This window comes from Hibiscus syriacus, unplaced genomic scaffold (genome assembly GCF_006381635.1).
Source record: "Hibiscus syriacus cultivar Baekdansim isolate YM2019G1 unplaced genomic scaffold, ASM638163v2 tig00111342_pilon, whole genome shotgun sequence".
Lineage (NCBI taxonomy): Eukaryota > Viridiplantae > Streptophyta > Magnoliopsida > Malvales > Malvaceae > Hibiscus > Hibiscus syriacus.
In genome coordinates this window covers 6,596-146,704 of record NW_024063066.1, presented here as the reverse complement: position 1 = coordinate 146,704, position 140,109 = coordinate 6,596, and the positions used below count along the sequence as shown (strand labels likewise).

At 34.1% G+C, this 140,109-nt stretch overlaps 18 protein-coding genes, 1 long non-coding RNA gene and 7 pseudogenes across 24 annotated transcripts; 15 read left to right on the top strand and 11 right to left on the bottom strand.

Moving 5' to 3' along the window:
* Positions 1-2,331: 2,331 nt before the first annotated feature.
* Positions 2,332-3,044, bottom strand: LOC120159164 (protein NDR1-like). Its single transcript, XM_039169821.1, has one exon. The coding sequence runs from the start codon at positions 3,009-3,011 to the stop codon at positions 2,397-2,399; it is 615 nt and encodes a 204-aa protein (XP_039025752.1). The 5' UTR covers positions 3,012-3,044; the 3' UTR covers positions 2,332-2,396.
* Positions 3,045-5,559: 2,515 nt separating this feature from the next.
* Positions 5,560-7,924, top strand: LOC120159161 (polyubiquitin-like). 2 transcript variants are annotated; one of them, XM_039169817.1, is made up of 3 exons: positions 5,560-5,658; positions 6,204-6,848; positions 7,077-7,924. In XM_039169817.1, exons 2-3 carry the CDS (start codon positions 6,204-6,206, stop codon positions 7,803-7,805), a joined length of 1,374 nt encoding a protein of 457 aa, XP_039025748.1. In that variant the 5' UTR covers positions 5,560-5,658; the 3' UTR covers positions 7,806-7,924. The 2 variants fall into 2 exon arrangements, with proteins under 2 accessions (XP_039025748.1, XP_039025747.1); XM_039169816.1 differs by having other exon boundaries at positions 6,204-7,921.
* Positions 7,925-8,254: 330 nt separating this feature from the next.
* Positions 8,255-8,695, bottom strand: LOC120159172 (2S sulfur-rich seed storage protein 2-like). The gene has a single exon (XM_039169826.1). The coding sequence runs from the start codon at positions 8,693-8,695 to the stop codon at positions 8,255-8,257; it is 441 nt and encodes a 146-aa protein (XP_039025757.1).
* Positions 8,696-10,380: 1,685 nt separating this feature from the next.
* Positions 10,381-10,775, top strand: LOC120159165 (MYB-like transcription factor ETC1). The gene is made up of 3 exons (XM_039169822.1): positions 10,381-10,448; positions 10,533-10,620; positions 10,687-10,775. Exons 1-3 carry the CDS (start codon positions 10,397-10,399, stop codon positions 10,772-10,774), a joined length of 228 nt encoding a protein of 75 aa, XP_039025753.1. The 5' UTR covers positions 10,381-10,396; the 3' UTR covers position 10,775.
* An 8,453-nt stretch (positions 10,776-19,228) lies between these two features.
* Positions 19,229-21,712, top strand: LOC120159061 (annotated as a pseudogene).
* A 765-nt stretch (positions 21,713-22,477) lies between these two features.
* Positions 22,478-25,533, bottom strand: LOC120159065 (annotated as a pseudogene).
* A 4,579-nt stretch (positions 25,534-30,112) lies between these two features.
* On the top strand, positions 30,113-31,535 carry LOC120159104 (electron transfer flavoprotein subunit alpha, mitochondrial-like). Its single transcript, XM_039169771.1, has 5 exons — positions 30,113-30,151; positions 30,518-30,676; positions 30,853-30,905; positions 31,029-31,169; positions 31,324-31,535. The coding sequence occupies exons 2-5, from the start codon at positions 30,640-30,642 to the stop codon at positions 31,399-31,401; spliced, it is 309 nt and encodes a 102-aa protein (XP_039025702.1). The 5' UTR covers positions 30,113-30,151; positions 30,518-30,639; the 3' UTR covers positions 31,402-31,535.
* Positions 31,536-32,529: 994 nt separating this feature from the next.
* On the bottom strand, positions 32,530-33,679 carry LOC120159110 (vascular-related unknown protein 4-like). Its single transcript, XM_039169774.1, has 3 exons — positions 33,286-33,679; positions 32,960-33,025; positions 32,530-32,846 (listed from the first exon to the last, which is right to left on the bottom strand). The coding sequence occupies exons 1-3, from the start codon at positions 33,604-33,606 to the stop codon at positions 32,709-32,711; spliced, it is 525 nt and encodes a 174-aa protein (XP_039025705.1). The 5' UTR covers positions 33,607-33,679; the 3' UTR covers positions 32,530-32,708.
* A 2,434-nt stretch (positions 33,680-36,113) lies between these two features.
* Positions 36,114-38,745, top strand: LOC120159171 (annotated as a pseudogene).
* An 80-nt stretch (positions 38,746-38,825) lies between these two features.
* LOC120159169 lies at positions 38,826-44,234 on the bottom strand (annotated as a pseudogene).
* A 5,675-nt stretch (positions 44,235-49,909) lies between these two features.
* Positions 49,910-52,861, top strand: LOC120159085 (glucose-6-phosphate/phosphate translocator 1, chloroplastic-like). The gene is made up of 5 exons (XM_039169753.1): positions 49,910-50,583; positions 50,799-51,024; positions 51,331-51,553; positions 52,060-52,273; positions 52,599-52,861. The coding sequence occupies exons 1-5, from the start codon at positions 50,089-50,091 to the stop codon at positions 52,608-52,610; spliced, it is 1,170 nt and encodes a 389-aa protein (XP_039025684.1). The 5' UTR covers positions 49,910-50,088; the 3' UTR covers positions 52,611-52,861.
* A 5,558-nt stretch (positions 52,862-58,419) lies between these two features.
* Positions 58,420-59,682, top strand: LOC120159086. Of its 3 annotated transcripts, none has more exons than XM_039169757.1 (2): positions 58,420-59,252; positions 59,298-59,682. In XM_039169757.1, the coding sequence occupies exons 1-2, from the start codon at positions 58,527-58,529 to the stop codon at positions 59,526-59,528; spliced, it is 957 nt and encodes a 318-aa protein (XP_039025688.1). In that variant the 5' UTR covers positions 58,420-58,526; the 3' UTR covers positions 59,529-59,682. The 3 variants fall into 3 exon arrangements, with proteins under 3 accessions (XP_039025688.1, XP_039025685.1, XP_039025686.1); XM_039169755.1 differs by having other exon boundaries at positions 58,422-59,275; positions 59,318-59,682; XM_039169754.1 differs by having other exon boundaries at positions 58,421-59,682.
* Positions 59,683-60,700: 1,018 nt separating this feature from the next.
* LOC120159084 lies at positions 60,701-68,167 on the bottom strand (annotated as a pseudogene).
* Positions 68,168-69,592: 1,425 nt separating this feature from the next.
* LOC120159168 (probable serine/threonine-protein kinase PBL23) lies at positions 69,593-71,430 on the bottom strand. Its single transcript, XM_039169825.1, has 5 exons — positions 71,271-71,430; positions 70,739-70,920; positions 70,458-70,651; positions 69,935-70,325; positions 69,593-69,766 (listed from the first exon to the last, which is right to left on the bottom strand). Exons 1-5 carry the CDS (start codon positions 71,386-71,388, stop codon positions 69,593-69,595), a joined length of 1,059 nt encoding a protein of 352 aa, XP_039025756.1. The 5' UTR covers positions 71,389-71,430.
* Positions 71,431-72,354: 924 nt separating this feature from the next.
* On the top strand, positions 72,355-74,152 carry LOC120159063. The gene is made up of 2 exons (XM_039169734.1): positions 72,355-72,545; positions 73,819-74,152. Exons 1-2 carry the CDS (start codon positions 72,389-72,391, stop codon positions 74,115-74,117), a joined length of 456 nt encoding a protein of 151 aa, XP_039025665.1. The 5' UTR covers positions 72,355-72,388; the 3' UTR covers positions 74,118-74,152.
* A 376-nt stretch (positions 74,153-74,528) lies between these two features.
* On the bottom strand, positions 74,529-75,521 carry LOC120159090 (fatty acid desaturase 4, chloroplastic-like). Its single transcript, XM_039169761.1, is given in 2 exon segments — positions 74,529-75,248; positions 75,251-75,521. Coding segments are annotated over 2 exon segments (927 nt in total). The 3' UTR covers positions 74,529-74,592.
* A 3,150-nt stretch (positions 75,522-78,671) lies between these two features.
* On the top strand, positions 78,672-82,754 carry LOC120159232. Its single transcript, XM_039169873.1, has 7 exons — positions 78,672-79,053; positions 79,582-79,722; positions 79,803-80,168; positions 81,016-81,261; positions 81,562-81,654; positions 81,962-82,162; positions 82,294-82,754. The coding sequence occupies exons 1-7, from the start codon at positions 78,751-78,753 to the stop codon at positions 82,507-82,509; spliced, it is 1,566 nt and encodes a 521-aa protein (XP_039025804.1). The 5' UTR covers positions 78,672-78,750; the 3' UTR covers positions 82,510-82,754.
* Positions 82,755-82,957: 203 nt separating this feature from the next.
* Positions 82,958-84,638, bottom strand: LOC120159234 (annotated as a pseudogene).
* Positions 84,639-86,338: 1,700 nt separating this feature from the next.
* LOC120159145 lies at positions 86,339-90,462 on the top strand (annotated as a pseudogene).
* LOC120159146 lies at positions 87,429-88,759 on the top strand. The gene is made up of 2 exons (XR_005519329.1): positions 87,429-87,851; positions 88,318-88,759. It is a non-coding gene; the product is annotated as an uncharacterized LOC120159146 (long non-coding RNA).
* Positions 90,463-91,383: 921 nt separating the features above from the next.
* Positions 91,384-96,667, top strand: LOC120159167. The gene is made up of 15 exons (XM_039169824.1): positions 91,384-91,628; positions 92,257-92,348; positions 92,476-92,627; positions 92,724-92,871; positions 93,035-93,109; positions 93,227-93,261; positions 93,845-93,895; positions 94,008-94,063; positions 94,707-94,849; positions 95,182-95,286; positions 95,394-95,433; positions 95,833-95,933; positions 96,037-96,084; positions 96,177-96,261; positions 96,404-96,667. Exons 1-15 carry the CDS (start codon positions 91,469-91,471, stop codon positions 96,562-96,564), a joined length of 1,452 nt encoding a protein of 483 aa, XP_039025755.1. The 5' UTR covers positions 91,384-91,468; the 3' UTR covers positions 96,565-96,667.
* Positions 92,346-94,196, top strand: LOC120159118. Of its 2 annotated transcripts, none has more exons than XM_039169779.1 (6): positions 92,346-92,373; positions 92,476-92,627; positions 92,724-92,871; positions 93,227-93,261; positions 93,879-93,920; positions 94,008-94,196. In XM_039169779.1, the coding sequence occupies exons 2-6, from the start codon at positions 92,599-92,601 to the stop codon at positions 94,099-94,101; spliced, it is 348 nt and encodes a 115-aa protein (XP_039025710.1). In that variant the 5' UTR covers positions 92,346-92,373; positions 92,476-92,598; the 3' UTR covers positions 94,102-94,196. The 2 variants fall into 2 exon arrangements, with proteins under 2 accessions (XP_039025710.1, XP_039025711.1); XM_039169780.1 differs by having other exon boundaries at positions 93,845-93,920.
* A 1,515-nt stretch (positions 96,668-98,182) lies between the features above and the next one.
* Positions 98,183-98,642, bottom strand: LOC120159097. Its single transcript, XM_039169766.1, has one exon. The coding sequence runs from the start codon at positions 98,605-98,607 to the stop codon at positions 98,245-98,247; it is 363 nt and encodes a 120-aa protein (XP_039025697.1). The 5' UTR covers positions 98,608-98,642; the 3' UTR covers positions 98,183-98,244.
* Positions 98,643-106,884: 8,242 nt separating this feature from the next.
* Positions 106,885-109,403, top strand: LOC120159080. Its single transcript, XM_039169750.1, has 3 exons — positions 106,885-107,139; positions 107,796-107,918; positions 108,611-109,403. Exons 2-3 carry the CDS (start codon positions 107,811-107,813, stop codon positions 108,938-108,940), a joined length of 438 nt encoding a protein of 145 aa, XP_039025681.1. The 5' UTR covers positions 106,885-107,139; positions 107,796-107,810; the 3' UTR covers positions 108,941-109,403.
* A 711-nt stretch (positions 109,404-110,114) lies between these two features.
* LOC120159079 (OVARIAN TUMOR DOMAIN-containing deubiquitinating enzyme 2-like) lies at positions 110,115-112,664 on the bottom strand. 2 transcript variants are annotated; one of them, XM_039169749.1, is made up of 9 exons: positions 112,491-112,664; positions 112,103-112,186; positions 111,946-111,991; positions 111,408-111,516; positions 111,195-111,286; positions 111,033-111,095; positions 110,645-110,763; positions 110,476-110,550; positions 110,115-110,360 (listed from the first exon to the last, which is right to left on the bottom strand). In XM_039169749.1, the coding sequence occupies exons 2-9, from the start codon at positions 112,165-112,167 to the stop codon at positions 110,324-110,326; spliced, it is 606 nt and encodes a 201-aa protein (XP_039025680.1). In that variant the 5' UTR covers positions 112,168-112,186; positions 112,491-112,664; the 3' UTR covers positions 110,115-110,323. The 2 variants fall into 2 exon arrangements, with proteins under 2 accessions (XP_039025680.1, XP_039025679.1); XM_039169748.1 differs by having other exon boundaries at positions 112,103-112,204; positions 112,530-112,662.
* A 22,231-nt stretch (positions 112,665-134,895) lies between these two features.
* On the top strand, positions 134,896-136,658 carry LOC120159094 (glucan endo-1,3-beta-glucosidase 7-like). The gene is made up of 3 exons (XM_039169763.1): positions 134,896-134,953; positions 135,051-136,388; positions 136,583-136,658. Exons 1-3 carry the CDS (start codon positions 134,896-134,898, stop codon positions 136,615-136,617), a joined length of 1,431 nt encoding a protein of 476 aa, XP_039025694.1. The 3' UTR covers positions 136,618-136,658.
* Positions 136,659-140,109: the final 3,451 nt, after the last annotated feature.

Below are 140,109 nucleotides of genomic sequence, written 5' to 3'. Positions count from 1 at the left end.
CTTAACGAACTTTGTTCATCCGATCATGACTTTTGTCGAGTAAATGATCTTTTATTAGAGGTGTTTAAAAATATTCGATCTGATTGATTCGATTCTTTAACCCGATTAAAAAATATTGAGTATTTATAATAAAAATACCCGATTTTCTGAGTCGTGTATCTAGCTCGTTAATTTTTCGGATTTCTAGGTCGATCATAAAATGTTGCTTAACAGATTACCCGATGACCCGATACTGGGTTTATTTTATATATATATATATATATATATATTTTTACTTTTATTTTATATTATTTTTTATTCAAAATTCTTAAATTATTTCATTCTATCATTATCAATTCCCCATTTCTTAAATTTTATCGCCGTAACATTTTAAATTCTTATTTTTTAAAATTATTTCACATTAACATTCTAACTTATTTTTCAAAATATTTATTTTAAGAAGTATTTAATTTTTTTTAATTTTTTTAATTTATTTTTATTTTTATATTTTTCAATTATGTAATTTGAATTTTAAACTGTATGCGTGAATTATATATTATAAATATTTTTAATTTTATATTTTTTTATATAATTTTTTAAAAATAATATAATTTAAATAAAAATAAATAACAAATTACGAACCAGGTACCTGTGACCCGAAAATACAAATACCCAAGTTTTATGGGTACCCAACTTGCGTGTACCCAGATGTCATGGGTCTAGACACTGCTCGATATTTTAGTACCCAAAAATTCTGGATACCTGATATTTCAGATACTCATATTTTTGGGTAACCGGTTTTGAACACTTCTATCTTTCATTGTCCTTATTTACCTTTTTTTGTTTGTTTTATTTTGTTATATTTTATTATTATTGTTTAGTCTTGTTTATAAAATAAGTGCCTAAATTATACCGAATTTTACAAATAGGTGCTCAATTTTTTTTTGAATAATTAAGTTTATAATGTTACAAACGTTGTCATTTTAGGTGTCCGATTCGTAACGGTTGTTAAATTCCACCGTTAAATGACACATATCACGTTTTGGTAATTTTAAATTTAAAAAACTTAAATTTTATTAAATTTTAAAAAAACAATTTCTTTAAAATTACAAAATAAACCCTAAATTTCTATAAATCCCATCCCCAAATACCCCCTAAATCCCTAACCCAAAGTCTATCATCGTTGTTAGCGAACACCCTCCACTATCGGCGAAACTCACTATCAACCACACATCGTGAGTTGTCATCGTCAAATCTCACCAATGGAGGAGAAACAAATGGAAGAGAAAAAGGTTGACGGAGTAGCCTGCCCCGTCATCCCTCTTCAGTGTCATCCGACCCATTGTCCCTGTTTAGTGTCATCCCTCTCCCTAGTGCAAAGCCCCCTTGACGAAGCCTAGGAGCCCATTCATCAGATTCTAGGAGCAGTCGTTGGCGACTTGAAAAAAAGGATGAAAATTTGGGGTTGTTTTGTAATTTCAAATAAATTAGAGGTTTTTTTATTAAAAAATATTTCTAAATTTTTATTTAAAATAAAAAATTCAAAAAATATAAACATGGCATGTGTCACCTAATATACTTTTTTAATGGTCATTACAATCCGTGTACTTAAAGTGATAATATTTGAAATGTTAGGTACCTGAATAATTAAAAAAAAAGAATATATAAGTGTTTTAAAAATGGTATAATTTCAACAATTATTTTATAATTAAGCTCATTGTTTATAGGAACTCTGCCCGTGTGGATGCATCGTAGGAGAATGTCGAGAGCACATACTGATTCCTGAACTTATCAGTCAGGAGCCAAGTCTGTTTATAGGAACCATCGGAGAAGACGATGGTGGGGAGAGCAAGTTCATTGCCTGTGCAACAAGTGTCATACAATGAACCGATAACCTTGGTTCATGGTGAAGCATACTCTTCACCGATAAAAACCCTGAAATTTGACAACACTTGCTACATTTTGGCTGGAGATTAATTAAATCTCAACAAACTTGTAAACTTGCAACATTACTTGAAAGACCGTGCTGCCTACATTCTGACAAAACACCATCTGTTCTGAAATATGTTTAAAGACCAACAGCATTGGATTCCCGTGCTTATCAAACCTTTAAGTTTTGTCAGGTCAATTAAAACTCCTTTTTTATAGCAGAAAATTCAAGTGGGTCTACTAGGAACAAACAGCAGCAGCAAATATCTTGAGCAAATCTGAACCACTCATGGCACTCAGCAAGAACCAAATCTCAGAAACAGAAACGCAATGGCTTCCATTGCCAAGAAATTGAAGAATCACTATACTTGACTAAGCAAATTTTGTTTCATAAATCAATACGTTAACAATCTTTGTTTCCTACTGCTGCAAATACAAGATCTGAAAAGATGCTAAAGAACACTGGGAAAAAACCACCCCAAAAAAACTCACCAAAAATTAAGCAAACTGAAGGCCAAGAGATTCGCCAAAGCTCCCATCACTACACAAAAACTACCCATCCTTGGTGGTGCCATAGACTTGAGCTTGATCCCTTTCTTGTTAACCTTAATACCACTAGCGTTGACCGTCACATCTGCTCCTACCCTTATCCTATGCCTCTTTGTATACCAGAACATGATCTTAAACTTCACCGACGTCGACAAATCCACCCGGAAAACCCCCGTTCCGTTGTCGGCAACCGCCTGCAACGCCACCGTCGTGTTAGCGGTCCCCGTACCGTCCTTTTTAGCGTTCTTTTTGTGACCCTGGTAAAACGCCGGCACCAGAACGTTGCCTATGACATGACTTCTGTTCGAATAATCGAAAACCGTGACGTTCACCGGATCGTACTTTATCCCTTTGTCTTTGTTGGGGTTGCTTAGCTTTAACGTGAGGTTTAAGGTGGTATCGTTTGGGGTGTTTAAGGTTTTGTTAAGCGAAGGCAAGTAGAATTTCTCGATGGAACATTTGGGGTTCGAAGTACGTAGGCTTAGCCACATGAAAAGTGCTGTTAGACCCAAAGTGAAGACGAATCTGCAACATCCTCCGATGGTATCCGACATGCTTCCCGGTGACTGATGATTGGTTTCTGTAAAGGGTATTTATGAGAAAGAAATGATGGGAACGAGGGGTTAAAGCCCAAAAGGAGATGTTGCTTGAAAAGCATATTATAAAGAAATATTTGTTTGCCTTTCCCTAGCTTTTCCTTATAGAATAATAATAAAGTTTTAAGTTCCATACATTATTATAATACAATACCATTTTTTAAGTTAGAATCTTAACATTAATAATGAAAAATAAATTACAAAAAATATTATTATAATAAATTTTTGTAAAATTCCATCTAAATTAATAAATTTTATATTCGTAATGTCTAAATGTATTTTAATTATAAATTTGATTATAATTTTATAATGATTAATTTTAAATACAAAAATAATTAAGTATTATACATGATAATATTTCCGATTATTGATTAAATTAACTGATAAATTTGAATATGAATCAAATTATTTATACATCATATTTTCTAAAAATAATAGTTAAAAGGGTAATTATACCATTGACCACTCAACTATGTAACCCTTTTACTTTAACCATTGATCTTTTAATTTTGTCAATCAAACCACCTAACTTTTTAGTTATTTTCTATCAAGCCACTTATCGTTAACAGTTACATGAAATACTAATGTACTAGTTAACGAAATTAGCACAATTTTACATTTAATCCTCAATATTTATAAATTCTATTAATGTGGTAGGGTTTAAACCTAGGTACTGTGAGTTATGAATCAGCACCCTAACCACTAAGCTAGACCCTCCGGTTGATTAATAGTTGCAGAACGCAAATTACATATTGTAACTAATATATAGACTTTCATATTGTAACATATTTTTAATAAAAATAATTATATATATATATATATGAGATTATTAGTAAAAAATTAAAATTATTCAAAATTTTATTGCTAAGTTCAATACATATATATATATATATATATGTTTATTTTTATTAAAAATGAATAAATTATTTGACAAATTTAACACTAATTTATATATAATCATAAATTTAAATTGTACAACTTAAGTAATAATTTTAAAATTTTTATTAATAATTTCATATATGTATTTTAACTCAAAAATATTTAAAAATTTAAATTATTTGATAAATTTAACAATAATATATATAATCATTAAATTGATTTTTTAATTTAAATAATAATTTTATTTTTTATTAATGATTTTTTATATTTTAAATTAATTTGTTATCATGAAAAATCTGACCTGAACAGTGCATAAAAAACCAACCAGAACCCATTTTTTTTTTAAAAAATCCGACCCGATCGAGTCGGATCAAGTCGGAACCCGTCGGGTTCGGGTTCGGGTTCGGGTTCAGTTGTCATCCCTATTGACATCGCCACGACTGATCAAGATGATGTTTATTTGTTATCATGATGATCTTCCCTGCTTTGGACCCTCAGATTGATTTGTATACATGTTTTGTGTTCGTGGATAATTTTCTCACGTCGCTTGACTCTGATTTATGATTTGTCGGTGGTCTTTCAATAGTTTCGTCATCTTTTGTGGTTTGTTTGCCGATGCAGTCAGATTTGTTCATATCTTTATTTTGTTCGAGCATTGGTTAGTTTTTTAACATTTTCCCTTTTTGGTCATTACATGATTTAGGTGGCTAATTTTTGTGTAAATGGTTATATGAAGATGCCCTAAATATAATTTAGTTTATGTTTATAATTTAGCTTACGTTTACGATTATGCTTATAAATCTTCATTGTAATTCTAGATATTTTTAATTTTTAATAAAACTAGCGGCTTCCTATAAATAAAAAACTTTAATCAAAAGTAAACATATGCATAGAAATTGTATATATATATATATATATATATATATATATATATAATATACTTATATGATATTATGGTGTATTGAAGATTGAAAAATCTAATCTCTATCATCTAAGATCTCAAAAGAAAAATTATAGATGATGAATATGATATTCGATAAAATTATTACTTCAGAGCAAGTCGTACTGATAACGTGTTATGAAAATAATCTAAACGAAGCAATAAGAGGTACATGAAGAAGAAAAAACATAAAAATAAGTGAGAGAGAGTTGTATTATTATCTTAGTCTAAGCTGTGTAAAACGCTTTTTCTGAATTCTATATTTATAATACCAGGAAGTCGATATCAAATAGAGCTATAATCTAATGGATATTAAAGCCATAATAATAGAGTATATCAAAATTCTATATTATAAATATAGATAAAGATAAAAATATATATTTAAGTAAATAAATATAAAGCATAAATCAATTTTATTTAAATTTAATACATTTTCAGTATTTCTATTAATATATTTATTATTCAAGAAAATAATGAAAAAGGAAAAGCCAAAAACGGCAGCTTCGTTGAAGGCAAAATACCTTTCCTAAATCTCAACGTCAAAGGAAAACACTAATCTTAGCGTCTAATCCACGTCATCAAATATTCTACTAACACGTGGCTTCATACCCTTCATTAATTTCCCCTACTTTTCTTCATTAAGTCGGCAATGTCCCCTTATAAATTAATCATTCTTTTTCCTCTTATTCTCACATCAAAATCAAAAGCCCAAATCTCTTCGCTCCTCTTCTGATATTTGTTCGTCAAAGCTCTCGATTCCAATTCTCTCTCTCCCTCAATCGAAAGGTAATTTTCTTCTGGTTTTCATTTGTTTACCCCTTTTCAGTTCTTGATTTCTTATTGTTGTCGAATTTTGCTAGATTTTTGTTTTTTAGGGTTTTGGTTTGATTACTTGATCAATTCGAGCTATTCCGGGATAAAATTTTAGCATCTGTTTGTAAAAAAGTAATTTTTTTTCGAATTCTGGTTCATCAATTCTTTTTGATTGGTATTAATATGATCGGTGGGATCTAGTTAGGGTGGTTAGACCAATTTGACGGTTATTGTTCATGTTCTTTGATTTATTATATTGAATACTGTTGATTTTGATCTTCGATTGATTTGCCAATTATTCATTAATTTATATCTTATATGCACACGTGCCAAGATGCTATACTATTGTATAATTTTAGATGTAGATATGATATATGCCAAATTTAATCTTCGGAACTTCTGCTTATGTTTTTTAGCTATCTGTTTTCTTTTTTGGAGGGTAAAGGTTATAATTTTTATTCAAGCAAAGGATATTGGAAAATATAAAGTAATCATGAGTTATTTTTCTTGCATAACAGATGCAGATATTTGTGAAAACTCTTACCGGTAAGACCATCACTCTGGAGGTGGAAAGCTCAGACACAATTGATAATGTCAAGGCCAAGATCCAGGATAAGGAAGGGATCCCTCCCGACCAACAGAGGCTTATCTTTGCTGGAAAACAGCTTGAGGATGGCCGTACACTTGCTGATTACAACATCCAGAAGGAGTCTACCCTACACCTTGTCCTTCGGCTGAGGGGTGGTATGCAGATTTTTGTAAAAACACTTACTGGAAAGACAATCACCCTTGAGGTGGAAAGCTCCGACACAATCGATAATGTCAAGGCCAAGATCCAAGACAAGGAAGGGATTCCTCCAGACCAACAGAGGCTTATCTTTGCTGGAAAACAGCTTGAGGATGGTCGTACACTTGCTGATTACAACATCCAGAAGGAGTCTACCCTACACCTTGTCCTTCGGCTGAGGGGTGGTATGCAGATCTTTGTAAAAACACTTACTGGCAAGACAATCACCCTTGAGGTGGAAAGCTCCGACACAATCGATAATGTCAAGGCCAAGATCCAGGACAAGGAGGGCATCCCACCGGACCAGCAGAGGCTTATCTTTGCTGGAAAACAGCTTGAGGATGGTCGTACACTTGCTGACTACAACATCCAAAAGGAGTCTACCCTACACCTTGTCCTTCGTCTCAGGGGTGGCATGCAGATCTTTGTGAAAACTCTTACTGGCAAGACAATCACCCTTGAGGTGGAGAGCTCCGACACAATTGATAATGTGAAGGCTAAGATTCAGGACAAGGAGGGCATCCCACCGGACCAGCAGAGGTTAATTTTTGCTGGGAAACAGCTTGAAGATGGCAGGACCCTAGCAGACTATAACATTCAAAAGGAGTCTACCCTCCATTTGGTGTTGCGTCTCCGAGGTGGCATGCAAATTTTTGTGAAGACTCTTACTGGAAAGACTATTACATTGGAAGTTGAGAGTTCTGATACAATTGACAATGTGAAAGCTAAGATCCAGGACAAGGAGGGGATTCCACCAGATCAACAGAGGCTGATCTTCGCTGGTAAGCAGCTGGAGGATGGGAGGACACTTGCCGATTATAATATTCAGAAAGAGTCGACCCTCCACTTGGTTCTTCGTCTGCGTGGTGGGATGCAGATTTTTGTGAAAACCTTGACTGGTAAGACCATTACATTGGAGGTGGAGAGCTCCGATACAATTGATAACGTTAAGGCCAAGATCCAAGATAAGGAGGGAATCCCACCTGACCAGCAGAGGTTGATATTTGCTGGAAAGCAGCTCGAGGACGGGAGGACTCTTGCTGACTATAACATTCAGAAGGAGTCAACCCTGCATTTGGTCTTGCGCCTTAGAGGAGGGATGCAGATATTTGTCAAGACCCTGACTGGAAAAACTATCACCCTGGAGGTTGAGAGCTCGGACACAATTGACAATGTGAAAGCAAAGATCCAGGACAAGGAGGGGATTCCCCCAGATCAGCAGAGGTTGATCTTTGCTGGGAAGCAATTGGAGGATGGTCGTACTCTTGCTGATTACAACATCCAGAAGGAGTCCACTCTGCACCTTGTCCTTCGCCTCCGTGGTGGTCACTGATTTGGGTTATAGTACTAAACTGCCTTTGATGTCTAATATAATGTAGTATAATATTCCTTGAACTTTATGTGTTCTGCCGTTAAAGCGGCAAACTCCTCTATTAAATGTTTCTTATCTTTTGTTGGTGTTCGTAGTGGTTATATAACCACATTTCAATTACTATATTAAATAAAGCTTGATATTGCTCTAAAATTCCCCTTCTTAATTACGTGTACTTTCATGTTGCAATTTGTGTTTGTAATTCAATATATAATCAAAGGGAAGTTATTGTTCTTTAACCAAAAATAAGGTTGCAAAAGTAAATATTAAAGCAGATGAGAAACTTTTCATAAACAATTAACAAAAGTGCCCACGATGATGAGCTTTTATTACAAGGAAAGCTAGTCACCCCGTAGTGTGGGAGACATTTAGCATTTATTCTTCAGCATTTTATCTGCGGCTATGGTCCTTTAGGCCCTGTCGCGAGAAGGAAAATCACACCTCCTAGGCTGCATGTCACATTTTGACATAATTTTTTCAGCAGCCTCATAAAGCTCTTGCATCTCTTCTCTTCCCATCTGTCCTTTCATCTGTTGCATCGCCGCGTGTTTTAGACCGGGGCATCGGCATTGGTTATCCATCTTCTCTAGATGCCAGCAACAGGAGTCAAGGTACCTGTTGCATTGTCTATTGCACCTTCTGCTGCTGCTGCTACAACTGCACTCTTCCTCCATGTATTTCTGGCAGTCCTTGAGATGGTCTTGCTCCCTTATCTGCTCTTGGCAGCTGCTCTGTGATCGCCTAGACGGCCTCCATGTGTCCTCCTCATCGACAGTCACGGTTGTGATCGAAGCATGAGCGACGAACAAAACGAGGGCGAAGGTAGCTAAGTAGACTGCGAGCTTTGCCATTGTTGAATTACAGGTAAGTGGGATATATATTTGGTTATAGGGTTTTGATGGTGAGAAACAGGGCGGGGAGTGATGGCTATTTGTAGGAGAGCTTGAACCTTTGCATGGAGAATACGTGGAATGGTGGAAGTAACACGTTGTTTAATCTTTGCATGCGAAAATGGACATATTCTGTTCGTCTTGTTATGCAAATGCCTTACTGTGATCTGCAGTTCTGGCTCTATCCCTTCTCTCTCGTGTATGTAAACTGCCTTGTTGGGATCTGTAATCATGTAAGGTTGAGTTAATTTATATTTTCTCCTAAAGTGATTTGGTGGTCATACGTTCGACCCCTTGGCAAGTGTCTCGACTTTGATTTTCCTCTTCAGCAAAGAGCTTTTATCTCAGTTTTTATAGTAACACGGTGGTCACATGTGTCATATCTTATTAGAGGATGTTACACTTCTAGAGAATACCTTTGAAGATAACCTAGTTTCCGTTGAGATTTGATAATTATTGTGCATAGACAAGATTTGGATAGGATTCCTAGCAGATCTATGTGATGTATTAGAATAAAATTCAAATTCTAAATATTAGCTCTATCTTACCTACCTATCTACAAATAACTATGATGACTCCATGTACATGCTAACGTGACTAAAAATAGACTGGAACCCTTTCTACCCACGTCGCCTATGTATCTTCCTCATGTCATCATTTTCTTCCTCGTGAACATTTTCCTTTTATACAAGAACACTAGCCTACGATTGACGTTCTTTTACTAACTGTGACTATCTCCTTTCAAATTAGAAAAGGTGAATTATCGATGTACCCAATTTATTACCATTAATAGAGGGCATATGTTTATTTAAAAAAATTGACATATAACCATACTGACTCAGATACAATTAGTAACGAATAACAGCATACAAACCTAAATGGAAGTTTTTCGATTTCATTAATTATAGTGCAAACGACCTAAAAATATAATAACCATTAGTGTAATTAATCTTTTCTTGTTGGGTTATAACAAAAATAAATAAATACAAGTAGCATATGACTATCATATACACATTGATGCCATGTGAGCTACTCACCTTTTTCTCTGAACCCCCAGAAAGAAAAATCACTTTTTTTTTTCTGCAATGCAAGCATGCTTGTGATGGTGGGTCCTCAACCCTGACTCCTGATGCATAGTTTTATCAGTACCACACTGCATTTCTGGTACCCCGAACCACCATTGTTTATCTTTAGATTTTCATGCCTTGGGTTTCGATTTCTGGTACTAAACTTTCAAGTTTAATGGGTACTAATGGATACGTGAATTCAAATAAGACTCAAATCAAAAGTTCAAGTTGCAAAATTCAAGTCTGAGCAGTAATATCAGTTAAAACCAAGAGAATCGTCTGCAGAAGATTGCAGATGAACAGCAGATGAAAATATTTGTAAATCTTTCCAACTGGAGATGTACAACAACCTTTTGGCTTAAAGTCCATGTGTTGGTCTAAAAATCTTTATCAGTAATTGAACACTACATTTCCACCTAACATATACCATCACCAAGCTCCATATTCTATTTGCCCAACTAACATTCTATTTTTCCCAACTAACATACAAGAGAATGTTTTTTCTTTCTCTTTAGTCACTGGAAACAGTATTTAAATGCATGTCTCAGCATACCCGAACTCATAATTTCTCTTCTGCTACAACTGGAATTAATAAATGGCCGAATCAGAACATTCTTCTAGTGAAAATGCATCCATGGACACCATAGGTAAGAACCCTAAGCCATGTTTTTATATTTCATTACTGTTTGGGATTTTCTTTCTTCTTCTTCATTACTTTTTTTTTTCACCAGAGGAGCACAGTAAACAAGATTCCGAACTGGAGTTCTCAGATGATGAGGAAACGCTGATAATCAGGATGTTCAATTTGGTTGGAGAAAGGTAAATCATGTAAATATTTCCATAACGCGTGAGAGTTTTTGTATCTTTAACATTTGTATGTATCAGGTGGAGTTTGATTGCTGGGAGAATTCCAGGAAGAACAGCTGAGGAGATTGAGAAGTATTGGAACACAAGATACTCGACAAGCCAGTGAAGAACATTCTGGGATTTTGCTTAACTTTGTTTTTTTTTTAGTCTCTGGAGTTTGATTACTGGATTAATTACTGTGTTTGTTGTAATTTGATTAGAAGTATTGTTATGTCTTCTTAATCATGCTTAAAACTTAATCCTTTTTCCTACGTTTCGTGCATGGATTCCCATGCATTCAACATTCTAATGTGATTAAAATTATCCTCATTCCACGAGTATAATATTAAAAATGATAGTTCAGGTACTAAACACGTAATTTACCCTTTTTATTACTTCCTTTGATCTTGTGGGTGTAAAACTTAAAATTATCCTCATTCCACGATTGAAATATTAAAGCTATTTTCGATTTAAATTGTTTTTAATTCTACCAATGAATTTTAGTTTTAAGTGTTGGTTATTAAAATGCTAAAACAAGATAACATTATTATTTTGTTTTATAAACTTTAGTTTTGTATCAATTTGGCCTATACATAAAATCGTCAACTCCTCAAACCGATGTTGTTCGTCATTTATTGTCAATCATTGGTCATCAATTATGACAAGAACAATAACAAAATGATTGTATTTGACTATCTTTTTTTTATAATCGGATTGATTTTTCATAAAATTCATAAAATTTGATGAAAGTTAATTTAAAAAATTTATGTTTTAATGTTCTAATTTCCTTCGGTGATCGTCTAATAAGACTAATTTTGAGATATTATATATGTCTTCTCAAAAAATATTTTTCATGGTTTAAATTTTCGAACAATTAATTCAAATATCTGTTATAGTTTAGAGTAATAGAAAGGATAAAAGAAGAAGAAATTAGAATTGAGAGATTACAGATAGGAGATACTTCATTCATTACTTGAGAAATCAATTCTTCTTAGCCATTATTTTATTTAGTTACAGGGCTATAATTGTAATTTAAAATGTGCCAGCTGTCAGTACTCTATAACAGCTATAACTAACTCATATTCTCTTCTCTCCTTAGATCCTGGGCCATCGAACTTGGGCTCATTCCTCTCCTGCTGGACTGCAACTCGGACGGTCCACTCCCTCTTGACTCCCACGTTTAATCTGCTCCACATCAGAAGGTAAATATCTCATTCCCTCTTCTTTTACTTTAATCCCTAAATCCCTAATTTCAAATCCCTCTCTTCCCCCGATCCCCAATTCTACCTCCTCAAACCCTAACGCTTGACCTCCTCTTCCCTCAATTCCTTCGTCATTTCCACGCTCTTCTCCTCCTACTTTAACAATACCCGCCGCTGGAATCGATCCTTGACCCCAAGGATCAAAGCCTGGAAATTGCCCTCGCAAAATAGTATAATCTTCCCATGTATCATTGGTCTCATCAAGGTTCGTCCATCGCACCAACAACTGTGTAACATGTTTGTTTTGTCTGTTGATAATCCTTCTGCCCATCACCTTGTAAGGTTCTATTGTTATCTGTCCTTCTTCGTCCATTGCAGGAGGAGTCGTTGAAGAGACTGCTGAGGGCCCGATGTGTTTTTTTAACAGACTTACATGAAAGACTGGATGTAGACGTGATGATTCAGGTAAGTCTAATCTATGCGCAACTTCCCCAATTTTTTCAATAATTTTATAAGGGCCATAAAATTTCGCTGCTAGCTTTAAATTTTTTCGCAGGGCCAAGGAAGTCTGTCGATATGGTTGCAGCTTCAGGTAAACTGTATCTCCGAATGTAAAAACCCTTTATGTTATGTTCTTATATGCTTTTTGTTTCATCCTGTTGCTAGCATTCTCCAATTGTAGCTTTACTAACTGTCTAATGTCCTCTCTGCTTTTCATTAAATCATGAACTGTCTGTACATGAGAGTTTGTCTGCCAAACCATAGTAGGAGGCTTATAACCATACAATGCCTGAAAAGGTGTAATTTTCAGGGCAGTATGGTAGGTAGTATTATACCACCACTCTGCATGAGGCAACCACTTAGCCCATTGCTTAGGTTGAAAAAAGCATAAACCCCTTAAATATTGCTCCAAACATTGATTTACCCTTTCTGTCTGACCATCAGTCTCAGGATGGTAAGCTGTGCTGAACAGTGTAGTAGTTCCAAGATGCTTCATTAGTTCTCTTCAAAAGAGACTAGTGAATGTTTTATGTCTATCGGAAATAGCTAATTTAGGTTGACCATGTAACTTGTAAACATTATCAAGATAGAGTTTAGCCACCTCCACCACAGTATAGGGATGAGACAATGCCATAAAATGATTGTATTTTGTGAACTTATCCACCACAACCAATATACAATTCTTTCTCAAAGAAGTAGGTAAGCCATCAATAAAATCCATAGTAACCACATCCCAAGCTTGTTGAGGAATAGGAAGGGGCTGTAGCAGTCCTGGTTTAGATATATGCTCAACCTTAGTTTACTGACAAACTGTACAACATCTTATATAGTTGACCACCATTGCTTTCAGCCTAGGCCAATAAAAATAGGATCTAATCCTCTGATATGTAGCTTGAGTCCCAGAATGCCCTCCATGAGGAGAATCATGTAGAACTTGAAGAATTTGGAGTCTAAGAGACCCATTAGATCCAATGTTAACTCTGCCTCTGAATCTTAGAATCCCTTTTGAATATGTCCAATTAGGAGCAGGAGTAGGTGTTACAGATAATAATTTGATCCAATCAGCAGCCAATATGTCATCCTTATAGCTAGTTTCAACTTCATGTACCCAGCTAGGAATAAGCAAAGTAGTTCCCATGGCCAAACAGTTACCAGTATCTTCCCATTGCCTTGACAAAGCATCTGCTACAGTATTAGGTTTACCCCTTCTATATTGAATAGTATAGTCCAACCCCAGTAATTTAGTCAACCCTTTCTTTTGAATTATAGTGGTCAATTTATGCTCCAATAAGTACTTTAGTGGTTCATGATCACTTTTAATAATAAAAGGCTAACTCTCTAAGTAATGCCTCCACTTAGAAACTGCTAGTAAAATAGCAAGATACTCCTTTTCATAGATAGAGAGGGTAGCATGTCTAAGACTTAAGGCCTTACTGAGATAGGCAATAGGTCTGCCCTCTTGATATAACACAGCACCAATTCCTCATGAGATAGCATCTGTTTCCAAACAGAAACTTTTGCTGAAATCAGGTAAAGCCAAAACTGGAGCCACACACATAGCCTGTTTTAACAATTCAAAAGCAGTCAAAGCTGCAGTATTCCACTGAAAATTATCCTTAGTAAGCATTTGAGTTAAAGGCTTACTAATGGATCCATAGTCTTTAATAAACCTCCTGTAATAACCAGTTAAACCCAAAAATCCACGCAAAGACTTCAAAGATTTAGGAAGGGGCCAATTCTTCATAGCTTATATCTTACTAGGATCTGTTGCTACTCCTACTGTAGAAATAATATGTCCCAAGTACTCCACTTGGGTCTATCCAAAAAAACACTTGGACATTTTTGCAAATAGTTGATTGACCTTCAAAATCTCTAAAACTAATTGCAAATGAGTAATATGTTCTGCCATAGAATTATTGTAGACCAATATATCATCAAAGAACACCAAAACAAATTTTCTAAGAAATGATTTAAACAAATCATTCATTAGTGCTTGAAATGTAGCAGGAGCATTAGTAAGACCAAATGGCATTACCTTGAATTCATAATGCCCTTGATGAGTTCTGAATGCTGTTTTGTAAATATCCTCTTCTTTAATTCTGATTTGCCAATAGCCTGACCTTAAGTCAATATTGGAAAAATAAACTGCTCCATATAATTCATCTAATAAGTCCTCCACCACAGGAATAGGAAACTTGTCCTTTACTGTCAGATTGTTTAATTGTCTGTAATCAACACAAAACCTCCAAGTCCCATCTTTTTTCTTTATCAATAGGCATGGAGAAGCAAAGGGACTCTTGCTAGGTTGAATAATGGAAGATGATAACATTGTAGAAATCTGTCTTTCAACTTCAGTCTTCTGGGTATGAGGAAATCTGTAGGGCCTCAAATTAACAGGACTAGAACCAGGTTTGAGGGAAATAGCATGATCATGAGTCCTTGTAGGAGGTAATCCTTTAGGTTCCTCAAAAACAGAGTTATACCTCTTTAAAAGAGGTTTAAGAGCTGTAGGAACTGACTTAGGAGTTTCAGTCATACTCAACAAAACCACATACCCCAAAATAGCTGCCTCAGATGCTGTCATTTTTAATAAAGTAGCACCTGAAATCTGCTATAACAGCAGTGAAGGTTGTTGTCCCTGTATAACAATATTTTCACCTTGATGCTGAAAACTCATTGTCAGTTGATTGAAGTCCATCAAAATTGGACTATATACCCTCATCCAATCAACCCCTAAAACCATATCACTGTCTCCCAATTTAAGGAGTCTAAAGTCATGTATAAAAGAGTGCCCTTGCATCTGCCACTCCACCTTGTTGCATCTAGCTGAACTATAGAGCTGTTGGCCATTAGCTACTGTAATAGCTAAATGATAGGGAGTTAGAACCTGAAATCCAGCATCAGCCCATTCTGGTGTCAAAAAGCTATGTGTACTTCCACTGTCAATCAAAATATTCAAAGGTATGCCTTGTATTGTTCCTTGAATCCTCAAAATATTATGACTAATACACCCCGTAATAGCATTCATAGATATCTCTAAGTTTTCCTCTTCTTGTAATAACTGTTGGTCTGAATCAATAGGAACTGATTTTGTAGGAATAGGATTGTCCTCTTCAATCATCATATTGAGGTTTCTTGTTTTACATTGATGGCCTGGCTGAAATTTATCTCCACACTTAAAACAAAGGTTGTTTTGTCTTATGTACTCAATGAGAGTCTGTTTAGTATTGGAATTTGGGGAGGATTTAATAGGTAGTGGAACTGAATTTGGCTTGGAAGTATGAATGGGGTTTGGGTAGGGTGGGCTTTTAAAGGAAGGTCTCAACCTTCTACTTTCAAACTCCAAAGACAACTCATAGAGCTTAGCTTGCTTGCATGCCTCAGATAAATTTTTAGGATCTAAAGCTTTTACTCTATGTTTGATGTCATCTCTAAGCCCACTTATAAAAGTGACACAAAAAAATCCTCACTCAAGGTAGGATTTTGTAATAACATGTGTGGTTGTAACTCCTGAAACCTTTCTTGATAGTCTTCAACAGATCCCTTCTGAGTAAGCTTAGTAAATTCCTCCACAATGTCAGAAAAAAACCTATCACTGAATCTATGGCACAAATCAGCTTCAAACTCATGCCAAGTTACATGATGCTTCTGCATAATATAGCCATCAAACCAAATTTTTGCTTTTCCTGTAAGATACATAGTAGCCACTTCTACCTTTGATCTACAGAAACATTGCATAAAGAACAATACTTGAGACACTTCTGCAGCCACCCCCTAGGATTAACCCCCTCAAAAAATGGCAACTCTATTTTGGGTCTATGCCACATAGTCCCTGAACTGTTAAATGAACCCCCTGCTCCCCTGTTTTCAGTTTCCAATCCCAACATAACAGGTCTATTATTAATGTTTTCACCCATTTGATTCTCAGGTCTAGGACTGTTCTTAGGGGCTAAACAAGCATCAGGTTTATCCCTCAAAATTCTAGGTTCATCAATTTTATAAGAGAATCTGGATTTATCCTTAACTACAGTCACCAAAACAGGATTTTTCTCCCCATCTTTAGAATTATTAGGAGTGTATACCTGATCCCCTGCAGATTGCTCTTGTTCACCATTTCTTCCAGTTAAGATCTTCAGGATATCTTCCACATAACCGTGATTCGTGACCATTCTTACCTCCAATGCAGTGATCTTGTTTTCCTGATTCTCCCACCATTTAGGTGGATTAGTCTCATTTTGGCCTTGTTTCACCAAAGCAGCAAGGTCTGCAATTTTTTTCTGAATCCCAGCTAAATCTGCTTCTGCCATCGATTGGTTCTTCTTTGGTATGCCCTAAAAAATTTTTGCCAGAATCGTAGCTCTGATTACCAATTGTTATAGTTTAGAGTAATAGAAAGGATAAAAGAAGAAGAAATTAGAATTGAGAGATTACAGAAAGGAGATACTTCATTCATTACTTGAGAAATCAATTCTTCTTAGCCATTGTTTTATTTAGTTACAGGGCTATAATTGTAATTTAAAATGTGTCAGCTGTCAGTACTCTATAACAGCTATAACTAACTCATATTCTCTTCTCTCCTCAGATCCTGGGCCATCGAACTTGGGCTCATTCCTCTCCTGCTGGACTACAACTCGGACGGTCCACTCCCTCTTAACTCCCACGTTTAATCTGCTCCAAATCAGAAGGTAAATATCTCATTCCCTCTTCTTTTACTTTAATCCCTAAATCCCCAATTTCAAATCCCTCTCTTCCCTCGATCCCCAATTCTACCTCCTTAAACCCTAACCCTTGACCTCATCTTCCCTCAATTCCTTCGTCATTTCCAAGCTCTTCTCCTCCTGCTGTAACAATATCCCTCAAAACCTCGAAAATGATATATTTTTTTATGTTTAATATTATGAGTTTTATTCTAAATAGATTTTGAGAAAAGTGATAAAAGGTGATGGGGAAATTCTATGACGTAAGTCGCATACTGCAATATATCATTTAAACGACGTACCGAGACATACCTGCCATAACGTTTCTCCGAGGGATCCGGTAGACTCAAAAAAATTAGTTTAGGGGGGAAGGCGATGAAATATGATTTTGAATAGATTTGCTCCAAATTGTTTAATAGATTTGTTGATAGACAACTTTGACTTTCGGTCACTGTTGATGAGAGTGGCGGCTCTGAAACTGTCGACAACAGTAGCGTCAATGTTCAGGCAATAGCAGTTCACAAGGGTTAGGGTTTCAGACCCTAGGTGAGTCGGGTCATCGGATCGGATCCGGGTCAGGTCTGGATCCTCTTGGTGTGTTTTTGAGTGTTGCAATTGGGTCACTGATTGGGGCTTCTTGTAATGGGCTTCGGGTGGGTTTAGTGCTTGTTCCGCTGGGCTTGTAATTTAGCCTACAAAATGTAAATAATTTTGTTAATAATAAAATAATAATAATAATAATAATAATAATAATAATAAAGTAATATTTTTGTATACCCGGACAAAAACGGGTGTCTACAATACCACTAGTTAAATTGTTCGTAAATATTAAAAAGAAATTATAGTTTTGTACATAAACTATCATTTTTATTTAATTTTAGTATTTAAACTTTAATTTTTTTAAATTATTGACGGAAATTCTTATGTAGCATGACATGTCGATATTTTTTAATTACCTCATCACCTTTTTTTTATTTATCATTATTTTTTAATTAATTTTATTCAATCAATTAGGTAATGACATGTGACACTACCTATGAGATAAAAAGATATATAAATCATTCTTGCTCTTAGTATGAATCGATCTTGAGTATCTTACATGCGAAACATATCACTCAACCATTGAACTAAACTAGTTATTTGTATATATTTCACCACATTTTGAATTTGACTTATATAATAATATCACCATGAAATCAACATTATTTTATGATTATAAAATTCAAATTTGGGACACCATAAATTTAGTTTTAAGTGGAAATTAAAAAAATTGACATGACATACTTCACATCACATTATCGTTAATGATTTAACAAAAAATAAAATTTATTTATTAAAATGAAATAAAAATGATAGTGTAAGTACTAAACGTATAATTTATCTTTTTAATATTTACTTAGTTATTTCAGTACGTCGTTTTAGTGGTATGTTGTAGTTTATGACAAAATATGTCTTAAAGTGATGATTTTAAACAATAATTTAAAAATAGGTAAAAAAATCTTAATTAAGATAATAAAATGGTAGTATGATATAATTTATTTTACTTCTACATAACACGTGTCATCATCAAAGTATTACATCATCCAACTATTAATATTTTAATAATTCAATACTTTAATTAAACTTAGAACTTAACATCAAAATTCAAATAGTTTAAATTTAATGATAAATACAAATCTTAAAATTCAAGGAAAATTATTTACCCTTTAATTTTTGACAAACATATTGATAATCACGGTACAAAATCAAACCAGAAGTAGGTGCGTGTTGATAATTTTAAATTTTTATGTATTTTTATTAAAATTTTATTTTCGTCCTTTAAAATTTTATAAGTTCAAGTTTATTTTTTTAAACTTTATAAATTTAAATTCATTCTTCTACCATAAAATTTTGCATCCGTAATATTTATATATTAAAAATGAAATCTAAAAGCCATTTAACCACTAAAAAAAATACATAAACCATTACGAATACTTTGACAACAAATCTAAAAACAGCAAAAATGAAAAACATTGTTAATCGACAAAACTAAAATAACTAATTTTCCATGTCCGAAGCAGCCGCACAAAACTAGAGGCAGAGAATTTAGCTACACTTCATATCCCTAATGTGCGTTCTTCTTCGTACCCCTTTTATCTCTAAACTCCACAGGGTTTCACTCGGAATTCTTTCACCGCTTCTCTTCTCCCTCCGCCGCGTAGTGGCTGCGCGGCTAACTTCTCCACCCCCTTTCTTTTTCCTCCGCCGTTCTCTACGTTCCCTGCATTGGCCAACCAAAAAACAAAAGGAGAGAAAAGCAGGCATGAAAGTGTCTGGGGTGAAACACTTATTTCTTGCATTAATTTTGATCCATATTAGAACTCACGTCTGTGATGGTGCTACGATCGTCGACGACTATGCCGACGAGGAGAAAAGGGCTCCGGCACCCCCGCCGGAAATGGACAATTGCAACGGCGTGTTCTTGAGCTATTCTTTTACCTCCAGGAGTAAATCGGTGCCAATCTTGAAGAACTTGTCGGCTCAGCCGTGGACGTTTGATTCCATGGCCACCATTGTGAATGCTGGGACGGAAGAGGTAAAAGGATGGAAGATGTATATCGGGTTTCAACATAAGGAGATATTGGTTTCCCTCACCAACGCCGTCATCATCGACTCTGCCGGGGATTTTCCGGTGGCGGTGGGGAACGGAACAACCATTTCAGGTTCCCCCAGTACAGACCTCAAGACATCGATTGACACCGCCGGGGATTATACTCAGATTGCCGTGCAGATTCTGATCAAGGGTTCCATGTTCGGGTTGAGCGAGAAGACCACTCCAATGCCCAAAAACATCTCTCTTGCAAATGATGGCTGGAAATGCCCCAAGAACACTAAATATAGTAAGCTTCGATTAATCCATTAATGATCATTATAATATATATATATATATATATATATATCGGGGTTAATTTCTCCTAGTTTAAATTTTTTAAAATATATAATTCGAACGTAAGAGAGACAAGGAGCACGTATGGCAAGATGATGAAATCGTCGTATAATCAACACATTTTTTTTTTAATTATTGTAAAATTCTGATAAATTCCTTGGATTAATATAACAATTACTTTAGATCATAAAATAATTTCTGATGTCCCGTAATATTGAATCAATTTACCCTGATTCTCTTGGCTAAATATCTTTGTTTTTCTTCTTCTTATTTTAACCCTTTTTTTCCCCTATAGAAACCTACATGCATGTATGTTGCAAGAGGGATCCGAAATACAAAGCCAAGAGCATCAAGAGCCAGTACATGCCCAAGCAAAACGGAGATCTGACGTTCACGTACGATGTTCTCAAATCATATGAAGGCAGCTACGAGGCACAAGTGACGATGGACAACAGCCCGATCGGCAAACTTGATCGCTGGAACCTGACATGGGAATGGATGAGAGGCGAGTTCATCTACTCAATGAAAGGAGCCTACACTCCCCGAATGGATTACTCCGGCTGCGTTTACGGTTTACCCGGAAAATACCTCACAGGCTTGGATTTCACTCGAGTCTTGAACTGCGACAAAAGACCGACGATCACCGATTTGCCATTGATAAAAGCAAACGATACCAAGGTCGGTAAGGTCCCTTATTGTTGTAAAAACGGGACTTTGTTGCCGCCATTAATGGACCCGAGCAAAGCTCGAGCTATGTTTCAATTAAGGGTCTATAAAATCCCACCGGATGTCTCTCAGAAAGTGTTGTATCCGCCACAAAAATGGAACATCACGGGCTATCTTAACGCCCGTTACAAATGTGGACCGCCGATTAGAATAGACCCCACGGAGTTCCCCGAATCGACCGGCCTCGATGCTAAAACATACGCCATCGCGAGTTGGCAAGTCGTCTGCAACTTCACGACGCCGGAGAGAAGAAATCGAGGTGTTGCGTTTCGTTCACGGCTTATTACAGCGACTACGCCGTCCCCTGCCCCACGTGCGCTTGCGGATGCGACAGTATCGACACCAGTAAATGCAATCCCGACAAGACGGCGATGTTTATCCCACCGGAAGCTCTCCTTGTTCCGGCCGAAAACAGGACGAGGAAAGCAAAAGCATACGCAGCGCTCAAACACAAAGAGGTTCCTCGTAAGTTGCCTTGTCCCGACAACTGCGGCGTCAGCATAAACTGGCACCTCAACTCCGATCACAAGAGCGGATGGACGGCGAGGATGACGCTTTTCAACTGGGGAGAACTTCCGTTCGTCGACTGGTTCGTCGCCGTCGAAATGAAGAAAGCATACAAAGGTTACGACCAAGTTTATTCGTTCAACGGAACCAAAAACCTGAACAACGTTAAGAACACAATCTTCTTCCAAGCATTGAAAGGCTTAGAATACTTGATGCAAGGGACAAATGGGACAAAAATCAAGCGATCCGAGAATCCCCGGAAAACAACAATCGGTGATTTCATTCACGAAGAAATACACACCCAATATAAACGTTGAAAAAGGCTATGGGTTCCCTTCCAAGGTGTATTTCAATGGCGAAGAATGTGCACTTCCCAGTAGTTTGCCGAACTCAGGGAACGCCTCTCGTGTTTCCATTACTACTTTCATCTTCGTAGCCATCGCCACTTTCTTGCTAAACCGCTTCCATTGAAGATATTTGGCTTTATGTTTTTTCTGTTAGCTTGTAGTATATTGGATTTTGGAGATATTTATATGTTTGTTATCTTTGTATTTTTAAATAATTTACCCTAATATTAAAATCACTGATCTTTTGTTGACCGGAAGTTTGAGTTGATTTATATGTTTTGGTTCGATATAGTATATAAACTTTTAATTTTTTTTAAAATCATATCTGATGTTTAATTTTTGTTTCGTTTTAGTACATCGCCGTTAAAAACTTAACGGGTGATTTCACAATACGCTTTTTTTTATGAGTAAATTACATCATTCATCACTCAACTATCTTCTCAATCATATTTTGGTTGCTAAAGTTTAATTTTTTAATTTAATTACTTAACTTTTAAATTACTCCTAATTTAATCACTCTAACTTTCAAATTTATTTTTTTAATTATATATTAATAAAATAATAAGAAAAATGTCATTTCATAAAAAAATATTAATAAAATAAATTAGAGTGATTAAAATAAGAGAAAATTGAAAATTGAGTAGTCAAAATTATAATTTTTAAACTTTAGTATCAAAATAGGAGTGAGAAGATAATTAAGTGACGAATGATATAATTTACCCATAAAAATGGAATGCATTGAACTTAAGAGTGAGGTACTAAAATGAATTTCCATTGCATTGAATGATGATGAAACACAAGATATATTTAAAAATAAGACAATGGCTGCCTATAGATTGGAAAACCAATGTTTCAGTACAAATGTGGAAGATTTATATATAATATAACAATTGCTTCAGTAGCAACATTTACTAGCTGGGACTTCATCCGGAAGTTCATCGTCGTCGTTTCTGAGATCGAGTCATGGCTTCCAGTGCTGCAATCTCTATAGCCTGGATTCATCTGGAAGTTCATTGTCACCTAAGCTCATCGCTGGAAAGAAATCGTCACACGGTTTTTAACTTTACGATTTCTTGTTGGCCTGCATTCGCAACATGGAGGAGTTTCGATGTCATGGATTTTCCGGTATATGTATTTTTCATGGAAGAAGCTTTAGAAATAAAAAGAATGGATACAAATGAATCATCCAGATGCTGCAATGCAAGTAGCAGTACCTTCTTTAAATATTTCTTGTGAAGTTTCAATGCCCCGATGCAAGCTTTCTTGGCATCCAAGTTTCCGGGCATGTCGTTCAAGATCTGAAAAAAATGTATAAAAGCAAGACAGGACAAAGCATTAAGATGACATAATATAGCCAGAATTTCAGCCGACGGAATTCTAAAAGACGAGCGTAGACCGGTTTAAGGCTTCATCGATGCCAAACCATCTATAAACATTTCGTAGTTTCGGAATTTCCTTAATTATCCTAAAGAGTAAAATTCTACGAAAATGTCATCTTACCTGAACTACATCGTCCAGACCACGAGCTTTGTGCAGTAATACCGAGCTATTATCTTTCAATACACTGGCAACAAGGAAAACCGATATGGGGAGGGGCTCACCGGAGCTTTTAATTTTCATATTGTCTCTCTCGTACTTCCCACACTGGCGGGTTGATTTCGGTTTTCCTTTGGAAACCTCGGACTTCTCCATATTTAATTCAAGTTCTTCATACATAAGGAACAAGTCCGGATCATATTCTAGTGCCCACATCATCTGTAAAAAGTTCAGGTAACCAGAATGACTAAAATTTCATGTATAGCGTGCTGGTACACACTACTATATGTTCCATGAAGTCCGGCACTGATTCGTATTAGTCACAAAACCAAACGTTTATGCTTAATAAATATAAGATGGAACTAATTACCCTTTCCAATGAATTATATCAGGTAATTCTCAAAGCAGTTTAGCATGCATTTTGAATTCGTTTCTATAAAATCAAAGGATCCTAGCAGTTGAACATACATACCTCCCATAAGTACAATGAATCACAAAACGAGAACTCTCGACGAAACAAGACCATTAACATTCGAATAGCAAAGAGATAGTGACCTCCACCAAGTGTCTCTGTAGAACCAATAATAAAAGGGAAATCATAATGCATAACAGCAGAGAATGAAAGAAAAAAACTTCATTTTGTACCAAAGTGCTGGTGAAGTTTCGGATCGATAACTTGAGTTACTGTGGCCAAATTACTAAGCTGTGTTACTACCCCAACAGAAGTCTCGGTGCATCTGAAATTTCCTCGCTTTACGATTTAAAACAGGAAACCGTATTGTAAGAAACCGGTCGAGGAAAAAGTGGAAACATAAAAAAGGAAAAAACGATGAAAGGTACCAATCTGCGCATGAGACGCTCAAAGCACCAAAATGCATCAGCTTCATCTTCGAAAAGAATAATCATGGGGGAGCATAGATCACTCATTCCTGCTCAACATTGTAATCGAATCTAGCTTTCAGAATTCCAATTAAAAATACAGATACAAAACTTCATGTAATTACGCACCTTGACAATATCCAACATCTGTATCTATCCAGGCATAAACAGAGAGTATATCCCAAAGTTTTGATAAATTCTCTTGATTCTCATAGAATACCAAATCCCGGTCGGTGCGTTTGACATCGAGACCTGAAAGATACATAAATACAAGGAATGCGTTCATGACTAAGAGAAGAAAGCCACAGACAGAAAAGAGAAATGCATTCGAAATAAGAAACAGCAACAAACTGACCTATTTGAGGCAATGTAAGCTGCCACTGGGTTACCTTCATGTCCAAAGGACCATTACCGATTGCCATTTCCGTGCTCTTAGCATTAGTATCTGAATAATTCATGACATATCAATACCTGGTTTATTCACTTACGGTTTTCCGTAAACAATTATCTAAACAGGTAAAGCCCCAGTTGCTTACCTAAACACACAGCAGGGTCTCGAATGGGTCGACCATCTTCGGTGATTACATGTGCTGTGATATAATTGCCACTTCCAATGATGGGAAACATTTGACTACATTCCTTCTTCCATCTGATATATTGCTCCCTGAGATATAGAATCGAGGGAACATCTTAGGGAACATTTCACTTTCAAGAAATGGTCCCTCAAGATTCGATATCCGAATAGTACGAGATCGTTAAACAGGATAAGCGTACTACCTTCGTTGCTGTCGTATCTGCTTCCTTTCATCGAATGTGCTCATAGGATCATAACATCCAAGCAGAAACTCCCAAACTTCTCCTCTTATCGATGGATGAATCCCCTATGTTCATGGACAAAAATAAATAAACGAACCCAATAGACAGAGACCGAAACAGAAAAGCATAGCTATGTACATGCATTTAACTCCGGAATACGAACTCACCCCTCGATGGATTCGATGTAGAGTTTTGCCTATATCCAATTGGCCATTTGGAGCAAATGCAGCTAGCCATTTTCTTACACTTAAAGTTTTACCAGGCTGCATAATCAAATAACAAAATCATCATCGAATCATGACACCCTTTCTACCAATGTACAAATTCAATACCAAATCTATAGATGATCATTATTAATCCCATCGAATGCAAAGCCCTCTAATGGATAAATTCCCTAAGGCTAAATCCAATCAAATTATAGATACAAAAACAAGATTTCCCCATAAATCCAAACAAAAATAAACATCAATGTAACCCCATTACATCAAATATGCTATCTTTCCATAATTTTCTCAAACATGGATAAAAAATTTCAGTTTTGTTCAATTAATAAAGAAAACAAACCCTTCATTCAAAAAAATAAAAATAAAACAAACCCTAATCTTAAATCTGGTTGCTGGAACGTCATTGCATTCAGGCTTGACCTGATAATAAGAATCAGCAGGTTCTGAATGAGCCCCCCACATTTATAAAGAAAAAAAAACTACAAAAAAAAAAGAGCTTCTTCTTTCTCCTTTTTGTACCCAGAGAATGGGATATACCCAGAAAGCTGAAACCTTTGACTGTAAGAGAAATTACCCAGAAAGAAAAATCAAAGGAAATTCAAGGGAAGGTCGAGAAAATGTGGGGCTCAGCCAAGACAAGTTCTTCAAAGACACAAAAAGGAGAAGAAGAAAAAAGCTCCTTTTGTTTTCGATACGAAATTGAACCAAGAAAGAAACTTGGTTTATTATCTTTATATGGTTGATGGTGATGATGGTGGCAGCCATTGTTGTCGCTAAGAAAGCTGCCATCTCACATCCACAAAGGATAATAAAAAAAAAATTAGAAAAACAGTTGGCCGTTGTATACGTTATTTTTTTACCGTCTCCCTCGTGTTCTGTACTTATCTCAACTCAACCGCCATTTTTCATTTTTAATGTATTATAAATTAAACCCCACTAAAAAATTAAGCTTTATGTTTAATTTTAGGTTAAACGACGTGGATAGTACTTCAATTATAGGATATTTTTAATCTTATCATTAATTATAAAAACATAAACACATTCTGAATGATTCAGAGTCATTAGCAAACAACATGTCACATTCAGAGCTAATTTATACAGAATCTCTGAATCATTCAACATTTGAATCATTCAGTACTTAATCATTATGAAGTAAACAAACAACCCTTAAACTTTTAGGGGGTATTTGGTTCAAGGATTGTGGGACATTCCCATGTTTGGTTGGCCGGAAATCTCATTCCCGGTAATATTTTATTACCAATAATAGATTTTTTAGGTATATTATCGAGAATGTCATTACCTCTCTTCCCTTAGGTATTGTAACATTACCGGCGTTTTGGACTAAAATGCCCTTAAATTTTTATTTTTTTCAAAAATATCCTTCTTCTGTCATTGAATAATAAAAATTCTACGAATGTTAAATTACAAATTTATTCTTAAATTATTTTAGATTTAAAAAAAAAGTCTATAATTAAAATTTTATATGAAGTTCAGGGGTTAAATTTTTTTTTACCCTTTCATTAAACCTTTTTTATATTTTTAATTTTGTAAAAAAATTATATAAATATTATGAATTTAATTTTTTAAAGAAAATATATAAATATTTTACAATTTGTAATATTATACAAATATATAATAAGGACAATTTGGTCAAATATACATTCTAATAATCTTTTATTCCTTTAACCAAACAAGGTAATCTCACATTCCTGCTAAATCAACCAAACATAAAATACAACATTCCCAGTAATCCTATTCCCTGGTAATCTTTTATTCCCACTGGTAATCTTTTATTCTCACTGGTAATCTTACATTCCGTGAACTAAACTCACTATTTTTTTTCTTTTGCTTTATATTATCGTCATCGTATAGCGTTAATTTTAATGGATGAGAGTATCATATAGTGAAATTCTTTAATTATCAAAATTATTTCCTCTATAAATAAAGCAAAAATTTAATATTTAAAATTGTAGAGATAATTATAGGAGATATATTTTTTTTTTGTGATTTACAATTTTTGACATATTTATTGTATAGATAATTTCATAAGAATATTCGAAAAATATTATGAAATACATTAAGTTTTTAAGATACGCAAGATACAAAAAATTTTATGTATGTATATTTTTCGTGATATATACGTTTATAGTGAATCGTTTGTTTCTCTCGTGTTTGAATAGGGATGGCAATATGACCCGAATCCGACGGGGAAACCCGAAACCCGGTCAAATTCGGGTCGGGTCGGGTTGAATGATATCGGGTCGAGTTCGGGTTCGGGGATATTTTTCGGGGATTTATTCGGGTCGGGTTCGGGTTCGGGGCAAGGTATCCCCGCCCCGACCCGCCCCGATTATATATATATATATATATATATAATATTTTATATTTTTTATATTAATTATATATATAATATTTTATATTTTTTATATTAATTATATATAAAATATTTTTGGGTTCGGATTCGGGTATAATATTTCGGGTCGGGGACGATGATTGGGCAAAAAAAATCTTCGACGGGACGCCCTGATAAAAAACTCGTCGGGAATCAGGTCAGAATCGGGGACGTGGATTCATTTCGGGTTTGGGGACGGGGCGAGCAAAACCCGCCCCGAACCCGACCTGTTGCCATTCCTATGTTTGAAGATAGATAAGGACAAATTATATTAAATCGTGAGATATGATTTGAGTTGTGAAGTTGTGAAGTTGTGAAGTGATTTATTATTTTAGGCTTTGTTAGCGACGATAGAAAGAAAAGAGTTTTAGGGCAATGCATTTTAGTTGTGAAGAGAATAATTCTCAATCGATTTAGGAATGTCTTAATATTTGATATATGTAAGAAATTATTGGGGACCTGAAGATCAATTATCAGATAGAATTTGTTTTAATGAAGGATTATTATATATTAACTCAAGTTATAATTGATAATTTAATTATTTTTATTTATTTAATTATATCTAAAAGTAAATGAGTTAATTGAACTTGAGATAGAATCTATAGTGTGAAATTTATTACTTTTACATAAAAATATAACCCTGAGATAAACCTAGGTAAATGACTCAAATTAAAACTTTGTTGATTAACATTATTTTTTTTACCAAAAATTAAATAATAAAATTTTGTTTTCAACTATCTATTTAAATCTCTAATAATTTTATCTATTCAAACATTTTAATTTCAACAATTTATTTAAATTTGTCTAATGATATTATTATATATTTACCTTATATTAATAAAAAATTATAAAATAAAATACTATTCTTTTAAGCCTTGGTTTGAGAGTACTTGGGTATGCATATATATATATATATATATATATATATATATATATATATTGTTGAAACATTTTAATATTTCGATATAACAAATTAAGTTAAATGGATTTTAAGATTTTCCAAATGATTTTCTAAGTATATTCGATATAACTATTCGAATATCAAAACATTACTCCAAATATTTCAAAAATCATTTTTGATCCTTACTTAAGTGTAAAATTAAGTTTTAATCATAAAACAATTTCAAAATATTTTACAAAGTATTTCGAACCAATTCAAAGCCAAAAATTCCAGAATACTCAGAGGGAACCGATTCCCCCCCATAGGAGGAACCGATTCCCCCCTGAATGGTTTGGCTCCGAGATTTCCAGAATGCTCGGAGGGAACCGATTCCCCTCAAGGGGGTACCGATTCCCCCTGTTCAACGGTCGAAATATTTGAATTTTACACTTAGGGAACCGATTCCCTATGATAGGGAACCGATTCCCCCCACTGTCCAAGCTGTTTTATTAAATGTTTTCACACTAAAACGGCTATAATATCTTCTCTAATTATCCCCAACGTTCAGAAGTGATTCAAGGTGTATTTAAGCAAGCTTAGAAGCCATTGATCAAAGACAAGAAACATCAAGCAACTAGAATCAAGAGAGAATCAAAGAGAAAGCATCAAACCTCAAGTTTGAGCATTTCAAGCCCATTTTCATTCAATATTTATTTGCTTTCAAGAACACTATTTGTGCTCAATTGTATTCATCTTTGAGTGTTCTTTCTTTGTTCTAGAATTGTGCAAACATCTTACCTTGTGAGGTTTTCTTGTAAGTTTGCAAATTTGTAATCTTCTCTTTGAGAAAAGAGTGTTCTCAAGAGTTGGGGTATACTCTTGAGGGAATTGTAAGGTTATCTCTTTGGCCTCAAAAGAAAGAACAAATTAGTGAATTTGTTGGAAAATCCTTAGTGTGGATAGCTAAGGTAGTGGACGTAGACTTTGTTTGAGAAAGTCGAACCACTGTAAATCGCTGTGCAATTGCTTTCAATTTTCTGCAAAAGCTTCCACAAAATTTTTATTGCCAATTCACCCCCCTCTTGGCCAATTTCGTCATTCGATTAACTCAATATATATATATATATATATATATATATATGGATAAATTATATAATTCCTTATTCTTTATTCTGTCTCTTATTTCATCTAATGTGAATTCAATTTTTTTAATTTACTCACTGAACTTTTAAATTACTCTTGTTTTGATCACTCTAAATTATTTTATTATTATTTTCATATGACATGGTATTTTTTTTATTATTTCATATAAAATAATTTAAAATATAAAATAAAAACATAAGGTGCCTGGACACCATCGTCATTCGTCGCAGATGGTGGTCGTTCGGTCCTAAATTTTATGGATTGTTTCGCCTCGATATCGTAAGTCTAAATCCAACCTCATTTTTGTCGAAACTTGCTCTGAATCTACGAATTGGAGATCAAAAGTGAGGAATTTAAAATGCTTCAATCGAGATTCATGAGATTTGGGATATTTCTCGGTGAAACAACCACCAAATTCAGATTTAGAGTCTAAAATAATCGACCTATGGAATTTGAGAGTGAATGGCCACCATCTACTATGACTGATGATGGTTGACAATGGCGTCCGACCATCTTCTATTTTTATTTTATATTTTAAATTATTTTATATTAAATAATAATAAAAAAAATTATGCCATGCAAAAATAATAATAAAATAATGAAGAGTGATCAAAACAAGAACAATTCAAAAGTTCTATGAGTAAATTAGAAAAATTGAAAGAAGTTACATATGTATCTTGTATTATTACGCTTCTATTTCTGAGGTTGATCTCTCAACCTAGATGAAGGTCTGTTTATCTTTTACTGATGCACATGTGTTCACATCGACTTTTCTCTGCCCTGTAAAATATTTTGCCTTCCTGCTTCGGAGAAGAAACGAACCAAAGAAGGCTTTCATGTTCTTGTAGTTTCTGATGGATGGTTTTCTTCTGTGATTAGAATTATTATGTTGAGAAATTCTATCTAAAACCAAAGAACGCTTTTGTGTTATTGTAGTTTCTGATGGATGTTTCTTTTATGATCAGAATTATAATGTTGAGAAATTCTTTCTTAAAGATTGTTCAGTACTCTTAACTCGTCAGATTTATTTGGGTATTGAGTTTGTAACCAGAGTCTATGTTGTGTCTTGACCTTCATTCTTTCATTGATTCCAGATTCTGTTGGTAAATCTAGATTCATAAAGCTATCATCCGGGGATACAGATCGCCCTGATTTGGGAAGTGCAAGAGTTGTGGTTACAGGTGGAAGAGCTTTGAAAAGTGCTGAGAACTTCAAAATGATAGAGAAGCTTGCAGAAAAACTTGGTGCAGCAGGTAACTACAAGAACACTACTCTTCTGAACTTGTATATATTCATATCATTGTTGTCCTTCTAACGTCCCTTCTTCAATGAATATGTACGTATATGTCAGATTTGTCAATGCGGTATATTAGTATTTAATTCTATTTTATTAAATATCACATTTACTGTTTCTTGCTTTTTGCTATAGTTGGTGCAACCCGTGCTGCCGTTGATGCCAGATTTGTTCCCAATGAACTTCAGGTAAGATACATATGGTTCTTTCCTGTTTACAAGTTACAAGCATGCCATATGGAACTTGTATCTTGCAGGACATCTTACATATGTTTTTCTTCATCATCTTCTCTGTGTTATATTTTTTGTCAGGTTGGCCAAACTGGCAAAATCGTAGCCCCGGAACTATACATGGCATTCGGTGTTTCAGGAGCCATTCAACACTTAGCTGGCATGAAGGACTCTAAGGTTATCGTTGCTGTTAACAAAGATGCCGATGCACCCATTTTTCAGGTGACCTTCATTTCCCATCCAGAGATGCATATCTGTCCTTGAGAGATGTGAATGCATGGATACATACACAAAAAGGGTGCATATATGACCCTGATTCATAGATGTCAAATACTGATTGATTTTCACGGCCGTTCTATATTCTTATACGGTGCAGGTAGCCGATTATGGACTCGTTGGCGATCTTTTTGAAGTGATACCGGAGTTGTTAGAAAAGCTTCCTGAGAAAAAGTAGGCCCGTTTACGTCCCAAAGTTGCAAATTTTGTTGAATGCTGTCTAAACAAAGATTCCAATTGAATAGCATTAAAGCAGAATTTGTGGTATTTTGTCACGCTAAATAACTCTTCATTTGTGAAGCACCCAAAATTATGCCAACAATGCTTTCTTTCTTTGTGTGTTTTCTTATAAAACCAGATTACAAGAATAAGCATAATTAGATTTCAATCTCAAATATTTGCCAGGAAAGTGAATACAAGTAGGAGGGGTGAACAAAATTTGATTTATTTGAAAAATTGAAGTTATCGGCTCGATTTGACGTAAAATTTTTAAATTTGACTCGTAATTTCATAAATTCACCTCTGTTAAAAAAATGAATAAAGGAGTTATAAAATATGATTGGAATAACTTGATTCTTTTAGTAATTAGATTGGTTTTTAAGTACGAGTCTAATCCTTCAATTTTGCATGATATATGTATATCGTATATGAAAAAATATGAAGAATTATATATAGTTATAAAAATCAATTCAAATTAAAATCAATTAGTACCATAACATTATAAATATTTGCAGTTAAATTTAGACAGTAACTCTAACAACTTGACTTGAAAAAATTTCAACGAAATTTGACTTATAAGAGAGGACTCGTCAAACTTAGCTACCTCGTAATTTTTTTACTCAACTCGAAAATAAAGATAAAAATAGAATTTGTAAATATTTTCGGTACCACACTTCAGGTAAGCGCATCTAGTGTAGTGGATAATTTTGAGAATCTCTTGACAGAAGTTTGTTAATTTTGAGTCAACAAAGATAATTTTTTAAACTTGATCATACTCGTATCAATGTGATAGTCAAAGATAATTTTGGATATCGGGATCCTGAGCATTTCATAATGCAATCAAAAACGATTGTTGCCTTATGAAATAATCGTGATCTCAATATCTAAAATTATCTTTTGACTGTTGTACTGTGATATGAGTCTGATTAAATTTAAGAACTACTTTTGATAGCTAAAAACAAAGTTTTTGCCATGAAATTCTCAAATCTAATATTATTTATATATATATTTTTCAAGTGGTTAAATATACACTCATTAAGTAATTGAAGATAATACAGATACACATGCGTCGTCACCATTTAACAAGTTAGTGCTCCTGCAAATACGTGTCGATGACACCTACTATGCATATATATATATATATATATATATGTATATATGTGTGTGTGTGTGTGTGTGTGTGTGTGAGATAATGCAAAGCAACCATATTGGTTGCATTGATGTAGAGAAAGACATACACATAGGATATGTGATAAAATGTGAAAATCAACCTACATATTGCACTACCATTGACAAAGGCACTAAACAAAGACCCCTTTTCTTCAGTTGAGTTTCTTCATTTTCTCCCCCATTGATGGAACTCGATTCATCTCTCTCCCTTGTTGGTCCACTTTCTTTGTCCTCCTGCAACAACAAAATTTTACCACAAAATTTTTTTTAGAGAGAAGTCTTAGGTTCGAACCCGAAAATAATAAGGATCTCAGATGATGATGAATAATAAGTAATTGATTACTTACCTTTGATATGTACATGGCATCTTTCATCTTCATGATCTTACCAAACTGATTCTCCATGTCACACATCTACAAAAACAAAAGAAAGACACTTCAATTATTATTTTTCTTAGACACCGTTAATAGTGACGGTATTACGAGAGACGAATTTTTAAAATTTTAAGAGACGAACTTATAAAATTCTAAGAAACGAAGAAAAATTATCAGTAAAAGATATAAAGAAAATACCTAAAATATATGATAATTTTATAATTTTCATGGGCGAGTACGCCTGCCGCCCCTTCGATGCATCGTATGAATGTTTATATTAAGAAATGAAAAGAGCTGACCTTGGGGCTATTGATAGGAGAGCAGGCAGTGTCTTCCAAATCTTCATCAACAAAACAAGCAGAGGATCCATTAGTCTTCCTTTTCTTGAAACTCAACCTGTTCTTCTTTATGCTTTTATTATGTTCCAGTGAAACCAGAGGTGGTGTCTGGCGATTGATGTCGGAAGAACAACAGCTTCTGTTTCCATTCATCTCAGCGACATCATCGTATTCGTTGCCATTCGAGAAATCATTAAAATACATAGTCCAACTACTTTCCTCCTGCGTTCCATCGTCGTCATAGCAAGGCGGAACCGGCGTCGATCTGCTCATGGAATCCATGGGAAACTGGGAATTCTTCAACGTAAGAGATAACAAAAGAAAGACCTGATAAAACCCTTGCTGCACAGCTCAACTACATATATATTTATATATACATATAGTGTGTAAGTGTATATATAGAGAGAGGGGGGGGGGAAGAAGAGACAAGTTGAGAATAATTTAGGATCTATGTGGGATGTGTGGACCAAAAAGAAATTAGAGTTAGGGGGAAGAATGTGTTCACCAACAGAGATTTGTTATACCAAACTGTAGTTGGTTAATGGGTGGACTTAAACCTTTCCCACTAATTAATTGGTTGAATCACTCTCTCTCTCTCTTAAGTCACGTAGTTAGACCAAATGACCAATGGAATTTTTCTTCTTAATTACAAACTTATCCTTGTTGGATAGACTTTTTAAATGCTTGGATATTTAATTTTAAGTATATGGTATAATGAAACCCATCGAGTGATCTTGATTGTAAAAGGGAATGACGTTTTTCTAAGAGGTATCGAATTAGAATAGTTGTATACGCAAAATATACGATGGCTATGAAAGATTCTAAACAGATATTAATTTTAATTTAGTATTATTCACTAAGAAAGTGTTAAAATTAATAAAATTCTGTTATTTTTTTTCATCAATTAGACAATCATTCGTTGAAATTAAGGAAAGACTTGGTGTTTTATCCTCAGATCATTCGTTGAAATGCATGCATCCTTCCATCATTGGAAGGGAATATATCAACGTACATCATGTAACATAGCCAATGTTGTTTCTCCCTTATCTGTTTACTTTTTATTATAAAACAAATTGAGAATAGTTTTTATTTTTCTCAATTATAATAATCTAATGCTATAGAGTATGTGTGTGTGTATTTTCTTTATAGCATTAGTTGGTAAGAAGATTTGGTGAAGATTTGTTTCAATTGTTTTTAAATTAAAACATTCTTTTTTATGCCAACCATCCAAATAAAACTCAACTTGAATTTAGGGTTTATACTTTAGGATAACATGTCAAAAAGTATAAAAAAAATTAGAACAAACTAAAACTATATATATATATTGAATTAATCATATATTGACCAATTAATCCAGATCGGATACTGCAGAGGTGAGGGCGACCCTCCCAACCTAGTTTGCTCCATTCGCAAACATCAGGATTCGAACCCCTGACCTTGCTTAAGGGACCTAGTGTCTCATCCCTCTAGACCAACTGGTTGTTGGTAAAATGATATATATTTTAACCAGTTAATATGGCTATTTTTTGAAACAATATATATTAGTTTTAAAAGAGGTTAAAAAGTAATTATACTATTTATTGTACCATGCATAAGTTCATCCTTGCAACCCTACCCCAATGTTTACCAAGATCCTAATGGACATAGCGGGGCAAAGAGGAAGGTAGGGTCCTTGAACGCCCTAAAATGGTAAATATTATAATTTAGTCCCTTGAGAAATTATAAAATCATGGATGGTGCCTATAAAATTTCATATATCAATTTCGACTAAAAAAGGAATACTCAACCTACTTGCTTATAAATTTAAACATCATTAGTCAACAAAATATATTCCTAAAATGAGTTGAACCTTTTATCTTTTGAATGTTATTATTGATGCAAATCTATACTAAAATTTGGTCACATGAAGTTAGAGAAGGGGCATTCATCTTTTACAATGATAAAAAAAGAGAGAGAAATCATACGGGGGAGAGAGTTCAAGCCCCACACAGGGATGAATCGAGAGACAATTATATTCATTGAAAATTTTAATTTCATATTCATCAAAATCATATAGGGAGAGAGTTCAAGCCACATACAAGGATGGATCGAGAGGGTGTTGCCTTATTGGGACGATCATATTCATTGAAAATTTTAATTTCAAATAAAAAAAATAAAGGGTCTAATAATTTTTTAAAAATTTAAAATTTCAATATTTTTCTATTTTTTTACTAATATTTGTTAATAAAAAAATATTTTTGTAGATATCAGATAACTTAAACTAGATTGATCCTTTTCCCCCTTCTTTTTGCAGATGGATAATATGGGTGGAAATGGGAGTTATAACATCCAATACCTAGAGGAACAATTCAACAATGGTGGTTTTGATGATATCGAGAAGATAGTTGGAACAAAAGAATTAGAAGAGTGAGAGTGCTTCTTAATTTTAATTTTCTTTTTAATTATTATTTATTTCTTAAAAAAAGATATATCTAGAGTTTGGTTTTATATTTTTGGATTTTGGTAAATTAGGTCAATGGAGGGCTTTCAAGCAGCTCTTATGGATGGAATTGAGGTTGATGATAGCCAGTTAGGGTTAGATCAACCTCCTGAAAAGAATCCAGAGGTAAAATTTTATTTCTTTATTTTTCCATATTTATTTTTATTATTTCATGTTTGATCTTCCAAGGCATATGTTAATCACATTGAAGAAAAACCCTAGATTTGTTTACTTTTGAAAACCCTAGAGTCCATTTCATGATAATGAACAAGTTTTAGGGGAAAACCCTAGATTTTTAGTCCATTTGGTGATGATAAAAACTAAGCAAAATGAGAAATCAGGCCATTTTTCTTATTATCTTGACCACTTTTTTTTTTATAAAAAAAAAACTCAACAGGATGATATTTTACATAGCAATGAAGAATTTAGCTCCCCTTCATTGTACAATCCTCAGTCTCCACAAAACTCATCGGGTTCGGAATCATCGACCAACGTTAAATCCGATCATGTGAACCGAGCGGGTGATCTTCTCATGGCGGTCTTGATAGGAGCCGATCCAAATAAGAACAAGATCATAGAACAAGCCCTCGGAGCCATGGAAGAGCTGATAAAACTGGCTACAATGGGTGAACCACTATGGCAACGCAAAGGAAATTGTGAAATGGAGACCCTAAATGGACTTCAATACTTGAGGGAATTCGGCTGTGTTAATGCAACAATGGAGGATATAGTCAGAATGGTTGAAATCGGTGAACCCCAACAGTTTCCGAGCTTTGATCTCAACGACAGTTACTTCGCTCCAAATATCCCGACACCTTCTTCTAAACCCGAATTCGAGCCGTTGCACATTGAAGCTTCCCGAGAAATCGGATTCATTAACATGAACCCTATGAACATTGTTGAATTGCTCATGGATTCGGTATGTGTTTTTTTCTTTTTCCCTTTCATTTTTATAGTAGTTGATGAACTAATGGTAGTCGTTTTCTTGTGATTAGAAGCAATGGTCGATGGTATTCTCCAGCATTGTGTCGAGAACAACAATGGTGGGAGTCATTTTAGATAGTGTTGATGGGAGCTATAATGGAGTTCTTCAAGTGGTATATCATCTCTAGTTTTACTTCATGCATGCATGCATGCATGCATGTATGTGATTCTTCACGTTGGCATTTTATAATAAATATCATATAAATGCACTATTAATTGCATGTGATACTTTCTTTCCATAAATGAATTATTTCAATCAATTTTCTTAAAGGAAATAGTTGTTTCATAGTTATTTCTTTGTTGGCTTTTTAATCCATTTTTGTTTTAATTTAGGGTTTAAGAGTTCATTTTTTATGGTCCTAATACATGGTAATTAATGCTCATCTTTATATATCCATTTTTTCTCTCTCTCAGATGACAGGAGAGTTTCATCAGTCTACACCACTAATACCAACTCGACAAAGCTGCTTCGCAAGGTACTGCAAAAGGCTAGCTTATGAAACATGGGGAGTGGTTGATGTTTCCTTGGAGAATTTGTTCCCATCCCCACAACTCCACTTCCGAAGAAGGCCATCAGGCTGTTTAATTCAACAATTACCCCACAATGGAATCTCTAAGATTACATGGATCGAGCACGTCGAAGTCGATAACAAATACCTTCACCCTCTCTTCGTTCCCGTCGTCAGCTCCGGTTTGCGTTCGGTGCGAGACGATGGATAGCAGTGATCAACAAGCATTGCCAATGGCTCGCGACTTCAATGACAAGAACCACTCCTACTGATGCTGGTGGTAAAATGTTCTTTCTTTCTTTTCGATTATGATTTAGGGACAATCGTCGAAGCACAATCCGAATTATTGATATTGTTTGCGCAGTTTTGATGCCACAATCAGGGAGGGAGAGTCTGCTGAAGTTGGCTGAAAGGGTGACGAGGAATTTCTTCATGAATGTTGGTTCGTGTACTGATAATTTGTGGATGGCATTGCCTTTAAGCTTTGGTGCTGAAGATGTTAGGTTCCGGTTTGGAAATACATTAGCTGTTCCTGGAAAGCCTCCCGATAAGACTTTAATCTTCACTACTTCTGTTCGAATGCCGGTTCCGGTGAAGATCCTGTTCGATTTTCTTCGTCACGAACATTCAAGAAACAAGGTAATGGACTTGGTTGAGTGTCGGATATTGATATATTTCGAACAATTAATATGCTCAAGTTTCTCTGTTTCTACATGCATGCATGAACTTTCATATGGTTAAATATATCTGCAGTGGGATTTGCTTTCAAATGAACGACTTGTCCGAGAAGTTGCCTATGTGATAAATGGTGAAGATCCTCAAAATCGAGTTTCCATTATGCAAGTAAATGTAAGTTTGCTTACCATTTCCATTTCTTCTCATGACAATTTCCTCCATATGAACTAATTACACTACGAAATTCGCAGTCATCTCCGAACAAAATCGAGATATTGTATCTGCAAGAAAGCTACACCGACAAAACAAGATCATATATAGTATACGCCCCGATCGACACCTTCGCAATGTCTGTGATCTTGAATGGTGGGAACCCAAATTCTGCTGCTATTTTGTCTTCAGGGTTTACCATCCTGCCTGATAAGCCACCAGGGGAAGGAGCTGAACCTGAGGGAAGTATCTTAACAATGTCATTTCAGAGCGCCGACAGCTCATCGACCAATGAAGTTATACCTCCGGTGACGCTTAAAACCATAGATCTAGTGTTGGGAACAACCGCTGCTTTGATCAGGGATGCAATCATGGCTAATGGGAACGTGATGCAATTTGGTAGAAAGTGATGAAGAATTTAATTTTAAAACTCGAAATGCAGTTTTTAATGGTAAATTTCCAGCTACCCTTTTATTGTTCTTACATTCTGCAGATGTTAATGGATTATTTGTTTTAAAGAGTTGCAGATTTTCTTGGCTGAGATATCATCAATGGCTGTATCGAGGGAAAATAGATGGAGAAATCTAAAAGAACCGGCCCTTTTGCCTATATCTTTTTCTTTGTAAGATCATGTAAACCGAAGGAATTTGGAACTTGAAATGTTGTTGGGAATTAAATAGTGTTTAAGGAGTGAGAAGACAAAAACATCGTTATAGTAATATTTATTATCCTTCCAGAGCAGAGATGCCTTTCTATAGGAGCTCTTTGCTACCGTTTTCTCGGAATAACATCTGAGAACGAAAAATCATGGAAGGGTGGACCTGCATCAGAAGCAATGAATTTAATCTAGAGAGTTGTACCCTATCGATTTCATCCAGTCAAAAGCAGAAAAAACAGGCTGCAATGTCGTTTCCGGCAGAAGGGGAATACCCGAAAGTGTGAGGGGTGTGAGGGAGAGGGTAAGTGGCAAGGTCTCTTACCTTCCTGCTCACCAAGAAGGTAAAACGGAATGTGTGCAATCATTTTTGTTCTTCCATCATTCCAGTTGACTGTGCCTGGATTGTGTGTGTGCCCGTATGAAGGCCGGGAAGATCCCAATACAGACAAACAGATAGCGGGATCATCCATTAATCCCAAATAATCATGAGCTCGCCTCCAAACCCTTGAATCTGATATTCGAGATCGAGCAACCTGAATGTGAGAATAAAAAAGCAACATAGTTAAACTTATAGAATTCATTTTTTGCTTCACAAACATTTGACCAGAAAATGTAAAACATGGGACTCAAGACAAACCTTGCCCAATGCTACACGTGCCCTCGGCAATAGTTCACGGTGATATGTGGCAAGCTTTGCAATAGCAGTGATGGCAAAACATAGAAGCCTTGATTGTGATGACTTTCTGAAGTTCCTGTTGTCCGAACTGACAGCAGACTCCTGCCTCAGACCTAGCCGACTTCCAAAACCGAGATTAAAGCCAGCATATAAGCAACACTAGGGAAAAAATCGAAGCAGCAGAAAAAACTAAGCTACCGAAAATATTACCTAGATGAAAGATTTCATACAAAAGTAGCTCTAGACTTTCAAAAAGTTCCCTAGCTGCATCTTTGTGACATCCACCACCTCCACCATGCTCTCCAACAGCCCAGCACAATTGTAACGCCAATTCGTCTACTCAAGGAAAAAATTTGTAAATTAGATTCTTAATGCATCAGACCACTGACTAAGACATAGGATGAAATGGTTCACCTTTTCTGGGCTGTCATATGCTTCCCCGAGTCTGTCAACAATAGGCTTCTGCAGAAGGTTTATTGGACCATAACTATACTAAGTACTAACACTAGCCTAAGCAAAGTTCCAGCACAATTATGAAAACGGAAACATGTGCAATCCTTTAAGCTCGATACAAATTGGTATATGATGCAGTAAAATTAATAAAATCAATGCAGAAAATTTGCATGAACAATACCTTCAAGAGCGCAATAAAATCCGGAGAACGCTGAAATGAAGCAAGCATGAATTCTAGGAGCCTTCTGCGAACCTGCATTAATATAACTTCTCAGAAATACAAACTATTCTAATCTCAGCATCTATATTGCTGTCCCATCCCATTTCATGGACATTTACAAGAAAAGGGTTTAATCCATACAAAAACATAATGATGCTAACTGATTGACTTATCTACATAAGCCTACTAGTATGGACCCAAATAATTAATACTATAAAAGAACTCTAATATTTTGAAAAATATATACGAACCTCATACATATAGTTCTTGTCAGGAAATAATGTGGAATTTCTAGCCATCAGAATGGGAATTAATGCACAGATTAATGCTACAAAAGAGAGGCAAACACACAAATTAAGATACAAGGAATGAACACCATCAACATTTCTAATAAAAGCTAGATTCTGTCGATAGATTAATGAAATACTATAAAGGAAATGACATAAAACATACAGTTATTTGCATCACGCAAAGCTATAGTAAAATACAAATCAAGAAGCCGAGGTGCGATATTGAGTATATGCTTCAATCTATCAGATTGTAGGCTATTTGTTGCAGCTTGTAGCACTGCAGAAATCCCAGGAGAAGTCCAATGACGTTCCTGAAACAATCAATCTTCTGTCACATGTTGACTTATTTCAAACTAAGGAAAGAGAAGGGATATTAGTAATCAAAGAATAAACTAGGTTAAAATAGGTATAGACACAATTAGTAGCTTGAAAATATGATATCATACAATCGAAAAAGTGCAAAATATTTAAGTAAGCTAGCCTTAATTTAGAAAACATGCAAATTTTTGTATTACTTAAATTAATAGAAGCTAAAAACAGTTTTTATAGAGCAAATGAACAATCTAAAATTTAAAAAGAAAAGAGAGTACTCTACAAGAGCAGTGAGAAACAAAACTAAGAAAAAAATCCTGTAATGGTTACACAACTATACTCTCGTCAAGTAATATTACATTTATATGTGCTTTTGTCTAATTGTTGTAAATGGAGTTTCAGAAATATAAGGCAATACTAAGTTTATAAGTGCTTTTTTCAAATTGTAAACGTAGTTTCAGAAAAATAAGATCATACAGCAAGGCCATCATTTTCATCCTTAAGAATTTCAAGAAACAGAGGATCAGCAACATCAATTGTACTGCTTTCCTCGGACTCAGAGTCTCCCCCTTCGTCCCCAATGGTAGAACCTGTATAGGCCTCATCCATGAGTGCAAGTAGCATCTGCATCATATAAGGGAGGGTTACCATTTGCACTATATAATGAGTTTTTACATAAAATATACAACTTATAAAATCCCACATATAACCTCAGGAGCCGCACTCTTCTGGATTGAAGCTATATTGCTTCCTATTAGTGACCCTGAGCTTCGTTCTACTTTTTCCAATGCTACAACCACGACTAATGTAGATAAACAAAAGTCAGACAGCATAATTAGGCTATTAAAAAAACAGAAAAATTCACTTCACCATCTGATACACCTACCGAATGCAATTGAAAACAAAACAAAGAAATGGAAATAAAAGTTGATATGCCATCCACCAATTTATTTATGTTAAAAAGTGATTAGAATGAAAGCAAATAAGGTTTTAAAACGCACATGAGGTAAAACAGAGTATGAAATAAGTGCACACAAGAGGACAATCCAGTCAGCTGAGAAGCCAAGCCTAGAAACTCACGTGGCAAATCTACTAAAGATGGAAATAGAGGGAGAAATGACCCAGGTGACACCAATCCGGGAAAAACCTTCAGAAATGCCTTTTCTAATCTGCAAAGCAGACAACCATTAGCACCTCACATCTACCTCCATAGCACTTTAAAACAAACCATTTCAGAGTACTCTATGTTTAACCGTTTATTCTGTAAACCACCTCACATGGATATTAGTATCAATTTAGCCTGTTTATTACTGATGAAGGTTTTCAAGAAGTGGAGACAAGACTATAGAAAGAATGTTATTGCCAGTCAGGCAATATACTAAATCACCAAACACTCAGAGACTAGGGCCTCTGAAATGGAAATAAACTTTAGATAGGAGAACTTACTTTTCTCCGTTCCATGCAATCAGCTTCAGAAGCAAAGGGAAAAACTACAAAGAAACAACGAATATTAGTAAGAGGTGCACAGAGATAAATACTTAAGTCAATGATTAGTCTACTTTTAAACAAGATTTCAATTTAGAAAAGAAAAATACCTAATTGGCAAAGGGAATATGAGATATAACAAGTACAATAATAGAGGGGAATGAATTGTTGATAAACATGACACCTTCAAGTTTCAAAACATAGAGCAAACCCAGAAGGATTACTGAAAATGGTATTTAGACAGAACAAGTTAACTTCACCCTTAAATGATTTGTTCAATATCAATGAGATTTTATTAACTCATGTTTTAAAGAAACAAAGTATATAGAGGGCACTCATTCAGAGCATCAGGTCTCAAAATTGCTTTTGGGACAAAATTACATATATACATGGTACATAGTACATCTATTTCTATTATTTAGGTTCTGTAACTTTTAATCTTTACTTTTCCAACGTTATATATGTCTAAAGCATATCACAGTAATAGCATCATTTTTAAAGAAGTTCAAATCAACACAAACAATTCAGATATCCAGCATATTTAATACCTTAAACAGCATTATGTTTGCCAAAAGAATATGTTCAGAATCATAATTCAATGATCATACCTGAGGTAATAAGTTGGGGAAAGATATAAGAAGTTTGTTCTTGTTCACATTCAGAAAATCAAGAGTTGCAGCTGCAACAACAGGATCTGCAAACTCACTGTAACCAGCATAAGAATAGTGCTAATCAAAAAAACTTTAAGAGAAACAGAAAGTTTAACTTTGAAAAATACTAAAATGAATATCGGCATAAGAGTATAGGCAAGATAAAGTGAATGCAAGAAGAAAAGGCTCATCTAGATTAGCATCGCAGCAAACAGATTAACTAATGATCCATCCAAAGGATGTTGCTTAAATTCCTGTCCTTCATACAGCAAATACATCATTATGCTTCATTTTTATCCAGTAAAGATCATTAATTTTAAAGAAAAGAAGGATATTTTCGAAGTAAGAAAACAAATCAAATGAATATAGTGGATCAAAATCTAACTTACAAGAAAAATATATATTGAGAACAAAAAATAATGCATATCATTACCGGCTCAAACATGAACGGAAAAATGTCCTCAGACTAGGATCAGCATCATGCAGAACCACCTCTCCAAAATCAAGGAAAAATTGAAGAATGACCTGATTAACAAATCCAAAAAAGCTATGTAAACAATACAGCTAAACTACAGTACTATAGTATAAAAACACCTTGACTGGGTCCATCTAATCAACAACAGAAATATTTGAATTTTGAGATATACCATCTTTGCCACAGTAGCCCAAAATATTGTTTGTTTTGTTGTCTCTTTTGCTAACCAAAAGAGTCCTTTTGAATGCTTAAACACTAAAACCCGTAGCCATTTTCAACCAAACTTCTTCAATTTACTTCCCCATCGACCCTTAACTTAGAAAAAGGGAAAACATTTAATTTGTTTTCCCATTTTCGATTAATTACACACTGTTCTTTATGGAATTTACTTCAAACGGGAAATTATTTCATGCATCGGTATAAGTTAATTCCACCTAAAATGAGTTTAGTCAAAAATTCCACACACAATATTCAACTAGCTCTGATATTTTCTATAATTCAAATAAAAATAGGAAAATATAAGGAAACAAATTCGAACCAGTAAGAGAATTCCGTTGGGAGAACTAGATTGAGTTTGGGAAGAAGTGGCTCGTTGGAAGAGCTTGTTGATATGAGGATAAACCCTAGCGACCAAATCCTCGGAGTATTTCTCTTCTTGTCGACAGAAATCGCAGAGTTTCTTCAAAGCGTGAAGAAGAGAAGGATCGGAGGCTGGATCGTTGGCGAAAGTTGAGTCTCTTGCGCTGTTCGATACTGTTCGCAGATAGAAATCCCAATCTCTTTCTCGGTCGTTCATTTCTCTATCTTTTCTTTTCTCTTCTGTTGTTTCCACGAGGGAAGTTCCCGCGACGGCTTTTTTTTCTCGGGACTACGATAAGAGAGCGTTTGAAACGGTGCGTTTTATTTTTCGCTAATTCCCCAACGACGCCGTTGTGTTCACATTTTTCCTAAAAGAAAAATATTATTTTAATTTTAATTTTAAATTATTCAAGTTGAATTGTTTGATTCAAATTGAACTTTTAATTTAAATTGTAAGCTTGAGTTAAGTTTAAATAATCAAAAATCAAATTGAAGTCGTCTTAATAGTTAATTAAATAATTTATTTTTTGATTTAATTTCTAATTTATTTGTTTCTTAAATTCTTTCTTTGATTAAAGTTTATTTTTATTAAATTTAAGGGTAAGTCATGTATTTAATACTTAAATTATTAGTTTTGTTTCTTTTAATATCTAAATATTTAATTTTTTCAAAATCATACCTAACGTTTTGTTTTTGTTTTATTTTAGTATCTCACCATAAAAAAACTTAACGTGTTTAGTACCTAAACTATTAATTTTGACCCATTTTAGTACCTAAATTTTTAATTTTTTTTAAAACTTAACGTAAAATTTTGAACAGTGATGCTAAAATGGAAACAAAAACTAAACTTTAGGTATAATTTTAAAAAATAAAAGTTTAAATACCAAAAAAAAACTAAAACTGATGTTTAAGTACTAAATGTGTAATTTTCCTTAAATTTAAAGCATGTACTCCTCAATCACTCAAATATCATTTTAAATTTTGTTTAATATAATTCTATTTAATTTTGGTCCATCAATTTTGTATTTTATTTAATTTGGTTTTTCAATTATATTTTTTTAAATTATTTATTTCCATTAATTTCTTGACTCTTTTACATTCTTTTTATGTTTTATCTTCAAAATTAATATTATAAATACATAGAGAGAGAATTGTTTAAATTAAACCCCAATAGTACCATAACATATTAAATAATTATATTAAAATTTAAACATACATTCAAATAAATGTACTCGGATCAACTCAATTCGGGAAAAAAAATACAAAATGAAATTTAAATGACATAGTCATAAACTCAACTAACTCCATGGGAGACATCGAGGGGCCTCCTTACACTCGTTCTTGATGTAATTTGTTAGCTCGTTTCTATTAAAAAAATAAAAATAAAAATAATTTTCATAATTCCATCTATGACTTATTGTGAAAGTAAACCATTCTATGATAGTCCCAATTCCATTTTCCAAGTGCAATTGCATCGTCTTCATCGATTTCACAGCCACAATACGAGTGACAGAGAACCAAAACGCAGCATTGTTGCGCTTTCCTCGGACAGCCCGACAACGCCTGGGATATCTTCAATCTTTCTGCCTGAGAAACGTTTGGTGTTGTTCGTATTGTCAACTTCTCTAGAGCTCCACCGTTCTTTAGGATATATTTTGCCTTCTCAATATAATTTCCATAGTTCATAAACCCTGAAACTTCAATCACCTTGAGTCTGAACAACAAACAATGAGGCACTTCCTCAGGCAGAGAACAGAGAAATTCCTATAATCACAACATACAAAAGGAATCAGTAAAGAGTTTGCAACTTCAATCAAAGCTTAAACCTAGAATAATACCTGATAAAAGCTATGTTTTTCTAGCTCGGGCGAACTTGTCAGTAGTGTTTCGAGTCCTTTATTCGTTGAAATCGAGCATTCCTTATGATCAGGACAATAAGGTATCTCCAGTTCGACCAAGTTAGCAAAAATAGGAAGCGGATCACAGGTTAACAGAACCTAAAATAGTGAGAACTCTAGTCATGACTTTTGATAATAGAAATAAGATTAAGGATATGTTAGGGAAAAACAAACCTCCAGAGATCTAGTTGACAGAAGAAGTGAATGAACATTAGAGATCCCTGTAAAAACTGCCATTGCATCGGCTTGAAGAACGACATATGGGTCTATGTCAATATCTGCTTCGACAACGGATTGCATGTTCTCTTGTGATAACCTTGTTCCATTAGGGTTGGATCATTTAAAGTAGGCTATATTTGGGGTATCAATTATAATCTCACAACTGGAAAAATAACCACACGATTCTATAGTCAATCTCTTGAGAAAATGATGTGAAAGACTGAAGTTTAAGCAGCGACCCCGTATGACCATATCTTCAAGACTAATGCAGCCGGATAAGAGACTTTTAAATGAATCGTCATTCGAAAAGCAAACATTTGAAAGATGAAGAGTCTTTAAATTCGGAAGATGAACATTCTTTGGAACATCCAAAACACGAGAACAACAGGACATAGCAACTACAGACCATCGAAGATTGTCCAGAGCTCGGCTTGGGCGTCAGAACGACAGCCGATGTTCCTAGTATATCCTCGAATCCAGGTTCCGTTCTCTAAACAATTGTTACCGAAAAAACAACTGCAGTAACTAACAAGCGTAATATAGCAATAGATTAATTAGCTATCAATTAATTACCTGTAAAATCAATACCATTAATTTCATTACTTTACAAGCAATCAAATTCTTAATACTGTTTCACACATGAAATATATATGCATAAATTATTTTCGTGTAAGAAACTTAATAATTGGTTAATATTTATTTAGTTTAAGAAATATGGTTAGATGGTAGACGAACAATTAAAAATATAATAAAAACAAAAATCAAATAATTGGTAACATAATAAAGAGAATAATTGGTAGGTAGACAGATAATTAAAATTTTATTACTAAATGATATTCCCTTCTTCTCATTAAAATAGTACCTTATTAATTTTTTAAAAGTTAAAATTTTTAACTTTAATACGATTATTTTAAGGGTAAATTACATATTTTAATACTATTATTTTACTTATCGTACTTACAAAATTTTCAATTTGCTCACTGAACTTTATACATTTTGCTTTTTTAGTAACTCCGTCGTTAAATCATTAACGACGTTATGACGTGGAAATTTATACCAAAACGACGTAGTTTTGGATCTCTAAAACATTTAAATTTTGACTAAAACAACGTTGTTTTGGTCTAAATAAAAAATTATTTTTCTTTTTTTCTTCATTTTTCTCGTTTTCTCTCTTTATTCTTCTTCTTCATCCTCTCATTTCCATTTTTCTCATTTTCATTTTCTCTACTGTTGAAGTTGTGGAAGCGTGCAAGGAAAATAAAAAACGATTATTTTGTATTTTCATCCTTTTTATTGTTTCTATTTTTCCTCTTTATTCTTTTTCTTCTTCCTCTTTGTTTTTTTGGTATTTTCATTTTTGGATTTGAGAGAGAACAAAAATGATTTATTGTGATTGTTTGGTTCTTGGAATAAGTTTGTAAGATCTCCATTAGAGTAGCTTGTGGATTTTGATGGCTGCCTGATTAATTTGTATATTTGGTTAGGGTTTGGTATTTGTTTTTGGGTGTAAATTTAGGGGTTAGGTTTTTTTTTGCCTGATTAATTTTTATTTTATTAAATAGAAATCTTATGTGTCATCTTATGTGACTGAGTTTTAATATTAAAATAAATCACGTCAACGTGATGTTAGTGATATAACGACAGAGTGACAAAAAATTTAATGTATAAAGTTCAGTGAGAAAATTGAAAATTTTAAAAGTACGTGAGTAAAATAGAAATTGCATGAAAGTTCAGTTATCAAATAGGTAATTTAACCTTATTTTAAATATTTTGAACTACTAAATTTATATATATATATATATATTATATATATATATATATATATATATATATATATATATATATATATATATATATATATATATATATATATTAAATCGTAGTTTAAATACTAATTGATTTAAAATATATTTTTCATTTTTTTCACTAATAAATTTTAAATAATAATGAATAAAAAGAATTGACAAAAAAAGTCAATAACAAACATATTTAATGGAACAAAGAGAATATTTTATGTATTTTTAGAAATAATTTTGTGTTGAATCTATCAAGTGACCTCATTAATAAAAAGGAATGTTGTTCTTCATAGTTTTTGAATTTGAGCAACTATGTTTGCTGGTTGTGTGTTGTCAATTGGTTAAGAAAGTTATAATAAGATACTACTTACGTAATATTTATGTATATGTAGAAATTGATTGAACTAATATAACGAATTATTCCGTGAATGGTTTTGAATAGAGATAGCAATTTCACCTGCATCTGACGGGTTTCGACCCGATTTGACCCGATTCAAGTCAGTTTTTTTTATAAAAAAAATTTGGTTCAGGTTGGGTTAGATTTTTTAGGGGTGAAGTCAGGTCGAGTCGGTGGAAGGTAAAAAACTCCAATCTAACCCAACACAAGGATAATAATGTAATTTTATTTAAAATTTTATTATTTTTTAATTAAATCCTTAATTTGCTTTATATTCTAAAAAATGGGGGTCGGATCGGAGTCGGTGGAGAATATATATTTTTCAAATCAGATCGGGTCAGATATTTGATGTAAAATTTTCAGGCCAGGTTGAATTGTGTTGACCAAAAACACGATCCATTATCATTCCTAATTCTAAATGCATCGACAAACTATCGCGAAAATGAATTTAATTATACAAGATCATCTACCTTTAGGGATGGCAACAGGGCAGTTTCGGGCCGGGGATTGGTCCCCTGTCCCCGTTTAAAAAACCCGTACCCGTCACCGCTTAAAAAACTGCGGGGATTTAAACGGGGATCCCCATCAGATAATCAGAGAAAACTGCGGGGAAACGGGTATCCCTGTTTAGCATAAACAGTTATTTAAATAGATATCGGGTCGGGTATATATATTTAAATTAAATATATATATATATATATATATTATATATATTTTTAATTTAAATTAAATTTATTAATATTATATATATATATATATATATATATATATAATAATTATTTTTAATATTTATCGGGCCGGGTAATCGGGGCGGGGATTACTAAACCCGTCCCCATCCCCGTTTAAAATAAACAATTTTTTTCCATCCCTGATTAGCATAAACGATTTTCTCCGTCCCTGTTTAATTCTATTTTCGATTTTTTCCATCGAATTCGGATTTTTTTGACATCCCTATCGACCTTTCTTGATTGAGATGTGCACTATGAAGAATGCAAGGAAAACACTAAACTATTATAATAATATATAAAATCATGTCATAAAAATACAAGAATAATTGTGTCATAAAGACATAAAAATAAATATTTCTGAAAATTAAAATAAATTTTAAACTTAAATTGAAAAAATTAAACAAATAATAATAATAAAAGAGATGACGATATTAGAACATTATTTAAACAAAATAAAATAGAGAACTATTTTAGTGATTTAAATAAAAATAGAGAACTATTTTAGTGGGAAAAACTAGTACTTGTAATTTTAGAATAAACCCTACTTTATTCATACTTGACTTGTATGCTCGTATGGTGTAATCACAAATACTGTGGCTCTCAAGCCAAACCTTCGCAAACCAAGGAACAAAACGACTTTTTCCATTAGGGAAAGTGAATTCAAATACTTTAATACCAAAAAAAAAAAAAAAACTGTGGGAAGCTCACATGAAATGAAACCAAAGTGTTTATTGTGTTTTATGTCTTTCAACCACCGGAAAAGAACAGTTTTTGACTGAGATTTCAGAGCTTAAGCAAACTTTCTCCTCTCTAGATTAAATAAAACCTTTTCTAAAAAACCCAAAAAAGAAGAGAAAATTCGTTTACCCCAAAAAAAATTTGCTTGTGTAATCGTTGATCACTACGTATTTTTTGCAATCGCCGCCATCCTTGTTTCCAACTTGTAGTTTTTATTTGTCTTTTCTTGATCCTTGTTCGAGTACTAAGAAATACCCTTTTGAGTTTTTCATTGTAATTCCCTCAAACCTTTGATCATTGATTCGAGAACACCCTCTTTGAATTGGGAAAATAATGAGTTTTAGCTTCAAGCAATCTGCTTTGACGTCATGCATCGATGTCTCGATTCACAAAAGGTCACCACCTTCAACAATTTGCAGACATTCCTTTTCACCATCTTTGAATCTTCGAAACAGCCCCAAAAGAACCAATCTTTCAGTGTCGAAACCACTGCATATATCGTCAATTTCGAGCATCGGCGAGGGGGAAAAGCCGGTGATCATATGCAAGGCTTATGAAGCCGACAAGTCACAGCCTGTTGACGCAGCCGGGCAAGTGAAAGCGGAAGGTGCAAACAGGGTGAAAATCGGGGTTTATTTTGCAACCTGGTGGGCTTTAAACGTGGTTTTCAATATTTATAACAAGAAGGTTTTGAATGCTTACCCTTACCCTTGGTTGACCTCGACTTTGTCCCTTGCCTGTGGTTCTTTGATGATGTTAATTTCATGGGCTACAAGGATTGCTGAGGCACCAAAAACAGATTTTGAGTTTTGGAAGACTTTGTTCCCGGTGAGTTACTTTCTTTCCCCCACCTTTTGTTTGGTTGCTGAGAAAGTGAGAGAAAAAGATTGAAAGCTGCGTTTTTGGGATTTTTGTTTTCTTTAGGTATTGATGTTCTTTTATTCTGTTTTGGACTGTATTGAAGGAAAATGTTAGAATTGCAGAAATTGAAGTTTGTCTGATTGCAATACTAATGAATTTCTGGGTTTACATTTTGTTCATAGGTTGCTGTGGCACATACAATTGGACATGTAGCAGCTACAGTGAGCATGTCTAAGGTTGCAGTTTCATTCACCCACATTATCAAGAGTGGTGAACCTGCTTTCAGTGTGTTGGTTTCCAGGTTCTTGCTCGGGGAGACCTTCCCTCTCTCGGTTTACCTGTCCCTTATTCCAATCATCGGCGGTTGTGCTCTTTCCGCTTTAACCGAACTCAACTTCAATATGACTGGTAAAACATTGTAATCTCTTCTTTTATGTTTCAGGAGTTCTGTTAGACAAATTTCTCTTGTTGTGTTCTTATATAAGGTGAATGTTCTCCATAATTCCATACCAAGCAGTCTTTTCCTACGAAATTCGTTTTAACCTCGGTTTTATTAACAACCAAGCCTATGAATGTTCAATATATGGTCTTCGTTTTCATTTTAATCCTGGTTTGTGTTCTCTTAGCTGGTAATTTGGTTTGGATTTTTACGTTGCTTGAGGGTCCCAACTGGCATTTAAGATTATAGTTTTAATCAACACTCCATGTTTTCAGGTTTTATGGGAGCTATGATATCGAACTTGGCATTTGTCCTCCGTAACATATTCTCGAAGAAGGGCATGAAGGGGAAATCCGTTAGCGGGATGAACTACTATGCCTGTCTATCTTTGTTGTCTCTCGTAATTCTCACACCTTTTGCAATTGCTGTGGAGGGACCGCAGATGTGGGCTGCAGGATGGGAAACAGCTTTATCTCAAATTGGACCACAGTTCATCTGGTAATAACATGAAATACTAAGTTGTAGTTCCTTGTTCTGTTTCCATTCGCTTACTACTGTCTGGATTTATTCATCCTACTCTTCCAGATGCTTTGCACTCATTAGATAAACTAATCAAAAGTTTGATACTCCATCATCCATTTACGAATTTGTTAGTGAATACGTATTTGTTCTATCTTTAATATGAACCACAAATAGATGATGGAATGCCATCGATCTTGAATTCGATGCTCCTTTTCAAGAACTGATGCAATTGGATGATTTATACATCGAATTTGATTAATCTTTAGTGAATTTATGCCTCGAGTCACATATAACCTGAACTGAACCATTCATAATCGATTATAGTTTCATTAAAGATTCAGCTAGGCTCATACTACATTATATTATTTCTCTTCAGTTTTCTTCCTTTTCTCAAGAACTGCAATGTTTAGGTTCTCTTCGTTAGATACTCTTTAACGACACCCGTCTGGTAACAAAATTGTGGGTTCGATCATATTTGATAGGTGGGTAGCAGCCCAAAGTATTTTCTATCATCTCTACAACCAGGTCTCATACATGTCCCTCGATGAGATCTCTCCCTTGACATTTAGCATTGGCAACACCATGAAACGTATATCTGTTATAGTGTCGTCCATCATCATCTTCCACACGCCTGTCCAGCCAGTCAATGCTCTTGGAGCCGCCATCGCTATCCTTGGAACCTTCTTGTATTCTCAGGTGAGTAATCATACGTAACTAAGAACCATGCAACAGCTTTATGTTATAAAAACACTTTCATGTTCGGTGTCTTTGGTCTGTTTGTGGGACAGTCTATTAACCCCTACTCGGTGTAATCTTTTGAATCTGGTACTAACTGAAAATATATATCCATTGACGTCGAAACTGGCACAGACTGGCACTAGATTCCATTACAAGGTCCACATCTTTGGTATTTGAATGTACCAGTTGAACTGTATGGACCGATTTCATTTAACAAGAACGAGTTTGTTCTTTGCTTGGTTTTCATTATCATTAAACAATGTTCATTCGATCGTTTTTGCAGGCAAAAGCTTGAGAAAAACCAGGGGTTCGTGCAACACAGATGACTATAAACAATGTGATAGGAAGGCCGCTGGGTTTGTTTATGCTTTATTGCAGGTCAGAGGGGAATCTGATTGAATAAACAAGGATTAAGGTCCCATATGATCATTAATAAGAACAAGAACAATGTTATTTGTTTAAAGTTTCCTGTTAGGTGGTGTTTGAATAGCCATAGACGGTCGATTTTACTATCTGTGATAATAATAATAATAATAATTAGAACGATGCAGAACACGACAAAATCAGAAAGTAGATAACATAAACATAATACAAAACACATGAAATAATATTTTTAATTTTATTTTTAGTCACCCGTTTATTATCATATTTTTGTTTTGATCACCTAATGTCATGTTTCGTTTTTATTTTGGTCACTTGCCTTTAGGTTTAATAGTTGACTCGACTCACCTAGTGATATGACATGGTATAATAATCCTTTAGTGCTCGAAATTTGTACATTTTATCAAATTGATCTTAATTCGAAATAATTCAAAAAATCTTCAATATTTGGAAATCCGTCAATTTGGCCAACATAAAATCCCAAAACCCCTCTCTAAAATCCCGATCGTCATTGTTGTTCTTTGTTGACCCCTTGCAACGTTGATTAGACCATACAACCACATGACTCAATCTTCCCTCGTAAGTTATTGGATCGATTTTGAAAATTAGGTTTTGATGAACTTGGGGCCAGGACGGACCACAATGAGAGCGATAGACAGGGAGAGAAAACTGATAAAAACGATAAAAAAAAAAGTCTGTGTATGAAAGACGTATTTTGCCGAAGAACGATGATATGACAAATGGGGAGACATTGTTGTGATGACAATGGTGAGCAAAACTACAATGGGAGTATGGGATAATCATCATATGAGTGGTAACGTCGTTGCGATGGTGATGGTGAGCAAAGTCGCGATAGGGGTTTGGGGGACTCGTCGGACGACGATGTGAAGACGGTGGTGGGAGCCATAGAGAACGTAGGATGATGGACAAAGATAAATTCAAATAAAAAGGAAGGTCCACAATTTTGAAAGTAGGCTACTTAATTATTACAAGTTAAAATGAGAACCAAATTGATATAATTTTTAAATATCGTGAAATTTTCGAATTAACATCAAATTGGTATAATGTGTAAGTTTCGTGGATCAAAATTGTTATAATACCAATACTACATCACCACTTCCGTTAAGCCAATCATCGAACCTAATAGTGGGTGGCCAAAATAGAAATGAAACATAACTCTATGTATGATTTTGAAAAATATAGTTTGGTGACCAAAACAAAAATATGTAACATATAGGTGATTAAATAGCTTTTCCTAATTTGATCATTAGACCCTTTTTTGTGTAGGTTAGTTTCCGAACTTGTATTTTTTATCATTTACCAAAGCTAAATTATATTTTTAAGTATTAATTAATATTAAAATGTATATTTTTAGAAAATAAATAAATAAATTTATCAGGTCCCTTCAATTAAAAAAAATATTTATTAACAAATAACAAATATTTTAACTTTTGCTATAATAAATTTCTAGTTCCGACCTACCCAATCAAATTTTCATTAGGAAATATGGTTGGAAAAAATATCAATGAGATTACATTATGTGTTCAAAATTTCACATGAATTATATCATATTATTTTATTTCTATTTTTTTAATCGAAAAAATCAGCTTTGGTAAATGATTTATTGAAATTGAAGGATTAGGAATGGAAGGATATAATTGAAACTATATTAATAATTTAAGGATTTGTTCAAAATATTTTTAAGTTAAAGGATTAACTTAAAATTTATCTCTGAGTTTAAGGATCAGGAAATAATCCTTCCTTTAGTTTAGTCTAACAGGATATAACATATTTGATATTAGAGCAAAATACGCATTTAGTATCTGAACTATCAATTTTAGTATATTTTAGTATTTAAACTTTTAATTTTTTAAAAACATAGTTAAAGTTTAGTTTTTGCTTCTCTTTAATACCAGAAGTTAAAAATTTTAGATTTTGTATCATTTTAGTACTCTCATTCAAAAGTTAATGTTAGATTTGAAAAAAATCAAAAGTTTAGGTACTGAAACGGACCAAAATTACGAGTGTAAGTACTAAACACGTTCAATTTTTAACGACGGGATACTAAAATAAAATGAAAACTAAATGTTATGTATGATTTTCTCTTCCATCGATTCTTCATCTACAACTACAATCTACCTATTGACATATATGGTCAAAATTATAGTATTAATTTTTTGTTCCATTAAAAAATGTGGGTATTTTAGCTCTTAATCTCTCATAACATCTACACTAATCCATGTTTCAAAATATTAAAAATTGGTAATCAAACAATGAAAGGTCCTTGTCCAAAGAGAAAACATTGAAATATAATTAATTAATTATATATATTATCCGTTTGGTAAATGAGTGCCCTACGAGTGGGAGGGACCATATTTGACATTCGGACCAGAACCACTTATCTAGTACCAAACTGTAATTATTAAACAATTATTACAAAAATATTTAAACGAAATGTTACCTTAATTACTACCATTATAATATGGTTTTCTTAATTATGGTTTTGAACAATTTTTATAGCGGTAAAATATGCAAACGATCTCTCGATTAGAGGACGTTGTTTTGTCGAGTCTCTTGATTATTAGAATTTTTAATTTGGTCACTCAACTATTCCTATGTTCAACAAAGCAACGTCCTACAGTCGAAAGACTATTTTGTTACTTTTAATAGTTTGGAGACTTAACAAAACATCGCTCTATAGTTGGGAGACTATTTATGTATTTTATCTTCTTTTTTTAATCTAGAATTTGATTAAGAAAAATATTGGTGATGACATTAAATGTATACGTTTAAATAGAGATGAATTGAGGTGTGTTAAGAGATGGTTGTATCCTTGAAAATTTTAAATTTTTATATAATTTAAATATACTTTTTTAACAGCGGATCAAATGAAAAAAATTATATTTGTGTTTATTTATTTATTTTTAAAAGTGATTGTATTTGATTAGTGTTCATTTAAAATTTTAATATTGTGTCCGTGTTCATTTATTTGTTTTTGAATGTGATCGTGTCCAGTTCATTTAGTGTTCGTGGATATATTTATTTAATGTTCACATACATATTCGTTTATGCCAACATATTTGTATAACGTTCATCATCACATTGTTTATCGTTTACGAACATGTTCATTTATATGTTTAAAAAATGATGAAATCACACCATTAGTCCTTTAGCTTCACAGTTTGAATTCCAAAGTTCACCCTATATTCAATTTAGTCTCTACTTTCATCAATATTGAAAATGTAAAAAAAAATTAAAATTAAAAGAAAAAACCGGTGAACAAGCTTATAATAGAGTCGATAAACAAATTTATCTGCGAACATAGACGAACCGAATATATCTCTATTCATGTTTATTCATTTATTAAATGAACATAAAATTTTTGTTCATACTTATTTATTATACAAAAGATTTACAAATACTTTATCGAATGCTCTATTTATTTATACCTATAGCAAGGAGGACATGTTGAAAATTTTGCAGAGGAAGTAGATAACACTGTTATTACATGATATTGTTGTTCAAAATTGAACCTTCTGCTGGCTCGATGGTTTAAAATTGATGTATAATACATGAAAGTGGCGTTTGTATCTGTGAAAAGGCCAGCTTCTACAACAGAAAACACAACTGATCTTCCTTCAAAAGAGACCGGAAGCAATGCAGGTGACAAGACAAATGCATTCTATAGCTTGCTCCCCCATGAAAACCTAACGACAGTCTCTTCGGATGATCGATCGATACAAGAAGTCATTCATTTGTACACATGCCAAGCTCCACAAATCAGAAAGTTGATTTATTTTCAGTTGAATTGGCAAACATCACATGGGGTCCTGAGTAGAAATTGCATTTCATTTTTTTGCCTTCCATACCAGTTCATGATCAATACGAACGCAGTTAACACTTGTACCCCTGAAATATGACATAGATATGCATCCAAAAATCAATACACATTCGGTTTCTCATCATCATATTTGGAACTTAATCCAACGTGCCGTCCTTAGCAACTCTACAAACTTTCCTTGTTCGATCAATGGATAACAGGCTTCAGAGGATGTGCTCTAACGTTTGACAAGTCGAGAGCAGAATCAAGCTCTTCATCTACTTCACCGACGACACTTCTGCAATAATAACGAAAGGAATGATCCAAGGGTCGAATTATATTATATTTAGGATGAGGAACAGCCTCTTGCTTCTTCAATAAACCAAGTGCCAAAGATTAAATGAAAAAATAGTAATAAAGGCATAGCTTGTTGAATAGGGACACAAACCTTGGTGGAATACACACGTTCATGAGATTCATCGAGAATGATATATGTGGCCTGGTCGAAGCCTTTTAAAACTCCCTTTGTTTTCGGGAAGGAAAAACAAACAAAGGCGTAATGTTGCAAATTAGGACCACATTGAAACTAAGAATAGTATAGAAATATGCAAATAAAATGATTGTATTTCAAAAGATCAAGAAAAGCTTAGAAAGAATGCTTTGGCATACCACAATGTTTTAAATCCATTCATTCCTAGGCAACTTACATGGTTCCCGAGGGAGGGGAATACAATCGTGGCAAGCATGATATTAAGGTGTGGGTATCAACAATTATTTTAGCTATATTTTTAATTCCTTTTAAATTTTTTTTTTTACGTTTTTTCCCACCCAGAAATTATATATCCAAGCGAAAGTTTTAAAAAGCCTTTTAAAAAGGTTATCAGATCAGACCAAACTTTTAAAAAGGTCAGACCGAGTTAAAATAAAAGTTTTTGATAGGCTATAGACTAGGCTCATGCCTAAAAAATTCATCGTTGGCCAGACTCAGACCTTTTAAAATCTGACCTGATCTGACCTACTCTGACACCTACTTGTAATATTTGATCTTGCATTTGATCATGAATGTATTAAATTAACGTGCGTGTATATACATACAAACAGTTCTACCATGTTAAAAATGATTAAATTAGATTAAAATATTTATATTCATTAAATATTTATCAAAAAAAAATATTTGTATTACATTTAAAGGTAAAATATACAAAAATAATTCGACTACAGTATATGATTTTATTGAGTTCCTTAATTATTAAAAATTATAAAATGATCCATTAATTATAAAAATTATTTTATTAAGTCCCTCGACTATTAAAAATTATAAAATAATCATCTTACTATTCATTATCTTCTAAACTTATCTTTTTTTATTAAAATTTATATGATAATTTGAGCTGTACGCTAACCTGCTAACCGATATATAATAAAATTTGATTTCATAATCTTAAATGATTATCATATCTCAGTCAACATATTAACGTTTAGTTCAGATGAACGTTAATTTTTAATGAAAAATGACGAGTTTAAAACATAATAAATAGTCAAATAATCATTTTATAACTTTTAATAATCGAAAGACTCAACAAAACTTTCTATACTCAAAAGATCATTTTATAACTTTTAATAATTAATATACTCAAATATTTTATAGTTATTTTATAGTCGATGACCAGGGGTACACTTTACAAGTATTTAAACCCCTCCAAACAAGAGTTTAGTTCAAGAAATAGAAAAAATCGATAATTATCCAGAAGGATCCAAAACCTCGTGTACTCGTCAACGAGAAAATCTCATTGGCTTTATGGCAAAATGGAAACAGAAAAATTCTCGCCAGAATGTTCCAGTAACTTCCCGATCCTACCTTTTCTCTTCTGGAATTGCATTCTCCTATATATTTCGTTTCTCCCTCTCTCTGTTATCAGCCCAGCAAGTACAAAATTTTAATCACACTGTGAGTTAGAAGAGGGAAAGATTACCAGTAAATTTCCTGTTAATTCATTCAAAAGCCAACATATGGACTTCCCTTTTCCTCAATATCCATGGAATGTATCGTCTCGCCCTCGCTACGGGAGAGGCTTCAGAGGGGTCCCGGTTCAGGTCATGCCCGAAGCCTCGCCGGTCCAATCTTTGAAGCCCAATACGGTATCCATCCCCGTCCGCTTTCTCTCTTCGGAGCGGGGCAGATCCGACTCGGCAATCAAGATCCAGAAGGTGTTTAGAGGATTTCTTGTGCGAAAAAACGTGAAGAAGATCATGGCAACAAGGGAGGAAGTGAATGAAATCGAGCGTAGTGTTCTCCAGAAAGAGAGAATGGATTTGATTCGGAGTGATTCAAAGGAGAGATTGAAAGTGAACGAGATTCTGATGAGCTTGCTTTTTAAATTGGATTCCGTGAGTGGAGTGGATTCTCGCGTTAGGGATTTGAGGAAATCCGTTATTAAGAAGGCGATTACTTTGCAAGAGCTTGTTGACGCCATTGTTTCCGGTGATCAGTCCGTGAAATCAAGCAATGCCGAGGTTGTGGATCAAAGGCAAGATAATATCGATTCTTCTGATAATTGCATTCAACCTCTGGAGTCGGAAAATCTCGAGGAAACAATCAATGACGCTGAACACTTGCCTGATTCGTGTGAATCGGAACGAACTGCCGCTGCTGCAATTCAAGGGAATGAGGAGGAAGCGTCAGAAACTAGTCGAGTCGATTCCTTTGCCAATCATGAGAATACAATTGAAGAAGAGGATGAAAATGAGAAGGAAGAGAAAGGAAATGTTGGCGGGGAAGAAAGTGGGAGGAAGGAGATGATGTTAGAGAGGATAATGGAGGATAACGAGAAGATGATGAGGTTGATAGAGAAGTTGTCGGAGAGGAACGAAACGCAGACTCGGATGCTGTGCGCGTTGACCCAAAGGGTGGAGCAGCTTGAGAAGGCATTCTTGTGTGACAAATTGAGGAGTAAGAAACGGAGAAACGACGATAAATCGCAGGATACCGAAAAGTTTGGAGGGAAGAGATAGATGTTTGAATTGGATCTTCTACTTTTTTTAAAAAATTTCTTTTATGTTGTGTTGCTATCAGGAATTATCAGCAATAGTTCCACTTTCGGTGTTTTGAGATTCAGTCACACCTGTGTATTTGTTGATGAAATCACATGTTAAAGTATGAATTTAAGTGCAGGTCTTATTAAGTGATTTTAGTGAACAAAAAAAAAATTATCTTAGGAGATTTGTCTCTTGGTTGGAACTTAATGACCCCAACTTTTACTGATTTTTTTCCCGCTAGAGGTTGGGGGCAGGGCGGTCTACGACCCGTGACATAACGGTAGCAGTGTTTTCCATGACCATTATTTTATATGACCGCGATACTTGTAACAGCCTCCGTTATTTGAATCTCTGTCCCTCGTTGGGAGTGATTGAACTTGCGGTGTGGAACAAGGAGCATCAACTGTTGGTGAGGCCTTCAGCAGCAAAATTCCTCTAAGATATAGTATAGTGCAAGTGTTAGATGGTGGTATAGTTTGTTTTCTATCAATTGTTGGTTATACTTCTTAAGATCTTTTTATCATTTTAGTTCAAGCTGCTTTATTTCTCAAGTTTCAGCTGGTCCAAGTTGTGTTAGGAAATGAAGTTGAAAGAGCTGGCCAGCTTCTATTGCAATTATCATCAGCCTGTGGAATTGATCTGGGACAGTAATTTCTGCTGGTTTTGGGAGCCTGTGTTGCTCTTGCAACCTTCTTGATGAGGATTCTGGTTCAGTACATTTATTTTACCTGACATGTCAAATGAAAGGGAAACAAGGGTTTCCAACATGCAAATATAGTCAAGCGGGCTAAAGCAACCAGATTTTAGCAGATTTACCTATTTCCCCCTTAATCGACACGAGACAGCTGTACAGACAACTAATTGGTCTAATAGTATAAGACATTAGATTCCTTAAATAATGTCATAAATTCAAACGTTCGTCATTGTCTTTATAATATCCGATCCGAATTAATTGATCAATAGATTGAATGCCGATGATTATACCCAAAAAAAAACCTCTCTCCGATGTGGCTTTTTTTTACAAATAAGGGATGTTCTAATGGTTTTATTTTTAACACCTGCTGATGCTTCTAACATTTTACATTACTATAAACGCTCGGACAATACAGGTATAAAACAATAGAACAGTAAGAATGACATAAAAGGAAACAAGATCAAGCTTAACAACATTTCTCACTCGAGAGATGAAAAAAAAAGAATCAGTGTTATCAGAATTTTACAATGAACTAACTAATGCAACAATATTCTCTGTACATATGGCGCTGCAATCACCATGCTCCTTAAAATGACTAAAGCCACAAACTACGACCTGAATCCACAAAGAACCCCAAAGGCCACATCGCTGAACAGAGGATGAAATCCCGAAGGTACAGTGCGTTAAATTACTGCAGCAGCCAAGGATGACACAAGCTCCGATCTTCCTCTTCAGAACAGGGGGAAAATAGCGTCTTGGAAGAAAGTGTTTGAAACCAAAAAAAAATTCATGTTTGGAACTCAAACCACCGTCTATTTGGCAGCATACCAGTTTTGGGCACACTTGGCATCGACAGCAAGGTCAACTTTAAGAATGTTATTTCCATCAAAGGGTTTCGACATGCACTCAACAACAATTGCTTTCGCAATCTCAGCCGACTCACTTGGTCCTTCCAAGATTACTTCATCATGAACCTGTTTTCTAAAGAATGTTATTCCCAAGAATTTGCTGAATTAAACTAACATAAGAAATGAGATTAAGAAGACGTACAAGACAGACCAGCAAATATAACTCATGCAATGCTTATTTATTGAATGAAGACAAAATGTTCAAATATGTGAATAATACATGTAAGTTGTAACCAAAGCATTGATAAGAGAACTGAGTTCCAGAAAGAAGAGTCAGACAGCATGGTCCAAAATTTGTTACTTAAACGAATGAAATCTATATGAATGAAAATATAAAGGGCGTACCTGTAAAAGAAGCCTCCAACCAAGCTCCTTTAGACGATCATTCTTTGATATTTGTAACATTGCACACATTGCAACATCAGCAGCACTTCCCTGTAAAACTCAACTAGATGAGAGAGGGAGAGAGACAAAGCGAATAGTTGAGTGCATGAGAAAGAAAACAACCTGAACTGGAGTATTGATAGCAGCCCGTTCAATTTGACCTCTTTGAGCACGTGTACAATGAGCAAATGATGGGAAGCAGCGAGCCCTTCCAAGCAATGTCTTAACGCACCAGAATTTCTGAGCTTCAAATTTACGCAGTTTCTGCCATTCAAGCACTTCTTGTCTTTCCTTGTACCATAGATCAACAGTGTTCTTTGCTTCTTCAATAGAAACCTAAGAGAGGTTCAACAATCATTAACGTGGAGGTTTTATGAATTTTAAGTTTCAACAGATATTTTAGGTTCCGAGGATACCTTCCAATCCTTAGCAAGCCCCACAGGAGTTTTTCCATATGCAATGGAAAAGTTGAGCATTTTAGCTTTTCTTCTTTCAGAACCAAAGGCATCCTAAAATGAAGAGGAAAAAAAATCAACCTAGTTGTATTCAAAAATCAAAACCAAATCCAACTATCAGGTAGCAACATCTCAAGATATGCAGACTTCTATACATCGATGTCCTGCTACATTTATGAATAAAGTATGTTGAGCATGCCACAATGATTTCAACATAAAACATCAAATACTTGTAACTTTCAAATTGAAAAAGCAATTTAGGTCATACTTGAACCACGGTCATAGATAAAAGTATCCAGGATAAAGGTTACTAGTTCAATATATTAAGATGGTTTTTGGATAATTTCAAGCACAGTCCTCGTCATCAGATATTTTACCTTCTGTTAAATAAAACCAGGGCAAAGTGAAATGTTTTTCTTCTTTGTTTAACTTTAACCTTTAAGAGTGGAACTGGTGATTTCTCTTCACCAGGTTGCGGATGCCACTCAAGAAGAACTTGACCCCTTTCAACGGCTTCAAGTATATGAGAGTACATGTTCATTGCAGTCCTTCAATGGAAATCTCCACCAGCTTCAAAGGCATTCAACATGCTTTTACAGTCAGCCAAATGTGCAAGAATCCTAAGCTCCAGCTGTAATAAGAATTTATACTCTAATCAATAATGAAATTACATGAAAACAAAAGCCAACTGAATGAACTTACCTGTCCATAATCTGCAACAACAAGGGAATTTCCTGGGGCAGCTACAAATGCCTGACGTATCTTATACCGATCCTACTCTAGAGCAGGTTGATTCTGGTTCAAAAATTAAAATTACAAGAAAGATGTTAATATTATAGGTTTCCATCCCAATCCAGCAGGCACGAGTAGGATTTGAAGAGTAACAAAAATTATCATTTTCTTTTCTTTATGCCTTACTATGACAAATTTTGTGGAGGAAACAACCATATGATTACATAGTGGAAAACTATCCTGGGATATAAATATTTAGACTATATATAATCTAAAGAAAAAAACAATAGTCCACTGTGCTTCATCACAAATAAAATTTGGGTCTAATGCTATCCAGGTAACATAGCGGTTAAAGACATATATAGAACCTTGAGGTTCTAATAATTCAAATGTTAGCTAAAACAATGGCAGAGAACAAAATAAAAGAATGAACCTGCAAATTTGGTCTCCTTGCAGATAAGCGCCCAGTTTCTGTATTGATATTCAGTGAACAATGAACACGCCCGCTGTTGCCTAACACATTACTCCCCTGCGGTAAAGAGAGAACTCCCCTTGTAAACCATCCAAAATGTTATTTTACAAAATTAATTAAGGGAAAGGAAATACTAGCTCAAGTTAAGGAAGAATTTAGCCTTCTTAATTTTCAAAGTTATCTTCTTAGCCGAACAAGTATTCACAATTGTATGGCAGGTTGTTGACCACTTAGCATATAGTTTAACTGCCATTATAATTACACAGTCTTTTGATTTTAACCCTGGCAGTATACATGATTTTACCAATTTGTTGACACCTAGCAGTACTCACTAGTTACGATCAAATATCAGACCAGAATTTTGATAGCTTCCTCCGCTAGTAATATCAGACATGAAAAGGCATTATGTAATCACTTTGTCATCCTCGTAATATTATTACCACACATAATGATGCACATTGTGGACATATGCACAGCTCTTATATTGAGTAGAAATTTCGACCAATAAGCATTAGCACAAGCTCTCAATTAAAAAAATAAGGAAAAAACAGATACTAAAGAGGAAAAACAGGCATAGGAAATAAACTGTAAAAGCAGATCAGCGTGTATGAACAATCAATGAGGCATCATAATCACCTGCAAGGGGAGAATGAAATTGGATATTAACGAATCAATAGAGCAAACTTCACATAATGAAGCAATAGCATGGCATGCCTCCCTCCCCTTCTCCTCATCCTCAAATGCAGCAAAAGCAGTTCCATAAGCAGATGTGTCAACATCAGTCATTGTTTTAGGAAGATTATCAACATCACCATCATTAGTGTCTTCTGTGAAATCATATTCAGCAGAAACCTTCCCAGCTAAGCTCTTCAAGGCATCACCACCAACCGAGGGCCAACCAGTGGCAGTGTAAATCTCAGCAGGGAGCTTAACACCAATTCTACGCAGCTTAATATTATGAAACTTAGTGGGAGCCTTTTTGCCTTCTTCAATCACTTTATCGACATTTGGAACTTTGAAAATTTTCTCATCAGGAAGACTCACATTTGGATCCTTACTGTAATAGGAAATAATCAAGTTAATGATTAGAAACTTCACTTCAAAATTTTCAACAGACTCTCTCCCTCTCTGCCGGCACTCTGAAAGTTTTCTAATCAGAAAGACTCAGATTTGGATCCTTAACAAACAGACGTGCAGATCTTCAGGATAATGAATAATGATAGTTGATGGTATGAATAATTCCATAGATTATAGGAAATAAACATTCATAAGCAACATCAAGTTCTGAATTTCTTCCACCTATGTTGCCCAGATCAATACCCATATCCTATACTCGTGTGCAATACATGAATATGGAGATATGACCTTCAAGCATCCTCAAAATACAAGAGAATGTTACGAAAAATCTAACCATACCCGAAAGATACCCATGCCCAACACTCACACCCAAGTCTGAGTAACATGGTCGTGCACTGCTCTCAAACAACCACCAACAACAATACAATTCGCAATGACTTAACAGCAAGAAACTCAAATCAAGACATGTAATTGGATATTAGTAGTATTTCTGATTTAGGAAATGATAAAATGCAACTTGCTCATTTATTCAATATAATGTCTAAATTTCATTGCAATATGTTGATTAATATTGATGTTCTTGTACACAAAATATGTAATTAGTACCTGTTAAGAATGCCACCATAAAGAAGTTGACGGAGCTGAGTATCACTTCCAACATTCATATACTTGGCATCATCACAATATCTGGATGCCCATGTGCGGAACCTATTAGCAGCAATCTCTTGCTCTGCTTTAGCAACCTTCTCTAGCTGATTAAGATACATTTGATCAGTCAACATACCCTCATGTTCCATTTTAACAAGCAGCTCACCAAATGGTCGCCAATACTCTTCATAGAAGTGATACATGGACTTACCAGGAACAGGTTTACCATCAAATACCCAAGACATGCTTAAAAGTTTGTTTTTCAAGCTCTCATAAAGTCTCATGGTGCTTATTGAATCTAAGGCGGAATAACAAATCCATAATTTGCGTTCTTCCCGCTTTAACTCTTCAACAGGGGCAATGGTAATCCTTTTTCCCTCAGATCCATCATTTTTCACCTTTTTCTTGCCAATGATGGTTTTCATTGATGTTTTACCAATCAGTTCCTTCTCTTCTTTGCGCAATTTAGTTCTTTGCATAACATTTTTGTCACCAGAAAGAGCTTCAAGAGAATAACCGCCCATTGTACGTCTCGATGAGTCCCACAACCGTGCCATATGCATTGTGTCAGCATGAAATCCAGAGAGCTCAAGCCCATAGTTATTAATAACATGACTGTCAAAGCTATAATTGTGCCACACCTATACATCAAAATCAAGTTTGTTTCAGGACTTAGTGTGATATAGTGCTCTAATGGACTATGCAACAACAAGCAAAGAAAAAGGTACAGCAGATCAGGGGAAACACGAGGAAGAAAGAGAAGTGAGCAAATGCAAGGCGCATTCACCTTTTTGATGGATTGATCTTCAAAAAACAGAACAAATTCCTTCAGAAGATCCTTGCCACCACCATCTAGGATATCAACCCAGATACAAGATTTCCCATTTCCAAAATCTGCATCTTCTCCAGAATAAATACTGAAACATGTTATCTCGCCATGATCAATAGGCGTCTCTTGCTTCACATCAATATTAGATACCTGCAAATATTCTACATCAGCAAATAGAAAATAGCTTATTACATTTAGACCGGATAATGCTTGGAGCAGATTCATATTTCATACAGCATGTAGTCATGTACTACATGTAAAAAACAAAACAAAATGGTAAAAGAGATGAGAAATAGCAGAACTAATACCTCAGTATCACATGCATGAACAAGATGCCTATATTTAGTTGTAAGCATCAGAACAACTTCCTTTGCTGCAGTGATATTATCTACAACAAGAACCTGGTCATAAATTCTAGCAAGCTGCTTGTGAATATTTTCTCGAGAAACTAGATGAGTTTCTTCAATGCTAGCAACCCCATTTTTCATTGACTTTTTCCATTGTGTTCATGTTAGGATCCATATGTGCTCTGTCTTGTATGTCATCCGAAACTGCCCCTTGTAAAAGTCGTCACTTGAAACGTCTGGTCCAATTGAAACTTTTAACTGCTTGGAACCATTTATCTTTTTGGCAGATGTACTTTTGGCCCTAGAAATTTGCTTAGTGATGGTCAGATGGCGTGAAGAATGATCCTTAGAAAGAAAATCCGTATCATCACCGGTTTCAAGTTCTTGGTGGTCGTCCAAGACCAGCCCCGGGAAAGATCCATTAGTTGAGGCTACAGTCCTACTAGAACCCTTCAGCTGCTTAAAACCATTTATTTCATCAGTATCTACAAGATTTTCAATAGACATTTGAGTATTACTGGTTGGTAAGGGTGTGCAATGACTCCCAAAAAGACTAATATTTTTCCCACTATTTCTGGAAACTGATCCTTCGTTATCAGTTGCTTTAAATAGTGGGGCAGTAAGCTTCAAATTGAAGTATTGTTGGGAATTGGAGGAAGAACTACAGCCTTCAAGGCTCTCCATTTCCATCTCCTTATCCTTCTTCATCCTGCGAACTTCTGTTTCCCATGAGAGCTCAGTATTGGGTATGCTAGGAATTTTCAGAGTAGAAGTAAAATCATTCACTCGAAATGATGCCATTCTAGACTTTCCATAAGATGCTGGGTTTTCATTCTTTCTATGGTCGACAATCGCTCCTTTGCACTTGTTATCAGAAACATGCCAATCTGGTTCAGGGTGGACCATCCTAGCATAGTCAGAAGCAGCTACCTTAAGTTTCATATCTTTGGGATGATGGCAATGACGGGAACTACTTGACATGGTCGCACCGAGAAAAGCATAGTGAACACTCTGCATTGTGCACATTTCTCGCCTACAATGTAAAAAAGAAAAGAAAAGTCAAAATAGAATAAGTTCCTAGTAATTGAATGAAGCATTGTTCTAGCATGTCATCTATATTCTAAAGTCATCTATTAGAAATCAAACAATAAAAGAGGGAAATCCAAATTCCATGCATATCCCAATTAGCATTCCAATCAAAGCATCACAGTAACGAAAAATTCATTAGCATTTAGCTCCACTTCATTTGTCATTTCCTTAAGGAAAATCACAATCTAGAAACTAAAACACTACTGCATTTCCATTCCAATGGCTAATGTACATCTTATGTCATATTTTAACACAACTTTCCATCACTAATCCCCAAAACCTCTATAATAGGCAACGGCAGCACATAATCTAAAACAACCCAGATAACGAGAGGGGGGGGGGGAACAGCAAAAAGAGAGGCAAAAAACAGACACCCGCGCACTGAAAATGCACAGAAGCAATAAAAATGACACTTTTTTCCATTACATAAACCCCAAACCCCTCTAAAACACGAAGCATCAGGCATCAGCTAATGAAACGAAAACCAATTAAAAAAAAGGACGTCTCTAAAAGGATAAACGGGTATCAAATAGTCTAAGAAACTAGCTCAACCTCCCCCCAAACAACACGAAAAAAAGGCGTTGAAGTCGAAGAGTGAACCTCTGAAAGGCTCTAGAAGAAGCCAAGAAAAAATGTACGGAACGGAACCGGGAAAACCAAGGAGGAGGGCAAAACGGTCTACCGAAAGGGTTAGCAGCAGCTTGGGAAGAGGAAGAAAAACTCCCCACGGAAGTCATGATATCTGCAAGTCTAGCTAGCTTGCCGCTAGGGTTGTTTACTATACAAGGAGCCGTTTTGTTTGCTTTTTGTTGGGTGTCTGCGAGTGGCAAATATGGAAAAATATTGGGGATCGGAGGGTAAAGGTTTTGGAGATTTTGGAGGGTTTTTACAAGTTGGACTGTGAGTCTGTGACTGTTAGACTTGCAGAATTGACGCCATGAAGAGAGAGAGAAGAAGAAGAAGGAGAAAGAGGAGGGAAAATTTAAAGAAGGTAAAGAAGGAAAGCCTAAAACCCTTTCCTTTTTCCTTTCGTTAATAAACTTTAGGGAAAACTGATTATTTGGTAATTCATCTATTATTTAGTTTCTGTTTTCTTATCATCTACTTATTATTTTGTTTAAAATTATACCTAATGTTTTTTATTCTACTTTAATCATCTATCATTGAAAAATTAAGAATGATGGCTTAGTATTTATTTATTTATTTTTCAATTTTGATAAGGTATCATCACATATATCATTGTTATTTTTTAATAGACCTAGTAAAATTGACCCGAATTTAATTATCATAATTGATTTACCCAACGCAATACTTGATATTAACCCGAACATGATGATAAAATTTGATCCGAAAACCAAACCATACCTACCTCGAACCGTACTCAATCCAAAATTTAGTTGACCCAATATAGACTCATATCCAATTTGACCCGAAACAAAAATATCCAAACTGAAAGTAATCCGAATCGAAATTAACTCGAACTGAAACAACCCGAACCAAGTTTAACCCGGTCCGAAATTAATCCAAATCGAAAGCAATTTGAACCGAAAATCTATATATACTTGATTAGACTTATAATTGAATTAAGCCTAAATGATAATATTAACAAATAAGAAGACATATTTGTACAAAAATGTATCAATAATTCTACATATATTTGATTAGACTATAACCAATTCAATCTGAATTGATGTGATCCAAAGGTTGATCCAAATAAAAAATCAATCGATTCGATATTAACCTGATCCGAATGACTGTTTGCCACCTCTATGTTTTAACAATGAATGACCAAAATCGAATAAATGTATAATGATAAAAAATACTCTATAATGTTTGTATAAATAGTCACCGTGTCTCCTTTCTTTTTGGAACATTTTACTTTATAAACATTTTAATTTTTTGTTAAAACAAATTTGGTATATGAAAATCGTTAATTGACTAACGTTCAACCCATATTGTTAACATGATTACGAATTTTGTATGCTAAAAGTAATAAGATTTATACATTTGAAGTCTTGGATCATGCTAAAATTATCTAATGAAATTTCTTCAAATTCTAACTATTAGAAAGAGTACACAAATCAAGTTTTCATAAAATTTCAGCAAATGAAAAGCCCAACTGGAACAAAAAGCAAATTTGGGTTGATGGATTTGCACATTGCAGGTCTTGGCATAGTAAAAAGGCTAAAAGCTTCATGAAACTGGAAGATGCCATAGCCATATGCCATGAGCTTCCTTTTGCAGCCACCCTTTTAGAAATGCAGACCATGAAATGCCGTAAGATTTCAAGTTTGAGTCCATGAAATGAGTTTTATTGAGCTCCATTAACCCTCTTCTTGTTCCCTTTTCCCTTTCGTCCGATGTTTTCGACCGTGTCCGTAGCCATCTCTACTCTTGTTTGTTGACTACTCTTCTTTCTTTCTTTCTTGTTCTTCATCGTAGTCGTAGTCGTTATCTCCTTTTGGTCCTTTGTCCACAATTAAGTGTTCAAGAGCAGTTACTACGTCACTCATCTTGGGCCGAGCGGCCGCATCGTCCGGCAGACACATTGCTGCGACTGCAAGTGCTTGGTTGAGACCCTTATTGGGATATTCCCTTTCAACAATGGATCAACCATTTGCTGGAAATTTTTCTTATCTTTGAACAAGGGTGTTGCCTGTATATGTTTGGAAATCAGAGTCGTATAAAAGTGACATTGTGACAATGTTCCATGATTGTTTAGAAGAAACAAAACATTCTAAACTTACCCATTTGACAAGGTTCTGTTCTTCTGTTGGTCTCGAAGTGTCAATCACTCTTCTTCCTGTGATTAGCTCCAGAAACACGACTCCAAAGCTGTAAATGTCGGATTTCGTAGTCAATTGGCCCGTCAGTGCATACTCAGGTGCACAGTAGCCATAGGTTCCCATAACCCTGGTGGAAACATGCAACTGGTCTCCAGTCGGACCGACCTTTGCTAGTCCAAAATCCGAGAGCTTCGGGTTGAAATCCTGGTCCAGCAATATGTTTGATGCTTTAAAGTCGCGGTAAATCACCGGGGGATCAGTCTTTTCGTGCAAGTATTCAAGGCCTTTAGCCGCACCGATTGCGACTTTCATCCTGGTATCCCAGTCCAATGGATTCTTCTGTGAGTCTAACCTGAAGGCCATAATCACAAACAACTGAATACGTTTAGAACACTTCAAATATCAGACTCATCCAAAGAACAAATCATGGAAAGAAGGCCTTCGAAGCTCCGAATCACGTCATCAGTATCCTTAGATGTTAAACATACCTAGAAGGTGACTCTCCAAGGAGCCATTAACCATGTATTCGTAGACCAAAATCCGTTGATCTCCATCGGCACAATATCCGACCAACGTCACGAGGTTAGGATGGTCGAGTAAACTCAACATCAAGACCTCAACAAGGAACTCTCTGTTCCCTTGGTATCCATTCCTGTCAAGTTGCTTGACAGCAACAACCTGATACAATGGAACAACTATACGTCACACACATCTATATATGATATGATATGTATGTATGCATGCATGTATGGATACGTGAACAACCTGATTCGGGTTCTCAACCTGCCCTTTGTAGACCCTCCCAAAACCACCTTGACCAAGCTGATTCTCTGAGTTGAAGTTGTTAGTAGCAGTGCATAAATCACGGTAATCAAAAGTCTTTACACTCGTGTTGCCTTTACCCCTTTTTACTATTTCTTCGGCAATGTATCTCTTTCGGCTTCCATCTGCCAAGAAAGAGGAAATTTTGTTCAAACATCAATCAATCAACCACCTTTAGGCTCTAGGATTCAACTATGTTACTCCTCGGGTGCGAGTGTCGAACACGGACTCGACACGAACATCCGAGACTTGTACATCCATTTCCATGGCCGTAGTTACCTAAACAAGGAGTGGACAGGGCTTGGCAATGGCAAACAATTTAGCATCCATTTCAAACACCCATTTCATCAAACAAATTGTATTCATGGATTGAATTGAGAAAAAAACATAAAACAGGGTCAACAAAACTTATGCAGAAAACATGTTCCTTCCATTACATGTTTGATTGATGATGAAATTGGAGAAAAATTTGTACCACTCTTGAATGAAATATTGGCAAACGAAGGCATGTCTTTTAGTGTTCTGGGCTCATCGGTTCCGTCACTGTTGTTGCATATTGTCTCTACCGACATACAACACGAAAAGCAGTTCATTGTTCGGTCGTCTTCTTCGTTGCTGTCGGGATATGAATCAACAAACAAAATCCTCGGAACCCCAGGCTTAAAAATCGACTGCTTTAACAACAAAAAAGATCCCTTGAATCAAAATTTATGAGATGGTCCAGTATGAAGAAAATCCACAGCTGAGCTGTGGATTTTCTTCAATTTCTCTGGCCCCTCGGGAGATCAAACGGATATGTTTTTCTCATATTGTTGTTCTGGCTTCTGTCATTTCCAAATCCCATTGACCCCATAATGCCAAAAATAGCTTGGATCTTGCTAAAGATAGAATCCGAGAGAAAGTTTTCTTATTTCTTAACTACCTGTTTCGTTATCAAGAGATTTTCTGGAAAATCAGTATGGTTTTCTATTATTATATGCGTTTTTCCTCTTCTAATCTGATCCGATGCTTTTCTTTGATATGATTCTTTGTTTGTTCTATGTTCAAGTTCGATCTATTACATTTGTCCATGAATCCAAGTAAAATTCTTGTTATAGGAAGAATTAAGTTATCTCATTGGTTAAAACAATAATTATTATTTTCATACATAAATTTGAACATTAAAGATAGTAAGATATTTAAATTGATCATTATCAATAACTAAAATCTTTAAAATATATTAATATTTGTAAACATCTTAGATTAATTTAAAAAAATCAATTCTTATTAAATATTACTTTATCTACACGGTATAGAAAACTGATGAAAATTTTGAATACAAAATTATTGACTTATGTTAAAATTTTCATGAATTAAAGTTGTTATATATCTAATAATATTAGACCTTCATTTTAATTTCAATTTAAATAATTTATTTTTTAATAATATTTAATTTGGATAAATAATTTATAGTTTTTTATATTAATATAATATGTTTATAATCAAATTAATAATTCTGAGAAATAGTTATATATATATATATGCACGCGCGTCGGTTCTGGTAAGAAAACAGTGGTTGCTCTCATTTTTGGTTTCTAAAAAAGAAAGTTAGCCATGGAATCAAAGAGCAAGAATCTGGTTCTGGGTTTTGTTGTCTTAGCCGTATTCTTGATCTCAAGTGTCAAATCATGGACTGGTGAGATTCATGGTAGAGTTGTCTGTGATGTTTGTGCTGATTCTTCCATTGGTCCTGAAGATCATGTTATACAAGGTTCTTCTCTTCCTCCTTTTCCTCTCTGCCGTCCCTTTCTGTAATTTATGATTATAGTTGTTAGATAGGTTCAATTATGTTTTTTTAGCTGAATTTTGAAGTGGGTTTTTGGTCGGAATTACAGCCCTTTCATTTGTCGGTAGGTTTATGGATTCTGGATAGTACAAAGTTTGCACCTTTTTTTTATTAATGGTTGATTATATGCTAACTTGAAATGGTTTTCATTGAATTTGACCAAGTAATTACTGTGTTGGGTTAATACAATTTATGATTAGCTTCATAAAAGAAATGCTCTAAAATTACCTTCCGATGGTGTGATTAGCTCACCAAGTCCTGCAATTTTACCTGTTCGAGTGGGTTTTTTGTGATTTTCTTTGCTTTGCTAAGCTGCTTCTACGGTTGGTGCTTGCTCAATACTTTCAATTCTGGCCATTTGTGTTGTAAATAGACATTATAATGTACAAGAAAGAGTCTCTGAGCTGATTGCTCTAGCACGAATCCTTTCTGTGTAGGGTGCATCCTCCAAAAGTCTGTGTAAGCAATTCTCTTTGTTATTGGCTTAAAATGTCGAATGGCGGTATATGTTCATGATCTTTCATTTCGTTTTCTTTCTTATGTGGTGTGTGTGTGTGCAATGGCTGACAAGTAAGCTATGTAATTGATTTGTTGTTTAAGTTGGTGCAAATCGTCGAGGATAGATTGGTGTTCCAATGTGGTAAAATTGCAACAACAATGCCATTGACTAACCTTGGTCGAGACGATGCTTCCTTTGTTTTGCTTGGTTGGTGAAGTAAGTGGCAAAAGAAATGGAAGCTCACTGAAACTCTCTAACAAATTTGAAAATGTTTACGATGTTTCTCAAACTGTTTGCGGTTGATATTACTGTTCTCAAGGTTAATGGTCGTACTTTAGTGATGCTAGAATGAATCTTGAATTCTTCATTAATAGGTGAAAGTGAACTTTGTAATTTTTGAAGAAAAATTGACGTGTGATCTTTATAGGTTGCATTCCGAGTCTACTTCCTCCGTTGTTCTTTTTCTTAAGGACCTAAGGTGGAAGCAATGCTTCCTCACTTTAACTCTTTAATTGCCGTTGCCGATGATGGCAAGAGTTGAATAACTATTATCTATGTTTTGTGTTGTTTTGGTCTTTCGAGCTGTAATACGGCATTGATGCTTAACTGATATTTCAAACCGAGTCTTGAAGTATTTGACTCATCAATGCGATTTATTGGTTTACCTTATATTTATGTAAAACAAATGTTTTCTTGCAGGCGCTGAGGTTGCTGTACTTTGCATTACAAAATCCGGGGAAGTAGTAAATTATCAAGCTTTCACAAATGCTAAGGGGATATACACCGTGGCGGAAACAATGCCCGAGAGTGACCGATGGAATGCATGCTTGGCACGACCAATCAGTAGCTTCCACGATCACTGCAACCATCCAGGGGGACGTAGCACCGGCATCAAGTTCACCTATAATCGCCCATCAGGTCATTTCCACACCGTCAGACCGTTCGTATATCAACCTTCTACCGCTCCATCGTACTGCAGCGAAAGTGTTAGCGAATAAGTACACTTTTAGTCCCAATCATTGATGTCTTACACCGATGCAATCAATCCTTTGCTTGCCCTCACTTATCTGTATTGTTAAGACAAGTAATGTTAAAGACTATTTTTTTTTTGGTAACAACGGAAGTTGTTTTGTTTCGACTAGGTGACTCAATTGATAACGTTCTAAAAGTTAAGTGATTAAATTGATAACCTTCTAAAAGAAGTTAGGTGACTCAATTGTGGGTGGTTCAAGTACAAGGACTTTTTGTTAGAGTGACTAAATTGATAGCACCTTAAAAGTTACTACATTGGTCCAAAACCACTCTTTTTTTAACCATCGATTAAAATCAGACGGATCGAAAACGTAAAGGATCACCTGTGTAACATAATGTATATACATCAAAGCCTGAACTCAACAAGAATGCAAATCATTGACATATGTCATTTAAATGTTCGCTTATAATTTTCTTATTACTGAAATCAGAGGAAAAAAATCAATAAACTGTGACTTGAGGTTGAGTTTCATCCGTCTCTTCGATCCATTCAGTTCCAGGCTCACTCCAAGATCTGGGTCTCACCCCGAGCTTAAAAAATATGATCATCTCTAATGCCTCGAAAACCTTGTTTTTGTCGAGAAACTCATTGCAGACTCCACTCACGATGCAGTAGTTGCCGTTATATGGAGGCCTATGGTGCGCAGAATGTTGTGTCCGAGAGACGAGCACACCGGCATCCTGTAGCGCCACAACGAACGGAGGGAGCTTGCTCTTGGTGCCATGAGACCAGGCATGAAATTGTTGGCTAAACATGATGCAACCAGCGCACATGGTAACAAATCCTTGAATAACAGGGTCATTGCAAAGAATGTCTATGGGGAGGACTGTGAACGTTATGCTACGAGCCAATGCATGCAAGTTGTTAGCAAACTGGCGCCTGGTGATAGTCCAGGGCCATTTGTGGTGCCCCTGGAATCCCTCGATTTGTGAACCGAAAACCGGAGTTGATGAATCGCCATAGTTGTCGATGCCCCAATGGTAAACCCGAGACAAAAGGTCAGCCAAAATGTACCCAGCATAGCCTGCTACCATAGGTTCAAACCACATATGCGAATCTGCAGCCGCCAGTACAGTCTTGGCAAGGGAAAAGAAAGGGTGGTGCAACCGCTCGCCACCCATGCCCGGTGAGACCATGTTGATTGCAAACTCGGGTCATTTGGTAAAGGAGGACCAGCAGTAGGGATAACCGGAGTTATCGGGTCCAATTTAGTCTCGAGCCGTGGCTCAATGACCAACTGGTCCCGACTAGACCTAGGCTTGGTCGTGGTGGCCGAACATGTCAGAAGTGCAACAGGGCTTTGCCGTGGGCTGGCCGGAACATGAGTTAGAGACCTCGACGGGCACCTGTGTTGATGCAAGATAGACATTGAAAGAGTCCGCACAAGAGAAGCTAAAAGTTTAGTGTAATGAAAGGGCAATATTTAATGAATGCTAAGAGCATGAAATAGTGGCGTTGGTCCAATGAAGGTTTGCGTCATAGAATCAACGCTGTGATGTGGTGTGGGAAAAGGGTGCGTGGGGCTATTGAAGTCGCTAATGTCTTCCATGTAAACTTGTGCTCACAGTTTGTTTGGCTTTAGATTAAGTGAATCCCTGCCCCTCACACAAATCGTTTGAAACTCTAGAAAACGCCATTGCCTTTTATTTTAGGGTAAACTACGTATTTTATACCTAAACTGTCAGTTTTTACCTGTTTTATTACATAAATTTTCAATTTTTTTAAAATCATACTAAATACGTTTCAAAACATGTAATAAAACAGGTTTGATCTATTTATGTAAAAAACTATGTATTTTAGTTTTTATTTCAATTTAGTACATTATCATTAAAAACTTAACGTATTTAGTACCTAAACTATCATTTTTTTTTATCTATTTTAAGACCTAAACTTTTAATTTTTTTAAATCTTAACGACAAATTTTGAATGGGGTATTAAAATGAAACAAAAACTAAAATTTTTAACGGTGGGTACTAAAATGAAAAAAAAACTAAACTTCAAGTATGTGTTTAAAAAATTAAAAGTTTAAGTACTAAAACGGATCAAAACTAATAATTTAGTTATTAAATGCGTAATTTACCTTTTATTTTAATTTAAATTTGACTCTATTTTCCCCACGTATAATCTGTTTTGAGTTTAGTTTTTTTTTTAAATAATCTTATAAGACTAAATTGTAAATCGCTTGCTTTTTGAGTAGGAATATTTTAAAAAAATAAATAAATATTTTTAAATATTTTTTATTAATTTAAAGTAATTACAAAATAGTTCAAGTGAAAAAATGGGTTGTCCTTTTTTTCTCATTTGTTTACCTATGAAACTTCAATTGAAGCTTCCAAGTAGGCAGCAGATAGAGGTGTAATAAGTATCCTGAAGTAGAAATATTCGATCCGATTGACCTGACTTGCCGACTCGTTGACTCGAATTTTAAAAAACCGGTAATTTTCTTAAAAAAATTACTCGACCCAACTTTTCCGGGTCGGGCTCATATTACAAAATTATGTTTTTCCAGGTATCCGGTTACCCGAGTACCAGGTTAGTTTATTATATATATATATATATATAATATATAATGGATTATTTTATATTATAAATTATTAGATTTTGTATTTCGAACTTTTAAATTTTATGTTCGGATGTTGGAGTATATAATTCGAAGTTTCGAACATTTAAATTTGTGTATATTTTTTTAAATTAATAATGTAAAAATGAAAAAAAAACGAGTACCCAATTACCGGATACCCGCTACATCCATGTTGTGATATGGGTCGAGAAATCACTGATCCTGATGTTCTGAATACCCGATAATCGGTATCTAAAAATCCGAATATCCGGATTTACACCCATATCTTCAAGCATATCCATTCAAAAAATGAGACGACAACTTTACAAGATAAATATATTATATAATTTACTTTTAGATAATTTAAAATGATCACGATGTAAAATATGTTCATAATTTTTTACTTATTAATAACATCATTTAATAGATTCATATAAATTTATATATTAAAATTAAAATTAGAATTTACTCGATTTTTATATATATTAAAAGCGTTACGTAATAATCACAACAACAACCGCAATCGGAATTATTAAAAGCAAGATTAAAACATTGGGTAAATTCAAGAAGTTATGTTTGATTGAAAAGTATTTCGAAAATTTACAACTTAGTCAATAAATATGTTTAAAAAATTGACCATAAAATATATATTAAATAAATATATTATATTAAATATATAATATCTATCTTTATATGTAATAGAAGTTCCTTCCAAGTATCTCCTTCCTTCAAAGATTCAGCCACTTGTTTGTTTTATCATTTATTTATTTTATCAGGTACGAGTAAGAATATTTAATTTGTCAGTTTGTCCGATCAAAATATATTTAATTAATTTTAGATTATATTTTCATTTATGTTTAATAAATAAATATAAATTGTTAATATACAATTTTATTTTATTATTTTTTTAAAAAAATAAATATATTAAATCATTTTTTAAAATCAGACCTCGATTGCAATGATAAATTGGTATCCCACTGTTGAAATGAAGTCAAAAATACCAGAAGTTTCCTCCTTTCTTTCTCTTTTCATTATTTTGGTTTCTATTATTATTTTTTTTGGGTAAATTGCATATATAGTATTAAATTATCAGTTTTAGCATGTTTTAGTACTTAAACATTTAAATTTTTTAAAACCATACTTAATGTTTAGTTTTTGTTTTCTTTTAGTACCCCTATTCAAATTTTAACTAAGTTTTGAAAAAAAATCGAAAGCTTAAGTACTAAAACGAACTAAAATTGATAGTTTAAGTACTAAACGTATTAAGTTTTTAACAGTGTAATACTAAAATGAAATAAAAACTAAACATTAAGTATGATTTTAAAAAATTAAAAGTTTAAGTATTAAAACAAGTCAAAACTGATAATTTAAGTACTAAATACTTAGTTTACCCTATTATTTTCTTCTTCTTTCAAATACTATAATTCTAATTTCAACTTATAGATATAACTTTTTGATAATTTTTAAAATATTATGTTCACACAAATTTATATGCTTTTCAAAGATTTCGTATAAATTAAGAAAAAAAATAAATGAATAAAATATAACTCATTTCCAATATAAAATTGAAGTTATATTTATAATCTATTTATCATAATTTAGATGTGATTTGTAGGAAATAATTACAAATACTGATTAATTTAAAAGTCAATTTAAAGAGTCAAAATCAGACAAAATCAAAGTTATTTATTGGCTATAAACAAAATATGTCAAGTATATTTAAAATTATATTGAATGAAAAAGAATTTATGTTGCCACTTTGATTATAATTATTAAATTTTTTTAAAGAAAAATAGAACAAATCATCACCATCTTTCCTTGTTGAGTTGTAGAGAGAAAGAAGTTACATAAAGCCATTTTCATTGTCTTTCTTAGTCACAATTTTGAAAACGAAATTTCTAAATGACAATATTTATACAAGAAACCAAAATAATTGCAGTGAAAAAAATATCTGATGTTTGGTTTTTCTTATTGGTTCTGTCATAAGAAAAAAAAAAACTAAAACAAGTGTTTCTTATTCTTCTTCGTGCTCGCAGTCATGGCATCTCCCTATTTTCTTCGGTGTTGCTTGCTACTTTGCTTCTTCTTCTCACATGTACAAGCGGTGAAAACACCGTTTCACCCACGGGATGTTCTCCCTTTATTGCCGAGACAGGTTTCATGGCCGATCCTCAACTCACTTAACAGTGCCGTGGACCTTTTGCCAACATTTGTGGGCTCAGTTTCGTCCCGAAATCACATCGTAAGCTGGAAAGGTGCGTGCTTCTACGAGAACACGGCTTGGATGGAGCTCCATAACAAGAGTGGCAGTGAGTTCGGTGGTGGAACTCTCCATCTCAAGGTAACACCTTTGCCCCTTGTTTCATCATGTTTTGGAGTGTTTTTCCTAATCTGGGTATTGCTTTGTTCGGGTTGAAAGTGCTTAAATTCTTAATTTCTTCGAAGTTTTTGAAGTGTTCTCGTTTCTGGGTATTGCTTGGTTTGAGCTGAAAGTGCTCAAATTCTTAATTTCTTCCAAGTTTTTGGAGTGTTCTCGTTTCTGGGTATTGCTTGGTTTGAGCTGAAAGTGCTCAAATTCTTAATTTCTTCGAAGTTTTTGAAGTGTTCTCGTTTCTGGGTATTGCTTGGTTTGAGCTGAAAGTTCTTGAACTTAGTTTTCCAATTTGGGGATTTGACTTCATTTGTTTCTGCTTTTACAGCCATATATGCGAATGCAACAACTACCAGAGGATATTTCTTGATAGATTTTGTAACATAGAATATTTGCATAACTCAGGCCTAAAATGCTGCAAAATGTTTATCTACGGTAGAATTTGTTGAGTTCTTCGGCACAAAATGATGTGAAACTGATACCTATTTGCTTATCCAGGTTAGCAAAGCCCATAGTTGGACTTGTATGGATCTTTATGTCTTCGCAACTCCGTACCGCGTTACCTGGGATTATTATTTTCTATCTCGGGAGCATACACTCGAAATCAAGGAGTGGGAAGAAAGAGCTGAGTATGAATATGTAAGTTGCCTTTACCGTCATGTATCTTTACTGCAAACTTGTTCATGGTTTTAATTGTAATTGGTAAATTTTTTAATTAGGTGAAAAACAAGGGGATTGCTATTTTCCTGATGAAAGCAGGGATGCTCGGAACACTCCAAGCTCTTTGGGAGGTCTTCCCTTTATTTACTAACACTGGATGGGGTGAGAATGCCAATCTCGGGTTTCTTGAAAAACACATGGGGGCTACTTTCGAACCACGGCCTCAGCCCTGGAACACAAACATTAGTGTCGATGATATACACTCTGGAGATTTCATGGTACTATCGAAAATTCGTGGGAGATGGGGTGGTTTCGAGACTCTTGAGAAGTGGGTTACTGGATCTTATGCTGGTCATAGTGCTGTTTTCTTAAAGGATTCTGAAGGGAAGCTGTGGGTTGGTGAATCAGGACATGAAAACGAGGAGGTAATATTAAAACCCTTAGTTCAAAATCAAGTAAAGTTGTATAAATACATTGTTGTATTGGACTATGCTTTATGTTTTTTTTTTGAAAGAGAACATATTATTAATGTAATAAGAAGAAAAAGCAAAGCACGGGGCCTCGTTAAAAAACCTCCCTAACCCTATGTGGAGGTAAAAGAGTGCACCCGAGCAAAGCCATTACAAAACAAAGCTGCTTCTAAAGAACAACACAGCCTAAAACACCCAATGCAGGCCGAAAGCAGAACAAAGCTTCACCCCAAGAACAACACAGCCAAGCTAAAACACAAAACCAAATTTAACCAGAGATAACACTAGCAGCCATCTTCGCGAGGGAGCCTGCAGCCATATTCCTGCTTCTAGGAATGTGTTTAATTAAGAAATTTCCTTTAAAAACAGTCTCTGCTACCGGTCTAAGGACTCCCTCCCACTTGGGAGGAATCAACTCCGCGTTTTAAAGCCATTTTACAACCGATTCACAATCACATTCTAGAATAAGGTCCGATGAATCGACCCAAGTTGAGCCGATAAACCAATTCACCTTGTGCTCCACTGCTAATATTTCTGCCAAAATAGAAGACCTTCGCCCTATAGGAATCGAGAATGAAAACAGCAAACTACCATTTGAATCCCTTAAAATTCCCCTGTTCTTGTAAATATATTCTCTCTTTGTTTCTGCTGCACTTGGAATAAGTTTCATATTGTCGGAAAATCTTTCTTTCGCTATTGTGACCAAGTGCAATAACATATCATACATAACTATTTATCGCATTATTCTACAAGCACTTATTGATGATTCTCAGTTACTATTTTTATCTGTCTTGGAATGTAGGGAGAAGATATCATTGCTGTTATTCCATGGGAAGAATGGTGGGATTTCGAGATGAACAAGGATGATTCTAATCCCCATATCGCATTGCTTCCTCTGCATCCTGATGTTCGAGCCAAGTTTAATGAGACCGCTGCTTGGGAGTATGCACTAAGCATGGCAGGCAAACCATATGGCTATCATAACATGCTATTCAGCTGGATAGACACCATAGATGGGAATTATCCTCCTCCGTTGGATGCTCACCTGGTATTTAGATATTTATAAATTATAATGAATATCTTACGTTGAACTTATAGTTTATGCTGCTAAGTTTCTGCCTCTTCTCCTTCCCCCTTTCTTGGTTTCTCTCCAAGTACATTTTTATACTATACTATGTTGCAGTGGATATTTTGTTGGTCCCAATCTTCCTCTTTTTCCTGCATTCTTTGTCATTGCATTTACAATAACAATAACGTCGATGCATACGACACTTACTTTCTGTTTCCATCTCTCACTTAGTAAAATTTTCAGTTCATAGGTTTTGAATGTTTCCCTGCAATTATACAGGTAGCTTCTGCTATGACAGTTTGGAGTAAAATGCAACCTGATTATGCTGCTAACTTGTGGAACGAGGGCTTAAACAAGCGGCTTGGAACTCAGGTATGATATATCTTTCGTGATTGTTCGACTTATTGTGGAATGTTCACACAAAATATAATCTGAATTGTTTGATATTTATGTCTTGAAGGTAACATGCACCTTGCTTAATTGCATGCATGTGTTTTTCCCCTTTTTTAATCTTCTTAACAATTTTGAGAACTTAGCCTAGATGCTTCGAAAGCTGATAAGATTTAAATCACTTCGGTCTTCAAAAATATTGGATATATATATATTACTCTTGTGCTGAAGATAAAATAGATGTAATATGCTATTGTTTCTTTGTTCTAATTACGGTGTTCACGAGCAGGGTCTTAATCTTTCTGATATACTGGTGGAAATTGAGAAACGTGGATCGTCTTTTGATCAATTGCTGACTGTTCCTGAACAAGATGATTGGATATATAGTGATGGGAAGTCAACCTCGTGCATTGCTTTCATCCTCGAAATGTATAAGGAAGCAGGACTTTTTGATCCTATTGCCAACTCTATTCAAGTTACCGAGTTCACGGTGAGCTTATATTTTGAGTACAATCTTTGTCTAAGATCGCAGGGTTTCTCTTCCGAAATACAAATCTTTCGTGTATTCATTCTCCAATCCTATTGCTGACTCTTTTTGTTTGAACTAATACCGGAACACAGATCAAAGATGCATATACTCTAAGGTTTTTTGAGAATGATTCAAACCGGCTGCCAAAGTGGTGCAATGATGTGGATGATGTAAAGCTTCCTTATTGTCAGATTCTGGGGAAGTATCGAATGGAACTACCCGGATATAATTCCTTGGACCCGTACCCCCATATGAATGAACGGTGCCCTTCTAAACCGCCAAAGTACTTCAGGCCACAAAATTGCTAGGCAGTCTTGCTTCCGCCATTTATTATTATGCCAGTGGTCAATTACTACATTTAGCTCATCTATTGTCATTCAGGTCGTATGCAATACGTCACGAGTAATCGTGTATCAGTATCGATTGTAAATATAGTAACTGGACTATGAGTAGACAGATCACAAGTATTGAATTGTTTTGTATGATAGAAGATGGAGCATTGATGCTGTTAGAACCTTGAAAACCATTCTTTTAGTTGAGTAATAGTTTTATATATAGGGGTGTGATGCCTGCTTGTTTAATGACGTACAATTCATACGTGTATTTTCTGAAAAAGCTAGTCTTAATTGCTTTGCGAATTCGGGCTTGCTGTTTTTCGGACATGGTTGGGAAACAGATTCAGTAATGAGAAAAGTCTCTTCCTGCAACAGAAATCTTGCAAGTTTCTTTGAAACAAGTGACCAGGAGACTAAAATATCAGACCAGTTTCCTAGGACTGATTTGAACAGGTAATCCTTTTGCCGGGACAGGCATTGGATCCCTGCTGAAAGAGTTGTCTGAACATAGTAACTTCCATTTGAACCTTGTAACCGGATAATGAATCGAAACGAGGGTTTCAATCCTTGCAAGCTCGTATCCAAGACATATTCGAGGTCCAGCTCCGAATGGAATGAAGCAGTAAGGTGGAAGTGAAGCTGGATTCTCGAATCTATTTGGATCGAACTTTGATGGTTCCGGAAATATGGTATCATCCATTCGTGTCATGCCCGTAACCCAGAAAATCTTGATACAAATCAGTAAAATTTATCAGTTTCCGAAATGCTGAAAGAAAATGGATGGAATGTATGGTTCTACTTACCTGCCAGTCCTTCGGAATCAGATATCCACCATACTCGATATCTTTTACGGCTTTCCTGAAGCCACCGAAGATCGGCGGGAACAGTCTCAAAGTTTCCAGGGCAACTTTCCATGTGTATTTCATCTTGGTAAGGTCTTCCCATGACAGAAGTTCTCCATGTTTGTTCTTTGCTCTCTTCTTGTTCTGCTACCAGAAATAAACAAATCATTAGTGCTTTTCTGCAACACTGTTTCGAGCTTAACCTCGTAAAGTTAAGATCGGATTGATATACACCTTGAAGAACAACTGCATAAATGGCAGGATCGTTAGCGAAAAGGTGCAGCAAGAAGGTGAGAAGAACAGACGAGGTGCCATATCCAGCAACCATGATGAGCATAACATTGTGAATAATCTCTTTCTCGGATACTACTTTTTCGTTCTCCTCGTCGCGAATGCTCAGCAGACAAGTGATGAGGTCTTGGCGAGGCGAAGCACCCAGCTTTAGATCCTCTCTATTCTCATCAATGAGATGTTTTAACAATTTTTGGGCCCTTGCACTCGATTTAAGGCTTCGGTTGTAGCGCATGAACGGCAAATCAACCGGTATTGACCACATTCCTTCAATCATGCACCGGAAATCGTCTGCGAGTTTCTCCCTTCTCGTCCTCTTTCGATCCCAAATAGAAGAGAACAGATTATGTTGAATGTAAGGGTCTTCATCAGTGGCAATGCCGTCACTTGTTCCTTGCCAATGCATCTCAAGGTGATTCCTGACTTCTTCATCCATATTTTCGATAAACTGCTTCCACGATTCGGGTTTCAAGAACGACATGAAAGCATCTCGGACACGCTTATGATCTTCCCCGACCAGTTCCAAGATACAACTGTCGCCGAGAATCGCTTCAACTGATTTCACTTGCTGGTTAACGATGCTGCTGCTGTCACTGGCGAACACAAACTTGTTTGCAGCCTGACCCTAGGTGAAAACAGCCGGCTTCCTGAACAGACACATCTTCGATATCGGACCGTACTTCCTTATCCTCTTGTGGAGCCATTCTTCTGCCGTGTTGCTTCGCATTGCCCTGAGAAGGCCAAGGCTTTGACCTATTAGAGGTAGTTCGAGTGAACCGGGAGGAACCCTTTCTGGTGATCTTTCTCGCCATGTAAGGAGGACGAACACCGGGATCAGAAGCAAGAGAACTGCGAAGATGGTGTTCATGGTTGTGCGTGAGAGGAACATATCCATGGAGAGCAAATTATTGATCTTTGTTTTGTTGGCTTTTGCAGTGGAATCTTTTCAGTGCAGGGACCTTAATATATGTCTTTAGTAAGATGAGCTATCAGTTTGTTTTCATTATCGTGGGCTTACTTTTCACCCCTAATTGAATAAGGTAAACTACGTTTCTTTAGTCATCCAACTTCGGTTGTGTTTCTGTTTCGATCAATCCACTTAATATTTTTTTTAATTTGATCACTCAATTTTGAAATTATTTTTATTTTGATAGATTGACCGTTAAATGTTTTACGACAAAGTAAAATACTACATTTCGGGGTGTTTATTTATGGAATTTTCTTACAATTTTTACCTTTTCTTTTAAATGATCGAAATCCTTCTCCGCCAATGTTCGCATATTGTTAGTCATCATTTACAACGTAATTGGTATAAAATATTTTTCTTTTTCCCCTCTTTTTTCTTCTTCTTAATTTAGCTTTCCACGAAATCTCTTTAAAATTTACGAAATTCAAGTTAGAGCTTCAATATACAATCTTCAAAATCTCATCAACGTAAAATTAGATATATTATTTTTTTCTCCTCTTCCTCCTCGATCTTTATATCGTTCAAATTTAAAAGACAATATTCTATTGCTAACAAATCAAAAGGAGGCTGAAAATAACGGTACGGAAAGAAAGTTTTAGGGTTTTTTATACAAATTTATTAGATAAACTTAAACGGCGTTAAACCCTTGACGGTCGAGCGACTAGAACAAAATTAAAAAATCTATGGATGAATTTAAAAAAAAAATTAAAGTTGAGTGACAAAAAAATGGTTTACCCATAGGATAATTGATTATGTTTCCTTGTAAACAAGATTCCTAGCTTTGGAAGCTTTGTTTGAATCTATAGTTAGGTAAATACATAAATTTTTATGTTAAGAGTGAATTTAAAATTTTAAAATTTTAGGGCTAAATTTAAATTTATAAAATTTTAAGAAATAAAAATAAATTTTTTAATAAAAACTATATAAAAAACCTAAAATATATAATAATTTTAAAATTTCAGAAAACGATATATCGTAACATCACCATTGGTTCCAAGATATATAAATCGTGTAAAAAACGAAACATAGTTGTCATTGAAAGAGATGATTGAAAACAAGCAAACATTTACAACGTTGAGGTCTCTTTCCAACAAGATAAATCCACGGTGAAAAATAATTGAAATAATTGTTCTATAATTACAAATAAAGGTTAAAAACCTAATAAAAAAACTCGAACAAAAGTTAGATATGAACATATTTGATCGAATTGCAAATAAAATAATAAATTTGAGTCGAGAGACGTGAAAAAATTATCCACGAATGTAGACTATTTATCTAAATCCAATTTGAAAGCCCAAAACAAGGATGATCGATATAATAACAAATAAATACTTTCTTGATCAGTTGTAAATATATTAATTATAATTATTTTATAATAATTTAGTAATTATATCATAAACTACAATTAATATATTAATTTTATAACATTGATTTAAATATATTTATAAAATTAACATATTAATCATAATTTATAACAGCGGTGACTAAGTTGATAGTGTCTTAAACGTTTGATGACCATTGAGTGCATTTATCCTAAATACAAAATAGCCCAAACCCACTACAAGCCCAATAGCCAATTTTCTTACAAAATATGAAACCCATCAAACTTCAACTATCCACGTGTCACCATTACAGTCGTCCTCTGTATTAACCCAAATAAAATGCAAAATCCCCTCAGTTTCGAAGCCCAACAGATTGCGAATAAAATCCCTCTCTCTCTCTTAGGGTTTCTTCTCCTCTTCGAGCCTCGAGGTCTTCTGAATCTCTTCTCTTCGTCTATCAAATATGATGCAACAACCACCACCAGGAGGCATAGCTCCGCCACCTTCCATGACAAACGATCCGTCTCAAACGCAGCACTACCAGCAGCAACAGCAGTCGCAGCCGTGGATGATGACGCATCAACAACAGCAGGCCGGTCAGCCTGTTCCTCCACCTGCGGGTTGGAATCCGCCACCCGTCCCTCCGCCCTCTCAGATGCAGCAGTACTCCGATTCCGCGGCCACTGGCTCCGGCGAAATTCGGTCTCTCTGGATCGGTGATCTTCAGCCGTGGATGGATGAGAATTACATCCTCAGTATCTTTGCTCAAACTGGAGAGGTAATTATATTATAATAATTTGTTTATTTATTTTTATGTAGAGAATCATAATTAAAAGGGGGAATGTATTGTAATCTAGTAATATTACTGTCAGAGTTGATATCATTTTTAATGATTAATCCTTTCTGTATTTAATCTAATTACACAAAGCATAACATAAGATAAGGCGTAAATGCAATTAAACAAAGCTTAATATTTTGGTTTATTTTAGGTGGTTTCAGCTAAGGTGATTAGGAATAAGCAAACGGGTCTTCCAGAGGGATACGGGTTTATAGAGTTCGTTTCACGAGCAGCAGCTGAGAGGGTTTTGCAGTCGTATAACGGGCTACCAATGCCGAGTGCTGAGCAGAGTTTTAGGATGAATTGGGCTTCGCTCGGATATGGAGAAAAGAGGCAAGAAGAGGGTCCTGAATACACAATCTTTGTCGGAGATTTAGCTGCAGATGTTTCTGATTACATGTTACAAGAGACTTTTAAAGCTGTTTACCCATCTGTTAAGGGTGCCAAAGTGGTTACTGATAGGACCACGGGCAGGTCTAAAGGTTATGGCTTTGTGAAGTTTGGTGATGAAAGTGAGCAGATTCGTGCCATGACTGAAATGAATGGGATGTATTGTTCCACTAGGGCGATGCGGATTGGACCAGCTGCTAGTAAAAAGCTTGGGACTGATCAGCACTATCCAAAAGGTAGACTCTTGTGATTAATGTTAAGTTATAGTTTATCATGATTGCCATATGAAGTTTGCTTGGTTGTCTATGGTATTTATTTTTCATGATTTATGTCCAAGTACTTTGACTTGACAAGTTGAGTGTTGGTTGGTTATTGTGTTTTTCTTTATTGGTTTTAATTTTCTATGGTGGATCTGTTGCAGTCTTCTTAAAATTCAAGTTCTCTCAGTTACAACCTGAAGATTGGTGTAATTTATACAAAGCCAGTTCCTTCCCGTTTGCCTTTGTAAAGTTGTCACTTTTAATTATATTAAAAGTTAAAACATGCTAAAACTTATATAAAACTCATGTTTTCTTAAAGCAGGACATCAAGAGGCTCTCATTTTGGGGGGCCTGAAATTGATATCAGCTGAAATGATTCCACTTTAATCCGTGGCCTCATTTTAGGTCAGTTACTTTGTTTATGTCGGAAGCTTCATTTTCTCGTGGCAATATTTGTGCTACGTTAGCAAATTTCTTTTCCAGTTCCGTATTAAGTATTCCAATCGATTCCATTTTGCACCATTTTTCCAACATGCCTTTAAATCTTTATTTACTTTACTTTACAAGTCCAGAATTTTGTTTTTATTCGTACTGGATCAGTTCCCTTTGAGTACTTGCATACATTTACACACTCCCTTTTTTTGTCCTTTAGATTCAAGCTTTAATAATCAAAAGTAGATGCAGCAGCTATGGTTAAATTGCTATTCATGTTCTATAACACCAATCTGTTACTGAACCTTGGTGCTAGTTTTGTTCTCTCACATTTGAAATCTGTGCTTCTTTTTAAAATATGGTATCTGCTTAGTCTTCATTATATGCTCCGTTGCACATGAGGACAAACTGAGGCTGGAACAGAACCTGGAACTTGTAGTTAAAAGCATTGCCAGTTGAAGAATTTAAGTTTAACCTCTATGGAAGTGGGTCACTTGCCATTATTTATTGCTTTAGCTAAAATAACGGATGCCCGGCTGCAGATGGATATATCCTTATTTATCTTGCATTTTGAAGACATTTTCTTTTCCACTATTCCACTATTCATTTGAGGTTGTAAGCCACCTCAAGATAAAAAGAACTTCCTTAGTTTTCCAAAAAAAATATGTTCTTTCTTTGTCTTGTGTGCATGCTGAGAATTTATTGTATCACTAAAAAATCAAAATTAGTTTAGCAGGCAGTTCTTCTCTGCTTGTATGATGAAGTTTGAAGTTGTACTTGTGAATCATTCAATTTAAGCACCAGCAACTCACTCTGTCCACTCTGCCTTCCAAAAAATTTGTGGAAGGAAAAAAGAGGAAAGACTTCATGCCAAGTGAGGACAAAAAGATGAGTCTCTTTCAAATTTTCTCTTCACCCTTTTCACCCTGTTTAAGTCTTAGTGTTATAAGAGAAACCTTACTGATTCTGTGAGTTTAGTGTGATCAGTGATTTTGTTTTTCAGCTACTACTGAAATTGATTCAATCTGTTGCTGTTGACTTCTCCTGGCAGAGGCAAGATTTGATTTAACCCAAAAGATTTTTATGGTTGCCGATGTTTCAGTGATATATAGCTGGCAATTGTACACTTTTATTCTTTCCATGCCATGGAGGGAACTATTTTTACCTGCTTATTTTAAAAACGTTTGTTTATCTTTGTGTGTGTGTGATCGTACTGCTTTGTTATTTGAACAGTCCAATTTCAGTTTAGAGAAGTGAGAATGCTAGAATTGGAAATTTACTGTAGCTTTCATTGTTAACATCCAAATATTTACTTGTGGAAGAGTATTGTATTAGTTTCAAATTTTTGTGACAATATGAGAACCTTAACATCAGGGATAGCACATGCGTGACTTTTCCCGTTTTGATATCTTATTATCATCTATTCTATAATAGTTTACATGTATTTGTAATTTGCAGCTGCTTACCAGAATACTCAAGGAAATCCTGGCGAGGGTGATCCGAATAATACCACAGTGGGTAGCTTTCTCTTTTATATTAATAATATTTAATTTCATGGTATGCCAACTAAACTCTTATGAACTCAAATGCAGATATTTGTTGGTGGCTTGGATCCCAGTGTTTCTGAAGATGAACTAAAACAGATATTTAGCCAGCTTGGTGAGGTAGTTCATGTAAAATTCCTGCTAACAAGCATTGTGGTTTTGTTCAGTATGCTAACAGGTAAACTGAAACAATTTCATGTTCTTTTGTTAGGTGAAATATTATTGAATGGTATTAATGCATTCTGCAATATGATGCACTGCAGGACTAGCGCCGAACAAGCTTTATCCGTTTTGAATGGTACTGTTTTAGGAGGAAGAAATGTTAGGCTTTCATGGGGACGTAGTCCTTTGAGCAAACAGGTGATGTTTTTAAAACCATAGTTTTCTGTATATAGAGCCATGCTACATATATTTCTGTAAATTAAAGACGGAATGGATTGGAGTTTCAGGCTCAACCTGACCAGTCCCAATGGAGCAGTGGATACTATGGATATCCTCAAGGATATGAAGCATATGGATACGCACCTCCTCCCCAAGACCCTAACATGTACTATGGCGGCTATCCCGGATATGGCAATTACCAGCAGTCGGGGGCTTACCAACAACGACCACAGGTAAAAGAATCGCAAGCATGCTGTATTTAATCTTTAACTCTGTTACTTCTAGCGCTGCACCATTGCCTTTGACGTTATATACATTCGTGCTTAATGTTTCCTTTTTTTTTCTTTCGTATTTTGCAGTAAGATGAGGTTGCTGTACCGCAGCTCGAAACTCGTAATCCCTGATCCAGGGCACCTTAGGTGTTGGCTTGATCCATGACATGTTTCATTGATTGCTGTACAATTTGTGGGTTTCGGTTTCTGGAGAGGTTCATGTTTTCTTCATCTTCCTTCTCTATGGCTTCACCTTTCCCAGCTTCTTTTCTTCTGCCCCATCTTCTTTTTAAATCTATTGCAACTCTATACTCTTATATACTGTAGTAGTTTCCCCCAGATTGATGCTTTTTTAAATAATGGTTATTAACTTATTATTATGCTTAATTATCTGTGGATTTCCTTTACCTAGTCGGTATGGTATCGGAAGATGTATCGTTTTATGAAGTTCAATAGTCTTTTAAATGACGATTTTATTTTATTTGGAATTATAAAAACATTTATAAAAAAATTAAATTGAAGCTCTCTAATACCGGTCTATATGAGTTGGTTATGTTGTTGGTACAAATTGGTATCAATCGATATGAATTAAATCACGTATTAAAATGGTTATAGTTATTGAACGATTGTAGGATGTTTGAATGTTATCATCAAATGGTTGAAAGTTTTTAAAAAATATTATTAATAATCATTATTAATATAAGTGATTATATTAATAAAAATTTAATGAAATGTTATTATAGAAAGTGAGAATTGAGGATGGTAGGATTGTCATTATAGAAAGTGAGAATCGAGGATGGTAGGATTATAGTGAAAATGATTGATTAATTTTATTCAGAGAGATTGTAGACGTCTATGAAAATTATGCGTTTAAAAGTGAACACTTTTATTAATAAAAAATGGGTAAATTATACCATTGAACACTTAATTATGTAGTTCTTTTACTGTTTTCATCGATCTTTTAATTTTATCAATTAGACTACTCAACTATTTAAAGGTGTTCAATCAAGCTCCTAAGGTTGACGTGGACATTAAAGAAAATGACATAATTATATATTTAGTCCTTAGTGTTTATATATTCTATCAATTTGATCTTAAATGTTTATAAACATTTAATTTTATTAAACATTTAAAATTAATGATTGATTTATAGTGAAAGTGAGAATTGAGGATGGTAGGATTTATAGTGAAAAAGATAAAGAAAGGAAATTGGATTGTGTTCCATTTTCTTTTCCGATTCGATCTATTCAATTTCAATCAACCCACTGTTGCCCTCATCTCTTTCCTATACATACAGCTACAAAAGAAAACAATATATATACGTACATATAAATTGTAAAACTCCTGATTGAATCAACTCAAAGAACAGAGCTTCGAAGAGGGGGAAGCAGAGATGGGACTCAAAAACAGAGTAGAAGAAGATAACTATTCAATGAACGAAGCTCTGCTGCTTGCTACCATGTGCATCATTGGTCTGCCAGTGGACGTGCATCTGAAAGATGGCTCTATTATCTCTGGAACCTTCCACACTGGTTCGGTTGAGAAGGAATATGGTGCATTTTGCCTCTTCATTTTCTGGATTTCTGTTGGAAGCCAGATTTTGGGTTTTGATTTTTATATTGAAATTTGCATCTGGGTTTTTGGTTTTTTCTATTGAATTATTGGATCTTGTTTGTAAATTGGATGAGATCGGATTGGTATATGTTTGATTTGTGCTGGTTTATTCTTTTCTGTCTGTTGGTTGGTTACATTACCTTTTAAATGGTTTTATCTGCTGTTCTTATCGTTTTCGATTAAGTTTGCAAATTTAAATAAGCATGGAATTAGGAATCAGATTGAAGGAGACATTTGAATCCAAGGCTATAATATTTTCTTACTTGGTTTTCGCTTTATCGGACAGTTTGATTTCTCTTACATTCAAGTCATTTGCTTTTTTGTTTATTAGTCTTTTAAGGAAATAAAAAGAAGAAATGAGCACAATCAAGGATTGGAGTAAACACGTCTAATATGGAAAATGGCTTACTTAAAACCGATCAGCCAAATGAAGTACTTGAGTCTTTTCTTTTTTGGGGAGATGTGCTTGTTGTCAAGACTAATCATTGCTGTTTATTGACACTTTGTATATCTAATTCCTCTGTTGAATGCTTAGGATGATTATTTAATTAGTTTTTCTTTTATTAGGTATTGTTTTGAAGAAAGCAAAATTGACTAAAAAGGGAGATGTGCCACCAATGTTCCAATGGCAGTGTGGTAGAGACTCTGTAATCTCGCTGGTGATCTTGTTCAAGTGTTGCTAAGGTGTATAATTGTTCTTATAGTCTTTTCTCGAGCCTCTGAGATTTTATTCAGCTCTGATGTAACATTGAGCAATCTGTATGACATGAATTTGTTTGCATGTAGGGAGTCCCTCTTCCTTTTGATGGTTTCGCTGGAAATACAGCTCATGCTAATGGAGAAGCTGCATTTGAAATTCTCCCTTCTGCCAATCCACAGTATGAGACCAGGAAGTTCAATAAGTCTACCATGGATAAAAGGAAAAGTAATAAGAAAAGGTAGCTAATAGAAAATTGTGTTAATTGAATGGATAGATTTTCATTTTATTCTTATTACCTTTTGGCTAATTCATTTTATTTTACCTATAAAAGCAGTAATTCTGTCCAAAATGAGAGTGGATTTGCTGATGGCTTTATACCCACAAAGCTGGGAAGGAACATGAGAGTCGAATGTTGTTGCAAGTCTATGGGAAATACAAAGGAAGTTTCATATCAGAAAAGAGATGGGACAAACATTGAAAAGGTAAACTATCTTTTAGTTAGGTGTTTTATTTTTTTGTGGGAAAATGTGAAGCAGATGTCAAATAATAATAGCGAGTCTTTTTTATCTTTTGATTGTAAAATATAGTTAGTAAAGGCCTTCTTGTTGCCCATTAGTTTTGACTGGATTCCATTATTCCTGAAAGGTTTTGAAGTTCATGTGTAAGATCCAATCATATTGCTTGGGTCATCTGGTTGGCAGGTTTTTCTCCATGGAAACTGTAAAGGAATTTGTTTGATAAATAGCATATATTCTGTAGGAAAATATTGGCCTGAGAGCTTTGTTGAATCTTTCATCTTTATCTCTCTAAAAAATCTTCACTTGTGTCTCCATGCAGGGTGAAGATGCTTCTGGTGCCACTATTGCTGGGAGGTAGAAAACCGATTTTTCTTTAAGTTGTATACTTGTTGCTTAAGTTCCATACTAAGTTCCAAATCATGTTATTAGCAGAAAACTTTTCTGGTTGAGAGATCTATGTATAGACATGAACATGCACACATACACAAAGGAGAAAAAAGAAAAAAGATTAAGCTAAGTCCAAGTGCTGGAGTTGGTCTGACCTAGTTTGGACTTGATTCTCTCGTCTTTTACTCATAAGATTCCACAAAAGTAGAAAAAGTGTTTCCATTCCAATTTGTCTTACTCTTCTCTTCATAATGCTTTGAAACAAGGGCATATAAAATTACATTATCATCTCTTACATCAGGTTAAAGGTTCTAAAGTGACTTGGTATCCATGATATAGAATGCTTCATGAAGATCATACTCATATGAACATGTTTTGAACACCTTACCTCATTCTTCTATAGGATGTAGACACCTTGTCAGTCATATACATTCCGATTCCATCCAGATGTGCGAAGCATTTTTTCATGTATAGGTTGTTTTAATGTTTTCATATGTACAGCAAACATTTTCCTTTTGTTCTCAATTTCTTATCATTTTTTTCCTAACAGACAGGTAGGAGCTGATAGGTTGCTGCTTTTGCAGGATGACTACGACCAAAGGTTTGAGGTTCAAGTGGAGGAGAATGTAAGTCATGGCAAGCTTATTTGTTTTCTTGCCGTAAACCTAGTACTAATATTAATATTCAACCTATTAATGAAATCGTTTCTGCAGGACATGGCACTCAGTTTCAAGCTACGAGTCCTCTGCTGTTGACACTTTTAAGCCAGGTTTTAACCTAACCGAATCTCCACTAAATGAAAAATAAACTGGCTTGTCTTATTGTACCTCTGAACGTTTCATTTTATTTTAATATCTTGACTTGGCAACTAAAGTTTAATGGTCAAGAGCTGCATATTGGTCTCCTTGGTGCACACTGAGGTTTCAGCCTTGTTATGTTAGCTTTAAGTCAGAAACTGGTTAAGTAAGTTTGCATTTTTGGTCCTTTTAATTGCATAATCATGAACATAGGATGTATGAAAGTGTGGCTTGCTGGATTTGGATAATTAATATTCTTATATATGATGAGAAAAACTTAGAAGGTGGTCTTACTGCCAAATGATGGAATGTTATCGATATTTTCTTGGTATATTACATTGTAGTTTTTATCATGTAATATGATGAAATTTGCTGCGAGCTTGAGTATGTGTCTCGCCAATCATCATTAATCTAATTTACTGTTACATGTTGGGTGGATGCATTCCTTACTCCAGTAAACCTGTTAAGGGGAAAACCGGGATGACAGTAAGCTTTTACAGACTGGAACATCTGAGATGTTTCAGTAGATGATAAACTTGAAAATGAATGCTGTGAAAGGCGCACTGCTACACACATTCACGAAGATCCAGTTTGTTCTGGTGTTTCAACTTTTAGTCCAGTTACGGGTTTCCCTAGAATCATGCCACAGTTCATTTGCCGCTCCAACTCCCATTGCTACAGACATTCCCCAATATCCTGTTTGTTCTGGTATTTCAACTTCTACTCCAGCTGCAGATGTTTCCCTAGAATCTGCCAGGGTTCATTTTCTGCTTCAACTCCCATACACCCTCCACAAAGTTCAGAATCAATAAAAACTCCAAGGTAAACAACCATATAGATTTTCCTTGTAATATCAAGTAGACAGTATTATTGGTGGATCCCTTTCTCTTAACATATAAAAGTTTTAACACTTACATAATTAGACATTAGTAATGAGGTTACTGATGCCTCAATATTATGCACTCAAGATGCCAGCCCCATACATTTTTGTTTAATGTCTTTGTCACTAGTGATACAAGTTTTTAAATGGCTGTCATAACCACATGTGTCTATGTTGATGGTTTCTTACTTCAATTTGTGTTTTAATCAGGAATTTAAGCTTAATCCAGGAGCAAAGTTTTCTCTCCATCTTTGCAACTGCCATATCAGTGGCTTCTCCTATGGTACCAACCGTAGCAAATGTGTTACATGCCAGGCAACTCTCCTATGATAGCTGTTGCTGGTTCGCAGCAAGGTTGGGATGGGCACTTTTGCAGCTCATTCCCCTGCTCCTTCTAAGTTTGTCTCCTATGGTAATATAACACCTGCAACTGGTGTCGGTGTTACTCAATTTTCTCAACATGTAAGTTTTCTGGAGGCCCTTTTAGTTGGTTAATCTTAATGTTAACTTTTTTAGTTTCCATGATAGCTATGCTAGATTTCCTGTAGGACCACATTCGCCCCACTTACTCCCTCTCCATTTTCCATCATTTCCATTCTCTTTTTATATTTCTCACTTTAGCCTTCAAAATTCTTCCTCAAAGGACTTGAAGTTCTAGTTGGCTTCACTTGAAACCTAATACATCAGAATTATGTTTAAACTTTAAACCATAAGCCAGTTCCTTTTATGAATTGCTGCCTGATTTCGCAGCATGACAAAAGGTTTTGATGTAACTCTTTCCAAGGAATCTGAGAATTTTAGTATATTTATCAAGCATTTGTAGTTGAAATTATTTACTAATGTCTTTTTTTTCTGCTCTAGATTGTTGGGCATACGGGGGTAGAACTCAGCAACTAAGATATGGTGGTCAATATCATCCTGTTCAGGCTACACCAGCATACTTGAATCCAAATCCGCAAGAAGTAAGCAAAAGAAGGAACCTTTTTTTCTTCCCCTGTTGCTGATGAAGTTGTTTCTAATGATTTACTAATCTCTCTCCATCCGGGCCTTTCATTCTCTATCTAGGTCATTTATGGACGACTGGGACAGCTCATTTGTGTGCCTGTTTCTCATGTAAGATTTGATACCTGTAAACGAATGATATGTCCTTGTTATCATTAGTTTATTTCTTCATATCACTAAATCGCATTTTGTTTCATACGAATGATTTGGTTCAGGGTGCGGCAACTCTCTCTCCAGAACCGGCCCGTCCTCTGACCGCGTACCATGTCCAATTTCCGAAACACCAAGGTATTTGCAAGTATAATATCCCATTACCCTTGTTGAATAGAAAATAAAACAGCACGATCCTTGTAGATTGCAGACGTTACCATAACCCAAATCTTGTATAGTGCAATGCCGATTTGTTCTCAAGCCCTTTGTGATTGTGCAGGCCAAGCATTTCAGCTTTGTGTACCTCAACCTTTCATAGCCGGCGGACAGCAACCATTGGCGGTGCCAAGCCACATTCCATTTCTACAGCCTCGTTTCCCTGTTAATCATCCGATACAAGTTCCGGGATCTAAAGGTATATTTAGTGCAAAGCTTCCATAAAAGTTTGTTACTTCATTAGTATTACCCTTTTATTTCTGTCTGTTTTAAGACGATAGTTTTGATTTTTGGAGAGCATTCAGCATTGTGTTTCATCTTCATACAAGGGTTGTTCATTCTTCCAAACCTTAGACTTAGTGTATAATGATTGATTCCATTTTAAAAGGGGTTGATTCGTTTTAAGATAGTTTAAAGAATTTGCCTAAAAAGATCAACTTCTTTTAAAATAATCATTTTTATTGGAAATAAAATTTGAGACTTTTGTTAAAAAAGAGGTCAATCTTTTATCCCTAATGTGATCATTCTAGCACGAACCAAGTGACTTCCTGGTAAAGGAATTGTTGTTGTTCCTTGAGAACCCGAGTTCGAGTACCATAGATTCAGGGATGTTTTCAATACCAAAAGGTAGTTTCCTTTAAACATATATTGTCTTATACTTGTCTCAGATTAATAAAAAAATGTGAATCATTCTAAATCAAATATAAAAATATTATCTAATAATAATAAAATTATCTAATATTTTGTTAATCTAATGATTGTTTTGGATTTTGATTTGTTCAAACCATATATTATCATTTATTTATTTTTAGATGCCTTGGTCACAATCTTTGGTGGTTGAATGACTGGGAAATGTTTGAAAGGCAAACTTGATCAACCACATATACTGCCCCTTGTAATTTCCTATATAGTTTAGTAGGCAAATTACATGGCTCAGCTTTCAATAAATTATTATTTGTTAAAAATAAAATATAAATAATTAGTAAGTCCTTCCCAATTTCATTATTTGTATCAAAATTATTTAATTATTATGACTAAATCGTCAGTATATTTGGGTCAGGTTTTGTTAATAGTCCATATATTTTGTATAAATTGTACATCGGATCTTTTATTTTGATTGATTTTTTGTTTATAATCCTTTTGAATTTTAAAATTTCAATTATGACTCAAACAATACAAGAATAATATAACTAGATTACAAAAAATTAAAATGATTTAATTGGAGCAGAAAAATCAAATATATAATTTATATACAATATTAAATTTAATTGTAGAATTCGACTTTACATATTAATCTTTAGTGCAACACTAAAATTTGAAAAGTTTTAAGGCTAAGAATGCTCAAATTAGAATATGAGGACTAAATCAATTCTAAACTAAATGTCCGTTTGTTTCACGAAATATAGATTTTGAAAAATGGATTTTGTAAAATGAAATACATTTTCTAGAAATTATTTTACAGTGTTTAAATGATGTTATGTAATTTATTTTTCATTGGTTGATAAATTTATAAACATCAAATGTAAAAATAATATTATTATTTTTCAAATATTAAAATAATTTATCTAATATTATTTATGTCAATATTATTATTAAAATATTATATCTACAATTTTAAAATAAAGAACAAAAATAAAACATAGAATTATGGTAAAAAAAAATGAAGTCTTTAAAACTCTGTACAACAATAGTACAATACCCCAATGTTCTTTCTGTACACAAACTGATTATAAAAATTTCTAAAAAGAAGAAAAAAACTTAATTTTCTTCTCTTCATTTTCTGTCACTTTCCCAAGAAAGTTGATCAATGAATGAAAATATACACAGCATACAAGAAAACCTCTTTAAGAAAGGAAACAGATAGAAGAAAAGAAATTATTCCAATTCTTTTGCATGATCATCAGCTCAATTCACCTCAGGAATGCTTTGCAGTGCAGGCCTCCAGGACCGTTGATCTGCTTGATCATATTGATGACTAACATTGATCAACTGTGCCAAAACCTGTTGCACTGATAACTCTTTTAAATCGACCCTACCCAATAACTCCACCAGCTGCTTCCTCGTTATCTTCACTTTCACTTCATGAGTTGCAGAAGACGACGTCGTGGAACCAATTCTTCCACGGTTTCGGAATTGGAGCAGACCCTTCTCTTCTATATTGTCGCCGCCGCTGTCGTCGTCGTCGTCGTTCGCGGCCGCCGGAATCAATGCGGCCCAATCTTCGCCGCCCCATTGCGTTGATGATTGATGACGTAAACAATTTCCCATTCTTTGTTTGTTTTTTCGGTTAATTAAATTTATGAACGTAGAGGGTGGGGGAGTCGAATGGTGATGAGCAAGGGGTTATATATAAGAAAGGGATTAAGGGCGAAAGAGTCAAACCCAACTAAAATCATGCCACGTTGGATGACGTGTCGTATGACGTGGCTAGTGATAACTTGGTTGATCAGATCATCACCAACTATTTTGGGTTGGTTTCATCTTCTAAACTGAAATTGATGTGATTATGCTAAAAAAATGAAATTAAAATTTTAAAAATAATATTCATCTGATTAATTAGAGAGGTTCAGCGATGTCGATCGGTTAAGTTGGCTTACCTAAGGCTCGGCTTCATTTTGTTCAAAGAGCTTCCTAATAAGGGTTTTTTATTCCATTCATTAAATGATTCTTTCTTTAAGATTTGAGGAGAATTATTATATAATCATAGTTACTAACTTATCTAAGTGGTTAAAGGAATCGTTGTTGTTCCTAGAGGTGAAGACGAAGCCAGGATTAGATATTTTCACGGGCCGAAATATTTAAACTTTTTAAAGAAAAATACAATGACATATCAGGTTATTAAACATAAAATTCAGAAGGCAATGTCTAATTTGTCTAATATTTAAACTTATAATGACATAAATTGTTATTAGACCAAAAAAATTAAGAACATTGGATTATCATTCTTTAGTTCTGGCCCTACTTGATTAAATATTTAATAAATTCTTATATATTTAAATATTTATTTTTACATGAACTAAAATACTATTAGATAAAAATATATCGAACATAATTTTTTGTACAGGATCAGGGCACCTTTGTGCCCCAAGAGAGCTCCGCCTCTACCTAAAGGTCACGAGTTCGAGCACCAGCGGTTGCAACAGAGTGATTGAACATTCATTGTCAAATGATTAAGATTGTATTTAAAACAGATACTACTTTGTAATCGTATTAACTTAATAAATAAATAAAAATTAAAGATAATGAGATTGACTGCTACTATAACGGTGAGATTTAAATCAATGGTAAAATGTGTTTGGTTTTAAACATAATAATTAGTGGTAAAATTAAGATGATCATTAATCGAATTGGGTTAGGTTTTTGACATATCTGAATCTAATCTGAGTATGACACCTCTTTATTCGTCATTCGATTTGATTTGAGTGTAAAAAATTAATCAATTTGACACCTGATCTAATTTTTAGAATAAAAACCAATCACGGTCTGGCACAAATATGTATATATAATCTTTATTTTTGTTAAATAATATAAGGATTTAATTAAAAAATATAGAAAGAATTATATTATAATAATCGCCTTTATATATATATTTATAAAGAATGATATATTATTATTTTCATATTGTGTCAGATTAAGTATTTTTATCGTAAACTCAAATTCAACTCGATTTAACCTATTATAATAGGGTCAAATGACCATCCTTAGGGAAGATCAAAATAAAAAAAAATAAGACACAAAGTATGTTTGATCAACTAAAAAGTTAAATGCTAAAATATTAATACTAAAAATAGGTATTGAATTTAATTATAAATATATTTGGTTCTTTACTTAAAATTCAATACTAAATATAATAAATCATTTGATAAATATAAATTTTAAAAATGATTTTATTGAAATAAAATAAATAGAAATATTAGAAAGGGATAAGCCAAGCCGAGCCATAATAATCTTGGAAAGGCTAAGCATTAGGTGGACGAAACCCAAGCTAATGTGAACGCGGTTAGGGGTGGAATCTTCACGTGTGAACACAGATTGTGTATGGAATCTAACCAAAGGTACCATTAACCCAATTATTTTTATTTATTTATTTATTATTTTTATTTTGTAGACCCAAATATTGAATTCTTAAACATAATAAATATAATTTATTAATGGTATTATCTCAACTATTTTTGGGCAATTTTCCCCGACAATTGACCAAAAATTAACCTTATCCATTTAGTGGACTTATAAATGAAAACTAAAATAAGTTTCCCTTTAAGAATATTTAAAAGATTAAGGACCCACTTTCTCTAAAATTTGTTTAACATGTCTTGCATGAATATAAAAATATATCATAATTATTATTTTAATTAAAACCCCAATTTTGAATCGGCAATTAAAAGATTTTATATTGAATTTAATTAACTTCAACTCCCTTCAAATGCATCTAAATATAATGAATTTGTCAATTAGATTAAGTAAATATCATTCGAAGTTGTTTTATTTTAATTAATAACCCATTCAAAGCGTTATTGGTAATTGATAGTTTCATCGTATTTAGTTTTAATTCTTTTTATATTTTTAATGATAATATTTTTATATTTATATAATTTTTAAAAGTCGTACTCTAATATAAAATTATACATTTACCCCTAATTAAAGATATATATCAACTTGATTCATCTTTGTTTTGGTTAATTTACCATTGAATATGGGACGTAGATATATAAATTATGAAATAGTCCCAAAATTTTCTTCTTTTTTGTGTGTGGAAGATCCGGAGTTTTGAATTTCATTTGATTTGCCAATGATGAAGTATCTTCTTCCAAATTCCACGGTAGGGAGATGAAGGATGAATCATGAGCATATCTCGATCCCATGTTGAGTGGTTTGGATATTATAGATTAGAGTGATTTGTGGTTTAATTTTCATGAGCTTTAAACTGATTTAGGTAAATCTAAATTGATAAAGTGGTAGAAGACAATGAGATGAGTTCATTGATACCTTAACTGATCGAAGAAGATGTCGGAGAAAAAAGTTAATAACTTAAAATATTTATCATCATAATATAGTATGTGAAATCATTATTTTCACTATTAATATAGCAAATAATAATTATCTATATGTTTTATCATTTCTCAATTTAAGAGGCGGGGGGGGGGGGGGGGGACACAAAGGTGCCTTCACAATCCAAACCTATACGCTGTCGTCGTGTTTCACAAAGATGGGTAAATTTAACAAACCCTAGTTCTTCACAATTGGCGCCTATTTTGCATGGCTGTGATAATTTTCATGCACGATAACGAGTCTAGAATTGCGGCGGTGGAAAATGGGAGTCAATTAACTTCGCTTAGTGCTGTTAAAAGCAACAATGGTGGGAGTCAACTCTTAAAAATGGAGTTATGACCAAATATTAGGAAGAATAAATGTGTTATAAAATAAAAAAAAAGGTTATAGTTTAAATTATAAAATTAAAAGATTAATATTTTTAACAAATATATCAAATCTGAACAGATTTCACCTAAACCTAAATCTAGAACATTCAACGAGAAAATCTACTTGTTATATTTCAAATAGAAAAAACAAATTAAATCTTAACCTATAATTTTTTACTTTTTTTTAAGGAACGTGAGCCTCGTTAAAAATTCCTTATAAGTCTAATAAGAAAAAAGTGCCCTAAGGAATTATATTATCATAAAGTAAATCATTTGATACATTCGATGCAACAAACTCGGGACAGACCGAGTCAAAATATAAAGTATTCCCAAAATGAAGACCCCGAATGACTTAACTTGTGGGCTACTTTATTACAAGTTCTAGGAGCAAATTGCACTATAGAATTCGCATTTACATTCAACATACCACAAGCTTCCTGAACCTAAAAACCTAGGGTGGAAATGTCCTCCTCCTGCCGATTCATCTTGTTAACAACGATCATGGAATTAGATTCAAACACTACATGTGTCCAGAGGTTATCTTAAGCCAAAGACAAGCCAGCTTTAAAAGTACTAATTTTCGCAAGGTCGACTTCAGAACACCCCGAAGAGGATAACACTAATCCACCTAGAACCTGGCCATAGGAATCTCTTGCAGCAACGCCTATAGCTGCTATACGCCTGAGAGGATCAAAGGTGTGTCTATGCTAATTTTAACAAAACATGGAATAGGCGGATGCCAACAGTCCTTGTCAATGCTCGAAGCAGGGTGGCCTTTATGATGGTACTCGTCCTACTGCTTGCTTCCTGGCCGACAAATACTCCTTCTGAAGTAACTTGGCATTACTGGGTACTGGCCACCACTCAGGGGGAGTCTATAATTTTTTAATATATAAACACATACTTTACATGTAAAATAACTCAAATCCGAATCCTCTAGAAATAACAACACTTTATTTTACAACTAAAGTTGTTTGATGAATTCATTCACTTCGTTGTTTAAATCAATGTTTTAATCCAATTTAATCCAAAGAGTCTTTATATATGAATGTATAAATATAAAGTTTATTTAGTAATAGTTGATGATGATTGGAAACTATGATTTCTCTTTGTAACAGTCCCACACTTTCACATTCATTGGACTAACATAACATGCAAGCCAAACCCAAACATATCAATCGGGCAACTACTCATGGACCCTGTTCATTCTTGGCCTACACTGCTGCATTTATTTGCTCTTAGCCCGTTACAATTAATTCATGGACTCGGATACTAACAAATCATTTTCACATTAATTTTATTTCTTATTTATCATCAGTCATTAATAAAATTTATTAATATATGGATTTATTTATGTTTCAATCATTTTCAAAAATGATAAAAATATTTTCTCAAACTCGATAATTAGGTCAAATGAAATCTTAGAGAACAAAATTTAATAACTCAGTCCATTCCATCAATAATATTCATTTGTAGTCATTAAAAGATTGGGACGACTTGGGAGAGTTGTCATCACCTCTACAGTACCCGATCTGAATTAATCGATCAATAAATCAGTCTAACTATGAAAGTGGTATATATGGTTAGAAATTAAATTTGACACAGTGGTAATACCAAGCATCACATGTGAATCTTGGCATTAAATGGACCAACAATCACATAAAACTTGGTACTTGTAAAACAAAGTGGATTAAAGTTTAGATTTCCAGACCTTTTAAGATGTAAAGTCGAAATGGGCTCATAATTAAAATAATTCTTATAATTATAACTCAATCGATGAATTTCGTTGACCACAGACAATAACAACCCTTCAATGGTCGTTAAGAGTATAACAACTGCACATTCATGTCTTAAATTTAAGTTGTAATTATAAAGATCGGATTCAATGTGACCATTTACTTATCAATAGGTTTAATAAAATTAATTTTAACAGATTATTGATTTTTAGTTTTACTTATTTAATCGACGATATCTACAATATGTTCGATATTATATTTTTGATCTTTTTTTTTTAATTTGCCTAGATATAATTTCGAAATAAATCAATCTTAAATACTCTAAAAATATTATATTAAATGTACTAAGAGTGTAGAATATTTAAATAATATATATTTATAATAATAGGACTTAAGGCCATATTTTTATTCAATTTTATTCATGTCTTCAATTCAGTGATTAAATTAAAAATAATTAAAAGTATAGTAAGTGAAACAGGAGAGATAATAAAATTCAATTATCAAATTTGTACTTTACTCTTAGATCTATAAGCACATGTATTCGAGTATGATACACATATAAATATACTATATTATACTATTTAAATTTATTTTACTTATCTATGTTGGATTAAAATCCATGGGCACATATTATAATGTATTGTTATCATAAAATATGATATAAATCAAGTGATCAATTAATTATATTATAAAGTCATAAGGTATTAGAAGTGTAATGGAAATAAAATGTTGATACTATTAAAATTGAATTTATAATTCGATAAGGGGCAGAGTTATAAGTATAGACAATAACTGATTTTTAAATCAGCTATATAAAGGGGTTACGTTCCCAAAAAAATAGATAATCTCGTATTTACTCTTATCCCGTCAAAGAGTTTATGCTTGAAACTCTATATACCAAAGAAAGATTCAAGGATCTCAACCTATCAATTAATTTAGATGCGCTTTTGTATCTAATATTTTTATTCTTTATGATTTGACATGATTAGATCCTGGTTGTTTATAAATATGATTAGATCCAATGTTTCGTTAGAACCAAACCATATTTATAAACAATCAGAATATAATCATGTCAAATTATCAAAAATAAAAATACTAGATGCGAAAGCTACCTGAATTAATTGATGAGTTGAAATCATTGAATCATTCTTTGGTTGTAATATTCCAAGAAGATAGAGTTCCTTAAATATAAACTCTCTAACGGGATAAGAGTAAATACGAGATTGTCTATCTCTTGGGATCATAACCCCTTCATATATCTATTTAAGAATCAATTATTGTCAGTAATTATAACTTTGTCCCTCATCAAATTATAAATACAACTTTAATAGTATATACGACACTACTCTTTTATTTCTATGACACTTCTAATACCTTATGATTTTATAACATAATTAGTCACTTGATCTCTATCATATTTTATGGTAACAATATACACGATAAATATGTGCCCATAATTATGGATTTTAAATCCAACAATCTATACTATATTTAATTAATTTAATATTAATTGTAAATAAAATAATCATTCTTATTATGATATTTTTATGTTTTATAAGCTATATCATTTAAAATATTATACATATATATTAAATGTTTGTTGCCAACTCTCTCTAGTAAGATTGTTCATGGACTGTTAACCGTACCGTTTAACCTAAACAGTCAGTTAATTGTTATAACGATTACGAGATTTTTTTAACCGTAACTTAGCCATTAAGAAATGGTTATACACTAACGGTTAACCGTTATTAACGGTTCGGTTACAGGTTAACCTACGGTTAACCTATTACAACTTTTTTTTCAATTTTTTCATAATTCATATTACAAAAAATATAGCACTTAACATATACTTACACCGGTGTAAGTGAAAAATAAACAAGTGTAGCACTTAACAGATACTACACCTGCGTAAGTAAATAAAATAAAAAAGTGTAACACTTAATACATACTTACACTGGTGTAAGTATGTATATCTCTCTATATCTTAGTACTTAACAATAAACATATAATTATATTGGTGTAAGTATGTTTATATATTTTCAAAGAAATAAATAATAAAAAATATATATTAAGTTATTTGTATACAAATTTTTTTTTTTTTTTTATATATATAATAGAAACTTATATCGAATTATTTTTGTAAAAATATAATAAATTAGAAATTTAATTTATTAATGGTTAACCAATGGTTAACCGTTTATTAAAATTTGTAAATGTAACTTTAACCGTTAACTATCATTTTTAGCGATTCGATTAATTGAAACCGTTTAATATTAACGATTCAATTAACTAACATGTTAAATGTAACGATTCTGTTGATTAATAGTTATAATTAACGGTTTCGGATTTTTTTAAATACTATATATTGTCTAAGTACTTATTATTTCGTTGAAATCAATGTGATATTCGTACATAATTAACTAATCTATTTATATTCTTTTGGACCTTCCGATTAGGTTCACTATCTTTAATTTTTACAAATAATATTAAAAATCATTACATATCTTTAATTTTTATTTAAAAAGATACAAATCAAGTTTTTAAAAGAATTAGCACTAATATATCAAATAAAATTTATTTATATTTTAAAAAAATATTATTAACTCAAAGAAAAATAAAAAATTATTTTAACATAAATATATATTTTGGTTGTCTTCTTTGTTCAAAGACTTTATACTGATTAATCTGGATCGATCCATGTCACACACCTAATTAAATTGTTAACACAAATTGTTATATAGTTGGTAGTCAAACTGAATCTTGAGGCAAAATTTAGGTACTTAATTGGAAAAAAAACTTAAGTACCAAATTGCACATTAAAGAGGAGTTTAGGTACTAAAATGTATATTTAATTATTTAAACGACACATTGCAAATTTGCAATCCCAGATTCGCACCAGTAATCAAGTAAATTAAATATGCCGCCAAACGACAACGTATGTTACCAAACTACACGTTGACTGTACAAAATACGGTGATACATCAAAGCGTATTTTGATACATATCTGAGATACGTCCCTTTCTCCATTTCCAAATACCACTATACAAGCTAAGGTTAAGAAACATATGAACACACTCTCTCTATCAATCCTTTCTCAGCTCAGCCTTTGCTCATCTTTTTTTTTTCCTGATATTTTTTTCATTCAGTTTCACACTGTTCACAAGGAAGAACAGATTTTTCGCGAATAATTTGCAATTTTTTCCTTTACAAATTAGGAATTTTGTGCTTTTTTTCTTGTTGGTTTAGAGTTTTGAGTCCGAGAGTGATGAAGGTGACGGGGAAGCTAGTTTACCCACGACATTCTCGGGTAGGATTCCGACGGACGTGGATCTCAAGCGGAAGACGTGGAACAGGAGGTGGAAACGGATCGGCGGTGCACCGGTTGTGGGAGGCGGAGCAGACCGGAGACATCTCTGCTGAAATGGAAAGTGGAGGAGAAAGGGAAAGGGAGTGAGAAAGGTTGTGAAGCTGAGGAAGAGCTCGCGGAGGAGGATGATGGCCGGAGAGGTGGTAGTCGGGGATGTCGGAGGAAAGGTGCTTCAAAAGTGTCCGCCAGGAAGCTTGCAGCTGGATCTTGGCGGTTGCGGTTGCCGGAAACGGTGGATCCCGATGTTCCAGTGAGGAGGAGTGATCAGTTAGAGCTCAAGGTTGGATTTTAAACCTGTTTCTGTTTCCATGATCTGTGCTTTCATGTTCTATATTTCCCTTCTATTTATGAACTGTTTGTTATAATGAGATTCCTGTGACCAAATTCAGAAACTGTGATTTTGAAGGGATTGTTTTGGGTGTTAATTTCTTGCTTATATTTGAAACTTTTAACCATTGATGCTGAAAAAAAAACTGATCTTTATAATGCCCTCATTGTTTGATTTTTGAATTTTTCATGTTTATGATGTCTTAGATTTTGCTCGCATGTTTAACAAAAGAGCAAACCTTTCAAAACTTGCTAAATGTAATTGATTCGTATGATTTCGCACCCCGAAAGTTCCCTTTTCGATGCATTTATCGTGTTTGTAGTTTGCCATCATTGTATGCTCTGATATAGTTTTTTCCCTAATCATGAGAGCCTTTTGTTAGCATGGCTTTACAGGTTTCCCACGGATAAAGGATTATGTTATTTGCCGTTATTTATGATTTGCTTGATTATCTGGTTAAGTTGCTTCTGAAAGTTGTGCTAATTTTTTAGACTTAAACTATGATTTTACCGTATTCCGTCTTTGATGGATTAGTTGTATTCAAGTGCTACGAAATTCGGATTATGATTTTGGGCGTTTGGAGTTAATTACTTTGTGATTTACTGCAGTCTGGTTAGGATTTCATGGGTGTTCCATTCCATTATCATCTCAAGGACAAAAATCATGGTTCAGAGGATCCATTACAGAGCCCTAGTTCGGTCTCTGGAGCAAAGAACGGCCTCCTGCGTAAGGTATGCTTGCATCCTTGAGCTACTTAACTGAATCTTGAACTTTTAATGATCTGATACATAAATGACAAATGGAACTCGCATAGGAAACCAAACCTTTCTACATCTCATTCGTAATAGGGCACATGTGCCATGCTACGTTTGGAACCCACATTTGGTGATTTCTTTTAGAAGGGATCTATTATGTTCCATTTCGGTGATTTTGTAGAAGAAGAGCCAGTTGTTTTCATTCTATTTTCGGCATTTTGAATGTTACCAAAGTTGTGTGTTCGATCGATATATGATTAATCATTCTGCTAAAACATTTTGTGTTCATTGCCTGTCCGAGACTCTCAATGAGTCTGGGCAAACTAGAAGGGAAAAGAATAGAATCACAGACCACTTGCATTTAATGCATGAATCAACATGGTTTTAGTTCTATCATTTGAATGATGAAGTTCATGAGTAGAGTATTAGACAAAGATGAGTGCTAATAATCACTTCTAGTCTTGGGATAAACTAGTGAGGGAAATCGCTAAAAAGGGATATTTGTCAATATGAGGGCTTTGCTGCTGTTTGTTTGCCTATAATTTTTAAATTTATTCTCAAACATGCTCGTAGCTTGCTATTATTCATGATAAAGCAAGAACAGCTGCATATTCAGCATATTGATTTCTTCACTATTTTAATCTTAACCTGCCTTTCTCTTTCTTAAGATTGAGCCTTCAATTCAATTTTTAAACTCCGCAATGGAGGGAGCAACAAAGTGGGATCCTGTCCGCTTAAAAACAACTGATGAGGCATGGAAAATTTACAACGACATGAAGCGTATTGACCAACAAATTGGTGCTGTATCAATTGTTTCTGCCTTTGAAACTGAGCTGGTGCAGGCTCGAGTTCACATTGAGGAGCTCGAGACTGAGTGCTGGTCCTCGAAGAAGAAACTTGAGCACTTCTTGAGGAAAGTTAGTGAGGAAAGGGCTGCATGGCGAGTAGAGAACATGAGAAAATACGTGCTTTTGTCGATGACGTCAAAGCTAACTTGAACCAAGAAAAGAAAAACGCCAGAGGCTTGAAATTGTTAATTCAAAATTGGTGAATGAGTTGGCCGCTGACAAGTTATCCTTGGAGGTGTCATCCATAGCAAGGCTTTGGAGGTCATGTCCAAATAATGGGGAAACCTATAAGATAATCTCGGTAGTAGGAGTGAATGGAGGCTTTCAAATGTAATAAAGTCAAATGGTGGTATTGTATCCCCAGATCGAGGATCGGGTAAAGGTGGTCTGAGTCCCTCAGCGGGACAGTGGAGCTCACCCGACTCTGGTCATCCACACATAACAAAAGGATGAAAGGATGCATTGGCCTAACGGCGCGCAGAAAAATAGTTTGAAAGCAAAACTTTTGGAGGCAAGAATGGAAAGCCAAAAGGTCCAACTACGGCATGTTCTTAAACAGAAGATTTAGAAGTTGACAGTGATTTTAACAATGAAATTCCCACCAGGAATAAGTGATATTCGTCAGGCACGAGGAAACTTCTGCCGCTAGTTCGACCAAGAGTTGAAGGAGCATCTTAATACGGAACACCTTGTCGATCCCAAAGATATCCAATTTTCCGGTTATCAAGTTCCTTATCCTTAAGCCCGATGATTTTCTTCATGAAACAGGTTAGTTGGATCATCTCCTTTTATCTGTAGTTGTAATTCTGTCTGGGGACATTGTCGTTCTCTATGTAATAGAGAAAGCAATGCATGCCATTTGAATTGTATCACTCGAGGTTATCATGGAAAACAAGGTTCATGGTGGACTGATATGAACATTTTCCTCTGTAATTTTCATCTTTAATATATATAAATATATTCCTCTTTCAAGATCTTATGGATAAAATAAAGACAGTGGTATTGTAAGGCGTCTCATTGTCTCATTCTAGTTTATCTTGCTCGGTCGGTATCGCCTCATATCAGTAGTCTTCGAGGAAGACGGTGTTGTTAAAAACATGATGATAAGTATCTAATAAACACACTTCATTATCATGCTGAGATCAGTTTGAACATTTTACTAGGCAATATGTCCCATTTTTCACTTTCCTATTCTATTCGGAAATGGGGTTCGAGTTTCCAGATTGAATCGTTCATCAATAGCATGGATCAAGATTGCAACTTTAGAAAATTATACAAAAGTTAACATGAAGATTTCACTGTATGATTCTTTTATTATTCCATGATGTAACTCGATAATTTCATTGCTGTGATGATTCTCGCACAACTTTGATCCTACAACAGTTCTCAAAACAACTGCAACAACAACCACCTCCGTTTTCTTCCCAGAGAATCTGGTGAGAAGATTTATCGACCAAATGATACAAGTTCGACGAACAATAGGTATAAAAAAGAGAGGTGTCTCCGGTTTCTATCATCTATATTCTTGAAAGTTCACATGGCCTGTTGCTTGTGCATGCTCCACGGCCTCCTAAAGATTAGCACGGAATTACGTGAGAGGCATTGTATTTAAAAGAAATTAAAAAATAAAGTGAAATCGGATGCGAACTAGCAAGTTAATAGAAAGGCGAAGAAAAACAAATGACCTTTTGGCCAACCACGCCGATTGGCATACACCGCAACGCAAAGTGAAGTTGGCGGTGTCGGTGTAGCTCCTCTTCCTAAAAAGCAAGGACATGAAATTTAGCCATAATCAGTTTAAGGTCTGATGCTCATTGCTTGTAAAAGTTGATAAATAAAAACTTAAAATGCTACCTTTGTTGATCCTTAACCAGATTTAGTGCAAGACCTTCAACTGGCCCGATGGTTCTATCATTCTGTACGGCAAATACAGTCTGATCAAACTCCTCAGGGGCACCCTCAAACGGAGACATCTGTTGATGTAAAACCCGAAAACCGGAAAAACATAAGCATACAAAGGAGAATGGAGGAACAATAAATGAAAATGAAAACATTATGAAAGAAGAACACATCAGCATCTGCTATGCCTAATTAAAAGTCATAATTTTGTATAGATTCTCTCAAAGGTTCCTTCATAGCAGTTTATTATCCACCAATGCCTTATTCATGTTGTTCCTCTAGTTTAAAAGGCGACAATATGGACAGCCTCAAAAAGTAATAAAGCAGTCACGAAACAACTTACGGCCAATGCATCATAGTGGAGACCGTCATAGATCAGCATAACTCTTTCAGAGTAGTTCTTTTCCTGTCATGAAGGCCGCAATAAAAAGAAGGGGAGTGTAAGCATCGATAATGAAAAATTGACCACTCGAGACAAAAAGAGTGACAAGATCAGCATTCTAACCTGACCATACAAATCGCAACGTGTTGTCTGAATATCATACGCTGCAATTTCACGGCCATAATAATCTGCTAATATTGAAAGCTCAATGGCACCTTCAACACAGAAAATAACATACCGAGGTCAGCGTGAAGATTGTCCTTGTAATAAATAGATTTTGATAAAATGAATAATAACTAGAATAATGGACATGGAGGGAGGGGGAGGTCAGCTAACCTCCCCACTTGTCTGAATCAAGAATCCATGCACAATACTCTGCATTTGGCTTTCCGAGAAACGCCTCGGAGTATTTCGTTGGAGCACTTGACACCGTTGCGGCTATAACCTTCAAACAGTTATCAATCACTCTAGGTTAGGAAAAAGAAATGGCACTTAAAACGGTAAGGATAAATGGCTTTATATCGACACTTTATGTATGCTCATAGATTTCCACCCTCAAACTAAAACACGTTGATCTTTCTATTTAATTTGGCATTCCAGATGCATCAGAGATTATAGTAGTAATACAGTAAACGGAACAAAGCTAAGCATGGCAATCTTGAACATATCCCATTAAAGCCCCAACAGTATGGATTTGAATACCAACATATAAAGCTTCATATTCTGTAACTGTTCTATCCACAGATCGAAGGCTACTAGAATTCATTAGCTAACATAAACTGCAGACAAAGTTTCAATATATGTCTTCAGTTACAATAAAATGACCTAAACCAAGCGCTTCGAAAAAAAATCATAAGAATAAGCATATAAGAACCTGTCTCAACTCCAGAGCTTTTGTCTTGTTATGGTCCATAACATACCTAAATACGAGGAAACGAAGAAAAACAATCTCAAATAAACAATAATCACACCGATCAAACCAATAAACATTAAAACGGAAAGTTAACGATCTAGTAGTTTAATGAGCTAACCCAACAGCATTGAAAAGGCAGCTGTTGTCTGAGGGAATGACCCTTCGAACAGCAATACCTTCCATTTTCCAAATTATTATGAACCTAAACAAACAAACAAAAGAACACAAAATTAACTTGCACCATTATACAAATTTGTAATGGAAATAGCTAAGAAACTGTTCTTTAGATTCCAGAAATACACAACTTGTGAATATGAAACAAGGAACACTAGATTGATCAAAGCATGAAACTCAGCTTATAATTCTTTCACTAATATCATTGAAATGAATTTTTCTTTAAGCAATTAGCAAATATCTTAAGATATACAACGAATAGTTTGAACAAAAAAGAAAAAGAAAAAGCTACCAATAAACAAGAAATGATCCAATTCATGGAATTAGATTACCTGAAACGCAGTTCTAAAAAAGAAGATGCAGAAGAACCCAATTTTATCACGGAAGAACTAATGCCCCCAAATCTAGAATCGGCAGGCACCAAGAATAATAGCTTTAAACAAGGGAACTTCAAAGATAACAAATTGACCCCACGTGTATTCGTAAAGATGACAAATCTTGAGCAACGCAAATCTTATAGCTATGATTGGTTTTCCTTCTAGCGTTTTCGGTGGTGACAAAAGAAATGATTTTTTCAGGGTAAACTAGTATTTAGCATTAAAGTACAAGTTTTTGTTGTTTTAGTATTTATTTATAAATTTTGTTCTATTTTAATATTTAAATTTTTATTTTTTTAAAAATTATATTTAACGGTTAATTTTTGTTTTGTTTTACTACACATGTGGTATTTTTTTATTGGTAAACTAAATCATTCATTACTCAATTATCTTTTCAGTCTTATTTTGATCACTAAAATTTAATATTTTTAATTTAATTACTTAGCTTTCAATTATTTTTAATTTAATCGTTTCAACTTTCAACTTTTTTATTTTTAATTATATATTAATAAAATGATAGTAAAAAATATCATGTCATAAAAATTATTGATAAAATAAGGTTTAATACATTTTTAGGTACCTGAATTACATCTAAAATTGACTTTTGATGTCTAAATAATTTTTCGTTAAAAATAGGTGCCTAATGTTTTCTTCGTTCACTTTTAGGTGTCCACCGTTAAAAAAACGTTAAGTGACACATGTCACATCTAGATTTTATTAAAGAATATTTATTTTTAAAAAAATAAAAAAATATAAACATGACACATGCCACTTAACGGTTTTTTAAAGGTAGTCACTTAAAAATGTAATGGTAAAAATATTAGACACCTATTTTTAACAAAAATTCTTTAGGCATCAAAAGTCAATTTGAAGTATAGTTTAGACACCTAAAATTATATTAAATCATAAAATAACTTAGAGGAATTAAAATAGGAAAAATTTGGAAGTTGAGAAGTTAAATTGAAAATTTTTAAACTTTAGTACCAAAATAGGAGTGAGAAAGTTGAGTGATGAATAATATAATTTAACTATAAAAAATGTAGTGTAGACGTGGTACTAAAATGAAACAAAAACTAAAAATTAGGTATATTTTTAAAAAGTTAAAAGTTTATGTATTAAAATGAAACAAAACTAATAGCTTACGAGGATAAGCTATCCGTTCACCTTGTGATGGAATTGTGTGCTGGTGGTGAGTTGTTTGATAGGATCATTGCCAAGGGACATTACAGTGAGAGGGCAGCTGCTTCTGTTTGTAGAAGGTTGTCCATGCTTGTCATTTCATCGGAGTGATGCATAGGGACCTTAAGCCTGAGAATTTCTTGTTGTCTAGCAAGGTTGAGAATGCCTTTTTGAAGGCCATGGGTTTCGGCTTGTCGGTGTTCATCGAAGACGGTAAAAGCTTATGCCTCGTTTACAGGACGGTAAAATCAGCTTCGAGGAGTTGCGCGACACGATGAGAAGCGGAACTCAACACACAACTCTTTTAGGAATCAGCGAAAAAGTTTCCCAAATGTAGTGCACGATGGCTGTAAGAGATGCCTTCATTACAGCACTTCCTCTGGTTTTCGTTTTTCATTTCCTAGTGTAATATATCACGCATGGTTTTCGTTTTTCATTTCCTGGTGTTTGAAACATTCGATCCTCGAAATCATGGCGATGTCGATCTCGACTTGTTTGAAGCAAATATCGAACCAGCACTTGGATATTAAAACACCTTGTGAACTTGCGAGTAAATGGATCCTTTTCCATGAATGGCCTCTCTCAGAAGTATTGGATGCTTCACTTACAAGGTTTCAATTCGATCTTCGTCGTCAATGATTCGAGTCTCAACAAAAATCCCAAGAACCTTCCCAGGTTAGTTTCTGTGAACGAAAAGCCGTAAATGATGTGCTCGTTCATTGCCTTCGAAAAGCTCAACAAGGCTTGGTTGAGTTGGTTTTAGATTTAATCAAGGGTAAACACACCATATACCACTGAACTTTAAGCATTATATAGTTTATACCACCGAACTTTTAATTTTACCAATTATAGTTTTAGATTGTTTGGTTTAAATCTCGATTTTTTCACGTCAGATCATTTTAGATTATGATAACCTCTAATCGTTTCATTTGAAATTTGGGTGGTTATATTTAACTCTCCTTTGATTAAATTGGATAATAATAATTTTAGTCCTCTTAATTGTCAACAATTCAATTTTAACCTTTTGAAAACAATTTTTTTTTTAATTTTAACCATATAATTTTATGTCAGTCCCTAAGATTAATATCCTAATCTCCTCAAATCCATTCGAATTATTCTATAGTAGAAGTTGTATGATAAAACAGAATCAATCGAATTAATTCTTCTTTTTGAAGTAGGGAGATTTGAGTAATCATAACCAATGCATTCAAAAGCTACGTGGTCCTTTTTTTTTCAATTTGTGTTTTCTTTTTTCCTTTGATTTTCATTTAGTCGACGACAGCCTCAATCCTAATGTTGGTTGTCGATCACCGATGACTATTAGATTTTCTGTTTTTTATATTATCTTTTTTTTTCTTGAAGCTTTTTAATTTTGAATAAGAATTTCTGTCCTTGTGATACGTTTTTTCTTTGCTCTTGTGGCACATGTTTTCTCTGCTCTTGTGGCACGATTCTTATAGTTTTTTTGGGTACTTTTTTTGCATACATTTATGGTCGTTTTGATACTTGTACAAAAATTATCATGACATTTATTTTTTAATTGGTTTGTCGGTGGTCATGTATAGTCAGATCCATTTTTTAGTAAAAAGTTGTTTATTGATGTAATCTGAATTGTGTAATGAAATAGCCAGTCAAATTATTTGATTCGCTCATCACTCTTTTATCACTTCGTAAAACATCTTATTCGACAGAGACAAAAAGTTATTATAAAGATTATTGAGTTTTGACGTTAATCATCATTTTCAATAGAATGTTTTGGTTTTCTTAGTATCTTTAGGTTTAATATTTTATTTTTATATGAATATTTTAATAACTCTTGTATTCAATTTTCATTCTATATTTTAATGCATTGTAATTTTAATTTATTATATTATTAACGAAATTTAATTACAACTGTTCGTGAAAAAAACTATAATACAATTACAAAAGTAATCGTAATCAATACACTTAAAACCACATGAATAAATCTATCAAAGGTAGTTTAAGTAAGGTCAGAAATTCGAATCTTGGGGTTTGAGAATAGAGTAAACTGGGTTGGGAAGGTCGCCTTCGCCTCTGCAGTACCCGATCTGGATTAGTCGATCAATAGATCGGATTCCAGTAATTAATTCAAAAAAAATCTATATAAATGGTTTAAAGAAGTTTTGAATAAATTAAAAAAGGTTTGAATAGATATATATAATGATTTGTCAACTTAAAAAATTAAAATTAAATTAAAACTTTGAATTTACACACATATATAGTTGTAATTATATATTAAATAAGTAAAATTTAAACATAAAGGAAAGACTAAGAGATTAGAGATTGAGATTAATGAAGTTCCTTATATTATGCAGTTTCTGGTTTCAGATTAATAAACCCGATGATTATTAGAAAGAAATTATGTTTTAGTCACTCAACTATTTCTTTTTCAAAATCATACCTAACGTTATATTTTTATTTTATTTTGGTCAATCACTATTAAAATATTAACAAAACTATCGGCATGGTATTTTTATTTTTTTTTCAATTGGCGTGATATTATTTTATGATGACATGTCAACATCACCATCAATATTTTAACGATGAATGCTAAAACAAAAGCAAAACCAAGCGTTAAGTATCATTTAAAAATAATAGAATGACTAAAATAGAATAAAAATGATAATTGGGGTACTAAATATAAAATTTACCCTATTTGTTTTTAAGTATTTCATATCCAATTTTATGCCACGTGATTAAATGCCATGGGTTAAGTTTACACCCATTTTAGGTTATATTGGGTCGTGGCCAATTTTAATTTTTTTAAACAAATGATTGGGAGTTGTTTTTAAATAAATATTATTTTGTACTTAAAATTAATAAAAAATTAATTTAAGTATTTACTAAATTATATTTTATTTAAATATAAATATTAAAATATATTAATTTAAAAAAATTAAAATATATTAATTTAAAAATATTAAAATTAGGTTAAATATTTACTAAATAATATTTTATTTAAATTTAACTATAAAAAAATATGAAAAATTAGTTTATTAATATTATATTCAAATATTGTATGGATTATACTTATTATTTTAAAAGTAATATTTTAAAATATTTACTAAATAATATTTACTAAAAATAGTTTAAATATTTATTAAATAATATTTTATTTAAATTTAAATATTAAAATATATTAAAAAATTAGTTTATTAATATTCTATTCAAATAATGTATGGATTATACTTATTATTTTAAAAGTAATATTTTTAAATTATCCATGAATAGAATTTTAATAATCCATACATTATTTGAATAGGATATTAATAAACTAATTTTTAATTTATTTTAATATTTAAATTTAAATAAAATATTATTTAATAAATATTTAAACTAATTTATTTTATTAATCTAGAGTAATTACAAGATAGCATTTGTTTAAAGACAACTCTTAGCTATTTGACATTAAACGTTTACCCTAACATTCCTAGATTAAGGCTGTTATGTACAAATTGAGTTTTTTTTAAGGCATTTATTTTACAATTCATACATTTTTTTAAAAAAGAAAAAAGAAATTGAAATATCAAGTTCAATTGAATAATTCAAGTACATTTACAGCTACACGATCTCTCAATACATTTATTGGAATAGTTAGTTGCACGTGCTTAATAAGCTGTTAAGCTGTTAGAGGTGGTTAGTTGAGCACTTAAAGTTAGCTATACATAACATGTGGATATGGATATGGATATGAATATGTATATAGATATTCATTTTATTAAATAAAAGGTTGCTGCTAAAGTGTTACGTGTTACCTATGTTCCGATCGGTTGTCAAATTGTAGATGGTCTCACAAAACCTTTGTCTAAAGCTGCGTTTGAAGTATTCAGGGGCAAGGTATGCGTCTTACCTTGTTAACGTAGTAGGAGGAGGAAGTAGAGAAAATATTGGAATAGTTAGTTACACGTGCTTAATAAGTTGTTAAACTGTTAGAGGTGGTTAGCTGAGCAATTAAAGTTAACTATTCGATTAAACTAGCTGTATAAATAGGGATGGCAAACGGGCGGGTCGGGTGCGGATACCCCCTCCCCTCTCCCCATACCCACCTACTATTTTTCAATCTACCACCCGTCCACCACCCATGATGGTTACAAATTTTCAAATCCACACCCGCCCACGCGGGTAAAATTTCAAATCCATCCCCACACCCACTACCCACTAGAAACATACCCATCTAGACCCGCCTGACAACAAATTAATAAGATGTTGGAGTTGATTCCCAGACAGTTCGTGATGGGGTAGCAGCGCATGCTTCAATTTGTCAGAGGAGTGGCTCTACGAATGTTATGGAGACAAATTGTAGGGAGTATGTAGTCGTAGAGCTGAATTGTTGTGTTGCTTTCGATGTTAATGCTCATAGTGCGCCTAATATGGGTTTTGAGGGGCTAAAGAACATGGAAACTGCTGCTTTTGATGTTAATGCTTATAGTACGGCTAATTTGTGTTTGGATGAGCAGCATGTGCTAAAAAATATGGAAAGTGACGTGGTTAGTTGGATTCTGGGTTTAATCAAAAAGCTGAATATTTCCCTAATTAAATACCATATTAAAGACTAAATATCCTTACTATTTAGTTAAATTATATGTTATATATTATATAATATTAAAATTTATAAATTAGTCTCTAAAATTACACCTAAATTCATAATGGTCCAAAATTTAATAGATATTTAGTTGGGCGGGCGGATGTGGGGCAGGCGGATGCGGGGCGGGTAATGTCTCAAACTCATTACCCGCCCACCACCCACGACGAGTACCACTTTATAAATCTACACCCGCTCACTACCCGCTAAAATTATACTCTTCCCCGCTCCAATTGAAATGAATATGATATGAAATCCACGAAACTGTACCCATTTGTCATATATGTATAAAGCTTTTATAAAAGCAGTGTACTTATATTCAGAAAAAAAATCAAGAAATATAATCATTACTTTTCCATTTCTCTTTTATATTTTCTTCAATATTCCAAGAACATTTGATCATAATTTCGTTCGAACTTTCTTCCCAACTGGGTCTCTATGTGTACATAAAAAGATGACTCACACAAGTCATTGAATTAGTTGGTTCTTGACAATATATTTATATTTTAAAAAAGGGGGTTTTTTATTGGTTGAGGTGAGATCTTTGACTAAAATTAAGCATGTTTTTCATCTAAACTGCTACAGTAGAAATATTACCAATATTCAAGGACCACCAATATTACCAATATACACGTATGGTCATGTTCAATGTAGAAACTAAGGAGAACTGCTGATTATTGTTCATGATATCACATTATGATTCAACACTAATTTTTTAAAATAAGATAGTGGATTATGTTTTTGTAGAAAGGCTATGCGAATCTTGATCGATGGTGTTATTAATCATGGTAATATGCTGAAAATATAGGTTTATAAAAGTGAAAATACTTCCCTTCCAAAAATTACATCAATCGATTAACATTGCTAGATATTAACTACTATAAAAATTTATACATTTAAATATATTTAAACATGTAGGATCCTCGTATATAAATAAGGGTAAAGTACACAAACAGTTCATTGATTATAGGGCATTGCTTTATTAAGTTTATTGACCATTAAAAGTTACAAAAAGGTTTTCCAACTATAGGGTGTTATGTTGTAGTCTTTGACTATTAGAAGTTAATAAACGGTCAGCTTACTATTCATATGTTCTAAACTACTAATTTTTTGTTAAAAAAAATGATGATCGTTTGAGCTTTACGTTAACCTGCTGATTGAGATATGATAAAAATTGTATTTTAATGATGCCTACTGACACAGTCATTTCTTTCGAGCATTGGCTTGATGATATAATGTTTCAAGCATTCACTCGTCGACATAAATACAGCTCAAACAGTTCTAGGATCAGATTTTATCATAACTCAATTAATAGGTTAAAATTCAACTCAGAACCCCGATAATTTTCTAACAGAAAATTACAACTTTTGAACATATGAATATTCATATGACTATTTTATAACTTTGAATAGTCGGGGACTCAACAAAACAACGTTTTATATTCAAGGAAACATTTAATAACTTTTAATAGTCAAGCGACTCAACAAAACAACACCCAATAGTAAAGGAACCATTTGTGTCTTTACCCTATAAATAATTTATGGAATTAATTACGTTTGAGTATCAGATGCATTTTTACATAGCTTTCCCAATTATAGACTTTGCCAAAGCATGTGACGAAAGGAGTTTAGGAGACTGCAAAACATGCTTTGAGGGCCAATGGATTCAGGCTTACCATATGAAGACGCCCATATCAGCAGGAAAAAGGAACCCTTTCTTCCAATTTTGCGAAACATTATTGTATAATCATATTTGTTTAAAGCAAAACTGCTCACGCCCTTACACACCTTAACCACAAATAGTTTAACTAGTACGACTTCTTGTTTCATCAAATAGTGTAAGAAACACATCACTATCAAAATCAATCTTGCAAGTTTACTGATGTTTTGAGTCAAGCTGTTACCTTTGTATGTTATGTTTGTGTATATATATGAGTATATCTTCGGAGGTTTTTTACCAGTTTTGTGCAGAGTCTTCAAATGAACTGGCTTGCCAAAGCTTCTGTTGTTGTCTTTCTGCAACTGTTGCTGTTATTGCAGATTGTGAAGGTAGACGGTAATGTAAAAGCAAGACGGGTGCTATCGAATGTGACTGCCGATGGAGGGTCACCGTGGCTCAGGAATGTAGCGAATCCGAGGCCGAGACCCAATGGATGCATGTTCAGGCCGTGGATATGTGAACAAGGGCAACATCCTCCCACGGCTCGGATGCGGTGTTGTAGGAATCGATGTGTCGATGTTTCTTCCGACGATGCTCACTGCGGGTTATGCGGGCTTAGATGTATTAATACGAATATTAGTCCTCGTCATTGCGGTAGTTGCGACAACCGGTGCCGTGGGGCGTTACATGCATGTATGGGATGTGTGGATATGCATGGCCACCACAACCATTCCCTCCCCATCCGCCAAGACCGTTCCCTCCCCATCCACCAAGACCGTTCCCTCCCCATCCTCCACGACCGTTACCTCCTCTCCCGCCGAGACCATTCCCTACCGATCCACCAAGACCGTTCCCTCCCCATCCGCCACGACCGTTCCCTCCCGATCCACCAAGACCGTTCCCTCCTCATCCTCCACACCCATTTCCACCCCACTCTCCGGGGGTTTGCCCTCCAGGTTCGCCTCGGCCACCAGCCATGTATCAACCACCTGCAAAGAGTTGAAGTCGACGAGAAGTGTCCAGTTCAAGAGTCTGCCTACAGTATTGTCTTCACTATCTACTAACCTTGTTAACAAAGGGAAACTAAAATGTATGTCTTTCGCATTTTCGAGTATTGATTATTAAGGAAAGTGTTTAAATTGGTGTTTTGAATCATTGTCAACAATCAATAAAGAATTGTTCTTCCATATACTGTAAACAATCACATGCACTTCCTCTTTCGGTGCTTTAAAAACGGCTCTATCAAACTATATATATAATACTTATTCTAAGGAAAAAACAAGACGTTTTGATCAGAAAGAAAGCTTCATTCTCATCCTGTAAACATTCATGCAACTGAATTAGGGTGTTGTAATTTAACATCCTCTACATTATTCCAACCCAGATGTGATTCTATGAAGCAAATGCAACTACAAAAAACAAAACCACTAGCTTGCTTAGAACAATTTTCATGTATAATTTAGTAATTCTCTTCTTTCCCATATTCAAAAATAAATTACTTTTTTTTTTTCAGAATAATACCAATTCAAGCATCTTGTCAGGCAAAAAAAAAAAAAGAGCTTTTATTCTTAGCAAAATAACACTACGAAATGATTAATTGCTCGTCAAACAATATAATTTATACCAGCAAAATGCCATTATAACAGATGTGTTGACCAAAACTGAGTCCCTAAAAAAGCAACTCTAACATAGAAATCAAGCTAGATGGGAGGGTCCGATTAACTCAAAATCTCACGACCCAGGTATAATCTTCAAGTTAAATTTAGGGTTTCAAGGATTACCTTATTTAAAGTCCAAGGCCATCGGAAACTTGGAAGGCATAAGAGGGCTTGGGTCAGTCATCGTTGGTGGAAGAAGAGTGGGGGAGTTCTAATGGATAATTTATAAATACTTTTTTATTTTACATAGAAATTTCTATATTTATATTGTTTTTATGTGTTTATATTACCATGAACTTGCATGAAGATGACACCATCTCGCCAAGTGTGTTCCCAGGAAGTCGAATTTGCTTTCTATAAGCCGAATCTTCCTCCCACACATTTAATTGCAACAACCTCTTGACCAAAGTCGATCTTTGATTTTGAAAACTATTTTGATTTTGAAAAATAACCGTAGAGATTGAGAGAGATATTCCGAAGATATTAAGGGCCTGTTTCAATTCTCCCGTTGGAATTGAGTCATCGCATCAACTCTCGGCTTATGAAAAATTTAGCTAAGTATGACAAAAGTCATACTTAGCATTTTAAAAACAAAACTTGAAAATAAAAGAAAAATGAAAAGAACTTGAAAAGTAAAAAGAGAAAACTTCTATAAAAACTAGAGAGAAAATAAGAATGTAATTTGAGTGATGAGTTTAGGGTTACCCCAAGTGGGTATTTATAGCCTCTCAAAGCCTAAGGATAAATAAGAAAATAAAATAAAATAATCCTAAAGATAATTCTTTTTTAATTTAAATTCAAACTTAAACTAGTCTCCTAATGCAACTATGCTCGTCAATCTTCCAGAAGGCGTGCGGAGGAAGTCTTCTAGAAACCGTCGCTGACTGGACCTTCTAGAAACTGCCACGTCAGACCGTGTCGTGCCCAGAATCGTGCCCATGTCTCCATCCATGACCAAATAATAAAAAAATGCAGAATGCGCCCGTTTTGTCACTAAATCTGGGAAGTAAAGACCTGCACGAAAACAAACATAACACGACCAATTTAGCAGCAATAATTCCATAAAACCGAAGAAAGCAAAGTTTGACGATTCTGAACACTCATCAAATTCCCCCTCATTTATCTCATGCTTGTCCTCAAGTACGATTAATCAAATTAATCAAAAACACCATTTATCGTTCTTTGTCAAGTTTCACATTTAAGGAAAGGAAGGCAGAGACCACAAGAAATATTCAAGTCAAGACATCAATCCATTGAATATCACTAATTGGAACAAGTCAAGTGCAATTGCAATATCCATTCATTCATCAATCTCTATGCTTATAAAGCAACACCTTACCGGGATTCACTCAAATCACTCAATGTGTTTGGGGGTAAAGAAATGCTCAATGTCAGAATTGACACGATATTACCATAGGCCTGCAAGTAAATCAAATTTCCACTAATAATGAGAGCATGATGCATAAATCAAAGGGTCTTTTATTGGTTGTAACGGGGCTTAGGTAAATGTGGGGAAAAGACTAAATATATGGTTAAATATTCAAGGCAAGGAACTAGCAAATAATGAACTCAACTCCATCAAAGCATTAAGCACAACAAGATAAAAAGACAACAAATTTCTTTTCGAAATGCATTTTTTATTCTCTATGTTGTTGTTTTGTTTTCCCTTTTTTCACGTCTTTTTTTTCTCCTTTTTTTGAACAGCTTCTTTTTCCATTTTTTCTTTTTTTTTTCGAAATGTTGTTCCTTCCCTTTTTTTCTTTTTCTATTTTTTCATGGAGCATACATCGGATAACTACTCACTTGCCCTGAAAATGGTAGAAAAAAATGATAAAATAAAAAGGCTCGGTTTTGTAAATATGGTAAAGACAAAGAAGTAGGAATATGCTCAAAAGTGGTTAACTAAGGGGAAAATGCATGGGTAGACAATTTAGTGGGGAAACCGAATGGTTAATCCTAAGGTGCCCAAATCATCTTTAAGCATCATATTCATGTGTAATCTTGACAGTATTTAACATGCAGGTTCTAGAATACCAATGCCAAATTAGACACACTCAATCCAACAAAATGAGAGCGAAAATGATATGCTCGTAAAGGCTCAAATCTCACCAAATTGTTTCATGCATTGAGCTAATCACATTTCAACCAACAAAGTCATGGAATATCATAAAAACACCAACTTATCATAATTCATGCTATTCGCTATCAAGAACATCCTAACCTAAACAATTATGTGTTCCCAAACAAGCATAACATTCCAAACAATATTCAACAAGACAAAGACAATCAGTGAAATTTATGACAAATCCAACCAACACATACTAGTATCGAAACATAAAAGATAAGCAAAAAGGAAATTCCATCTACACTCTACTCCCCATCGGTTAAAGTGTTTTGCCTCAAAACGTAAAACTAAAGTGCAAGAGAAGGAATAAAATACTCCCCGGATTTAATGTCGACCACGGTCATGGCCACAATCGCGGTGAGAGCCACTAGGACAGTGAAGTGGGCTGCCCGATTTAATGTCGTGAACTGGAAGCATGGTCAGGTTGTGTCATCGGTGGAAAATCGGCTTTGAAATCCTCTGTAAAACCATAAACCGGATGAGTAATAGTTGAATAGAAATAGGATCAGAATTTACCTCCGTAGTATTTTCTAAATCGTCGAATGCATCGAACAGGAGAAAGGCGGTGAATGCGAACAATGCTAAATCCGGGACGATGTGGTCGGAGTGTTTGGTGTTGGCCTCTGTATCATTGTGTTGTTGGTTCCTAGTGCGCACCATCGTGGATGGAGGGGTTGAAAGGGGGTGGTCGTGAAGACGTTAGAACAAGAAGAGTTCTTCGTTGATTCCGCCAGTGGTGAGTCGAAAGAGGGGCGATGGGTTCATGTGTTGGGAGGGGATGAGAGTTCTATTATGGAGAATATGAAGGGAATAATTTTGCTTGAATTGTGTTTAATTTGGTACTGTCGTGTGTAGGAGAGGGGAGAGTTTGAATATGAGTCAAATGAGTTTTGTTTTTTTAATGATAGAATGGTGGGGTCCATGGCGTAATGAAAGGGGAAGCGGAGAAGGGATTGAGAGGTGGGGCGACAGAGGAATCAAATTGGGGGGAGAATATTTTTTTTGGGTTTGCCTAACGTGCGTCGAGCCCCTCCATGGGTTTTGCTAACGTGTGCCGTTTAGAAAAACGGTGCGTACGGCTGGGGGCTTCTTCATTCCTGCTCTGTTCGATTATGCACTGCTCAATAGACTCCGAAATTAGCATTGTTCGAATCATAATTTCATAATTTCTCGTCATTTAAGTTTGAATAAAAATATTCGATTCCTGCAAAATACAAATAAAAATTAAATAAAACATGCTCGATCGAAATAAAAAATAAAAAAAATATAATGGAATTAAAAACAATGGGTTACCTCCCATGAAGCGCTTTTGTTTAACGTCGTTAGCTCGACTACCTGATTCAGACTACAAGTTCCGTGATAGACACTTCCACTTCATTCGCTTTTTCCAACTAAGAAATTTCTTATGAGAAACTCAAAACTTCTCATAAAGATTTCTTCGTATATTTCTCAATTTTAAAATATTGTCGAAAAGAATGGCCGTCAAAACATCTTTTTTACCAAAAAAATGATTTCTTCAAACGATTCTTCGACGATTTCGACTTAATTTTTGGTGCCTGCAAAAGGGAAGATAAATCTTTAGTTTTTAAAGGAGTTAAGATCAAATTTGAATCAACAATTGAAATATTTTTCAACTCCATTATGTTATCTTTTTTATCATTCGATTTCCTATATAAATTATCAACAAAGTTAGATTCATCATCAACAAGCTCAGTAACACCAACAAAATTAATACTATGCACGTTATCCGGATATCTCATTTCTTTATAAACATTAAATTTTACGATCTCACCGCCGAACTCCATAGTAAGAATACCGCTTCGAATGACAATTTTTGTATTTTTCGTGCTCAGAAAAGGACGACCGAGGAGGATTTCAGAACCAATGTGGCTATGATCACTTTCCATGATGAATAATTAAGTCTTTTACCTCTATTAAAACATTTTCTATGAGTCCTTCAGGATGAATAATTGATTTGTCTACGAGCTGAAGTGTAACTCTCGTCTCCTTCAAAGGCTCGGTGGAAACTAAATTATAGACGGAGAGAGGCATTATATTGATAGAGGAACCTAGATCGCATATGGCTCGCTTAATCCTAACTTTACCAATTTTACAGGGTATTGCGAACATACCTTGGTTTTAACCAGGCGAAAAATAGTAAAATGTGGGGTTTGGAAAAATGAGATTTAAATAGTAAAAGCGATTAAATAAAAAATAAGAGAATAAAGTTTGTGAATAAATACGGTAAAAATAGCCTCAAGCTTCGCTTTGACTCAATTTCCTTTAGATCATCGAATAAGATTTTCTCTTCGGGATTCACGTCGGTTACTTTGCGTACAAGGGCTATCCCCGTGACTCTATCTTGTATACCGAATACCCAAAGCAACCTTTGATTCTGGCTTCGGGAATTGATATTATCAACATCAATTGTCGTAGATCAATTACCGTTTAAGTTCGTATCGACCGACTCGGATTGTTGCTTCAATAAATGTCAATTCCGATCTCAATTCCCTCTTGGCGAAGCCATCTCGCCAAGTATGTTACCAGGAAGTCGAATTTGCTTTCTATAAGCCAAATCTTCCTCCCACACATTTAATCGCAACAACCACTTGACAAAGTCGATCTTTGATTTTGAAAACTATTTTGATTTGAAAAATAAGCAGAGATTGAGAGAGATATTCCGAAGATATTAAGGGCCTGTTTCAATTCTCCCGTTGGAATTGAGTCATCGCGTCAGCTCTCGGCTTATGAAAAATTTAGCTAAGCATGACAAAAGTCATACTTAGCATTTTAAAAACAAAACTTGAAAATAAAAGAAAAATGAAAAGAACTTGAAAAGTAAAAAGAGAAAACTTCTATAAAAAACCAGAGAGAAAAGAAAAATGTAATTTGAGTAATGAGTTAAGGGTTACCCCAAGTGGGTATTTATAGCCTCTCAAAACCTAAGGATAAACAAGAAAATAAAACAAAATAATCCTAATGATAATCATTTTTTAATTTAAATTCAAAATTAAACTAGTCTCCTAATGCAACTCTGCTCGTCAATCTTCTAGAAGGCGTGTGGAGGAAGTCTTCTAAAAACCGTCGCTGACTGAACCTTCAAGAAACTGCCACGTCAGACCGTGTCGTGCCCAGAGTCGTGCCCATGTCTCTAGCCGTGACCAAATAATAAAAAAATACAGAATGTGCCCGTTTTGTCACTAATTCTAGAAAATAAGGACCTGCACAAAAACAAACATAACATGACCAATTTAGCATCAATAATTCCACAAAACTGAAGAATTAACGAGCAAAATTTGACGATTATGAACACTCATCAATCATGCATTAGTAGAGACTTGAACAATGTGAAAGTAGAAAACTTCTTTTTTGTCATCCTATCGATTTCAAAGTTTCACCCTAATTAATTCGGACCAACCCACGTTGTACACTTAACTTTGGTGGGTGAGTCTCCTAGTGAATTTTTTTTACATACATAAAGACTCGAACGCAAGACTTTGCTTAAGCGATACGAAAAACTCTTTTGCTATCTCATGTCACTACAGCAAATCTGTTCCACAACGACGTTTTGAGAGTAAATGCCACTAACTTTAAATAGTGGCATTTACATTCCAAACATTACAACATGGTAACTTTAGTGGTATTTTTATACAAAATACTGTGACATATTAGTACTTTAGCGGCGTTTATATAAAAAAGACAAATACATACATGCTCGTCCATTAACAAGGTGTAACTGGTGATACGTCACATGGTCTCGAAATTTGGAGGCCACATATTTTGAAAAATCTATTAACCTAACAAAAATTATTTTTCCTACATGTACGTGAAGAAAATTCAATGAAAAAAAACTTAATTCTATATGTTTAGAATTTTTTATTTTATATGAAAACAATTGTGCTGTATAAAATATTAATATTTTATAATTTTATCTTATTATAAAATATTTTAAGAATATTATTTTTTAAAAATAGTATATGACCTCTATTTCTTTTCTTTTGGGACGAATATGAATACATAAGTGCATCTTACTTGTCCCCTAAATAGATAAACATGAAAGGAAGACTAATCCTTAACCCAAACTATATCTGGGTTTGCCATTCAAATTGGCCTTAACTTTCCAATATATACTTTACTCCATAGTTTTTTCTTTTATGTATTTTACTCCAAAGTTAAAATAGAGTTTCGGGTATTATTATTATTATTATCGGTAAACTTTCCGTATAGTCATTAAATTATAGATGTGGTTAATTTTGACTACTAATTAATTTCTTTTCAATCATATCACATAACTATTTTTTAGGGTAGGTCACATAATTATTTAAATATTATCAATAAGGTCATTTATTGCAACTTTTAAAGGAAATATTGAGGTGGCCATTAAATAACTTTGTATAATTATATATTTAGTCTTCATCACTTACAAATTTTATCAATTTGATCTTAATGTAAGTGAATTTATTTATTTTTTGATTAATCTGAGATAAGTACAAGGTAGTATCTGTTCAAAGATTCAAAGATAAGAATCAACCTTTTGATATTGAAGGCTCACACCCTTGGCTTCTATGGTGCTCGAACCCCCGCCCTCAAGGAATAACAATGATTCCTTTACCATGGAGGCCACTTGGTTCGTGTAATGTAAATGAATTCAATAAGTTTAATCATGGCATTTTTTACTTTCTTCAAAGCACATCAATAAAATATTCTTTAACAGAATATGTCAAAACTCTCTCTAACGTTTATTTTTTAAATCATTTTAACTCTTAATATTTAATTTTGGGTCAAAATAACCTTTTTTTAGTATGGAAATCAGTCATTGACAAACGATCGACAGATCTTAATTACTAATTAAGTAGACCTACCCAAACTAAAATATCAAAGTAACATAATAAATGATGATGTGATATAACCTGGGGCGTGCCATCTTACTCCCTTCAGCAATAAAAATTGCATTATAAACTCTAAAGCTCGAAATGAACATTCCAATGTATCTTCATTGGTTTCAATATATGGGGCATCAGTCATCACAGAAGCGATAATTTCCTCTTCGGCTTCAAGACTAACTAGTTGCCCATCAATAGCAAACTTCAATTTTTGATGTAGAGTTGAAGGGATTACCCCTACATAATGGATCCATAGCCTTCCCAACAAGCAATTGTAGGTCGGATGGATGTCCATTACCATAAAATAAACATTATAGATTGTAAGCTCTATAAAGGTACCTCAATTTTTCCCATTACATCCTTTTGAGTTCCATAAAATGCCCTAAAACATTATGGTAAGCCTTCATGTGTGACCTATCTATGGGTAATCTTTGCAGCGTGGCCAAAGGCATCACATTCAGGCCCATTTTCAATAAGGACTCCTTGTAAGACATGACCATGGCAGTAAGTGGTTATATTCAAAGCTTTCACAGATCCCATTTTACCTTCAGGGATTTCATCATTAGAAAAAGTGAAGTAATTTTCCAGCAGTAATATGACCCAGAATTTGATCGAGCTTGTTTACGGATATATTCTCATGGAAAAATATCTGATTGAGTACCTTCAGTAAGGCATCTCGATGAACCTCGGAGTTCATCAGCAAGTCCAATATCGGAAATGACTACGAGCATAAAAAAATAGTGGTCATTATTACCTAATCGAATGACATTTCACCATTAATATGAAAATCATAGCACATGAGTCAAATTATTACTTAATAAATTAAAATGAACATGGGTATTAAGCAAATAAAATTAATTGATTAAATCAGAACTAAGTTAAAACTACATGGATCTAATGACAATAATTTCAATTTATTTCTAATCTAATGTGTCTAAAAAACTAAAGGGGAAATAGCCAAATCAGTGCTTCAAACCAAAACCAAAATAATCCAAAAATCTAGAGATTGATGACTAAGATGCAAATACACGGGTAAATCTAAGGGACTAAAGAACAATTTTTCTTCTTGTTTTAAACTAACAAAAATTGAGAAATCACACAAATAGAGTTCATACATACGAAACATTAAATGTAATCAAAAGATCGAAGGATGACTTTTCAAAAACACGCTAAAATTACGATGATCTAAAAGAAAAATTTTCTATTTACTTTAAACTAACATAAATTTGAGAAATCACGCAATCGGGACCTATGCATTTCAATTATTGCACAAAATCAACGAAGATAGGGATCATTTTACAAAAACAAGCTAAACCTACAGTGGTCTAAGCAAAATTTTCTAAAAGTTTTTATATAAAACCCTATTTTTTTGCTAAATCTAGTAATTTTCTTAACTCTAGCCTCTTTTTCAACCTTCTTTTTTTTTATTTTTTTCTCTCGAAACCTCTCATCTCTCGACTGAAGGCCAAAATTTCCAAAAACAGAAAATAACCATCGTCTATCAATGGTTCCTCTCTTCTCCGGTGTTTGGGAAACTCAAACAACACCTAAACTTGACCCAAAGTCCTCTAAAATCTTCATTTTTTTATCTCTATCTAGATCCTAGGTAAAAAAAAACCCCAAACAGAGCCTACAATCAAACCAAAACCCACTATGACACTCATGTTTCTACCTCCAATAAACCCTAAAGCCATTATGTTTCCTTAAACACTCTAGAAAACCCCATCTTCTAGAGTTAGGTATATAGGCTAAGGCCCGTGGGCTACCCGTTTAACCCACAGCTCGTGCAGGCTTCGGGCCTAAAAAATAAAGCTCGTTTAAATTACGGGCTTTTTAGCCCGGATCGTTAAATCCGTAGGTTTAATGGGTATAACCGCGGGTAGCCCGTAAAGCCATCAATAGCCCACTTAATTTAAAATTTATAAAATTTTAGAGAAAATAAACTTAAAGAATTTTATAGAAAAATAAAATAATTACCTATAAATATGATGTTACTTATAACCATTGTAGTTCTTAAATTTATTAGGGCGTTTATCATAATTCTACCACTGCTTGATATTTTTTTCATTTACAATGTATCAAATTATTCTTCATTTTAAAAAATAAAAATTAAAAGATTTATATAGTATTTTAGACATATAAAATTTACATCATTATCATTTTGGTATTTAAAGATTTTTTTATTTAATTTTGACCTTTTATTTTTTTTTCATGAAGTATGTTATCCATTTCGTTCTTTAATTATAAAAAGTCACGTGATATTCTAATAATATATCACATGACACGTAATATTTGGATTAAAAATAAGAAAGAAAAGTAAAAGAAAAATTGAAAACATAATTTTCAACTTTTAAAGAGTTTTAAAGGCTTTTACAAAATAAATATATTTTAACAAATTAATGACTTATATTTTATCAATTTTAATATAACCATATCTTTCAAATTTACTCTTATACTGTAAGTATTTTATTTTATATTTTCATATTATGTTTTAGTCTTTCTCTAAAGTATCCATAAAATACAATTATTAGGACCACTTGACAACTTTCTTGTTAGATTTGTATAATGTTTGACTTTGTTGAATTTTTATGTTTGATTTTATGCTTGCAGACACTTCTGTGTCTTCATATTATAGTCTTGAATAATCGTGTTTTATAAAAGTATATTGTGATTATTGTTTTATTTGTTTTTCAATTTGGTGATATAAGTGAATATTGTTTCTTTTATTTGAGTTTAAGTAATTATGTATATATATATATATATATATATATATATATATATTAATGATTAAAAAATTAAAAAAATTATTTTATAATAATTTTCGGCTATTTAAAATAAAATTTAAATATTATTATTTTGACGGTGCTACCTTCCTTTTTCAAGTTGCTGGATCATTTTTAAAGGTGTGGAAAGTTAGAACATTATTTTTTATTGCATTTAAAGTATTTAAAATTGTTGTTATTTAACAGGCCGTGGGTAAGCCCGTGGGTTAAATGAACGGGCCGCGGGCCTTAAAATTCAAAACCATTTATGAATGCGGGCTTTTTAAACCGCTCCATTTAAGCCTGCACCGTCAAAACCCGTGGGCTAAACGGGCGGGTAATCCGTATACCCAGCTCTACCATCTTCCTTTTATTACTTAAACCAAACCTTAAACTGAACATCCAAAGGTTTTTATGGCTCTAAAAGGAAGACCCCTAAGCCTCTAGACTCTGATGACGTTGATTCCGACGATAAAAGCCCTAAAACAAAAGGTAAAACCGCCCTTCTACCCCTTTTTATTTGTTTTCGATCTATGCAATTAGAGAATAAAACTGAAAAAAGAGAAATACCTTCAAAGTATTGTTTTTCGATTTCATGGGTTGCCAAAAAACTCTCTTTACATTTTTGTTCTTGGGGTTTTTATACTCATTTACAGAAAAGGTTACAATTGAAAATCCCTAAGCTCTTTTTATTCTTATTTTTCTATTCTTCTTTTGTTTGCCGAGGAGAATCGATCATTATCTTGACGGTGGTGGCAGAGGGGACATGTCAGTTCTCTCATGTCCTCTATCATTACAAAATCAAATCTATGGGGATCAAATCTAAGCACGTGGAGTATGGAGATGTCACCGTCAGTGTTTGGAGCATTTTGAAGTTGGCGCGTACATCAGACGCACGGATGAATCGATGGTTGGATCTCTTGGTATCATGTGAACCGTTAGATTAGATCAAATCCAACTGTAGTGGTCTCTGGCGGCAACAACAAGGGGTAAAACCCTAAATTTAGATGAATATGGGTTGTTAGATCCAATGGTCAGGATATGATTGCGTGATCTGCTCTTTAGGGTTATGATAAAACCCTAACCCACTTCTGATCTAAACCGTTGAGTTAGGTTATATCCAACGGTTATCCCTTGGTTGCGCATGTTTTCACCTGGAGTTGTAAAACCCTAGTTTGATCTTTACTCTAAACAGTTGGATTGGGTCAGATCCAATGGATCTAGTGAAGCAGCGCTGGAGATAACTTAGGGTTTATTAGAATCCATAATCTTTATGCGATCTGGACTATCCGTTTCCTTCTTGATCTACTAGTTGATGATACCCTAGATGTCATCTGGCTTCACGAGGGCTTATGAACTTGGGCTTCTATTGGGTTATCATGCAGGCCTTTCCCATTAGAGCTTGACTTAATATCCTCAACTAGACTTGGAACTCGACCTTAAATCAGAATGATCGTGCAATTAAATGAATAAAATTAATAATAATAATAATAATAAAATAAAGATAACATAGAAATAAAAAATATATAAACTATATAATATCTATTATTTCCGAAGTATAAACTATATACTATTTTTAAGATATATATTGTATATTTGTATACTATTTTCAAAATTATTTTTAAAACTATTTTCCAAAATTATTTTCAAAACTATACAATAAATACTATATATTATTTTCACACTATTTTTCAAAATTATATAATATGTACTACATAATATTTTCAAAACTATTTATAATATAATAGATGATATTTTATCTTATATATATATATAATTCTATATTTAGAAAACATTATATTTAAAATAAAAATAATTAAAATAAAATAAAAACAAAGTTAAAAAATGAAAAATTTATCCGGACGAAAACATGTATGATCTATTATTTTAAAACAAACGATTTAAAATTTGACATTAAAGAAATTTAAACTTAAATAATTAATTTAAATGGTAAACTCTCAACCTCTGCACCAAAGCTATGAACCTATTACATATTGACAAAAACTTGTATTTAACTAAACTGTAGTCAAAATTAAAAAGCAATGTATTCTTATCTTTCTTTTTCTTAAATGTTTAAGTTATCATTTGTATTCCCCCAATTTCTTTTATATTTATCATAACTTGTTTCATGATTTCCTTTTGGAATTTATGATAAACTAATTTTCTCTTTTTAAGTTTTGATCCATTGTATGAAAACAAGCAAGGTCGTATGCAGGGACGGAACTAAAAATTTATTATAGTGAGAAATTAAAATAATTTTTTATTTTTATAAATATAATTTTTTCAACTGAGTAAAGAATAATAAATTTTTCTTTATTTATTTTTAAAAATATATATTTTATATTAATTAATAATTAAAAATATAATTGACGGGGTGAAAGCTCTCGTTGCCCTCCCCTTGTTCCACCCATGGTCATACGTGAGAACTTCAATTTTCCTCCTCTTACAAGAAGGGGTTGATGTGATAAGGCCAGCAAATCAAATGGGTCTAATAAAAGCTTTCAATAGGTTCAGGGTTGTCTATTGCAAATATCCCTTTCTTTAATGACCCAATAGCAAAACGCCATTATAGGAATATTTTCTTACGCCTTAAGACCACTTATTGAAGCATTCAAAACTCAAACAACCGAAGCAAATTGCTTCCTTACTCTTTGCTTAGCTCTCCGGTATTAAATTCTCTTTTAAGAGAAATTAGACATTTTTAGCAACAGTATTTATTTATTTATTTATTTATCATTCATCACAAATTAAAAAAATACATTCTACTAATAAGCCCTACAAAAATTAAATAAATTAATTAAAATAGTAATGGGGTGGGCAATATATCATGATATTATCCTCCTATCCTACTAATGCCTTCACTTGCAATTATACCCTATCCTACATTTTTATACCCTAATCTTAATTTTGGTTAGATTATTAAGGAGTATTTAATCAATTAAATAATCCTTTGTAAATGATTTCGAAATACATACTAAAATCAAATGTTCTTTTTTTATATAAAGATTGAATATTGTTTACCTCACCCACCTAGAGGATTGGGTTATTGAGAATGAAGATAGGCAAATAGAGTTAACTCTGAACAGCAAAACATTTCATTTCCCTACCACAATAATATTCATCCCATTGAAGCTTACGTCAATAATAAAACTAAACAAAAATTAGTTGTCACCTCAACTGATCATCATCATCTTCAATTCACATTGTATCGTCGATGAATTTTTATATATATTTTTCGTTATTATTGAATATTAATTTAACGATTATTATTTATAAATATGATTATCTCAAATAGCATGATTAATGTAAAAACTAAATAAGAAACAGTATGTGGATCCATATAAAAGTAACCTAAAAATAGTATCGAGAAAAGTGTTGGGTTGGTGGCTTGCATTAGATTTCAACCTTAAAACACTCCTCTTTTCCCACTAACCCTACTCTATAAATATAACTAAGTTGATATCCATTCTCTTATCAAATATAATTTGATCATGACCTCCCAAGCTTTCTCCTTTCTCATTCTTTTCCTTTCAGCCCTTGCTGTTTCAGGTATATATATATATATAACTTAAAACCCACACTTTTGTTTTTTTGTCTGAATTCGAACCTGAACAACTCAAGGTTTGATTTTGTTTTGTCATGGCAGATGCAGCTGGTTCGGTTGGAATTAACTATGGTCGAGTGGCGAACAACTTGCCATCACCGGACAAAGTCGTGCAACTGTTGAAGTCTCAGGGCGTAACGAAAGTGAAGATTTTCGACACCGATCCGGCGGTCTTATCGGCGTTGGCAAACACGGGGATCAGCGTAGTTGTCTGTCTTCCTAACGAGAAGCTCGCCTCGGCCGCCGGCGATCAGTCGTTTGCGGACAATTGGGTTCAAACCAGCATCTCAAAGTACTATCCCGCCACAAAGATAGAAGCCATAGCTATCGGTAACGAAATTATCGCGGCCAACGTCACCGACGAGACAAAAGTCCTCGTGCCCGCCATGAAAGCCATCCAGGCCTCACTTGTTAAATTCAATTTGGATTCAAACATCAAAGTCTCGTCCCCTATAGCTATGACTTGCTTGGAGAACTCTTACCCTTCGTCGGCCGGTTCATTCAAACAGGAACTAGTGGACGTTGCCATTAAACGCATGTTGGATTTCTTGAAACAGACCGGGTCGTACCTTATGGTTAATATTTATCCTTTTTTCGCATACGAAGGTAACTCGAACCAAATCTCACTCGATTACGCTTTGTTTAAACAAAATCCAGGGGTGGTTGATTCCGGTAACGGGGTTAAATACAACAGCCTCTTCGATTCTCAGCTCGACGCCGTTTCCGCCGCCTTGTCGGCTCTTAAATTTGATGACATGAAGGTGGTGGTGACGGAGACAGGGTGGCCTTCGGCCGGGGACGTGGCTGAAACCGGTGCAAGCCAGGCTAATGCGGCGACGTATAATGGTAACTTAATACGAAGAGTATTGAGCGGAAAGGGTACCCCTTTGAGACCAAAGGATCCACTTAACGTTTACATATTTGCTTTGTTTAACGAGAATCAAAAGCCAGGTCCCACATCGGAAAGAAACTATGGGTTATTTTACCCCAATATGCAAAGGGTATATAACATAGCATTCTCAAAACAAGGGTTAAATGTTAGTTTCCCTCCACCAATGAACATCGGAAAAAGTGGAAACCGACCACCGTCAACGAATAACAGGAATCGATCCAGAGGCGGAGTGACAAAGAGAGCAGGGCAGACATGGTGCTTGGCCAACCCTAATGCCGACCGGCAGGAGCTGCAGGCGGCGTTGGATTATGCTTGTGGTGAGGGAGGAGCCGACTGCGGCCCAATTCAATCGGACGGTTCATGTTTTAATCCTGATTCTCTCGAAGCACATGCCTCGTATGCCTTCAATAGTTACTATCAAAAGAAGGCACGTGTGAGTGGCTCGTGCGATTTTCACGGTGCGGCTTATGTGTCCATGCAACCTCCACGTAAGTTAATTATGTCTAAATTTAGAGTAATTTTTTATACACATATTACATAAATTAAACTTATATAATTAATTTTAATTGTTAAATTATTAGAATTTAAATCTTATATATAATATATTGTATTAAACTAAATATCAAATGGAGTATTAATTTTCCTAAACTAATGCGTTTTTTTCATGACCTTTAATTGGCAGTATTTGGGAACTGTCAATATCCCACAGGGTATTAAAGTTGGAGAAGCAAAGGGGAAGAGATTTGGTGAATTTCTATTTTATGTAAATAATTTTATTTGCTAAAATCAAATTATCAAATGGTAATAGATTGATAGTAAAACGTTATGCATTTAATAATATGTTTAAATCTTACATAATGTGCTTTAATAGCTTTAGTTGAATGTTTATGAAAGTATATAGTAATATAGAGATAACAACACTTTTATGTGTAGAGATGGTTATTATCTACGGCGGCGGTAAATGAGGCTAAACATATCGTGAGTTATTCAAGATTGATTCGGTCAAAACTCGATAAATACTCGATTCGAATGGACTCGACTCAAGTTCTTAACAAGCTGAAACAAACTACTTGATAATCAACTCGAAAAGCTCGTGTGCAACTCGAAAATATAATATATTAATATTTTACTTTTTTAAATAAATTATTATAATATTTACGTGCTAATTTTAAAAACATGGAGTATAAGGTTTTCATATATTTCAGGTTTATGTTCGAGTTTGAGGCTTCAATCGAGTTAAATTTAAGATTTATTTCATTTTGATCTTTTACGAGCTTCAATTCATGGTTTTGAGTTCGAGTCGGGCTTGAAAATTTTAGTCTCGCGAGTTTTCGAGTCGAGTTGACCTCACCAGTACTCGAGCTCGACTCCGCTCGTTTACAGTTCTATTATTATATGTCAGGTGTTTGTACTTTTAGATAATTGAAAAAATTATTCGTGTTTGAACTTATAAATTCGAATATATGTAAGTTAAGTATCTAAAACAACCGGATCGAGTTATAGATAATTTGAGACAAATTTTTGTAATTTCTTTTACAAATCAAATAATTTTAAAAAAGTTACATAGATAAATATAAAACTTAAAAGTATAATATAATCCAATCTTAAAATTTTAAATTAAATAATCCAAACATAAAAATTAAAATACAACTAAAGAATTGTAGTCCATGAATAATAATTTTTCTATCGATCAAACATCATCTCAAGTTATATACTCATATACATGACTTTTTATATGTGACGTTTAAAATATTATTTATCTCATCAATTATAATTTTTAATTGCTCTTAAGTCAAATCTTGTATTTCAACGTAAAAGAGTTTAGAATATGTAATTTACATGTTTATAAAATAACCCATTTCATGACAAGAGATAATAAAATAAGTCATGTCACTATACACCATTTGAATGTTAACAGTCGAGTAATCAAAATAGGAGAAACTCAAAATTTAAGTGATTAAATTAAAAATTTTAAAATGTTAGTGATTAAAATAAAAATGAGAAGAAAAATAAATGATAAGATTTATATATAACCTTAAATATTTTATTAAAAAGTGGACCATAAATTATAATTATATGGAGGAAACTTAGGTGGCGTTTGATTAGATGGAATCCCTTGAAATTGGTGGGAATTGGAATCCAATTTCATCACTTTTTCATGTTTGGTTCAAGTTTTTCAATGGAATTGAAATCCATGATGGAATTCAATTCCATCAAATGAGAGAAAGTGAATTCTATCAAAAAATAGATGGAATTCAATTCCTTGTTGGAGGGAATTGAAATTTGACCATACTACCCTCATCAATCATTTGGTAACTTATTCATATATTGAATAAAAATATTTTTTTATTATTTCGGGTCGGGTCGGGTTTCTAATTCATATATTCGGGTCGGGTCGGGTGAAACTTTATTTTTGTCGGGTCGGATCGGGTTTTTTTAAGTGTGATATTCGGGTCGGGTCGGGTCGAGTTCGGGTTTAGGGTGAAAAAAATCGGACCGACCCGAAAAATATATAATTCCGGTCGGGTCTGATTAAGTTACTGTTTTTATTAAATAAATTTTTTATTATTTCGGGTCTGGTCAGGTTGGATTTCTAATTTATATATTCGGGTCGGGTCGGATGAAACTTTATTTTTTTCGGGTCGGTCGGGTTTTTTAAGTGTGATATTCGGGTCGAGTCGGGTGGGTTTTTTTAAGTGTGATATTCGAGTAGGGTCGGGTTCGAGTTTAGGGTAAAAAACGGACCGACCCGAAAACATATATAATTCGGGTCGGGTCGGACTAAGTCACTGTTTTTATTAAATAAAAATAATTTTTTATTATTTCGGGTCGGGTCTGATGAAACTTTATTTTGTTCGGGTCGAGTCGGGTCGGGTTTTTTTAAGTGTGATATTCGGGTCAGGTCGGTCGGGTTCGGGTTTAGGGTGAAAAAAACCGGACCGACCCGAAAAAAAATATAATTTTACCTTATATTTAGAAATAATTACAATAATACCCCTCTATATATAATTTTTTTTTCAATTAAGTCAATGTTTTTATTGAATAAAAATAATTTTTTATTATTTTGAATCGTGTCGGGTCGTGTTTCTAATTCATATATTGAATAAAAATAGTTTTTGATATTTTTTTGTAACTAATTAACATACTCCGATTGGAATGTATCGAAATATTGCTCTATCTTTTGGTAACTTATTAACATATTTTGATTACGATGATTTTAACTTATAATGTTTATTAGCATGATTTTTATAATGAGAAAATCGCCTCAGTGACCAAAAAAAAGTTATAATATACGATTTTAACCAACTTTTTTTGGATTTGCCAAAATGACCAACAAAATCGCAACGCGAAATAAAAATCGCAACGCGATCCCCATAATCGCAAATCAGTTTCCAGAATCGCAACGCGATTCTTGAAAATCGCGATGCGATAGTACAAATTCGCATTGCGATTTTCCATAATCGCAACGCGAATATGAAAATCGCAACGCGAACAATAAATCGCAACGCGTATCCGTAAATCGCAACGTGTATCCGTAAATCGCAACGCGTATGGGTAAATCGCAATGCGTATCCGTATATCGCAACGCGTATCCGTAAATCGCAACGCGTATCCGTAAACCGCAACGTGTATCCGTAAATCGCAACGCGTATCCGTAAATCGCAATGCGTATCCGTAAATCGCAACGCGTATCCGTAAATCGCAACGATAATCCGTAAATCGCAACGCGTATCCGTAAATCGCAACGATAATCCGTAAATCGCAACGAGAATCTGTAAATCGCAACGATAATCCGTAAATCGCAACGAGAATCTGTAAATCACAACACTGAAATTTTGGGTATATAACACTGAAATCATAAACTAAATCCCTAAATCGCAACTCATTCCATCTCCATCTATCACTCTCTCCGGCGACATCCGTTCCTATATCCAACGACATCCTTCCCCATCCGGCAACAGGTCTTAGTTTCGCATCTCGTTTGTTTAGTTACAACCATGAAATCATCTAATGTTGATCATGTTTGGATAGATTTGTGTTTTGGAGGGTCATGGGATAATGTTAATGGTGTTTTACAATATATGCCTTTACCCATAAATCTTCAACTAAAATTGTCTTTACAAAAGTTAACTTATGAAACTCTAATGCTACGTGTTTCAAATAAATTGAATTTAGAGCCCCTAAGTGGATTTAGGCTATCTTATCAGA

What these genes read in the sequence shown, in the direction of transcription:
- LOC120159164 (XM_039169821.1), bottom strand. Translation starts at nt 3,011, where the DNA reads ATGTCGGATACCATCGGAGGATGTTGCAGATTCGTCTTCACTTTGGGT.
- LOC120159161 (XM_039169816.1), top strand. Translation starts at nt 6,204, where the DNA reads ATGCAGATATTTGTGAAAACTCTTACCGGTAAGACCATCACTCTGGAG.
- LOC120159172 (XM_039169826.1), bottom strand. Translation starts at nt 8,695, where the DNA reads ATGGCAAAGCTCGCAGTCTACTTAGCTACCTTCGCCCTCGTTTTGTTC.
- LOC120159165 (XM_039169822.1), top strand. Translation starts at nt 10,397, where the DNA reads ATGGCCGAATCAGAACATTCTTCTAGTGAAAATGCATCCATGGACACC. An exon ending in TGCATCCATGGACACCATAG is followed by an intron (nt 10,449 to 10,532) that starts GTAAGAACCCTA and finishes TTTTTTCACCAG; the next exon opens with AGGAGCACAGTAAACAAGAT. An exon ending in TTCAATTTGGTTGGAGAAAG is followed by an intron (nt 10,621 to 10,686) that starts GTAAATCATGTA and finishes TGTATGTATCAG; the next exon opens with GTGGAGTTTGATTGCTGGGA.
- LOC120159104 (XM_039169771.1), top strand. Translation starts at nt 30,640, where the DNA reads ATGATAGAGAAGCTTGCAGAAAAACTTGGTGCAGCAG. An exon ending in TTGTTCCCAATGAACTTCAG is followed by an intron (nt 30,906 to 31,028) that starts GTAAGATACATA and finishes ATTTTTTGTCAG; the next exon opens with GTTGGCCAAACTGGCAAAAT. An exon ending in CCGATGCACCCATTTTTCAG is followed by an intron (nt 31,170 to 31,323) that starts GTGACCTTCATT and finishes TATACGGTGCAG; the next exon opens with GTAGCCGATTATGGACTCGT.
- LOC120159110 (XM_039169774.1), bottom strand. Translation starts at nt 33,606, where the DNA reads ATGGATTCCATGAGCAGATCGACGCCGGTTCCGCCTTGCTATGACGAC. An exon ending in CTCCTATCAATAGCCCCAAG is followed by an intron (nt 33,026 to 33,285) that starts GTCAGCTCTTTT and finishes TTGTTTTTGTAG; the next exon opens with ATGTGTGACATGGAGAATCA. An exon ending in ATGCCATGTACATATCAAAG is followed by an intron (nt 32,847 to 32,959) that starts GTAAGTAATCAA and finishes TTGTTGTTGCAG; the next exon opens with GAGGACAAAGAAAGTGGACC.
- LOC120159085 (XM_039169753.1), top strand. Translation starts at nt 50,089, where the DNA reads ATGAGTTTTAGCTTCAAGCAATCTGCTTTGACGTCATGCATCGATGTC. An exon ending in TTTGGAAGACTTTGTTCCCG is followed by an intron (nt 50,584 to 50,798) that starts GTGAGTTACTTT and finishes TTTTGTTCATAG; the next exon opens with GTTGCTGTGGCACATACAAT. An exon ending in ATTGGACCACAGTTCATCTG is followed by an intron (nt 51,554 to 52,059) that starts GTAATAACATGA and finishes CATATTTGATAG; the next exon opens with GTGGGTAGCAGCCCAAAGTA.
- LOC120159086 (XM_039169754.1), top strand. Translation starts at nt 58,527, where the DNA reads ATGGACTTCCCTTTTCCTCAATATCCATGGAATGTATCGTCTCGCCCT.
- LOC120159168 (XM_039169825.1), bottom strand. Translation starts at nt 71,388, where the DNA reads ATGAACTGCTTTTCGTGTTGTATGTCGGTAGAGACAATATGCAACAAC. An exon ending in GAGAGTCACCTTCTAGGTAT is followed by an intron (nt 70,326 to 70,457) that starts GTTTAACATCTA and finishes TATGGCCTTCAG; the next exon opens with GTTAGACTCACAGAAGAATC. An exon ending in AACAGAACCTTGTCAAATGG is followed by an intron (nt 69,767 to 69,934) that starts GTAAGTTTAGAA and finishes TATCCCAATAAG; the next exon opens with GGTCTCAACCAAGCACTTGC.
- LOC120159063 (XM_039169734.1), top strand. Translation starts at nt 72,389, where the DNA reads ATGGAATCAAAGAGCAAGAATCTGGTTCTGGGTTTTGTTGTCTTAGCC. An exon ending in TGAAGATCATGTTATACAAG is followed by an intron (nt 72,546 to 73,818) that starts GTTCTTCTCTTC and finishes GTTTTCTTGCAG; the next exon opens with GCGCTGAGGTTGCTGTACTT.
- LOC120159232 (XM_039169873.1), top strand. Translation starts at nt 78,751, where the DNA reads ATGGCATCTCCCTATTTTCTTCGGTGTTGCTTGCTACTTTGCTTCTTC. An exon ending in CTCCGTTGGATGCTCACCTG is followed by an intron (nt 81,262 to 81,561) that starts GTATTTAGATAT and finishes GCAATTATACAG; the next exon opens with GTAGCTTCTGCTATGACAGT. An exon ending in TTCAAGTTACCGAGTTCACG is followed by an intron (nt 82,163 to 82,293) that starts GTGAGCTTATAT and finishes ACCGGAACACAG; the next exon opens with ATCAAAGATGCATATACTCT.
- LOC120159167 (XM_039169824.1), top strand. Translation starts at nt 91,469, where the DNA reads ATGGGACTCAAAAACAGAGTAGAAGAAGATAACTATTCAATGAACGAA. An exon ending in GGTGCCACTATTGCTGGGAG is followed by an intron (nt 93,262 to 93,844) that starts GTAGAAAACCGA and finishes TTTTCCTAACAG; the next exon opens with ACAGGTAGGAGCTGATAGGT. An exon ending in CCAATTTCCGAAACACCAAG is followed by an intron (nt 96,262 to 96,403) that starts GTATTTGCAAGT and finishes GTGATTGTGCAG; the next exon opens with GCCAAGCATTTCAGCTTTGT.
- LOC120159118 (XM_039169779.1), top strand. Translation starts at nt 92,599, where the DNA reads ATGGATAAAAGGAAAAGTAATAAGAAAAG. An exon ending in AGGAAAAGTAATAAGAAAAG is followed by an intron (nt 92,628 to 92,723) that starts GTAGCTAATAGA and finishes CTATAAAAGCAG; the next exon opens with TAATTCTGTCCAAAATGAGA. An exon ending in GGTGCCACTATTGCTGGGAG is followed by an intron (nt 93,262 to 93,878) that starts GTAGAAAACCGA and finishes CTGCTTTTGCAG; the next exon opens with GATGACTACGACCAAAGGTT.
- LOC120159097 (XM_039169766.1), bottom strand. Translation starts at nt 98,607, where the DNA reads ATGGGAAATTGTTTACGTCATCAATCATCAACGCAATGGGGCGGCGAA.
- LOC120159080 (XM_039169750.1), top strand. Translation starts at nt 107,811, where the DNA reads ATGGGTGTTCCATTCCATTATCATCTCAAGGACAAAAATCATGGTTCA. An exon ending in AGAACGGCCTCCTGCGTAAG is followed by an intron (nt 107,919 to 108,610) that starts GTATGCTTGCAT and finishes CTCTTTCTTAAG; the next exon opens with ATTGAGCCTTCAATTCAATT.
- LOC120159079 (XM_039169749.1), bottom strand. Translation starts at nt 112,167, where the DNA reads ATGGAAGGTATTGCTGTTCGAAGGGTCATTCCCTCAGACAACAGCTGC. An exon ending in TGATTCAGACAAGTGGGGAG is followed by an intron (nt 111,287 to 111,407) that starts GTTAGCTGACCT and finishes TCTGTGTTGAAG; the next exon opens with GTGCCATTGAGCTTTCAATA. An exon ending in TCGGCGTGGTTGGCCAAAAG is followed by an intron (nt 110,361 to 110,475) that starts GTCATTTGTTTT and finishes GCTAATCTTTAG; the next exon opens with GAGGCCGTGGAGCATGCACA.
- LOC120159094 (XM_039169763.1), top strand. Translation starts at nt 134,896, where the DNA reads ATGACCTCCCAAGCTTTCTCCTTTCTCATTCTTTTCCTTTCAGCCCTT. An exon ending in TTCAGCCCTTGCTGTTTCAG is followed by an intron (nt 134,954 to 135,050) that starts GTATATATATAT and finishes TTGTCATGGCAG; the next exon opens with ATGCAGCTGGTTCGGTTGGA. An exon ending in TGTGTCCATGCAACCTCCAC is followed by an intron (nt 136,389 to 136,582) that starts GTAAGTTAATTA and finishes TTTAATTGGCAG; the next exon opens with TATTTGGGAACTGTCAATAT.